Source organism: Anomaloglossus baeobatrachus, chromosome 6, assembly GCF_048569485.1.
Source record: "Anomaloglossus baeobatrachus isolate aAnoBae1 chromosome 6, aAnoBae1.hap1, whole genome shotgun sequence".
NCBI classification, from domain to species: domain Eukaryota; kingdom Metazoa; phylum Chordata; class Amphibia; order Anura; family Aromobatidae; genus Anomaloglossus; species Anomaloglossus baeobatrachus.
This window is the reverse complement of record NC_134358.1, coordinates 380,730,248-380,869,616: the sequence shown is the minus strand read 5'-3', so window position 1 is coordinate 380,869,616 and position 139,369 is coordinate 380,730,248. Positions and strand designations below refer to the sequence as shown.

Here is a 139,369-nt window from a genome sequence, read left to right as displayed (position 1 = left end):
AAAGCCGACTTGGTCTGAATTAATAATTTCAGGGAGAAGGGGAGCCAATCTGTTAGCCAATGTTTTGGAGAACAACTTCACGTCCACGTTTAATAAAGAAATCGACCTATAATTTGATACCATAGATGGATCCTTCCCCGGTTTTGGTAGTACTGTAATATACGCCTCCAGGGACTGCGCTGCAAATGGGGATGTGTCAGAAACTGCACTTAAGACCTTTGTAAGAAATGGCGTTATTAAGTCTCTAAATGTCTTATAAAATGCTGGGGAAAACCCATCTGGGCCAGAGCTCTTACCTACTGGAGTATTCTTAATCACCACACCAATCTCCTCTTCTGTAAATTGCTCTTCCAATTGAGAGACCTCCTCATTCCCCAGCGGCGTGGAAGCAGTTTCTGTAACATACTCATCAATTCGCTCTTACAAATTACTCTGCCCCATGTCTGCCAAGCGGCCCCTAATGTTATAGAGGTCTGAATAAAATGTCCGCATTTCCTCCAGAATCTCCTCCGGGTTACTCGTGTCCGAACCACCCCGCCGCTGTAAGCTGTGAGATAAACAACGTATTATTACGGGGATGAAGCAGGCGCGATAGGGGCCTGCCGCATTTGTCTGAGTGTTGGTATAGGAAGCGTTTGTAGTGATTTCGGTATCTGAGTTATTTCTCGTTAAGAAGTGACCTAACATCTTCTCTACATTTAGTGAGGTCCGCCAGGACCCCTGCCGTCTTTTATGTGTAAATTCCAGCCTATGTATCATGTCGAGTAATTCCTTGACTTGCGAAATCTTCATTCTCTTAATGCGTTCCCCATGTTTTATCAGAACCCCCCTAATCACGCACTTAAATGCTTCCCACTGAAGGGGCAGGGAAGTAGGGTCCGCCACATGTGCCTCCATAAAAACCCCAATTGATTCCTTGATGTCATTCACGCACACCGTATCTTTCAAGAGGTTATCATTAAGTTTCCACGTCCACTCGCGCGTCTGGCCGTTAGGAGGAGAGATAGAAAAATGGACGCGTGATCCGACCAAACAACACTACCGATCTCTGCAACTGGGCTCCAAGCGAGAGCATGCTGACTTGTCAAAAAGAAATCAATACGAGTATATGAGTCGTGTAGGTTTGAGTAGAAGGTATAATCCCTTCCAGATGGGTTCCGCCACACGTCTACCAGTTGTGACTGGTGCATCTCCTGCTTAAATGACCTTAAGTGAGACAGGGGGATCGCGCTTCTGTCAGACGAGGTATCCTCTGATGGGTTCAAAGGAAGGTTAAAATCCCCTCCCAAGATTACCACCCCTTCCGAGAATTCTGCTAACACCCGAAGGAAACTTCGCCCTGCCCTTGACTGTCCCATGTTGGGCGCGTACCATCCTGCCACTGTAAACACTGTATTCGCAATACGCAACTTAATTATGACAAATCTGCCTTCCGGATCTAACTTTATGTCTATCATGGAATGTGCTAATGATTTGTGCAGGGCCAATGACACCCCCCCTGGACCTGGACTCTGTGTTAGCGCTGTGATACCAGGTCGAGTAGTAACGGTTTATCATGTTGGGGATACAGCCGACTTTAAAATGAGTTTTTTGGAGAAGAAGAATGTGTACCCTCTGCTTATGCATGTCGTATAGGATTTGTGCCCGTTTTTGGGGGGTGTTGAACCCTTTAACATTCAGAGAGCCGAATTTTAGTTCCGCCATGATTCCACACCCGGGTCCCAGACCACAAACTGTAGGAGGGAGGGAAGTAGGATGAGTGGCTAAAAGGAATGGGAAGGAGAGTGGGAAGAGAAAAAGCCAAGGAAGTGCGAAGAAGAATGAGAAATGAAAAAGAACAGGAAGGGAAGAGAGTAGAATCAACTGCAAATCAAAAGGGGAAAAAAAAAGGGGGATTAGGAAAAGATTATAAATGAAAGTACTTCAGCACCACAGAAGGGCTAAAGTTGACGTCTAACCAGACGAGTGATTGGGGTAGATCTTTTATATAGCTGCGCCTTGGCCTGCCAAGTGCAACAACCCCAGAAAAGAAACGGACTGAACACGGAGGGGAACTCCCCCCGACCCAGTATACACCACCTGAGCAACTTATGTCATCCATCACAGCTTTATAATTTTATATTCTGCCCACACATTCAGTTAACCCTGCGGCTACAAGTGTAGACCCCACAGGGACGAACCAGCCCCTCAAACGGAGCTAGACGTCCCCGAAGGGGCCACGACCCAGGCCATTGCCTCCAAAGAGGGAACCGCCCCCAACATATTTCAACTATGCAACTCAAAAACAACTGTTAATACTTTTCTTTTTTTTTTTTTTTTTTTTCCTTTTTCCCCTATTATGCATCTCAAACCACTGCAGGAGAAATTAAACCATAGCTCTCAAGCAAAATTGAGTATCAAATTTTTCCCTTTCATCTCAATTACCACATCTCAGCCACGATCTTCAGGGGCGTCTTTCAGATTTCCCCTCCTCGCCTGGGCCGCCACAGGATGCACATCTCCAGGCCCCCCCGGAGGCAAGCACGGCCATCCCGTGATAGTCACCTCTGGGATATGTAGGGCCGCTGCAAATGCCAGGATACCCCCAGGGTGACTCAAGACATGCATCCTTCCCGCCCGCCGGACCCTAAGGCGGAAAGGGAACCCCCATGTGTAGGGGATGTTTCGTTGACGTAGAGAGTCCAGGAGCGGCCTCAATGCCCTCCTTTTCTGTAAAGTCCACCTGGATAAGTCCGGCAGGAGTTGGATCCTCTGTCCCTGGTGGCGTAAGTTCTCTGCCGAGCGGGCCCGCATCATGATGGCGTCCTTCAGCTGGTATCTGTGGACCTTGCAAATAACATCCCTGGGTCGGTCCGGGTCCAAGGACCGAGGGCCCAGAGCTCTGTGTGATCTATCTAGTTCCAAAGGTGAGTCCAAGGGAACTTGCAGCAAAGCATTAAAGATATGGCGAAGGGATTTATCAAGGTCGACAGATTCAATCGATTCCGGCAGGCCGCGGACCCTTATATTGTTGCGCCTGTTACGATTTTCAATATCATCAATATGATCGGCTAAATATTGGAAGTGTGCCGTGTGAGAGGCCAGGGTAGAGTCCTGCTCGGTTATTTTAATTGATAGAGATTGTGTTGCAGATTCAATAGACCCCACTCTCTCCCCATCTGCTGGACTTCGTCTCTCAGGCCTGAGAGCTCTGATCTGTATGAGCTTTCCAGTCTGTCTATATATGACTCCATGTCAGCTTTCGTTGGGATATTTCTAATATGGGAGCTAAGGCCCTCTAGCACCCTCCACATCTGGAGCATGGACTGGTGTGCAGGGTGACCTCCTCCTTCACTGATGTTAATAAGCTCAGCAGCTTGTGCAGCAATTTCTGATCTTGCAGCTGTGGCATGCAATCCTGCAGGGGTGCTCCACCGATAAGACACAGTCCCAGCAGCTCCAAGGGGCACAGGGGGAGCACACAGCTCCAAGCCTGCAGCAGCTCCATGGCTGGGCAACACCACCTCCCCCTCCTCAATTAGCCGAACCTCCAAGCCTGATGTAGTGAGCAGACTCCTGCTGGATGGGAGGTAGTGATGGGCAGTCCAGCTTTTTTTGGTGATCCGGTTCCTATGGCTCCGTTCACCAAAAAGAGCCAACTCTTTCAGCTCGTTCTCGGCTCCTTCTTAAATATGTGTTCACCCCAGGTGAACACATATTTAAGATTATAGAAACGCCGCCAAAGCCCCGCCCACCCGCGGCTAAGCCCCACCCACTTGCAAGTGCCCAATTAAATTGCTGAGTAGGCGGAGTTTAGCCGTGGGCGGGCGGGGTTTTGATGGCGAAAAGAGCCGTTTAGATATTTCAGCGGCTCACACAGATGATCCGGCTCCTGTCGTTCACAGCAGGGAGCCGGATCTTTGTGTCAGATCGTTCGCGACCGACACATCACTAATGGGAGGTAAAAGGGATTCCTCACAGCCGAGGGCCTCCTGCTTTCACTGTCCTTTCCCTCCTGGTCCTGCATAAGGGGATGCCACATAGGTATAATCTGTGGTCGCTCCTGCTGCACCACCAGCGCACGTGGGTGCAGCGCCATCTTGTCCTCCCACCGTGGGAGCCGCGCTGGCCTGTTCCCCACTAACCTGCTTCTGTTCCCCGTTGCCGCCGGACTCTGCCGCCTGCCTCTCCACGCTGCTTGCAGCCTGTAAATCTTCAGCAGCCGCTACCACCGCACTCAGCGAGCGGCCGCTTCTTGTGTGCATTGCTGTGTCAGCCATCTTGCGCCCAGTAGCTTCCTGAGCCGGGTCCAGCATGTAGCTCCGTATATCGTGAGTAGGGGTCCCCGATGGATTAAATGTGGTCTGGGGGCTTCCCTCCCCTTCTTCTTGCCCATTCACTGCCTGAAGCCAGATAAAAGAGACGCTGTTGCAGTGTATCCCTAGGTCAGGGCAGGAGCAGATTCCCCAGGCTTCTTTATCCCTCCATGTCCAGGCCACGCCCCCCCAATAATAAAGTTTTTTAACGTCATTTTACTTCGGTCTTCGCATACAGTAACATCCGGTTTTAATGATCTTTGATTGATATTGTACATATTTTCTTCTGATTTTTAACATCTGATTTTTACATTTTATACATTTTTTACATATAACAAATGAGATTCTTTTAATAATCATGTTTTTTTACACAATTACCCACTAATCATAACTCATTTTTCTACCAAACACTCATATCTAATAATTAAAAAACTCACATTTAATGGAACACGATTTATTATCATTATTATTATTTATGCACACATGTAACACACGTAATTTCATCACCACATATAGGAATTCTATATGTGGTACCCACCATTAAGACGGTAGAACTCTACCAGATATTCTGTACACTTTAGGTGTTCTAGCCACGTTCTGGGAACTAGATAAATATCTTGACATATGTTCCACAATTGTCACATTTTTCTTTCTTTTTTCTTTCTCTTTTTTTCTTTTCTTACTTTTGTCTTGTACACCACCACAATATCAGTGATAGCGCTTACCGCTAAATGAAGGTCAAACTTGAAATGGGTGTTACCGTCCGTTCCTAGGTTCCAGTCACTTTAAAAACACTCACAATTTTATATTTTTTATTTTTTCTACACACACTAATATATATATATATATATATTTATATATATATATATATATATTTATATATATATATATATATATATATATATATATATATATATATATTATACCAATTTTTTGTTTTCAACCACATATGAGCTTACATGTATGTTTGATTATATGTAAATGTCATTCTTTTGTAACTTTGATGTAGTAATGAGATCTGCTATGTCATACAGACAGAGGGATTGCCCGCTGATTTTTTTTCTTTCAGTAGGCGGTCCTCCTGTTATACCACTGTCAGCAAACCTCAAACAGAGGGAGGCCACTTATCAATTAATAGTGAATGTAGCAATAAGAGGCTAAAATTTAACTTTTAATTCTAAAATATTAAAAGCCCAAGAGGGATACATGTAACCATGAAACTCCAGTGCTCTAGAATATGAGATAATAACTTGTCATAGCACAAGGAGTCAATGATGTATAACAAACCAAACAAAAAAACACAAAATACATAAATCATGAATTGAGTAGAGTATATCCACCCGTAGGACAGTGGTCCACTTACTAGGGAAGAAAAAATAATCAAAAAAACTCAATATACCTAAATCAAGAGCTAAATATTGGTCGTCAATGGAAAGACCAGTACAATTACTATTGCTCAATATACAAATAAATGAGAACAATCTCACCCATGTTCAGTGGTCTAGGGCAAAACAGGATCTCCTCCGTGTAGGTCCTCTTTGTGTCGTCAGGTTGTCACTGACCCTACATAAGCCTAGGAGATAGATTAAACCTGTTGCCCAAACTTCTGTCCTGACAAGGACAGACCACAGCTGGCCCTCTCTATATACCCCTACACCGATCCTATCCACGTCCCGACGCGTTTCGTCATATAAGACTCATCAGGGGACTACGGTGTTTAGATAGAGGCCAGAGGTCCTATGCCCTCGCTCCCAGAATAACATGAAGTCCCCTGAAGTCCCCTGATGAGTCTTATATGACGAAACGCGTCGGGACGTGGATAGGATCGGTGTAGGGGTATATAGAGAGGGCCAGCTGTGGTCTGTCCTTGTCAGGACAGAAGTTTGGGCAACAGGTTTAATCTATCTCCTAGGCTTATGTAGGGTCAGTGACAACCTGACGACACAAAGAGGACCTACACGGAGGAGATCCTGTTTTGCCCTAGACCACTGAACATGGGTGAGATTGTTCTCATTTATTTGTATATTGAGCAATAGTAATTGTACTGGTCTTTCCATTGAGGACCAATATTTAGCTCTTGATTTAGGTATATTGAGTTTTTTTGATTATTTTTTCTTCCCTAGTAAGTGGACCACTGTCCTACGGGTGGATATAATCTACTCAATTCATGATTTATGTATTTTGTGTTTTTTTGTTTTGTTTGTTATACATCATTGACTCCTTGTGCTATGACAAGTTATTATCTCATATTCTAGAGCACTGGAGTTTCATGGTTACATGTATCCCTCTTGGGCTTTTAATATTTTAGAATTAAAAGTTAAATTTTAGCCTCTTATTGCTACATTCTCCTGTTATACCAGTTGTATATAGATCTGTCATCTGGATCTGTGATATGCTTTTGTTGATGTACTGGTCCTGAGGAAGAGGCTTTGACCTTGAAACGCGTAGACCGATGAAATAAAAGAAAGATATTATTCATCAACATCTCTACAGTTTCATTTGGCTGATGCGCGGCATTAACCCCTTCTCTACTCTATTAGGAATGATCAGGTGGGAGTCCAATGTGTCCTCTAGCCCTGTGTTATCCTAACTACGAACGCAAGCTACAGTGACTGGGGAGAACAAGTAAGAGATCGATACTCCCAAGGAAGATGGGCATCAGTCATGAAGGGCAGATCTTCAAATTTCAGGGAACTATGGGCGATATGGAAAGCCATCCAGGCCAATCAGACCTTTCTCAGAAATTAACAAGTTCAAAAGTTGTCACACAACAGCACGGCAGTTTCCTTCATTCAACATCAGAGTGGACCAAAATATCCCGTTCTCCATTGCCTGGTGGAACAGATCTGCTGGGCAGTGAAGACTGTGATGTCTATATCAGCGGTCCACCTGAAGGGTTCAGAGAACCAAATTGCGGACTACCTCAGCCATCAGGATGTAAGTCCCTCAGAGTGGGAACTGGATCAATAGGTGTTCCACCAGCAAGTAGACAGATGGGGCCTACCCCAAAAAGATCTCTTCACCTCCAGGAACAACACAAAAGTGAAATGATTCTTCTCCCTGGATCCCAACGACAACCCGGTGGCTCTAGATGCTCTCTCTGAAGCCTGGGACACGGACCTGGCCTATGCTTTTCCGCCTCTCCCATTAATTCCAAGGGTGCTAAGGAAAATGCAAGAAGATCGGGCAACTGTAATTCTATTAGGCTCCTTTTGGCCAAGAAGGAGTTGGTTTTCTCTTCTAGAACGACTGGCCATAGAAGAACCAATGACACTTCCATGTCGAAAAGATCTGCTGAGACAGGGTCCCCTTGTTCACCCCGATACACAGTATCTGCATCTGACAGCTTGGATCCTGAAAGGCGAATCTTAGAAGCACAGGGCATGTCGAGTGAAGTCATTACACCCTTACAAAAAAGAGGATATGGAGGAAATTCAGCACATCCATGAGTGACACCGCACATCCAGAAATTGCAAGGATCCTAGATTTTCTCCAGGGAGGGTTCGATAAAGGCCTCAGCCGAACTAAAGGGCACTTTACACGCTGCAATATCGATATCGCTAGCGAGCGTACCCGCCCCCATCGGTTGTGCGAATTGCTGCCCGTGGCGCACAACATCGCTTACACCCGTCACACTGACTTACCTTCCCTGCGACGTCGCTGTGGCCGGCGAACCGCCTCCTTTCTAAGGGGGCGGTTCATGCGGCGTCACAGCGACGTCACACTGCAGCCGTCCATTAGAAGGGGGGGTGGAGATGAGCGGGCCGAATATCCCGCCCACCTCCTTCCTTCCTCATTGCCGGTGGACGCAGGTAAGGAGATGTTCGTCGTTCCTGCGGTGTCACACAGCGATGTGTGATACCACAGGAACAACGAACAACCAGTGGCATGCACCACCAACGATATTGTGAAAAGGAGCAACGTGTCAACGATCAACGATTTTCGACGTTTTTGCGATCATTAATCATCGCTCCTAGCTGTCACACGCTGCGATGTTGCTAACGACCCCGGATGTGCGTCACAAACACAGTGACCCCGACGATATATCGTTAGCGATGTCGCAGCGTGTAAAGCACCCTTAGGCCCTGTGCCCACGGGAGCTTGCTTCTGCGGATTTTACCGCGGAAAACCTGCAGATTTATCTGGATTTTCCAGATAAATCCACAGGTTTCAGCATGTACAGACACTCCCTATGTTATCCTATGGGACATGGGGAGTGCTGTGTCCACGTTGCGGAATGTGCGGTTGCGGAATATACTGCGGATATCCTGCAGCCGCACATAACTGCATGTCAATTATTCCTGCGGCATTACCTACGGAAATCCCCTGCTTTGGCCCATACTTACCTGCCTTAATAGCAGACACCCGGTCATTTTCCCTCGGTGCACAGGAGCAGGAAGGAGGAAGTGGGCAGGGCCTGCACGAGCTCCGGTCATGTGACAGCTGGAGCTAGTTCAGGCCCGCCCACCTTCTCCTTCACAGTGTAAACACGGCCGGAGACGGGAGAGAAGTGCTGCGTGATGGAGGTATGAACGCCTTGATCACTCAGCACTTGTTCTGCATTGAGGATGCAGTGCCAAAGCTATGGTACTGTATCCTCAATGCAGAATGACCGCAGCATATCTGCAGGACATTCCACAAATAAACCGTAGCATGGAAACAGACAAAGTTGTGCTGCGGTTTTCTGGGAGCTCCTGCGGATATAACCGCAGGACACTTTCCCCGTTGGCACATAGCATTAAGGGTCTGGGAAAATGTGTTTCGTAAGTAAAATATGCACCCTCTGGCAGAATTCCACACCTGCGGCAAAAAACGCACCAAAATTCGCATGCGGGTTTACCACGGTTTGTTACGGTTTTGGTGCGGTTTTTCTGCGGGTTGGTCCCTGCAGTTTTTTAACCATTATTTAATGGCAAAACCGCAGGTACTTGTAGAAAAGAAGTGACATGCTACTTCTTTTTGTTGCAGAAATTCTGCAGCAAAACCTGTAGGGGAAAAAAAAATGCAGCTTGCGTACAGCATTTTGAATTTCTCATAGATTTTGCTGGGGATGGACTGCAGGAAGGTTATGAACAAAAACTGCACCTTTTCTGCAGCAAAAACCCCGGCAAATATGTGGCAAAAAAAACGAGGGGGCACACGGGGCCTAAAAGTACAAGTCTCGGCTCTAAGTGTCTTATTTGACACACCATTAGCCACTCATCCCTGGATCATTAGATACATCAGAGCAATACAAAGGCCAAGACCTGTTGTGCACAACAGAATCCCTCCCACAACAGTTAAAAGGATAGGAAAGATTCAGGCACTTTCTATCGAAGATCCTTACATGAGAGTCCTGGAGGACCACTTAGTGCTGAGACTGGATCTGACATTTTTATCCAAGGTCGTGTCTGCAACAAACCTGAATCAAGAGGTCATCTTGCCAGCCTTTTGCGATAATCCAATGAACCAGAAGGAGGCCTGTCTGAACTCCTTGGATGTGAGATGGTCAGTCCTGGCTTACCTGGAGGCTACACAGAACTGGAGAATAGATTCAAACCTCTTTGTACAGTTTAGTGGGAAGAATAGAGGATGGAAAGCTTCAAAATGAACCTTAGCTTGATGGGTTAGGTCCGCTACCACCTTAGCCAATTCCTTGAGTGGTAGGTCCTCTCCAGCCCTGATTAGGGCGTATTCTACAAGAGCAATGTCTGTCGCGGGCGGAAAGGGCAGGAGTGTCATTACAGCAGATCTGTAGAGCAGCTACTTGGTCGGCTCCCCATACCTTTTGCAAACCCTATAAGCTACATGTCCTTGCAGGTCAGCAGATGGCCCTTGGTAGGAAGGTCTTGCGGGCAGTTATCCCACCCTAATATAGTTGATTGGGTATTCGCCGGTGGTGCTGTCATGAGAGTACGACCTGAAAAACGGGAATTACACGTACCGGTAATGATATTTCCATGAGTCTATCATGATAGCACCCTTGTTTCCCTCCCATGGTTCTTATGCTTCTGTGTCTGTAACATTGGTGTAAGAAAAATTAATTAAAATTGAGTTGCATCCATCCTAGTGTTGTACTTGAAAAATCACTGAGGCGGTGGAGGAGGGAGGGGCTTTTAACCTCTTGTGTTTCCTGTCCTTATAGACGATGAGGAGGAGCAACCTCCGCAGTGGTGCTCTCATGACGGGCTCTTGGAAATATCTTTACCAGTGGGTGTAATTTTTTTTCAAGCATGTTAGAAAAACTTATTTTTTTAGAGTCCTATTCCGTTTTGAAGTGAATATTTTGGGGACTTATATATTGGGGGAAAAAAACAATCTGATACCATTTTAAAAACCGCCCCCCTCAACATATTGAAAACTGCAGGTCGATAATTTGTGAACCCGTCAGGTGCTTTTCAGGAATTACCACAAAATACAATTTAAACATATATTTTTATCACTGAAATGTTGCTATCTAAACAGGCTACTATTGCTGGCAAGACTATAAGGCCATTTCTCCTTGCAGTATCATACAAAACATCAGGACCATACAGTAACTATCTTAGCGTGCCAATGGGGTTGGAGAGGGAGCCCTCATGACCTGTTAACCATTTATATGCCGTTGTCGGTAATCACAGCAGCATGTAAGGGGTTAAACGGCCATCGGTAACGGCCTGATCATGGGTAAAGCAGGAAGGTGTCAGCTATAGTGCTCAGCTTACAGCTCCTTCATTTTCACCTTTCGAGGGATATTCTTTTATATCTTAGGTTAGTAAACACAAAGTGGTGGTCAATAAGGGGTTAAAAATGACCAATTGTTTTTGTTGTTTTGGGTTTCTCTACATTTTGTGCTTCTGGTAGCCAGGATAGTTTTTGCATTTTTGAGGTGTACAAACAAAACCCAGATTACTGAGTGTATTTTCTGAAAGTCTCACTTGGCAGTTTATACATGCAGGCACCTTCATACAATTTTGCATCAAAGTGATTTTTTTTGTAGATAAAATTGATATTGGCTAAAAGTGGGATCCAAACAGAAAATTAAATACATAACGCCTTAAAATAAAAGTTGAACATGTGCAGAATAAATCCACCTAGGCCTTCATCTAAGTTGTATAATCAGAACTGGAGCAACCAACAATTAGTGTTTTTCCTGTGGAAAATTCAAATCTGGCATGTCACTTTATGCAGTAGTAACTTTGGAATGACTTTACATATCCTCTTGATTCTGAGAATGATTTCTCATGACACATTGCACTTTACGTTAATAACAACAAATCCACAAAATAGAACCAAAAACAATAATAATATTCTTTATTATGAAATAAATAAAAATGGGGTGTTATAACAGAAGAGTGCACAAGATGGCGTACCAGAGCAGCAGAAAGAGGAGTGCTGGTTAAAGTAAAACAAGTACACTGCCAATGATAAAAGGAACCAAGTACAAATCACAGTGTGTAAGTTCAACTTGGTAGCAAGTGCATAAGAAATGCTCTGCTATACAAGGATAAATACAATGGCATAAGGTAAAAGGTGTCAGACTAACCAAAAGCACGAACTCCCCGCTTGACTGGCGCCGGGTCCCAACTAACACATGTTTCGTCAATAGCCTTCAGCGGGGCGGCATGGCGTCATTCCGGTAGGGAGTATCTTTAAATACAGAGCACTGGCCAATAGAAGATCATACTGACGGCACTTGCGCTGTACAACACAGCACAGAGCGTGGACAAGGAAGCACGTCATCGCTCCAGGAAGATCAGAATCCACTCCCCCACGAGCTACAACCTTACGTGACAGAAGGTCATGTGACGCCGCAACGCAGGAGGGGAAGACTCCGAGAGTCCCAGATACGCCCCCTGACAGCACACTGCCTAGAGACAGTGTGTGGGCACTCATCTAAGGGTACTTTCACACTTGCGTTAGTCACAATCTGCTGCATTGGAAAAAAGCGCAATCCGTTAACAGCTTGCGCTGTTTCCCATAGACTTGTATAGACGATGGATTGCGACTAATGTGTTTGCATTGCATCCGCCGCGTGACGGATCAGTCGTGGAACGACTGACCGGGTGGCAGGAACGCAGCATGTAGCGTTTTTTGAGTGGCGGAATCCCTTTTTTTTCACTGCGCATGCTCAGCTCTTATGTTTAATAATTGAAATCAATGTTTCTCTCTCGGCGGCCGAACGATCAGCTGATTGCCCGGCGACCGGCTTTTGAGAGCAATCAGCTGATCAGCCGACTTTTGAGTGCGATCAGCTGATCGGCCGGCTTTTGAGAGCGATCAGCTGATCGTTCACAATAGCTTGCCGCCGGTAAAACGGTAAAAAACCCAACAAACAACGGATCGTTGTTTTGCAGCATCAGTCACATCAGTTGTGCCACTATCTGCAACACATCCGTTGCATCAGTCACACCAGTGGCGTAACTAGAGTTTGATGGGCTCTGGTGCAAAATTTGGACCGGGGCCCCCCTCCACGTACACCGACACTTAGGGAATGGGATAATGACACTGACACAGGATAATGATGCTGACACTTGGCACTTACCTACAGCACCCAGGTTTTCCATGATCTGTAATCCCTCTACCAGAACACAGCTTTCCTATGTTCTGATATCCATCTTGTCCTCGGCACCCAGCTTTCCCATGCTCTGCTATACATCATTCCCTCAGCACCCAGCTTTCCCATATCAGAGCATGGGAAAGCTGGTTGCTGAGAGAAGATGTATAGCAGAGCATGGGAAAGCTGGGTGCTGAGGGAAACCGCCTTTTTCCCTAAGCACAAAACATTCCCATCGCATGCTTGTATCTTTGTCACCCCTTGTATATAGTTCTCCAAATACTATAATGGCCCCCACATAGCCTTCCATATAGTATAAAGGGTCCACATAACCCTTCATACAGTTAGGTCCAGAAATATTTGGACAGTGACACAAGTTTTGTTATTTTAGCTGTTTACAAAAACATGTTCAGAAATACAATTATATATATAATATGGGCTGAAAGTGCACACTCCCAGCTGCAATATGAGAGTTTTCACATCCAAATCGGAGAAAGGGTTTAGGAATCATAGCTCTGTAATGCATAGCCTCCTCTTTTTCAAGGGACCAAAAGTAATTGGACAAGGGACTCTAAGGGCTGCAATTAACTCTGAAGGCGTCTCCCTCGTTAACCTGTAATCAATGAAGTAGTTAAAAGGTCTGGGGTTGATTACAGGTGTGTGGTTTTGCATTTGGAAGCTGTTGCTGTGACCAGACAACATGCGGTCTAAGGAACTCTCAATTGAGGTGAAGCAGAACATCCTGAGGCTGAAAAAAAAGAAAAAATCCATCAGAGAGATAGCAGACATGCTTGGAGTAGCAAAATCAACAGTCGGGTACATTCTGAGAAAAAAGGAATTGAGTGGTGAGCTTGGGAACTCAAAAAGGCATGGGCGTCCACGGATGACAACAGTGGTGGATGATCGCCGGATACTTTCTTTGGTGAAGAAGAACCCGTTCACAACATCAACTGAAGTCCAGAACACTCTCAGTGAAGTAGGTGTATCTGTCTCTAAGTCAACAGTAAGGAGAAGACTCCATGAAAGTAAATACAAAGGGTTCACATCTAGATGCAAACCATTCATCAATTCCAAAAATAGACAGGCCAGAGTTAAATTTGCTGAAAAACACCTCATGAAGCCAGCTCAGTTCTGGAAAAGTATTCTATGGACAGATGAGACCAAGATCAACCTGTACCAGAATGATGGGAAGAAAAAAGTTTGGAGAAGAAAGGGAACGGCACATGATCCAAGGCACACCACATCCTCTGTAAAACATGGTGGAGGCAACGTGATGGCATGGGCATGCATGGCTTTCAATGGCACTGGGTCACTTGTGTTTATTGAGAACATAACAGCAGACAAGAGTAGCCGTATGAATTCTGAAGTGTACCGGGATATACTTTCAGCCCAGATTCAGCCAAATGCAAAGTTGATCGGACGGCGCTTCATAGTACAGATGGACAATGACCCCAAGCATACAGCCAAAGCTACCCAGGAGTTCATGAGTGCAAAAAAGTGGAACATTCTGCAATGGCCAAGTCAATCACCAGATCTTAACCCAATTGAGCATGCATTTCACTTGCTCAAATCCAGACTTAAGACGGAAAGACCCACAAACAAGCAAGACCTGAAGGCTGCGGCTGTAAAGGCCTGGCAAAGCATTAAGAAGGAGGAAACCCAGCGTTTGGTGATGTCCATGGGTTCCAGACTTAAGGCAGTGATTGCCTCCAAAGGATTCGCAACAAAATTTTGAAAATAAAAATATTTTGTTTGGGTTTGGTTTATTTGTCCAATTACTTTTGACCTCCTAAAATGTGGAGTGTTTGTAAAGAAATGTGTACAATTCCTACAATTTCTATCAGATATTTTTGTTCAAACCTTCAAATTAAACGTTACAATCTGCACTTGAATTCTGTTGTAGAGGTTTCATTTCAAATCCAATGTGGTGGCATGCAGAGCCCAACTCGCGAAAATTGTGTCACTGTCCAAATATTTCTGGACCTAACTGTATATTAAAATGCAGCTACATTGTCCTCCATGCATTATAATGCATTTCCCATAGTCCTCCATGTATTATAATTCACTCCATAGTCATCCATATATTATACTGCACCACAGTCCTCCATGTATTATAACTCACCCCCATAGTCCTCCATGTATAAAGTAGCTTCCATAGTCATCCATATATTATAATATAGCCCCCATAGTCCTATATGTATTACAATGCAGCCCCATAAATCTTCATATTGTATTATGCAGACCCATACTCCTCCATGTGTAATGCACCCATATAGTCCATATATAAGGTGTCCTTCATGTTTATTATGCTGCAACATAGACCTCCATGTATAATGCATCCCCATAGACCTCCCCCAAGGACTCCATGTGTCCTGCAGCCAGCCCCCCCAGGGCCTCCATGTGTCCTGCAGCCAGCCCCCCCAGGACCTCCATGTGTCCTGCAGCCAGGCCCCCCCAAGGACTCCATGTGTCCTGCAGCCAGGCCCCCCATCCCCCCAGGGCCTCCATGTGTCCTGCAGCCAGCCCCCCCATGGCCTCCATGTGTCCTGCAGCCAGCCCCCCCCCCCCAGGGCCTCCATGTGTCCTGCAGCCAGCCTTCCCATGTATTCACTGATTTATTAAAAAAAAAAACAAGTACTCACCTCCCTTCTCCTTCCATCGCAGTTCTGTACTCCCCTCCTCTACTTGTTTCACCGCTGCCTGTCCTCACTTCTGTCCTCGTTCCCCCGTGGCTCCGGTCGGCGTCCTCCTGCGCTCTGTGCTCTCACCACACACAGCAGTCGTACAGGAGTGACGTCACCACAGGCACGGGGGAAGACTGATGATGCAAAGAGCGGCGCCGGCCACTCTATGCAATATCAAAGCACTGCAGCCAGTGTGCGCGGTGACGGAAGCGCGGTGACGGAAGCGCGGTGACGGGAGCGCGGTGCGGTGAGTGACGGGAGCGCGGTGCGGTGAGTGACGGGAGCGCGGTGCGGTGAGTGACGGGAGCGCGGTGCAGTGAGTGACGGGAGCGCGGTGACGGGAGCGCGGTGCGGTGAGTGACAGGAGCGCGGTGCGGTGAGTGACGGAAGCGCAGTGACGCCACCGCTGACACCAGGCAGGGGGGCCCAGTGTCCGCGGCGGCGACCGGGTCATATAGTGGCCGCCGTGCCGCGTGGTCTGCTGCAGAACAGCGCAGCACCTCTCTCACAGAGAGGAGATGGCTGCTGATCTGCCTGGCGGCCGCGGGCCCCTAACCTCCCGGGCCCGGTCGCCATCGCGACCGCTGCGACCGCGGTAGTTACGCCCCTGAGTCACACAACGGATTGTGACGGATGCCGCACAACGCAAGTGTGAAAGTACCCTAAGGCACAGAGATGTAAAAAAAACAAGGGGATCGAGGTATGTGATAAGAATGCAATGAGGCTTCCAGTAAAGGTGGTAGAAATCTCAAACAAAAACACACAGGATATATTAAAACAGTGAATACTTTCTGTAAGTATATGGATAAGTATAAAGATAGAAAAACTTCTCCAACAGTCCATTAAAAGACATAGAATCATGACATTCAGAACAATCATCAAAAAACTTTATAAAAGGGGACAAACATACAGGTATACACATACAGTATATGCAGAAAAACATAAATATATACATCTCAACCTATGTCGAACTATATGTCAACCCATAGATACATGATGTTCAATTTAAAACTGCCATGATAAGATATAAAACTAATTAAATGCATACATGCATCTATAAAGCTCTTACATATATATATATATATACATATATATATATATATGTATATGTACATATATATGTGTATATATATATATATATATATATATATATATATATATGTGTATATATATATATATGTGTGTGTGCAGCCAAACAAATATATACAAAGAATACTAAATATATCCAAATTAAAAATGTATACATGAGACCATACATTTAAAAGTGTTAGGTTACATATAGTTAACCGTATAAGAATAAATATTTATTAAAAAATATTGAATGTGAAAAAATGCAATTATGAATATATCAAAGTGTAAAGTGTGCTTTACACGCTGCGACATCGCTGACGATATATTGTCGGGGTCACGTCATTAGTGACGCACATCCGGCGCCGTTAGCGACATCGCAGCGTGTGACACCAAGGAGCGACGATCAATGATCGCAAAAATGTCAAAAATCGTTGATCGTTGACACATCGCTGCTTTCCTTAATATCGTTGCTGCTGCAGGTACGATGTTGTTCGTCGTTCCTGCAGCCGCACACATCGCTACGTGTGACACCGCAGGAACGAGGAACATCTTCTACCTGCGACCGGAAAAGAAGGAAGGAAGGAGGTGGGCGGAATCTTCCACCCGCTCATCTCCGCCCCTCCGCTTCTATTGGACTGCTGCCGTGTGACGTCGCTGTGACGCCGCACGAACCGCCACTTAGAAAGGAGGCAGTTCGCCGGCCAGAGCGACGTCGCAGGGAAGGTAAGTTCGTGTGACGGGTGTAAGCGATGTTGTGCACCACGGGCAGCGATTTGCCCATGTCGCACAACCGACGAGGGCGGGTACACTCGCTAGCAATATCAATACCGATATCGCAGCGTGTAAAGTACCCTTAAGTTTAAAAATGTGCTTGTAATTATATGTGAGCATGAAAGACCAAACAATATACAAAGAGAAGGCATAAATACCTGATGATGTTTAAAAAATACCTAAAAAGTGAAAAAGGTGAAAAAAAGTCATATTTTATAAAATATTGAATTAATAATGTACATATAAAATTGAAACAATAGAGAAAAAATGTAAAATGTTAGTGAAAGAATGCGTATAATAGTGGATAGAATCGTATATACATGCATACGTACATACATACTCATATATATATATACAGTGTATATATATATTATATATACAGTGTGTGTGTATATATATATATAGATATAGTGTGTGTGTGTTTATGTATATATATATATATATATATATACACAGTGTGTATATATATAGCGTATATAAATACTATATATATATATATATATATATATATATATATATATACACAAAAGTGTTTGTACTCCCATACGATTAGAAATGACTGGCAGCAACAGAAAATACTTAAAAAACATAATATCAAGAGGATGTGATATATGAGTGTAACATACTTGTAGGTATAGGGGAACTCGTGAGAAATCCATTAAATAATTTAACTAAGTAGGGAGTAAGTCGGCCCACGTATGTCTTATAGTATAAATACGTCAGACCGTCTGGACCTGGCGATTTCCCATTGGGAAGTAATTTAAGCACCTCTCCAATCTCCTCGCATGTGATTTCTTTATTCAGTGTATTTGCAGCATTTTTAGTAAGGGTAGGCATCGAGAAATAATGAATTAGTTCCTTCTGCCTCTCTGGATCTGTGGGAAGAGTGTTAAGCCTGCTTTACACCTTTCAGTTAAGCATATGATATCGTATGCGATGTGACACGCCCCCATCGTATGTGTGGCACGTTCAATTTGTTGACCGTGTCGCACAATCGATTAAAAGCTGTCACACGTACTTACCCCTCCATACGACTTCGATGTGGACGGCAAACATCCACTTCCTGGAGTGGGAAGGGCGTTCGGCGTCACACTGACATCACACGGCAGCCGGCCAATAGAAGCGAAGGGGCGGAGATGAGCGGGACGTAAACATCCCGCCCACCTCTTTCCTTCCTCATAGCCGGCGGGACACAGGTAAGATCTGTTCATCGTTCCTGGGGATCATATAAAACAGTCCCCCCTGCATCTCTCAAGGCATAGACAGATGAATTCCACCTATCTTCTCTAAGCTGGCGTGCTAGAAGGGAGTGGGACTTATTCCCTTTATCATAGTATTTATGTTTGCTATAGAGTAGTAATTTTTCTGTTGTGGTGACAGCTAAGTCTTTCAGTTGGGCACGGGTTTTAACTATATTCCTCAGAATACGTACTGATGGGCTGAGAGCCATCTTGCTCTCCAAGCCTTTAAGGTTCAGGAGGAGCTGTTCCGTCTGGTGTAGTCTATCCTTTTTAATACAGGAGCTTAAAGCTATACATTGTCCTCTAAAGACTGCCTTATGGGCTTCTCATACAGTGGAAATATTAGATACTGACCCCTCATTATTCTCAAAATATTCTATCAACTGAATATCTTTCCTATTTAACTGATTTACAATTCCCTAATTTAAGTGAAATTTTTTAGATGTTGATATTACTTTGAATGAAAGAAATATAGCCATGAGTGACATGGCCTCAGGAAAATGCCTTATCCGGATGGGCTCTACCTGGCATTATACCTCAAATATCAGAATTTTTATCTCCCCACCTCTTAGAGGCTTAGTCACACACTTTGCGTGGCGATTCTCTGCCCACTTCCTTCTACGAAGCTAATAATATTGTATTGTTAAAAGAGGGGATACATTTCTTGGATTGTGGCTCTTATCATCTCATCTCATCTCGTTAGTAAATGTTGATTACAAAATTTTTACTAGAATACTAGCTCTGAAACTAATAAGGTGATTCTCTATTTAATACACCCAGACCAAACTATTTGGGAGGTAAAAGCAAATCCATCAATATCAGAAGAATCCAATCTCCAGTTCAATATAGCTCAATACAGTCTAGCAATAACTGCGCATTAGCTTCACTAGATGCAATGAAAGTATTTTTGCCAGCATGTCTGCAAAAATTTGCATTTGGTCCAAAACTTCTTAAAGGGAACCTGTCACCAGATTTTTCACTATTAAACTAAAAGTGTCACCTTCTGCAGCTCCTGGGCTGCATTCTATGAAGGTGCACCTTGTGCCCTGACTCCCCTTCCAGACCCCAAAAATAACTTTAAAACATGACCGTTACGTATGCTAATTACCTGTGGGGCTCAGATGGGCATGCTCTTTTTCGGCTCCTGTCCCCCCTGCTGCCACTGTTCGCTGTCATCCTTTATTGATTGACGTGATGACGCCTTCGTCATCACCCTCGTATTTTCAAATCTCGCGCCTGTGCAGTTATGTCGGCTCGCTCAGGCGCAGTTCGCTCTGCCATATCATGGGCAGAGCAGAAAACATAGCCGCCCTCGCGCACGCCAGTGAGCTAAATGCGCAGGCAAGGTCACACAGGGAGCTTCAACTCCCTCAGTTCCTCACTCTCTGAGGGCTACTACTCGACTGACTTCCTCCCACCAGTCTGCCTGACCCCTAGGCGGGTGGCCCATTTCCAGCTAGACCACCCACTGGTGGGCCTGACAGGGTGAGGTGTGGTTAAGATTTGAGTACTGATAGAAGGGACCATGGGAGATGGGTGCAGTTCTCTGTGACACCTGATAGTCAGGAGCGTCACATTCCCCCTTGGTTAAACGTAGCTCGTCCCCGAGCTACAGGACACCCAGAGGATTTATTTTTCTTTTAAACTGAAAAAAGGAATAACAAGATTATTGCAGAAATATTCATCCCACATAGGGGAGGCAATACACTTGAATATTTCAAACTCTAGAAATTCTTAGCTAGAACAACGGGGAATGCTACCTGTTGTAGCGGTAGTTGGTGGCTCAGCCTGCTCTGCTGCAGCCCCTTCCTGTGACAGTCCATTCCCATTGTCCCTCTCCCTTCAACCCGCCACCCAAACAACCTGGATCCCTGATGCCACCCCTGATCTTGGTGGGCACCCCTTTTCCAGGTACCTTAGTAGTCCCTGGTGACAGTATTGAAGTCCTGGAGGTATAAAAGATGACTGTCCTGAGTAACCTGGTAGCTGTTACCCTTTGCGCCACCCTCCATCAAGGGCCTCTGGTGCAGTCTACCAGTAACGCACCGTCCAGGACCCTGATGGCCTTTTTACCTTCAACAGAGCATCTGCAAAAGGTTCAACAAGGATGACACAATCTATACTGCATGCATTAACTCTCCTGTCACCCTCCACCAAGGATCCTGTGACCAGTCCCCAACGGCCTTCGCCAATGAAACATAACACTTGAGACTGTTCAACACAGGTGACAAGTCCAAACAGCCATTTTTCAAACTTTTGAACAAACGTGCGGGTAGCTAGCCAGGTTCAGCTACCACTGCTGCTCCTGAGAACCGGTTCCGGCTCCTTGGTGTCGGGCATTCCAAGAACACACCTGGGCAAAATGTCCTGGCAGGCCACAGCGGCGACAGATTGGCACCAGAACATCAAGGGTGTCAGCCGGAGACTCATCATCTGAGGTGAATTCTTCTTCACACTCCATCATCAGTATCTCCGCCACTGACCGTGCTGACAGGGAGACTCGGTAGCTGTTTCCTCCAAAGCGCGGAACCCAGGCTGCTTCCGGTGTACTGGAGCCCGAATAGATCTCTTCCTCCATCTCCTCCGGGTCTGAGGCAATGAGGACCGGAACAACTTGGTCGGCGTTCGCGGCCTGGTCATCCTCTGCGGGGGTCGGGAATTCCACTGCCGCTGCTGCGGGCAGTGTCTCAGCGGCAGCTTTAGTCGAGGGCAGAGGAGGTGGCATGACTGTGGCGGTGTCGGGTCAGACCGGGCTCCGCGACCGGGTAGGCTGGATCAACCGGAACTGGGATTCTGCTTACTCGCTCCATATGCAGGACTTCCACCTCGCGGGCCCACACACCGCTGCGGCCACGCTCCTCATCTCAATCCAGGCAGCCATCCTGGGAGTAGCACCTTCAGGGGTGGGATTCAGCCGGTTCTGGAGAACTGGTTGTTAAAATAGCAGCCGGTTCACCGAACCAGCGAGAAACAGCTCTGGCGATCCGGTTCCCTGTATTCATTTGTGTTAGTGTCTTTAAGACACTAGCACAAATGAATCCCCGTACCTCCGTGCCGCGCGTCCGGGTTCAGTGGAGCCTGTCTGCTCCCTGACCCGGAGTGCAGCGACGTGCTGACGCTGCAGAGAGGTCACGGCAGTGTGAGGGAGGTAGCTCCTCCTCCTGCCGTCTGTCAGCGTCAGTGTGCAGAGTGTCGCAGAGGAGGACGGAAGACAGAGGAGAGGCCGCCGGTGCTTGGAGCAGGTAAGCGCTCAGTGAGCCGAAGATGCAGGGAGAGGAGCCGCATAATATTGCAGCTATATGGGGAAAGGAGACCACATAAGATGGGAGCTATATGGGGAAAGGAGACCACATAAGTTGGCAGCTATATGGGGAAAGGAGACGACATAAGATGGCAACTATATGGAGAGAGGTACCACATAAGATTGGAGATATATGGAGAGAGGGGCCACATAAGATGGGAGCTATATGGGGAAAAGAGACCACATAAGATGGGAGCTATATGGGGAAAAGAGACCACATAAGATGGGAGCTATATAGAGAGAGGGGCCACATAAGATGGGAGCTATATGGGGAAAGGAGGCCACATTAAGATGGCAGCTATATAGGGAAAGGAGACCACATAAGATGGGAGCTATATGTGGAGATGAGCCACATAAGATGGGAGCTATATGGGAAAAGGAATCATATGGGACAGGATCTGCAGTGGAAAAGGAGCACATGGGATGAGATCTGCTGGGGAAAGAGGCCATGATGGGATGGGATCTGCAGGGCGAAAGAGGCCATAATGAGATGGGATCTGCAGGGGGAAATAGGCCATGATGGGATGGGATCTGCAGGGGGAAAGAGGCCATAATGGGATGGGATCTGCGGGGGGAAAGAGGCCATGATGGGATGGGATCTGCAGGGGAAAGAGGCCAGAATGGGATGGGATCTGCAGGGGGAAAGAGGCCATAATGAGATGGGATCTGCAGGGGAAAGAGGCCATAATGGGATGGAATCTTCAGGGGAAAGAGGCCATAATTTGATGGAATCTGCAGGGGAAAGAGGGCATAATGAGATGGGATCTGCAGGGGAAAGAGGCCATGATGGGATCTGCAGTGGAAAGAGACCACATGGGATGGGACCTGTAGAAGAAAGCAGCCACATAGGATGAGATCTGTATGGGGAAGAAAGACCACATGGGATGGGATCTGTAGGGGAAAGCAGCCACATGGGATGAGATCTGTATGGGGAAGGTCGTCCGTTCCAATTTTAGAAGGGCATCTTTAGTAATAATTTTTAAAAATTGTAGAAAAACCGTTTAATACAATATGACTGACAGTGACTGGAACAACTGGTGCTGGACAGGAGAGTTACGGTAGAGGAAAGGAAGAAGGGAAAAGAGATTATACTTTAAATTACTTGGATTTTGTAGTGTTGAGGAAAGTGCGTGAAAATGGGTGTGGCTAACAAAATGTGTGTGGTTACAGAATGGGTGTGCCGAAGTTTGAGGTGTGCCGTCCCCTGGAGCAAGTGAACTGCTCGGATCCGGGTTTTTGCTTTGGCTCGAGGGTCCCGGACCCGGGGCTGAGCAGCCACTCAATTAAAAGGGGAGATATTTACAAGGGAGAGTTCATGACGCCACCTGTGGTTCGCGGTAAGGGGAGTACTGCAGCTGCCGATGGGAGTACCCGGGGGAGATGGAGTGGGGCAGCCAGATGGTGATCCCTCCACGGGTAGTGGGAAACAACGGAACTCTGGAGAACAGTGGCGAATAGCGTTGTGCAGGCTATGCGGGCAGGCAGGACGCAGGGAGAGCAGTGTACTCACTCAGGCTGTGCGGATGTTGGTGCAATCATTAAGCAGACTCTGACACAGAAGTAAACCAAGTCTCTGGGTGCCGCTGCCACTCTGGGGAGCTCCTCCGGATATCCGTCCCCACGGGTATTGCTTAGTGGTCAGGAGCCTGTCTCCATGCACAATTGTGTAGATGTTCCTGAGGGACCCTTCGGCCCGAAGCTGTCAGAGTCCCGCTCTCTATGTTGAAATAGTGGAGCTGTGCTCTCGATGGCTGACACTTGGGATTTCAGTGGGCCGCATAATCTGGAAAGCCTCATCCCCCTCGTTGTGTTGGTGCCTTCAAGCTTTGAGCTCTTGGGGAAAGTTCATAAAAAGACTATGCTCCACAGGTGAATTATCAGGTTGAATGAAGTTACTCCCTGATCTAGGGTCCTGTACCCCACTGTGCTCGGTACCGGTCTGGTTACTGCACTTTCCGGTGCTGACCATTCTCCAAAACTAAGTCAATACACCCTTTTACAATACCCTGCGACCGGGTCTCCGACTCCTCCGGCCCCAGACCACTGTCTGCAACCCAACCATGGTCACACAGGGAGCTACAACTGCCTCAGATCCTCACTCTCTGAGGGCTACTACTCGACTGACTTCCTCTCTCCCACCAGTCTGCCTGACCCCTAGGCAGGTGGCCCTTTTCCATCGAGACCACCCACTGGTGTGCCTGACGGTGTGAGGTGTAGTTAAGATTTGAGTGCTGATGGAAGCAATACCAGTGTGTAGGAACCCAGAACCATGGAGGGTGAGTTCTGCACCATGAGAGACAGGGGTGCAGTTCCCTGTGACACCCTGATAGAGTCAGGGGCATCACATGAGCGATGAGGAATGGGAGGAGATTCTGGCATCTCTCCAAATAACATAATATTTCGATTTTAAATCATCATTCATCAAATCTATTGATGGGCAGACTATCCTCTTCTGAGTGCTTGCGATGCCGTACTCCGAATGCAGACTTCTGGCACATGGTTTGGACTTGTCCAGTCATCCTTTACTTTTGTCAAACTACGGTTACCTTTTTATCCTCTCTGATATCCATCCATGTCCCTTTGGATCCTAAACTTTGTTTATTTGGGATTCTTGAGGAGGAAACATCGAGTCACCACACTACAATCTTCTCAGAGAAATGCAATGCTGTTTGACTCCTTTTTCAAATTATTTTTCTACAAGGAGATGCAGATTTCATGCCGAAATGTCTGCAACAAATTTCTGCAACAAATCTGCATCTCCTAACAGAAAACCGCGTCAAAACCGCATTACGTTTTCAGTGCATTTTTCTGCCAGGAGATGAAGAAATATCATCGTCTAATCCAGTAATCACTGCTCACAGTTGCAGCTTAATTAGTGTGTCCCTGACACCGCAGTGATCGGTTATGTTTTCTAATGTGACCACGCACTGCGACCTCAGATGTAGCAGAGCTGGGATAGTCATAGTACCTCGTGGATTACGTCCAACCTTCAGAGGTGTTTTGAGGGTTAATAAATTGGAGAAAGAGGGTGTTTTTTTTTTTTTTTAGTAGGGTACTTTTTCTGTGTTTTGTGTTTATTTCTTTTGACCTTCAGGGTTAGTAATAGGGGGGACCTCACAAGGTTTGTTTTTTTTTAATTATTTAAGTAATTAAAAAAGAAACTTATAGGGTCCCTCGTATTTTGATGCACAGTCATGACAACGTACACGACTGGGGACTGTAGCCTGTAGCTGTCTGTATTTTGATATCCAGCGCAGATAAAGCAAAGAACACTACACCATTTTTTTAAATTATTTATTTTTACACTCCACTTCAGGAACCCAGACCGCTGTGAGGGCAACCAATCACAGACACTGTTACTGAGGGTGGGCATGGGAAGCAGTGCATATTCATGAACTTTAATAATCGGACCAGGAAGCAGTGTGACAGCCACGGGAAACTCAGCAAGTATATTTCTCCTGCTTTAATCCCTGCAATTCTCTGAAAAAATGAATCCCAGAAACCAACTGTGAGTCAGAAATGCATCCAATCATTTTCCCCATGCTGGTCCCATTTAGTGTCAGCACTTTTCCATCCACTGCAGCATTTTTACAGACCTCCCACACCTACTTCCAAGGTCCTCCAGAAAATTATTCGAGTTTCCCATTGACTTGGATTAGGTTTCTTATTTGGTACTAATACACGAATAGTAAAAATTATTTAGCACAAAGAATCCGAAACCGAATGTTTGTGTCATGTCCCCACAGGAGTCCACTCCTGCGACTTCTGCTCCGATCGCCAGGCTACACCATGTTCCCGCCATGGATAGTGCTGGTGATGGGAGAGGAGTCGGTGCCCGTGGCTCTTCTAAGCACAGGCTCCGCTCATCCACTAGGCTGGGTTTCCCTGGAACTTGCAGTACCACTGGCTGACTGTAGGTGGGGTGTGTCTTCCAGCTGAAGTTGCCATCATTCATCTGCAGCCAATGGGAAGACACCACACCCTTCTTATTCCTCCTCCTGTAATGTGACCACTGCCAGAGATAGTTTGTATTCCTGGTTCATGTGCTGTTTGTATTTTGATTCCTTTGCGCTGACCTTGCTTGTGTTCTGACTAACCTTCTCCTGTCGTTTATGTACCTCGCTGCCCGATCCGGATTTGACCTCTGCTTCGTTTGCTGATTACGTCCTTGTCTGACGATTCTGTCCCTGTTCTGCAATTCCTGTTTTGACCCTGCCTGTCTACTACTCTCTCGGACTTCTGCCTTCCACAGGTAGTGATCTCCAGGGCCCTGTGTAATTCCAAATCCCTGTATAGGGGTTAAAGGGTTTCAGGGTTCTAGGGGTCCTGCTGAGTGAGTGGCTTCCCTCTAGCCTGTCCATTACAGCCCGTCTGAGTCTGTGGATCCAGGCAGGCGTTAAGGGGGCTTTACATGCTACGATGTCGTTAATGTTTTATCGTCAGGGTCACGTTGTTAGTAACGCACATCCGGCGTCATTAACGATATTCACGCAGCGTGAGACACTTATGTGCAACCTAAAACGATTGCAAAAGCGGCCAAAATCGTTTGCCGCGGAGAGGTCGTCCTAAAACAAAAAATCGTTTACCTCTCATTAGCGATATTGTTCCTCGTTCCTGCGGCAGCACACATCGCTGTGTGTGACACCGCAGGAGCCAGGAACATCTCCTTACCTGACTCCAACAGCTATGCGGAAGGAGGAGGTGGGCGGGATGTTTACGTCCCGCTCATCTCCGTCCCTCCGCTTCTATTGGCCGCCTGCCATGTGAAGTCGCAGGGCAGGTAAGCCGTGTGACGGGGAGCGCGATTTTGTGCGCGACGGGCAGCAATATGCCCGTGTTGCACAAACGATGGGGGCGGGTACGCACGCTAGCGATATCAGTACCGATATCACTGCTGTGTAAAGCCCTTTTACAGTTTGACTATTTGCCCATCTCTATTTGTAAACCTTCTACCATCATGGTTGCTCTTCTCTGGCCTTGCTCCAGAATATTGATGTCTTTTTTTGAATTAGGAAGCCCAGAACTGTACACAGTATTCCATGTGTGGTCTGACCATGGCAGATTATAGTGGAATAATGACCTCTCATGATCTAGACTCAATGCTTGTCTTGATACATCACAAAATATTGTTGGCTTTTTTAGCTGCAGCACCACACTGTTGGCTCATGTTGAATCTGTCATCCATTATTATGCCCAAGTTTTTCCTTTCCCCTTTTACCGTATGCTATCACCTAGTTCTATTCCTCCCATACTATATATGCTTTTTACATTTCTTTTACCCAGATGTAGGACTTTGCATTTGGCCTTGTTAAACACCATTCTGTTCTCATCTGCCATTTATTTGAGTGTGTCTACATCCTTTTGAATACACTCTCTTTCCTCTCTAGTGTTGGCTACTCCTCCTATCTTAGTATCATCTGCGAATTTTATGAGTTCCCCAATATTTTCGTTGTCCAGATCATTTTCTAAAGATATTAAACAGCACTGGCCCCAGGACAGAGCCTTGCGGCACCCCGCTTTTGACTTTCCTCCAGTTTGATGTGTAGCTATATAGTATTACTCGCTGTGCATGATCATTAAGCTAGTTGTGAATCCATCTGTTTTTTTTTTATCAATTACATACTTGATCATTCTTTCAATGAGGATATTATGTAATACTTTATAGAATGCCTTACTGAAGTCAAGGTATCCACAACATTCCCCTGGTCAAACCATTCAGTGACTTTGTTGTAGAAGGAAATCAGGTTGGTCTGACAAGTTTTATTGGTCATAAAGCCGTGCTGACTTTGCTTAATTAATGCCTTTACATCCATGGACCTAAGTAAACGTCCCTTGATAATTTGCTCCAAAATTTACTAGCCTGTAATTTCCTGCATCCTCCTTTTTCCCCTTTTTGTTGAAAGGGACCACATTTGCCCTTTTCCAATCTAGAGGGACCACTCTTTTTCCCATGACTTATTGAAGATTATGGCAAGTGGTACTATTGTTCCTCTTCTATCTCTTTCAGGACTTGGTTTCCTTTAACTTGGCTAAGTGTTCTCCTATCTATCCTTTGCTTATTGTCAACTTGAATTTCTCCTGACAGTCAATTTTATCATAACTAATGTTGATGCTTGCATTGGTTTTTTAAGAGAAGACAGATATCAAATACGAATTAAGTAGCTCCACCTGCTGTTCCCCCTTGTTGACGATTTCACCTTTTTCATTCCGCAGGGCTCCCATGGTCTCCTTCACTTTTCTTTTACTCTAACATATCCCCCAAATCCTTTTACCTTACTCTTGGCCTCTTTTGCAAGCCTCAATTCATATTCAGTCTTAGCTCCTTTAACGCTTGTCTTGCAGAGTCTGCAAACTGCCATGTATTCTTCCCTAGGTATAATCCCGATCTTCCACTTATACGTTTCCTTTTAGTTTTTTTAGTAGGTGGCGTTATTTTTGGTCTCCTATCCTGGTTTCTTTAGGTCTTTCCCATGTTTATTCTTTTAGGTATTGATAGTCCTTTCGGAAGATTTTTCACCACTCATGTGCCGTTTTGTGCTTAAGAATTATGCTCCATGGAATTCTACCCTTGCCTTTAGGCCCTTGAAGTCTGTTCTGCTAAAGTCAAGCCTTGAAGTTTGTGTCTTCTCAGGTCTTCCTCCTATTGCAACCCCAGTATTGGCAAATATGTTTTTTTTAACCTAGTACCTCTTTGAAATTAGTATATGTAAATAATTAATTTAGTGAATGGGATTATAGGCTGTTTTCATGTCCTGCTAGTAAGTGGTGTATATGTAGTAGGGCACAGCCCTTTTAGAGTTATTTTTGTGTAATAATATTGATCAGCTTTGATTTTTAATATGTAAATGTTATTTCAAATGAAAAGGAAAAAACAATACATGCAACAAAAGGAATAAATTTCAAGTACAAAGTATGTAGTCTGATGGAAAATTGTGGGAACAATTTTCTGTGTTTATTAAGAAGTGAGTTGATAACAATATCCAGCTTTAAAGAAGTTGTCTCATAATGTAGCTTCACGAGCACACAGCTCCCGGTCCCTGGCTCACTGCTTTGCCGGGGGTTGTCTGCTCCTGAAGTTTGACAGTTCCGACCAGCAATATGATTGTCCAAACTGAGCTCTCTGCTCGGCTGCTATTACAGATATCTTGGTCTCTGCATCATCGGTGAAAGACAGGGCCATTGAGGCTAGTTGGATTCAGCAATTCGGCCAGCTTCAATTTACCGCAAGCAGGCTGTAAAGCATGGAGCCTGAGCATGCCATTTTTTTTTAGCTTTTTATCTAGGTAACCAGCCAGCTACCTAACCGGCAGCCTAGGTATCAAGCTCTACACTAGTAATGAATGAAAAAAACAACCCTCTTTTCTTAAGAACACAGATAAGGGGTAAAATGTAAAGTTTCTTGTTTTTACATGTGCTTCTTTTACATTTATAAATGTGTTGAAGATCTGTCTACAGTAGGTTTTTGCTGAGGAAGAAGGTTGTATTGGGATGCGTGTAAGGACTTGTCACACTCTTCTTCTTCTCTAGTCTCTTTTGTAAGTAACTGTTTTTAATTTCCAACTCTTCCATTTTGTTCATTGTCATTCTGAGCTGTGGAGAAAATGAATTGTAACTATTACAACATGGAATGATTAAAAAATATCACCATGTGTAGCTTTCTAAGGGCATTTTAAGGCTAATGGACTGTTAATGCTGGCTTCATTTAACTTTTGTAATCAGGACTGATTTTGGAATTGACACACAGTAAAAACATTTAATGTGCACTTTATAAAGGCAAAAAATGGACAGAAACAGGAAAAAATATTTGTTTGTTTTTTATTATTTTCATATTCCGTTCTTAAAGTAGCTAGTGCCAATAAATAATCTACACCCTAAAATGAATCCTCTAGTTTTCCTCTACATAGCAATGTCATAATTTTCTTCATATGTCCCTACCTTATATTTTTGCATGGCCTAGGTTGCAATGTTTTTTGAGGGGTCAACAGTAGTTTCTACGAAATTTTCCACATGCCATTAACATGTACTGTTGGAGTACAGTTCAGCAAGGTGAACTGTCCCTTGCTCCACCACAGTACTGTGCGTGAACCTTAACAGAGAAGAGAAGCCTACAGAAAAATTATACACCATGAACCAAAATGAAAAAAAGTAAAGTTTTATTGAAAATAGAGGAAAAACTCATAGAGATTAACAAGTAGGAAACTAAAGCGGGCTTTACACGCTACGATATATCTAACGAGATGTCGGCGAGGTCACGTCGTAAGTGACGCACATCCGGCATCGTTAGTGATATCATAGCGTGTGACAGCTATGAATGAGCAGAAATATTCACCTTCTCGTTCATCGTTGACACGTCGCTCATTTTCTAAAAATCGAACCTCCGCTTGTTCATTGTTCCCGAGGCAGCACACATCGCTCTGTGTGACACCCCGGGAACGATGAACTGCATCTTACCTGCGCCCGCCACCAATGCGGAAGGAGGTGGGCGGGATGTTTACGTCCTGCTCATCTTCGCCCCTCCGCTTCAATTGGCCGGCCGCTGTGTGACGTCGATGTGACGCCGAACGTCCCTCCCCCTTCAGGAAGTGGATGTTCGCCGCCCACAGCGATGTCGTTTGGAAGGTAAGTACGTGTGACTGAGGGTTACAGCATTGTGCGACACGGGCAAGAAATTGCCCATGCCGCACAAATGATGGGGGCGGGTGCGATCGCACGATAAATTGTACCGTGTAAAGCAGCCTTAACAGATTACCACAACACAAAAACTTGCAGGCGGCAAATGCAAGTAATCACAAAATTATGAATGACAAAGTGTAATATAAGCTAGACAAGGTTTATGGGCTATTAGATAAATAATATATAAGATTGAGATGGTGAACATGATATATTAGTATGAGCCAATGCCAAGTATAAGTTAGAACAGACCAGATATATGTACAGTCATATGAAAAAGTTTGGGCACCCCTATTAATGTTAACCTTTTTTCTTTATAACAATTTGGGTTTTTGCAACAGCTATTTCAGTTTCATATATCTAATAACTGATGGACTGAGTAATATTTCTGGATTGAAATGAGGTTTATTGTACTAACAGAAAATGTGCAATCCGCATTTAAACAAAATGTGACCAGTGCAAAAGTATGGGCATCCTTATCAATTTCTTGATTTGAACACTCCTAACTACTTTTTACTGACTTACTAAAGCACTAAATTGGTTTTGTAACCTCATTGAGCTTTGAACTTCATAGGCAGGTGTATCCAATCATGAGAAAAGGTATTTAAGATGTCCACTTGCAAGTTGATCTCCTATTTGAATCTCCTATGAAGAGTGGCATCATGGGCTTCTCACAACGACTCTCAAATGATCTGAAAACAAAGATTATTCAACATAGTTGTTCAGGGGAAGGATACAAAAAGTTGTCTCAGAGATTTAAACTGTCAGTTTCCACTGTGAGGAACATAGTAAGGAAATGGAAGAACACAGGTACAGTTCTTGTTAAGCCCAGAAGTGGCAGGCCAAGAAAAGTATCAGAAAGGCAGAGAAGAAGAATGGTGAGAACAGTCAAGGACAATCCACAGACCACCTCCAAAGACCTGCAGCATCATCTTGCTGCAGATGGTGTCAATGTGCATCGTCAAAAATACAGTGTACGTTGCACAAGGAGAAGCTGTATGGGAGAGTGATGCGAAAGAAGCCGCTTCTGCAAGCACGCCACAAACAGAGTTGCCTGAGGTATGCAAAAGCACTTGGACAAGCCAGTTACATTTTGGAAGAAGGTCCTGTGGACTGATGAAACAAAGTTTGAGTTGTTTGGTCATACAAAAAGGTGTTATGCATGGAGGCAAAAAAACACGACATTCCAAGAAAATCACTTGCTACCCCCAGTAAAATTTGGTGGAGGTTCCATCATGCTTTGGGGCTGTGTGGCCAATGCCGGCACCGGAAATCTTGTTAAAGTTGAGGGTCGCATGGATTCAACTCAGTATCAGCAGATTCTTGACAATAATGTGCAAGAATCAGTGACGAAGTTGAAGTTACACAGGGGATGGATATTTCAGCAAGACAATGATCCAAAACACCGCTCCAAATCTACTCAGGCATTCATGCAGAGGAACAATTACAATGTTCTAGAATGGCCATCCCAGTCCCCAGACCTGAATATCATTGAACATCTGTGGGATGATTTGAAGCATGCTGTCCATGCTCGGCGACCATCAAACTTAACTGAACTGGAATTGTTTTGTAAACAGGAAAGGTGAAATATACCTTCATCCAGGATCCAGGAACTCATTAAAAGCTACAGGAAGCGACTAGAGGCTGTTATTTTTGCAAAAGGAGGATCTACAAAATATTAATGTCACTTTTATGTTGAGGTGTCCATACTTTTGCACCGGTCAAATTTTGTTTAAATGCGGATTGCACATTTTCTGTTAGTACAATAAACCTCATTTCAATCCAGAAATATTACTCAGTCCATCAGTTATTAGATATATGAAACTGAAATAGCTGTTGCAAAAACCCAAATTGTTATAAAGAAAAAAGGTTAACATTAATAGGGGTGCCCAAACTTTTTCATATGACTGTATCTGTATCTAATATAAGCCAGTGCAATGAATAAAGTCAGATTAACTATATCCAGTTATTCCAACAGTTTAATGTTGTGCTGATCCATTGTAACCCTCCATCAAACATGGCAGTGGCAGCATCAAGATGTTTAGATACTTTTCTTTAGCAGGGACAGGGAAGCTGGTCAGAGTGTTGAGAAGATGGATGGGGGCTATGGTCATCGCCGAAAGTGAAGTAATTCTCCAAGAAATTTATTGCCATTACACGTTTTGTTAAAGACATGTTTATTTCCTTTGTGTATATTGGAACAACACAAAAAAATGGGGGAAAAAAGCAAATTGGACATCATTTCACACAAAACCTCAAAAATGGGCTGGACAAATTCTTGACACCTTTCCAAAATTATTGGTAAACAACTTTGTTTCAAGTATGTAATGCTTGTTTAAACTCATCTGTGGCAACTAACAGGTGTGGGCAATATGAAAATCACACCTAAAGTTAAAAAAGGGTGAAGGTGACTTAATCTGTGCATTGTATGTCTGTGTGTGCCACATCATGAAGAAGAAAGAGGAGAAGAGAATTGTCTAAGGACATGAGAACTAAAAGTGTTGACGAATTTGTATATATCAAACATGTAAAGGTTTACTTTTATCTAAGGGATGAACAAAAATTCAGACGTTTGTCCAAAAAAAGTGGCCCTCTTTTTGCGCCATTTTCAGTGACCTGTAGCTTTCTCATTTTTCAGCATATTGGGCTCAATAATGGCTTAGTTTTTGTGGCTCGAGCTGACAATTTTAGGGGACCATTTTTGCGCAGATGCGCTGTTTTGATTGTCTGGATGTGATTTGAACTTTTTTTTGTTTTTTTTTTGTTTGTTTTTTTTGTTTTACTAGTCTCCCGAGGGGACTATAAAGATCAGCAGTCTGATTGCTTGTTCATTTCTGTTGATCAGAGCTCAACAGCTCTGATCAGGAGAAATGCAGCATTCCTGTCAGCTTTGACAGGAGTCCTCACATGACCCATCGCTACAATGGCAACCATCGGCTCCCATGATTGCGTCATGGGGTATCTGATGGCAGCGGGGAACGGCGTGTTCCCTGCTGCAGCCATTTAAATCGCGCTGTCCCAATTTGATAGCATGATCAATGGGGTTAACAGATGCAGGTGGATCAAGGATCCACCCGCACCTGTTAGCCGCACATGTCGGCTGTTTAAATCAGCAGACATGTTGAGGGATCACTGCCGGGTCACCGCCGCAGCCAGCGGTGATTACACCGACATGATTTTGGACATACCAGTATATCTTTGGTCGCAAAGGGGTTAAGAAGCACGCAGAAATGGATGGAAATAAAGCATTTGAGAGTTCTGAAGTGGGCTGTAGAGATGGGTGAAGCCCGGTCTTGAACTCGAACATCTGCCCGAACGCCAAACCCCATATAAGTCTATGGGGGCCCAAACGTTGTGCTGTAAAATGGTGGTAGAAAGAGGTAGGAGAACTAGAGCAGGACAGTTATACTTACCAAGTATGCCGCATGGCTGTAACACTACTTCTGGGTCCAGTCATTAACCCTCATACATATTCACTGCTTCCACCATCCACCATCAGTCCCGGCGACTGTGGTTGCAGTCAGACTGTGCCCCCTCCCTGTGTGACAACGTCTGTGATTGGTTGGAATCACACACACTGTCTGAATTCCTGTACTGGTGTAGATTGGCATAGGGTATCCCGATATTGTGATACCCAGTGCAGATAATGCAGATGGCTACAGGCTGCAGCCCCCAGCCGTGTGCTTATCTTGGCTGTATCAAACTAAGAGGGACCCTATGCGCCATTCTTTATTTAAAAAATAAATAAATAAATCATTTGAAAAAATTACGTTCAGTTCCCCACAATATTGATACCCAGCTATGATAAACCCGACAACTGGGGGCTGGTATTTTCAGGCTGGGGAGGTCCTTGGTTATTGGGTCCCCCCAACCTAAAAATAGCAGCCTGCAGCCGCCAAGACTTGTCGCATCCATTCGATGTGACTATTACGGCACTTTACCCAGCTCATCCTTGGAGTGGTGGCAATCGTGGTAATATAAGGGGTTAATGACAGCTAAGATTTGTCAAAGATCACAGATGCTACTAAGCCCTAGATTAGTAATGGAAGGCGTCTGTGAGACCCCGACCCCATTACTAATACTGTAAGGGAAAAGAAATTAAGACAAACACTGAAACAATCCATTATTTTAAATAGAATACAAAAATAACCACCGTCTTTCCCAAATGTATTAACCCCCAAATACCAAGTTCCAATGTAAGCTACACGAGGTCCCATAACAATTCCGACTCTGCTACATACTGAAGTCACAGCGCGCGGGCATATTAGAAAACATAACTGCCCACTGTGGTTTCAGGCACAGACTGACTGAGACACAGCTGTGAGTGGTGACATCACTCAGTTTATCTGCGGTCACAGCTGGAGGTTCCCATGATACCCCACCTGTGATTGCAGGTAATCTGACCTCATTGAACTCAGTGACCTCACCTCAGGTGAATTTATTCCGTTCAGTGAGGCCTGCATACCCTTTCAGGAAACCGCATTTTTTTTTACAACAGATGCAGATATGGTGCTGAAATTTGTACACCAAATTATTGCACCGATACGATATGATACGATACACTTTATTGATCCCGTGGGAAATTATGGTATCACAGCAGCACAACTTAAATAATAACATGAATTACTTAATTGACAAGACAGTAGGGTTGACAGAAGAACATGCTAAATTCAGTAGCTCACACATAAAAGAAAACAAAACCACCACTCACTCACCTCACTCCTGCTCCCTCAACACTCTGTTCCAGGCCTCGGTGCACTGACGTCACACAGTAGATGCGATGAAGTGACATCATCATGTCTGCTGTCTCTGTCACACACGGTGATTGGTTGAAGAGGGGGTTGCCGGCTTCGTCCTCCACCAATTCGTCACTACTGCATTCCAAGGATGCAAATAAGGGTGACAGCATATGGCAGCATGCAGCGGAGGGCATGGTGCGGTCCATGGGCCACTGTTTTCAGCCCTTTGGCTGTTTCGGTCTGAGGTTTTTTCTGCACAAATTTGGTGCGGAAAATGCTGAGCATTTTACTGTCCCAGCAAAGTTAATACATACATTGCTTTTTTTTTTCTTGCAGACTTGCAGCAGATTTAAATCTGCAGCATGTCAATACTTGCAGTGTTTTTGCAATGTTTTTCATCCATGAAAAATGTGTATGGAAACTTATGCAACAAACATTTATGGCTAAAAAAAAGCAAAAATGTGTATTTTACTCTGTTTTTTTTTCTCCCAACACATCAGGACTTGCAGCAAATGATTCTGCTGCAAATCTTGAATATGTGCTTATAATCTTTGGGTATATGCACTCGTTAAGTATTTCCTGCAGACATTTCTGCACCAAAAATGTGTCCATTGGCATGAAAAATGCGGCAAAAACTATACATATTTTTTAGTATGTTTTTGATGCTTCTTTTTCCTACACTTTGGCATGGGTGGAAAACGCTGAACTCGATGATACTTTCAATCTTAAAAAAGTATGAAACTATAAGACATTCTGCAGACATAAATCAGTTCAAATCAGCAATTAAAAAATAAGCACCGTGTGCCTGAGATTCCAGATATCGCTTTCACTTTGCTGTTATTGTAAAACACTGTGCTTTTAGCAACAAAAAAGTGGGGAAAACACAGCAAAAACTCAAAGTGTGCACATACTTTAAAGGGAACCTGTCACCGTTTTTTCGGCATATAAGCTGCCACCAGTGGCTCTAATTTACAGTATTCTAACATGCAGAATATAAGAGCCCAGGCCGCTGTGTTGAACATAAAAAACACTTTATAATACTCACCTAATGGTCGCGCTGCAGTGGAGTTGGGCAACATGGACGTCTCCGTTGTCCGGTGCCTGTGCCTCCTGTTTAGGCCATCTTCATCCTCCTTCTGAAGCCTGTGTGTATGACGCATGCTACGTCATACACACTCGCCGGTCCCGCGCAGGCTCTCAATGCCGGCGAGTGTGGATAAAGTAGACGCGTCATGCACCCCGGCTACAGAAGAAGGAGGACGAAGATGGCCTAAAGAGGCGGCGCCAGTGTTAATGTTGGTCATAAATTTACTTTGATGCAATCTAGTCATGCATCCCTCTTAAACTGTCTGCAGTCCAAATTATGAGTCACTCATGGTAGCATGCATACCACTCTCTTTCACTCACACTAGTGACGTACTCAGATATGAATAGAAAGTAACACTGATTTATTCCGGAAGTTGTACAAATATTTAAACGGACTTATTGGCTAGGTGCCAAGAATACGTAACACGTCTCCTATTGGATAAAGTAGAACAGCTTATTCTGTGATATACAATTTACTGTAATGTGCTTGGTTCCTCATTTATATTAAGCAATGTCAGCATGATTCACTTGTCACAAGAATAGCCCAGACTGTCTGAGTCTTATGTCCAAATGCAGAACTAGGTACGGTAGACAGTCTGAAACAGCATCTTAAATCTTGGTTTTTGGATATCTTCATATATACTCCTATATACTCATAATAGTTCATAATCTTCTCCATAACAGTCCCTCCTTTGGAGACAGCCAAAAGTTTTTCCTTACTTTCCCAGGTCTATTGATCTGTCCTAATGCCGATGGTTACCTCACTCACATACGAGATAACTCATCCCTTGTGGATGAATCTCCCCACCCAACAGACTATGCATAAGAAGCCAGACCCTGACCGTATTCTCTAGACTGTCCTCATGGCTATGTTCCACTGGCACACGTTATTCAGGAAGGGGGAACATGGCAGTAGTCCTCTAATTGGCTAATATTTATCAGGGTTGGTTTCACTCAGAGTCTCATGCTCCTCAGTCCTCAGGCGGTAATGGTGGGACACCATCAAAGGTGGGATGCACAGTCATCTTCTGGTCCACATGCTTAGATATCATCATCCTGGCACAAAGTATCGGGTAGAAGAGGGAAGACAGCCATCTCCTGGTCTCAGGTCCAACATCTCTTTGTTGTGGAATGCATGGATCTTCGTCCGAAAGAAAAAAGTGAGAGAAGAGAGAGGAAGAGAGAGAGAGAAAGATTGAGGAGAGAGGAAGAGAGAGAAAGAGAGGAAAAGAGGAGAGAGAAAAAAAGAAGAGAGAAAAATCTAGATCTGGATGGATCTGGAGGAGAAAACTCAAAAACGTATATTAGGCAAATGTTTAGTTAAACAAACAACAAGCTTAGTTGAAGTATCTGGGGTACTTCTAAACAGGATTTCATAGGGTCTCAACCTAGTGGTCCCTGCTGGGTTGTGTCTGACACTGAACAATTCAAGGGGAAGACTCTCATGCCCTTGCTTTCTACACTGCCCCATCCTCCCAACCTTCCCTCTGTTCTGTGGCTGGTATGGGGTGTGTAGAGTCAGTTCTGTGTCTAAGGCCTGCCATATTTCTTTGGCTGGCAGTGAAAGCAGGTCACTAGCCACTTTCTATGGTCTCCGGGAGCCCACAGCTGCACCCTATCTCAGTCCTCTTCTTCTTCTGAGACTTGCTCTTGTAGGGTCAGGACAATGTTTTCTCAAGACTTTCCATCTTTACTTTCTTCTTCACATCGGGGTTATTCAAAAAGCACAGATTGACTGACTGTTTCTTTGGTAAGTGGTCTTGGGGCTTTTTTGGATGTTCTGTCAGTGAGGGCACTTCTCACTGCTTCCCTTGACTCCTCCAATGTAGGCCTCAACCCTGCTCACCGCGACTCTGTCTGGCAATAGCAAAGCTTCCATCCATTCTTCTATGGCCTCATGGCGGCGTACAGTTCCATTGGCAGTGATCACATCTCTTGTCTTCCATACAGAGTAGATGCTGGCTGCCATCTTGCAGGCTTCAGCGAGAGCACATACATCTGCTTCTTCACAGACAGGCATGCGGGTAGCGACTGCTTTATCAGCACAGCGTCTTCTGCTACCAGCACCATACCCATGTGGAGCCGTCTTCTTGATGCACATCTTGATCCATCCACAAAGGGGTTAAGTCAGGGTCCAAAGGTGTATCCATCACTGTATTGAATCCAGAGTTCCCTCAGCTATGCCAGAGTCGACTACCTCTTCCACCAAGGTGTCAGAGGTGGGACACTCCCCCCTTGGAAGAGGGAGAAGTTTAGCAGGATTAAGGACCGCACACCGGGAGATGGTGACTTTGTCAGGGAGCAGTGATGTCATACGGGTACTGATCTTCAACTGGTGCTTTAGGTAGGTGTTCAATCTGGCTGAGTAGTATTCAAAGGGCTGCTGTCTTCCTCCATGGCAAACAGGTAGAATGACTTCTGGGCTGGAGATGACGTGACGATACTCTTCAGGTGACTGTGACTGTAACTCAGGTGACTGTGACTGTAGTACATCTGTATGTGGGGTGATCTTGTAAGCTGTTAGATTCATCTCCAGACATCTTGCCACTTGTAGGAGGATGTCTTGGTCCTTACCAGCTGCAGTTTGCATGTGGGCTCTCGGAGACCTGATACAAAGGACTATACCCAGGTTTGTAAGAAAGGGCAATGGATGTAACTTTGGGCCAGCAGAACACTGAAATTCTAAAAACTAAGATCCCCTAAAACCCCGGGGAAAGAGAAAAGAGCACAAGAGGGTTTGGAAACTACCAAGCAGCACCCCCTGACTACATATACACAACTAGGAAAAAGCAGTGGAGCGTATCTACTCTACCTCTCCTGTGCTGACCCTGTAACTGGGGGCCCTGCACTCTCCCTCATCCCGATGGTAGACCTGGTGGTGGTCAGGGTCAGGCCTCCAGTGTATCCCTCTCTCCTGTCAGACCCTGCAAACTAAGACACAAAGGATTACTGGGTGCTGCCAACGAAAACCCTAATATATGCCAACTCCTGATGATCAATGTCCCCTTGGGACCACGTGATCCTCCACCCTCTCTATCAGGGAACTCTTGTGCAAGATACCAGGCAGGATAACATACAAGTGAAAATATCTCAAACTAGGCTAAGCAGCAACTGCCATAGGCAGAAAAATATTCACTGTCCACCAGGACTAATAGTGAGCAGTCTATATGGTCTACTAAATTGTATACTAGATACAGCAAAAACAAACATGCAAAAGTGAAGGGAAAAGGTTTCCACAGGACTATCAGCAATAACCTCTGCTAAGGTTCATTAGTGGGAACACAATGGGGCACAACTGCATATATGACCAAAAACGGAGTGTGTGTTTCAGGTCCCTATGTCCCCCCCCTGCAGCCTCTGCTGCATCAGCAATAAACAGAGCAGTGGCTTTGGCTGCTGAAACAAAAATGGGGAACTGGGTGTCGGCTGGACTAAAATGGCGTCAAAAGATGAACTATGTAGTGTATGAGTTAAAAGGTCCGCTAAAGATAATTACCGATAAGAAACAGCCGCTAAAAGAGGAAGTAGGTGTTGGCCAAAAATGGCGTCTGAAGAGGCCTGGGTTGTGCCATCTACATTCAGGAGGTATTCAATCTGTCACTGGGAATATGGATTATATAGGGACCCCTGGGCTGACCCTGTAACTAGGGACCCTGTACTCGCCCTCATCTCCTGTCAGCCCCTGCAATCATATCCCCATACCATACCCCACCCAAGGCTGGGCAAAACACAGAGTGACAGAAAGAAATCTACATTCAGGACAGGAAATAATGGGGTGGGCTTACGTGGACACAGTGCTCCACAGACAGCACACAAGTCCACCCTATATATCAGCTTATAGCATCTTATTTTCACAGACAGGTAAAATACACATAGTGTAGTTACTAGATTCAGAATTACATCTCTTCTAATCATCTCAACACTTTCACTATATTGACATTCAATGATTCAATATAACATCCTGTACCTTCAATCAATTCTCATCTAACCTCCCCCCTTGGGAGAATTCTCCTTTTCAACATACAGTTAGGTCCAGAAATATTTGGACAGTGACACAATTTTCGCGAGTTGGGCTCTGCATGCCACCACATTGGATTTGAAATGAAACCTCTACAACAGAATTCAAGTGCAGATTGTAACGTTTAATTTGAAGGTTTGAACAAAAATATCTGATAGAAATTGTAGGAATTGTACACATTTCTTTACAAACACTCCACATTTTAGGAGGTCAAAAGTAATTGGACAAATAAACCGAACCCAAACAAAATATTTGTATTTTCAATATTTTGTTGCGAATCCTTTGGAGGCAATCACTGCCTTAAGTCTGGAACCCATGGACATCACCAAATGCTGGGTTTCCTCCTTCTTAATGCTTTGCCAGGCCTTTACAGCCGCAGCCTTCAGGTCTTGCTTGTTTGAGGGTCTTTCCGTCTTAAGTCTGGATTTGAGCAATTGAAATGCATGCTCAATTGGGTTAAGATCTGGTGATTGACTTGGCCATTGCAGAATGTTCCACTTTTTTGCACTCATGAACTCCTGGGTAGCTTTGGCTGTAGGCTTGGGGTCATTGTCCATCTGTACTATGAAGCACCGTCCGATCAACTTTGCGGCATTTGGCTGAATCTGGGCTGAAAGTATATCCCGGTATACTTCAGAATTCATCCGGCTACTCTTGTCTGCTGTTATGTCATCAATAAACACAAGTGACCCAGTGCCATTGAAAGCCATGCATGCCCATGCCATCACGTTGCCTCCACCATGTTTTACAGAGGATGTGGTGTGCCTTGGATCATGTGCCGTTCCCTTTCTTCTCCAAACTTTTTTCTTCCCATCATTCTGGTACAGGTTGATCTTTGTCTCATCTGTCCATAGAATACTTTTCCAGAACTGAGCTGGCTTTATGAAGTGTTTTTCAGCAAATTTAACTCTGGCCTGTCTATTTTTGGAATTGATGAATGGTTTGCATCTAGATGTGAACCCTTTGTATTTACTTTCATGGAGTCTTCTCTTTACTGTTGACTTAGAGACAGATACACCTACTTCACTGAGAGTGTTCTGGACTTCAGTTGATGTTGTGAACGGGTTCTTCTTCACCAAAGAAAGTATGCAGCGATCATCCACCACTGTTGTCATCCGTGGACGCCCAGGCCTTTTTGAGTTCCCAAGCTCACCAGTCAATTCCTTTTTTCTCAGAATGTACCCGACTGTTGATTTTGCTACTCCAAGCATGTCTGCTATCTCTCTGATGGATTTTTTCTTTTTTTTCAGCCTCAGGATGTTCTGCTTCACCTCAATTGAGAGTTCCTTAGACCGCATGTTGTCTGGTCACAGCAACAGCTTCCAAATGCAAAACCACACACCTGTAATCAACCCCAGACCTTTTAACTACTTCATTGATTACAGGTTAACGAGGGAGACGCCTTCAGAGTTAATTGCAGCCCTTAGAGTCCCTTGTCCAATTACTTTTGGTCCCTTGAAAAAGAGGAGGCTATGCATTACAGAGCTATGATTCCTAAACCCTTTCTCCGATTTGGATGTGAAAACTCTCATATTGCAGTTGGGAGTGTGCACTTTCAGCCCATATTATATATATAATTGTATTTCTGAACATGTTTTTTTTAACAGCTAAAATAACAAAACTTGTGTCACTGTCCAAATATTTCTGGCCCTGACTGTACGTGTGTCACTTACAAGTACACTTCACAGAACTTCATTCACAGGACTGAAATAGAAACTAACACTTTTTTTTTTTCTTTCAATTTCAACCCTACGGTGTTCCACACCAAAAACTGCGTACATTATACATACAAACATCTTCCAGGAAAACTATATATGAGATATTATGTCAGGGAGAGAATTCACGATATACATACACCTCCAATACTCAATAATTCTGATTAAGGCCAAAGTTTAGGGGTCTTCCCCAATGTATTCAATTCTAGGTAAGAATACATTGACATCCACTAAAACAGGGCCAGTGAGTACGCATACAACGTTCAACTCACTGCTCTGCACCAGTACCTTTAAAATCCCCCTCTCAAATCCTATTTCCGTTGAGCACCAGGCTCTCGGGCCTTATCAAACATCAATTATTGATGACATGTCACTCATAGGTGTATATATCTCAGTGTTCCTTCACAAGGACCGCAGCCTCCTGAGGCTTCCATGTCGCATATTTAGGGCGTTCTTGTCCGGGACTATCGTGATCATGGTGTGATGCCGTGTGTGGGCTGTCGTCCTCAAATAAGGGCAGCACCTGTGGTTTATCTCTACTAGGGACAGTTTTGGTGGTGAGGTGGATCATTGTTAAATCATTGTCATCCTCCTGCCCCCCCTCGGTGGCTTCTGTTGCTCCAGCAACAAATAGGCCAGTGGCCTTGGGACTTGTTAAGATGTCTGGAAAAGGGAACTAGGTGTGGCCCGACCTGAAATGATGTCTGGAGAGGCTAAGGAGGGCGTTTGGTGGGCAGGGGGACAAACTACACAAGTCCAACCCTCTGGGGACGACTTATAAGGAGGGGGCGTTACTTCCTAATGGGCTTGGCCACTTCCTAAGGTGCCATTTTCCATGCCAATTTTCTAACATCTTTTGACGTTATATACCATGCCTCAGCATCCATAAGGAGATCTTTATCTTTCAAAATCCCTCGCTTATTTAACAAGACATCTTTCCATTCTTGCTCCTCTAATCTTCCTCTTGGCAGTGATCCCTGAAGGAGCGACTTCATATTTTTAACATACTTTTTACCTTTTTGCTCGCTTACTAATTCATCTGCCGTTAACTTGACAGGTGTGGACTGATTAGACCCCATATTCAAAAGGGTAAACAACCTAAAACTAACACGTCAACCTGGATGTCTGGTCTGTGCCGTAATGCACTTCCTCTCCTGGACCAGCGACTATACACATCCACAGAATACACAGATTTTCTACCTCAGTCCACAAAAACACAACACAAACGGGTTGTCCTACCAGGAAGAAGTGTCAAGTGGGTGATAGAAACTAAATTCACCCTCACTATATCTTACTTCAAGTACTAGTAACCTCTGTTCACACTATATACACCTTATTTGAACAGTCCGTCCAGAATATCAATACTCAATGATTAAGCCCAAAATCAAGGGTTTTCCCCAATGTATTCAATGCTAGGTAAGAATACACTGACATCCACTAAAACAAGACCAATGAGTACGCATACAACGTTCAACTCACTGCTTAGCAGGAAAACCGTACCAGGTAACACTCAGGGCTCTTTCCCCCACTTTATACAACACTGCACCTGTACATAGAAAACCCTTCCAAATCTTCTATTCCCGAAGATCAGGTCCAAGGCCTTATCAAACATCAACTATCGACCGGACTTGTCACACACCAGTGTATCTCACAGTATACACAGCAGTATACATAAACAGTTAACTTTTCCAAAGTAAGGCTGCAGTTTTGTTTTTTTTTCTCAAAAGACAGCTCTCACTACATTATCGTGACACTTCTTCTTTTTCCGCCGTAACTGAACAAAACAGAACTTCCTGTTTCAGGCAGCCAGCAAGTACTCCACCTGCTGCAAATAAACAGACATTTCAACAGGTAGACACAGGTAAACACAATGACATAACAATAAGGACACTATATATACCATCCAGGTGGCTGATCTCACCTGCAGATATAACCATATATATATATCCATATATATATATATATATAACCAGCGTATATAACAACTTCCTCATTTTCCAAAAATGAAACTTAGAACTTCTGCTTTCTCCCAGAGCAGAAAAAAACCTCAAACCACATTACATTTCATGTGATTTAGAATTACATTTATACAGACAGCTTAAGGTGAACCTGACCACCTTGGTGTGGGATCTCTTAGGACGGCTTATCTCATGCGAGATGGCGGTCATTAGGTGTCTAGACTGGGACAGCCCAACCCCCCCTTCGAAATGCAAGTACACGCATGAGGTTGCAAGGTGAGATTATACAAATGTTCTCACCTGCATATGGAGTGCGCATCTCCATTCCTCGTCGCGAAGTTGCCTTTCGACTGAAGGTGTCAGCACGGCTGTCCGCCATCCAGAGCTCCGTCCTAAGGTTCGGTGGGCACCACTGTTAATGTTGGCCATAAATTTACTTTGATGCAATCTAGTCATGCATCCCTCTTAAACTGTCTGCTGTCCAAATTATGAGTCACTCGTGGTAGCATGCATACCACTCTCTTTCACTCACACTAGAGACGTACTCAGATATGAATAGAAAGTAAGACTGATTTATTCTGGAAGTTGTACAAATATTTAAACGGATTATTGGCTAGGTGCCAAGAATACGTAACACATCTCCTATTGGATAAAGTAGAACAGCTTATTCTGTGATATACAATTTACTGTAATGTGCTTGGTTCCTCATTTATATTAAGCAATGTCAGCATCATTCACTTGTCACAAGAATAGCCCAGACTGTCTGAGTCTTATGTCCAAATGCAGAACTAGGTACGGTAGACAGTCTGAAACAGCATCTTAAATCTTGGTTTTTGGATATCTTCATATATACTTCTATATACTCATAATAGTTCATAATCTTGTCCATAACACCAGCACCGGACAACGGAGATGCCCATCCGACTCAAATCCACCGCAGTACGACCGTTAGATGAGTATTATAAAGTGTGTTTTTTTATGTTCTACACAGCGGCCTGGGCTCTTATATACAGCATATTAGAATGCTGTATATAAGAGCCCAGTGGTGGTGTCCGCAGCTTTTATGCTGAAAAACCGGTGACAGGTTCCCTTTAAATCTTAGCATCAGCCAAATGAATACATGTTAAAAAGAAAAAAACTCACAAAAAAGGAATTGAAAGAACCTTAAATTGTAGTAGGCATAGTATGTGTAGCACCCAGGGGGTAGGGGGAATTTAGGCACGGGGTCTCGTACCTGAGTTACTCGTCACCAGGATGGTGTGATGATCCAAGATGTCGTGGTGGCCTGCCCGGCTTCCTGCCCCGAGGTGTACATCAATAAGTAGGAAAGATGATGGGGGTAGTAGTAGTAGAAATGTCGTGATGCCACCTGGTACGCGGCAAAGAATTAGCAGCCGCTGCTGTTGCTGTCCTTTGGGGTGGATGGTAATAGCAGCAGAGATGGTGTCGCTCCCCACAGGTGGAGCGGGTCCTGGGGAGGATGATGAGGGGAGTAGTGATGGTGATAGCCCTTGGCGCCGAGGCACGAGGGCAGCAGTGCCGGTAATAAGAGTCTGAGTCAGATGCTGCAGTTCCAGGTGTCTTTACTCACTCTTTATGCGCTCGCCCGGGTAGTACTGGTCACTCACTCTGATGGGCTCCGTCGAACCTGAATCCCTTTGGAGGTCAGTCCGTTGTGATGCTCGGTGGGTCCTTCCTCCTAGCGCCTTGTATGTCAGATCCCCGTGGCTTAAAGCTACTTGGGGACCCCGGTCGTCTCGAGTAGTACTCTTGTCCTTAATTGCAGATACTGCGGCTCCGCAATGGGGTCTGGTGCTGTCCAAGGCCCCGGATCCTCTCTGGCATTGTGCTTTTGGGCTCTTTGTGGCCAGAGAAGCTTGAAACCTCCCCGTCCAGACAGATTCTGGAAAACCAAGTTGAAGTGTGATCTTCCATAGTGTCCTGCACCCTGCGTGGCGCTGTTTCCAAGGGAGCGTTTAAGCTCACGCTTTGGCAACCGCAGAACAACCCCTGTGTCCCACCGGAGCACCGGTAAGACACGTCTGCTCCTTTCCTCTCCACCTGGAGAACTTCCTAACTGTCGTGTTGGCCCCTTCCCCAGGTCCCTGTCGCTAGTGGGTGGTGCCCCCATGTTTGGAGGCTGCCTTAAGACCCTACCCTAGCCAGGTCCCCATTGGGGATTGCAACCTGGTTGTGTATTTGAGTGTGTAAGTGGTGAAAATGGTACCGACCTCCTCCTTGTCCGCTAAAATTTCCTGGTAGACGGCTGCGCTGATTTTGGTTTTGATAAAACACAGTGGACCTACACCAGCAGATGACATAGCTCCCCAAACCATCACTGATTGTGGAAACTTCACACTAAACCTCAAGCAGCTTGGATTGTGGCCTTTCCACTCTTCCTCCAGACTTTGGGACTGTGATTTCCAAATTTACTTTCATCTGAAAACAACACCTTGGACCACTGAGTAACAGTCCAGTTCTTTTTGCCCCTAGCCAGATAAGACGCTTCTGGCATTGTCTATTGGTCATGAGTTGCTTGGCACAAGGAATGCGACAGTTTTAGCCCATGTTTTGGATACGTCTATGTGTGGAGGCTCTTGAAGCACTGACTCAAGCAGCAGTCCACTACTTGTGAATCTCCCCCAAATTTATGAATGGCCTTTTCTTAACAATCCTATGAAGGCTGCGTTTATCCTGGTTGCTTGTGCACCTTTTTCTACCACACTTTTTCCTTCCACTCAACTTTCCATTAATATACTTGGATACAGCACTCTGTGAACAGCCAGCTTCTTTAGCAATGACCTTTTGTGGCTTACCCTCCTTGAAGAGTGTGTTAATGACTGTCTTGTGGATATCTGTCAAGTCAGCAGTCTTCCCCATGATTATGTAGCTACTGAACAAGACTAAGGGACCCTTTTAAATGCTTAGGAAGCATTTGCAGGTGTTTTGTGGTAATTATTCTAATTTCCTTAAGCGGGCTTTACACGAGACGATAGATTGTGCGATATGTTGTTGGGGTCACGGTTTTCGTGACGCTCATCCGGCATACTGCACGACGTGGTTTCGTGTGACATCTCCTAGCGACGCAGTATCGCCCGCAAATCATGAGTCGTGTATTCGTCGCTAGGTTTTATAAAATTGTTTAATTAAAATGGCGGCGGTTGTTCATCGTTTCCGTGGCATCACACATTGCTCCGTGTGACACCCCGGGAACGATGAACAGCAGCTTTACCTGCCTCCCGCGGCACCCGCCGGCTTAATGGAAGGAAGGAGGTGGGCGGGATGTTTACATCCCGCTCATCTCCGCCCCTCCGCTTCTATTTGCCGCCTGCCGTGTGACGTCGCTGTGACGCTGAACGTCCCGCCAACTCCAGGAAGTGGACGTTCGTCGCCCACAGCGAGGTTGTCTGGAAGGTAAGTATGTGTGACGGGGGTTAAACGAGTTTGTGCGCCATGAGCAACTAATTGCCCGTGACGCAAAAACGACGGGGGCGGGTACGATCGATTGTGCTATTGCACAATCTATCGTCTCGTGTAAAGCAGGCTTTAGATAATGACTTTTGGGTTTCATTGGCTGTAAGCCATAATCATCAACATTAACAGAAATAAACACCTGAAATAGATCACTTTGTGTGTAATGACTCTATATAATATATTTGTTTCCTTTTTGTATTGAATTACTGAAATAAATTAACTTTTTGATATTCTAATTCATTGAGATGCACCTGTACTTGCTACTTAGTGTTGGTATATGACATAAAATCCTAATAAACAACATTTAAGTTTGTGGGTGTAAGGTGAAAATGTGGACAAGTTCACAGGGTATGGATACCCTGTTAACTTATAGACTGGGAAACACTTGAAACTTTATTCTGACAGAGGGAAGATACTGTAAATAAAGACGAAGGGGTTACTGTAAGTCATGTACTTGTCTGCGGAAGTGCAGATAAAAATCTAGACGTATTACAAACATATTACATTTTTTATGTATTTTTATGTATTAAAGTACTTTCCCACTACACTGATATTGATGACCTATCCTCAGTTAAGATCATTAATAGATCATTGTAATTATCATATTTTCTTTAATTTTACTTATGAATGTTTGTTTGTATATGAACCTCAGAATTGTAAAACGCTGTGGAATATGATGGCGCTATAGAGATAAAGATTATTATTATTAGTGTTGGGTGCACCTCTGCCAATCAGCTATTACTAGCTTTGGCAGGGATCGGATGTAAACGGTGTATGGCGTAGAACATCACCGCTCCGTCACATTGATTGGTGGCCGCTATCGGGCACTACTGGCCAGCTCCATTCAATAGAATAGGAGCTGATCTGCAGTACTTGAGCATCTACTAAACAGTGTGACGAAGCATTGGTTTTCTGCTCTATACCCAGCTTACATACAAAGTTTTTAACAGCTACATTGGTGGATTGGTGCCAGATATAAGCTCTCCACCACTCCGATATTGATGACTCATCCTAAGACTTTTGTAATGAAAACCTCTAATTATTAAATTAGATGGCATAGTGGTTAAATGTATTAACATTAACAAGTTATTCAAATTATTAACATGCATCCCTGTTCCAGTGAATAGGTAATCATTTTCAGATCAGTGAGGTTCTGACTGCAAGGAGCCCTAGTGATTGTCATGTACATGACTTGTAGGGTTTACCTAGTAGCTGGTAAACCCCCAGAAGATGTTACAACACACAGGGTCACGATACAACAGAGGTCCATGCCGCTGGGAGAGGGGGTACCTCCTGAACTCACCTCAAGCTAACTCTTGAATGCCCTAATGTCCCTATGCAGGTTCTTTCAACCTGTCGTGAGCAGGATACCTTATTCCCTTAGCTGCCCCTCTACTCACCCTGCCTAATGAGCAGGCCGACAAGTTCACTAGACTCACCACTAACAATACAGAAACACAAAGGAAGGAATACAAACAGGGGAAATAAACATGCAAGGACAAGACACTCCAAGTGGCTTCAGTGCAGCAAACACCACTGCTGCACACAACATGACAGACTTCTTCCAGAGCAGGCTCCTTCCAAAGTGGCCACATAGAAATGAGGATTCAGTTTCTATAACAGGCATCATGTGATCAGATCACGTGACTTAAATAGAGAAGGGGAGTGATATCAAAGAGCCACACCTGAGATTGACAGCTAAAGCCTGCAGCCAGGCAGGAAAAGGTGATTAACCCCTACAATATCACCAGGAAGCAGATGTTATTAAATAACAACAGTGAACCTGAAAGCAGTGATGCGCTGTGACCTTCAGACATCAGATTCACCCGGGGTCTCCCCCTAACTAGATACATTCATGGCAGCGATTCTTAGAATGGAACAGAGTGGCCATGCATGTGTGTTACTGCTCCATACATTCTCTATGGCACTGCCTTGGACAGCTGAATACAGTGTTTGGTTATATTCCGCAGTCCAGACCGTCTACCACCCACTAATAAGAAAATTATCACCTATTGTTTGGATGGGTGATAACTTTTACTGAGAGGAATAACCCTTTAAAATTATTGTATGAAGACAGCCAAAAGAATTGCATTTATAAAAACATAGTTATGCAATTGTGTACGAGGGGGTTTCCTCATTTAACCCCAGATATTGGAAGGGACAACAATCTGAATGTAAATGTTAAAAATTAGAGGATATTTTACGGGGGCGTGTCCTGGCTATGGAGGAGTGAGGACGTGTTTGTCTCAGCTCCTGCCACCGGACTACATTACTGACAATTAAACCAGCCCAAGAGCCTGGAAGAAAAGGATATGCAGCGGAGGAGAAGGGAGAGCACCCAGGGGCCCAGCAGAGGAGCGTCACGGACAGAGGAGAAGGGAATTAGAGGCTTCCTTACCGGGCCGAAGCAGAGGACAGCACTGCAGACTTCTCCCAAGATGGAGAGGCAGGGGAAGCCCCAGCAGCAGCAGAGACAGAGGGAGGAAAGCACCCGGGCAGCGGAGGAGAGGCAGCTGATAACCCCAGACAGCCAGTATACAAGGTCTCAGGTACAGGGGATCCCTGGAGCAGGGAGCATGGGTACAACCCCCACCATTGCTGATTGCAGACCTGCAGTGGGGAGGCCTCAGGAGGGGGGAGAGGTGCCCTTACCCCTGTCACAGAAGGAGGACAATAAGAAATCTCAAGCAGAGGCTGTTAATGCTGCAAATGGGGAACAGGGCCCTGCTAGTGGAAATCTCCTATCTTCAGTGAGACACAGCCTGAGTCAAAGTGTGTATGATATGGAAATGCAAGCAGAGTTAGAGCCTGCCACAAGTACAATAAGATCACATGAACCAGGAGTGCTGACAGAACTTAATGAAATCCGGGCACACATCTCTTCTATGCCCACCAGAGAAGATATGGAGACATATATAGCAAGGTTGGAACAGGCATACCGCACAGAGATGTCGGCCCTGAGGGGGGAGGTGGAAAGAGTGGACACTCAGAACCAAATACAGGCAGCTAAAATACAGAATATAGAAGACACCACTCAGGCACAAGGGGCCATTTTGGATCAACACTCCCGCCAAATACAATATATGGTGGAAGCAATGGACGATGCTGAAAACAGGGGCCGGAGAAACAATTTAAGGGTCCGGGGATTACCAGAGTCTGTTGAACCTAAGGATCTCCAGAGAGCCCTCCAAGTGATGTTTAATGAGATCCTGGGTGAACCATCAAGCCAACCCCTGGAGCTAGACAGAGTGCATAGAGCGCTTGGCCCTAGACCTACACAGAATGACAGACCTCGAGATGTGATTTGTAGGGTCCACCGTTATGTCCTTAAAGAGGCCATCCTGTTTAAGCTGCGCAGTGGAGTTTCACCAGCATACGAGGGGAGCCAAGTCCAGATTCTGCAGGACTTATCCCGTTTCACTTTACAAAGAAGGAGAGCACTGAAACCTCTCCTGGACATGCTCCGTTCGTATGAGTATAAATACAGCTGGGGATTTCCCTTCCGCCTGCAGGTCCGACACGCGGGAAGAATGCATGTTCTTAGGAACCCGACTGATATGCCATCGTTTGCTGCAGCCCTGGACATTCCGTTGGTGCCTATAGAGGAATGGCCGGTGTTTCCAATGGGGGTATGGGGTGCTGCCCCAGATGGTGATCGGATGCGTGGCCCTCGAAGAGGAAGACCAGTCTGATGTTTAAGGAGTTATTGGTTTATAAACAAAAATTCATTGGGTTGTTTCTCAATAGAATGTACCTCCCAGTTTTGCTATAATTTTTTTGCCAGGGGGATTAAGTCTTTCTGATTATGAGGGGGGGGGGTTTCCCTCCCGCCTTCCTGGAAGAGGGGGCGGGGGGCACCGCCGTACTGTGTATAGCACATTATTCTCTCTAGACCTTGTGTCCTCACATTATATAGGGCTCTGGCTGACAAACTAAGTTGAATAATTGCTTATTGTTAGTCCGGGGCAGGGGGCTCCTTTGTAGAAAGTTCCCTCCCTGATTGGGATAACACGCCATAAAGGAGTGGCGTAGTCTCACCATCCCTAGGTTAGACAGTTTGGTATTCTCTTATACCTATACAGTTACTTTTAGTCTTTTTAGACCCGACGTTAGGGTCTTGTTGTGACCTTGCAGGCGGGAGGCACTCTGCCCTCCTTGCCTTTGGTTTCTACTGCTTTGTTGGTAGTTTCTTTTGTATTCTCGACCTTCTTACCTCTTCTCTTTTATTTCCTCTTCTCTTTCCCTGCTCTTCCTATCCTACTTGCCTGCACATCTCTCTCTCCCTAATCCCCGAACCTATCCCTAGAGTCCCCACCGTTCCTCCGCATTGGAATGACGCAGATTAATTGGGGTTCACTAAATGTGAGGGGACTTAATGTCCCGCAAAAACGCTCCCAGATATTTTTTGACATGCACAAAAAAAGAGTCCATATACTATTGATCCAAGAAACACATTTTAAAACGGGCCACCTCCCCATCTTTAGAGACAGATATTACACTAACTGGGTCCACAGTTCCAACCCAGAGTCAAAATCCAAGGGAGTGTCCATAGGCATCCATAAGTCCCTAGTGCACACAGTTCTAGATACACGGGTGGACACGGAGGGAAGATTTATATTCCTGAAAATTAATGTTAACTCATCCATCTTTACCATTGTCAATTGGTATCTACCGAATAGAGATCCGGCGACGACCTGCTCCTCTCTCCTGTCATCACTGGATGAATTCGCAGAAGGGACCGTGATCGTGGGCGGTGATTTAAACTTCACTTTGGACCCTAAGGTAGACACAACGTCGGGACATAACTTTCTCTCAATAAGGAAACTAACGAAGGTTAAACGTTGTATACAGGAACTCAGATTAGTGGATGCATGGAGAACACTACACCCAGTAGACCGTGACTACACATATTTTTCCCCGGCTCACTCTTCGTACAGCCGCATAGACCTATTCCTTGTAAGTCAGAAGGCCCTGACATGGCAGATACAGGCCTCTATAGGCAGTATCTCTTGGTCAGATCATGCCCCCATATTTTTGAGCCTCACTATGCCGGATGGGCCTGGGAGGCCGTGGTCTTGGCGGTTGAATGATAGTCTGCTGAGGGACCAGGGATGCTTGAAAGACCTGCAGAACACAATAGATGAATTCTTGGAGATACACTCAGGAGACACTACTACCCTACCTGTTCAATGGGAGACACTAAAGTGTGTGTTGAGAGGGATTCTGATCAAACATGGGGCTAGGATTAAGAGGGAGAGAGCCCAAACTATTCTGTCTCTACTTCAGAATATTTCAGACCTAGAGAAGATCCATAAGCAGACATTATCCCCGGTGACACTGACAGAGCTAGTTAAAAACAGAGAGGAACTTAAATCCATTCTGGACCGACAATACGAGTGCCACAGGAATAGACTAAAAAGATTTATGTATGAATATGCGGACAAATGTGGCAGACCACTAGCTAGGTTATTACATCCGAGGGGGGACCCCAGTCACATCCCTACGATCAAAAAATCGGACGGCCTTTTGACTCAGAACCCAATCCACATAGCGGACCAGTTTCAAAAATATTATAGTGACCTTTACAACATAAGGGGCAAATTTGGGGATATGCCACAAGAAGCTTTGGAGACTAAAATAAATGATTACATACTTAAAACAGCCCTGCCGACTATACCCAATACTGAGGTTGAAAACCTAGAAGCAGACTTTACAGAGACAGAAGTGGCATCTATTATCAGGGATTCTCCCTCAGGCAAAAGCCCAGGTCCGGACGGGTTTACCCCCAAGTTCTATAAAATTTTTCAGACTCAGTTATCCCCGTTCATGACCAAAGTATTTAACTCCATATCTGAAAACTCCCAGTGGGTAGCGCAGTCTCTTGAAGCACACATATGTGTTATCCCCAAACCGGGAAAGGACCACTTGCTGGTTACAAATTACAGACCCATCTCACTGATTAATTTAGATTTGAAATTTTTCTCTAAAGCACTTGCCAACAGACTTGCCCTGTCCCTGCCTGGGATAATACATACGGACCAGGTGGGATTTGTAAAAGGCCGGGAGGCACGGGACAACACCAACAAATTGTTCCTCCTGATGGCTCGGTCGAGGGCTCAGTCTCTCCCCATGTGTTTACTTTCAGTGGACGCGGAGAAGGCCTTCGACCGGGTCAGTTGGAGCTTTATGATGGCAGCCTTGAGACAGGTGGGTTTGGGTCAGAAATTTTTGGGCAGAATTGCGTCCCTGTATACGAGACCCTCAGCAAAAGTGAGGACAAATGGGTTTCTATCATCATCCTTTCTGGTCCACAATGGAACGAGACAGGGATGTCCACTGTCGCCCCTCTTATACGTCATAGTCATGGAGCACCTTGCGGTCGCCCTGAGAAACAACACAAGCATCCACGGGATAGAGGCGGGTGGGGAGAACCGTAAGCTGGCTCTATTCGCGGATGACCTTCTCATGTTCATTTCCCAACCACACATATCCTTCCCGTCCTTGCTCAAGGAGTTCGAAGAGTTTGGCAACTTAAGCAACTTCAAAGTAAATTTTTCCAAATCAGAGGCCATGAACGTGACTTTATCGGCAGAAGACCTTGCGAGAGTATCACAAAACTTCCCTTTTAAGTGGCAACTGTCAGTTTTAAAATATCTGGGAGTTATGGTACCTAGGGATCCAGCAAAAATCGTACATCACAATTTTTTCCCCTTATTAGAAAGGACAATCAGGGACTTAAAGAAATATGACAAAAAGAGATTGACGTGGTTTGGGCGTATAAACGCGATAAAAATGGATGTGTTACCGAGGTTCCTGTTCCTGTTTCAGACAATACCCATACAGCTACCGCTAAGTTACTTCTCCAAGATCCAGACAGCCTTGTCTGGGTTTGTCTGGGGGAACAGGAGACCCCGAACAGGAATTAAAACTCTGACCAGACACAAAAGTGACGGGGGGGCGGGGCTCCCAAATTTTCAATTATATTACAAGGCAGCTATCCTAACGAGATTACTGGACTGGCATTTTCATGGTAATTCGAAACAATGGGTGGTGATTGAACAGGATGTGCTGGGAACTCCCTTACATTTACTTCCATGGTTAGAGAAAGAAAGTAGGATCCAGATAGCGAAAGGAATGGAGTTCACGCGGACAGCGATGGGGATGTGGGATGGAGAGATAAAAAAGGGATCTCTCTCTCAGGAGCAGGGCCCACTTACCCCCGTATACGGTAATAAGAAGTTCCCCCCAGGACTCCACTCCCATAGATTCGGGGGATTTACTCGGGCGGATGATACTCGTTTTTGTCACGTGCTCCAGGGACACACCCTACCAACTTATACTTCCATGCAGGCCACAGGGAGAAAGATTTCCTGGATGGAATATATGCAGTTGAAATCTTTCCTCTCGTACCAGGACAGGGAGAGAAGGATGAGGACACCCCCTACTCCTTTTGAGAAAATATTTTTACAGGGCTCATCACCTGGACATGGCATCTCACTCATTTATAAAATGCTGAACCAGAGAAATAGGGTGGATAAACCTCACTTTGTCTATAGGTGGGGAGAGGAACTGGGAGAGGATATTCCAGAGGACGATTGGAGCAGAGCGTACCTGTGGACCCACAAGCTTTCCTTGGCGTGCGCCGCTCAAGAGAAAAGTTATAAAATTCTCACAAGGTGGTACCATTACCCGACTAAATTACATGCTATATTTCCCTCTGTGTCTGATGTGTGCTGGAGGTGTGGCACAGATACAGGTACAATGCTACACATATGGTGGAGCTGTACTAAGCTGCAACCCTTTTGGGACTCAGTGTTCTACCTGTACAAAAAGATGAGCGGAGGTGAAGTAGAAAAATCCCCCCAGGTTGCTCTTCTTTCTATGCTCCCAGGAGCTATTAAAACACAAAAAAGGGACATGTTGCGATTTTGCCTGGCGGCTGCCCGTATGATTATCCCACGATTTTGGAAACAGACTAGATGCCCTACGGTGCTGGATTGGTTGGAGGAGATGACAAACCTCCAGAGAATGGAGGAGCTGACAGCAGAACTAAATGGGAACACAGAAAAATTTACTACAGTTTGGAGACCATGGATTATGTTCATGGAGTCCCCAGAGTTTGTGGAGAGTTTGGCGAGCTTTTTGAACTGAGAAACGGTGGGGAGTCTCATTCCTTCCCCCCCCCTTTTTTCTTTTCTTTTCTTGCTTTCCCCCCTCTCCCCCCTTCTCTCTAATTTCCTCTTCTTTATGCTTGTATCTTTCCTCTTCTTTCTTTCTTTTCTGAACATTAATCTGCATTTTTCTAGTTTCATTTTTTATATGAAAAGATTTATCAATAATTCATAAGACAATAGACACACAAGGAGAATGAGTATATTAGGATACGGGAAGTCAAGAGAAGTGGGAATTCTGACCTATAATTTATAAGTGGTTGTATGGTAATAGCACAAAGATAATTTGAAGAATTCCAAGAAATTTAGTAATGTAACAATTTCTGGATGTTCTCCCGGCATTGAGAAAATGATGTTTATGTATTGTAATTGCACAAATGATATGTTTGTATGTTGACAACAGTTTCATCAATAAAACAGATTTGAAATAAAAATTAGAGGATATTTTACGCCTTTATATATGAATTACTGGGAACTGTAGCTTACCTTTTGTCAGTGACTAAAGGTGGCCAAACACATCAGCTGTCAGCCAACAGCTAGCTTTCCCAACTCCCCATAAGCATGTATGCGCGGTTTATCCATGCATCCATGTGTTCTGGATGGCAGGAGGAAAGTAAAGGAGAACAAAAGGATCAGATATTAAAAGATCCTTTTCCCCCTCAACATCCTACGTTGTTCAAAGTTGGAAGGCCTCTATACACATTACGTGACCAGCTGGTCCTTCCAAGCCAATGGGTTTGGTCATCTTTAATCTGTATGAGGGGCCTTAATTTTTCACTTTGGACCTTCTTCTCCATACATTGAGCAGCAGCATATAGAAATAATATGGAAAAACCTCTCTTTGAAGTCTTCTCTTTTCAACTGTCACTTGTTCTTCAGCTTTTCTTGCATTATCTGCTGCAGTTTTATATCTGGTCACTCGTTGTTGAAGCCAAAGAACCTAAGAGAAAGAAAACTCTGCAGTGATTGATGAAGAGGAGTCAGGTAAAATTCTGACATCAAGGATTCATGGTAATGCAAATTGAATGGGAGCAAACAATTGTTAATATGATTGTTCATCGCCCATGCGGCCACCAGCAAATCCCGATTTACATGGGATTATCCCTTTCCAATACGCAATGATATATTTATTTTTTCCAAATAAAAGATGCGATTAGCTCACCAACAAGTGTTTGCCCATTTGTCGGTGAACAGCCCCAGAGACTGTAATAGGTACGTGTTATAGTTATGATAAATACAAATAAACAATAAGCCGGCATAAGTTTTTGCTATTCCTGTCCTGTGACATTGTGTGTTTTTTCTGTGCTATAGTGCCATGTACTGTATAGGGATATAACTATTTCCCGTACTGTGACATCACTGGACACAATATATGCTGTAACGTCGCTGTGCTGAATATTCATTTATAGTGACATTACTGTTATCTCCATGCTGCACCATCACTATGGTCATTGTCTTTTTAAATCATTTTGTCTATTGTTTCTGTACATCAGGGAAGACACAATGTAAAACACAGGGAACCAAATAATCCAGCATTTCATTTTTTGTACTGACTACTGAATGCAGACAGAGCAGTGGGATTTTTCCCCGTCCCCCGGATGGGTCTGCAACAGTTTATTGATAGAATGATTAAGTGAAAACGACACATTTTCAATAATACAATAATAAGATTCTCCAATATGTATGTTAATCAACTTACAATTCCAAGTTTCTGTATTGGCGTTATCAGTGGTCTGCTGTGGTACTTACATTTTGCTCTCGTGTACTTCTATCCTATGTTTTAATTTATAGTTGGGATTTGTATCATTTCCTGTTTAAAAAATAAAGCGAATATAAAAATAATATATCTAAACCGATATTACAGTATATGCACCAAAGCCGTGAGTCTCACAATGGCTCATTCTCAAATGGAATTTAAAAATGTCTAACGTCCTTCTTCTGTGTTCCATGTTCTGTTGTGAATAAAAATATGGCTATAACAGATCACCAAATTGTATTCTTGTTTTCTTTACATCTTACACAGTATCTCAACTTATTTAAAGTGGATTTGCACCAGATTTCACAATGCAAACTGTATAGGTGTCAGGTTTCCAGGTTTTCCAGTTCTCTTTTGAATGAGCTTGCCCTCAGTTAACATGGAGTTTAAGGTTCTGTTGCCCTACTTCCTGTCCAGCTGCTTAAAAGGGCGCCGCCTCTCAGCCCAGTCCAGTGCCTGAGTATACTGCTTGCAGTGTGCTCCTGCTTTGCTGTTTCTACTTCCTGATTGCCTGGATTCTCCTGAAACTCTACCGACCGACTCTGGACCATACCCGGTTTTCTTCAAGCTGTGCCCGGACTCCGTCTGCCGTCTTTGATCAGCACTCTGCCCGGTTCGTAACCACTCTGGACAATCATCCCGTACGGACACTCCTGGACTATACCACCTTGCCCCTTGTGTACCGGCTGCCGCACATTTAGGCCTTCCGGGGTTGATTGCCGGACAGTCCCCTGTACAGGGGTTCGCTCTGGTGGTCTCCCTGGGGGAGTCCCGGTGCGTGGCCCCGGGAATCCCCTTCGCTCCGTTTTGTGTGTTGTTTTTACTGTGTTTATTCCCGTTGTGTATCTACCGTGGTGACATATTATATAACATCTTGTACCAAGAACTCGTCTCTGTTGTCATTGCCCTAACGCAATCGAATCCTCAGAACATACAGTAGTATTACATTAGGTTATTGAATAGATCTTAGACCTGGTGAGGCTGCTGCATTTGCTTTGGCTCCATCATGTTGATATTTATATAAGAATTGTATTAGTCAAGCCTATAAAATTAAATATCTCATGAGGCCTTTTATGAGGACCATGATTCAATAAAGTGATTACAGCAGGATTCTGATGAAAAAATGATTTGAAAACATTGCAACATTTTTCAACACAGAGTTATGCAAAAATGTTTCAACTTCAGGTGTTTTCTACATCAGTTATACATAGCTCCGCCCCAAGTAGGGTGGAGCGGGGGGGGTGACGGGTAACAGACAAAACTGTAGTGTTTGGCAATAGAAAGGTCATAGCATTTGGGTTTGCAGAATGCTCCCTGACTTTGTAATTCTTGCTGCCAGTATACAGTGTACTGGTATCTCCTCTGCAGGGTTTTCATCCTTTCCCTTTAAGACCCAAAGCAGCTCCTCTTCCCTTCAGATTCTAATCATCTGTATTTCCTTTTGGGTTTAAATACTCTCATTTTCCTAGACTTGTGCTGGTGATATTCAGTTCATTCAAACTCTGGATGCAAGCAGGTGGCTTGCACTCATCTATGGTATTGTTGCTGAAACTTTGCTGAACTTCTACCTGAGTGATCTTTAGATAAGTAGTTCATGCACTATTTCCCTTGTGTGTCCTCCTTGTGCCTTCTTAGTGTTTAGTGGGGTTGATGGAAAGCTCATCCCATCTGTTCCCTATTTAGGACCCAGCACTAGGGATACCTAGGGTCAGGTATCCGGCTGGGAACATAGGTGTGGAACCTATCTAGGGTGGTGAGGGGACCCCAGGGACCAGCAGTAGGTTTGGTCAGGGGTCATCCTCTTCCCTAGACACAGAATTTTACTTCCCTTTCGCCATTTGCTTGATACTTCCCCGTACCTAGAGTGACAGGATGACACGGGAGCATGACACGTACACTTAGTCTTATTCATGACAAACTGTGGTAAGTCTAAGGCTGCTTTCACATTACGTTTTTTTAACATGCGTCATGAACGTTTTTTAACGCAAAAACGGATCCAGTGCAAATGCGTTTTCATTTCAATGGATTTGCAATGGACTCGCGTTAACATGCGTTTGCGTGCGTTATAGTGAGGATCCAGCGAGTTGCAGTTTTTTAACATTTTCCAAAAACGCTACTTGTAGCGTTTTTGAGCTGCGTCCAAATACTGCAAAATGCTGGATCCTGACTAAACAGCACGCAAACGCATGTGAACGCTGGCATGCTGATAGGCAGGATCCTGCTTGCTCTACTGAGCATGCCCAGAAACCAGCCTCCCGTGATCAGTGTCTCTCTCCCCCCTCCCTCTCTCTCTCTCTGTCTCTCCCCCACCTGAGAGCTGTGGGACACTCGTAACCAAGGTACAATATCGGGTAACCACTTCTCTAGTTACCCGATGTTTACGTTGGTTACGTGTGCAGACGCTCGTAACCAAGATAAATATCGGGGCATCCAAAGCAAGTTACCCGATGTTTACCTTGGTTATGATCCTCTGCAGCTGTGAGATGCCGGCTCCCAGTCTGTCCCATTCAGTTCCCCTCACTCCCCGATCACATGACTCCAATGCCCGCCCCGAAACATCCAGTGACAGGATCCTGCAAAATAACATGCGTTTGCATGCATTTTTTTGCTGTAAAAGCAGGATCCGCTTTTACAGCAAAAAAACGTTCATGACGCATGTTAAAAAAAACGTAGTGTGAAAGCAGCCTTAGCTGAATGGAGTCAGATTTGTGCAATGCACATGGAAGCGAACTCCATTTTTCTTATGCGCCAGATTCATTTAGAGGTGGTGCACCTCTTAATGAATCTAGAGCATCTGACTCCACCACAGTCTCTCATCTGCCATTTTTACAAGGGTCATTGTAAATCAAGGCCGAAGTATATTCAATATTATGGCCCACAGCCTGTACACCAACTGCAGCTTATAGTGAGCCAGATGAGATTTCAGCAGCGGGAGGGACACTCTGGAGCTGTCAATCAGGATAAGTGAGTGGAGATTGAGTTTTTTTTAACAAAGGGATTATGCAGCCATTCTGATGTGGATTTTTCAAAGTGAATACGGGCATCCTTATCAGGTCTAAGAGATCTATTTAGGGTGTATGCAGTTTATATTGTGAAATCAAATAACTGTTCTACTTGAAATTGAAAACTTTTGAATTGTTTGGTTATTCACAGAAAAGTCAGAAAAAAAACAAAATTAGTGTTATTCCAAAAAAATCAAGTTATCTCCTATCCACTAAATAGTAAATAACTTGCTGATAGGTTCGATCACTGGACCCCCCAGAGATCCAAGAACAGGACTCTGCAGTGTTGTCCCAAATGGAGCAGAAGTGCACATGCACAGCCTCTGCTCCACTGTCCGTGGGGGAGCCGAACATTGCAACTCGCCTATTGTTTATCAGCCCTATAGACAAAGAAGTGGAGCTGAGCCATATGTGTGCTCCTCTGCTCCATTCAGGAAGGCCAAGCAGAGCTCTGTTCTTGGGGTTCCAGAGCTAGTTTTGGGCATTGCTGATGGTACCAGCAATCAGACCCCCAACAAAAAGCAATTTATCTTCTATATCATGTGTAGAGGATAACTTACTTTTTGGAAGTAACCCTTTAAGAAAAACTGAATAATATATTATCTGGATTTGACCCACTTTCAAATACATTGGTAGTAAATTATGAGATAAAAGACAAGAGAAATCCAGGATGGTCTCTATTGAATGGATGAGTTCTCACTAGACAGGTCTCTGTTTTTTATATGTGCACCATCAAACAGACATGTAAATGCCCCATAAAATATAGTGTGTGTGTCTGTGCGCTGTACAAGGGAAAAGCTACCATGGTGGAATAAAGCCTTAGAAAATTATTGGCTTTTTTTGAGGTTTTTTTTTTTTAGAGAAAGCACAGAGAATCTTACATTGAGCAATGTTTACAGCTGCTAATACATTATCACAAAGTGTCTGCCTAATATTTTCTTATGGACCACGTATACAGAATATTCCAGATAAATAAGCCATAAGCCATTCCTTTGGCCTTATACTAGTTTCTAACGCAATGTGTTTCCCAAAGTGCTTCTGTAATTTTAAAGGGAACCTGTCAGCTGATACGTGTGGCTCAAACAGTGAGCGGTATATACCAGCCGCTGGGGTGTATTACCCCAGCCAGGAATGTTTCACAATGCAGTGCTTCAACATTTCAGAAAAAACTCACTTTAATAGCTGCCGGGCCCGAGCCGCACCGCAAAGACCTGTCAGTGACTGTCAGCAGGCAGAGAGAAACCACCGTGGACCCGCCTATGCAATCAGTCTGCCGTTCATCTCGGTTCCCAGCCGGCTATTAACCCCTTCACCCCAGCCCAGTTAACACTTCTCATTTCATTTTTTCAACCCTTTTTCCAACAGCAATATTATTATTTTTTTTTCTGTCAATATTTCCATATGAGTGCTTTCTTTTGCGGGATGGAGTTGTACTTTTGAACGACACTATTCATTCTGCACATAATATACTGGAAAAATGGGCAAAAAAAATTACAAATGTGGTTAAAAAATTACACAGTGTGTTTTGCTTTTTTATTTATGATGTTCAATACATGGAAAAATGACCTGCCAATATGATTCCCCCGGTCAGTTCAAGAACACAGATACTAAATGTATAGTTTCTTTTTTCATTATTAATATTATCTATTAGCTGCAAAAAAAAAAATAATTTTCCAAGACTTGTAACATTCTCATTTTTTCAGGATCTGGGGCTATGGGAGGGTTTATTTTTGCTCCCTGGGCTGTCATAATTACTGATAGCATTTAGGGGTAGATATGATGTTTTGATTGCCTATTATTGCAATTGATTGTAATGTTGCGGCTTCCCAAAAAACGTAAGTCTGGGGTTTTGATATTTTTTCTTGTTACGCCATTTACTGATGAGATAAATTTATTTTTTATTTGATAGATCAAAGATTTCTGAATGCGGCAATATCAAATATGCTTGTTTGGGTTTTTTTAAATTCTTTAATTTTATTGGGACAAAGGGGTTAATTTTAACTTTTATGGGGTTTTTTTTATTACTTTAATATTTTTTTAAACAATTTTTTTTTACTTTTTATCATATTTAAAAGTCCATAAGGGGACTTGAAGCTGTGATCAGCCGATCGATCTGTGCTATACACAGCACTGGATCAGCACTGCTCGGTATAGCAAAAATCATGATCGCCTATGAATGCCGGCCCATGTGTTAGTGATAAATACAGCCAGTTTGGGCAGCATGTATCAGCTATCAGGTTCCCTTTAAGGTTTTGTCACCATTTAAAACATATTAAGATAGAGTATGGTCACAAGATCTGATCCAGATTTGGAAACATGAATATAGCACAGAATATAAGATGTCCAGTCTTCTTATTCTGAGACTGTTGTGGTCAGATAGCAGGTATAAATACACAACAAATTATATATAATTTGCATTCTTTGCAATGGATGTAAAACCTGAATTACACATTGGGAAAATATATAACAGTTAGCAGACGTTCTTGTGGCACATGCACAGTAACCAGAAGCAGATGCTGAAATATATTCAGCCTGGAACTGTCTTTGTATAAATCCACTTGAGCCCTCAGATACCGTAAATCTATCATAGCAGCTGTCAGGTTCTCTGAAGCATAATGGCTTATATCATTGTAGCAATGGCACAAACTAGTGGAGGTAACAATGTGAAGATATAATATACATACCCTTTCCTCTGTCACCAGGAAGTTGTATTGCAGATGCTGGGGTTATCACACCAGTCGTTATCCTTTGTTTAATGTCAGAGCAGAAAACATCTTCTGGGAAAATCCCATGTTTCTGGATGAAAGCAACACAACTGATATACAGTGCTAGAATGTCATTTATTATACAGACTCTAAAAGATCAATTCTACATGAAACCCCTGTAGAAGTGATATGGATTTTATATGGAAATTATCAGGCTAAAAGGGAATCTGTCACCAGATTTTCGCTACCCCATTTGAGAGCAGCCCAATGTAGAGACAGAGACCCTGATTCCAGCGATATGTCACTTACTGAGCTGCTTGCTGCAAGTTTGATATAATCACGGTGATATATTACATACCTCCCAACTGTCCCGGATTCTACAGGACTGTCCCGATTTGAGGGCTTTTTCCTGAAGTCCCGCGGCTCACAGCTGTTGTCCCGCCTCCTCCCCTCAGTGAAGTAAATAAATTATATTCTCCTCTGCTCTGGTTTACCAGGACGGCCCTCAAACTTGTAAACTTATTGTCCAAAGACAGCATCTCTACCATTGAGCTACCGCCTATATAGAGAGGCCATACTGGGTCCTGCCTTAAAAGGGTGGTCGACATGACTGGGTTAGGATGGGAATTAAATTGGGAACAAGTGATTGGTGTTAGGCAGGGGTTCAAGATATTTAGAGGGTGTGGAAAAAGAGGATTTGAAATAGCATTGTGGGCGTAGTCAAGAGGAGGTGGGAACATTAAGGGATTTGTAAGGGTTGATCAGTTAGTAGGGTCATCCATTTTAGGCACGGAAAGGGAGCAATCTCCCACCCACCCTCCCAATTTTTAAAATTTCCTCCCGTTTAAGTTAATTTATAAAATTAAATTAAAAAAATAAATTACATTAGATCGGTAATGGCTTATTGGTTAATTTACAAGTATTGGCCATTCAATAACCCTGTACTTTGTCATAGCACCATAAGAAAGGGGAGGAAGGTCCTAGAAATTAGAATTTGGGGTTTGTGGTGGAATGGTGGGGGAGGAACCTGCAAGGTTCTGGACCCCTCAAGTGGACTCTTTATATACTGGCGGGTAGAGGATGGGCCGTGGGTTGGGGCTTGTTTTCATATGAGGCCAGGTTGTTTTTTAACTGGTGCCTCCGAGCCAGTGCTTGCACGGCTGGAGGTAAAGGATCAGCCTTGCTACTGTTTGGGTAGAATACCAGTCAGCAGGATTGGGGCTTCGAGAACCAACCACCCTCCATTTTTTTGTTGAGTATATTTCTGGTGTTTATGTTGTTTTCTTACAATAAAAGGCCGCTGTGGCCAATTAAATCCATATTGATGTGCAGTCTGTTTATTTCAGAGAGAGGTAAGGGAGGGGTTTATTTGAAGTATTCCTTAATAACTCGACTATACCTGTGGTCATGAAAGACATTGGAAGATTTGGTAATAGTGATGAGCGAGTACGCTTGTCACTACTCGGTACTCGCACGAGTATCACTGTACTCGGGCTACTCGGCGGGTACCGAGTAATTTCGCGATACTCATGCTATACTCGTGGTCTTCATCCCTGCATGTTGGCGCTCTTTTGAGAGCCAGCTCTCATGCAGGGATTGGCTGGCAGACCACTGCAATGCCACAGCCCTGTTAGTTGTGGAATTGCAGTGATTGGCCGGCCCGCACAGCGTGACCGAGCCTTTATACCGGCGGGCGCGCTGTGCTCTGCACACAGCCATCTCGTATTCCCTGCTTTCCTCGCCCACAGGCGCCTATGATTGGTTGCAGTGAGACACGCCCCCACGCTGAGTGACAGGTGTCCCACTGCACCCAATCATAGCAGCCGGTGGGTGTATACTGTGCAGTGAAATAATTAAATAATTAAAGAAACCGGCATGCGGTCCCCAGAATTTTAATACCAGCCAGATAAAGCCATACGGCTGAAGGCTGGTATTCTCAGCATGGGGAGCCCCAAGTTATGGGGAGCCCCCCAGCCTAACAATATCAGTCAGCAGCCGCCCAGAATTGCCGCATACATTAGATGCGACAGTTCTGGGACTGTACCCGGCTCTTCCCGATTTGCCCTGATGCGTTGGCAAATCGGGGTAATAAGGAGTTAATGGCAGCCCATAGCTGCCAATAAATCCTAGATTAATCATGTCAGGCGTCTCCCCGAGATACCTTCCATGATTAATCTGTAAATTACAGTAAATAAACACACACACACCTGAAAAAATCATTTATTAGAAATAAAAAACACAAACCAATTCCCTCGTAACCAATTGAATAAGCCCCAAAAAGCCCTCCATGTCCGGCGTAATCCACGGACCTCCAGCGTCGCTTCCAGCTCTGCTGCATGCAGGTGACAGGAGCTGCAAAATACACAGCCGCTCCTGTCAGCTTCACACAGCAACTGAGGTGAGTAGCGCGATCAGCTGCTGTCAGTCAGGTAACTCACGGCCACCGCTGGATCCAGCGGTGGCCGCGGATAAGCTTAGTGACAGCTCAGCTGATCGCGCTACTCACCTCATTTGCTGCGTGGAGCTTACAGGAGCGGCGGTGTCTGCTGCAGCTCCTGTCACCTCCATGCAGCAGAGCTGGAAGCGACGCTGGAGGTCCGTGGATTACACCGGACATGGAGGGCTTTTTGGGGCTTATTAAATTGGTTACGAGGGAATTGGTTTGTGTTTTTTATTTCTAATAAATGATTTTTTCAGGTGTGTGTGTGTGTGTGTTTATTTACTGTAATTTACAGATTAATCATGGAAGGTATCTCGGGGAGACGCCTGACATGATTAATCTAGGATTTAGTGGCAGCTATGGGCTGCCAATAACTCCTTATTACCCCGATTTGCCAACGCACCAGGGCAAATCGGGAAGAGCCGGGTACAGTCCCAGAACTGTCGCATCTAATGTATGCGGCAATTCTGGGCGGCTGCTGACTGATATTGTTAGACTGGGGGGCTCCCCATAACGTGGAGCTCCCCATCCTGAGAATACCAGCCTTCAGCCGTATGGCTTTATCTGGCTGGTATTAAAATTGGGGGGACCGCACGCCATTTTTTTTAATTATTTAATTATTTATTTCACTGCACAGTATACACACGCCCACCGGCTGCTGTGATTGGGTGCAGTGAGACACCTGTCACTCAGCGTGGGTGTGTGTCACACTGCAACCAATCATAGGCGCCGAAAAGCAGGAAAGCAGGGCCGGCTTTTTCAAAAGAGGAAAAGCCGCCGGAGTTTAGTGAACAGCTGTGCAGCGCCGCGGCAGTGATCGGGGAACGGTAAGTATGAGAGAGGGGGGAGACTGACCGACAGACTGTGAGATGGGGACAGACAAGACAGAGAGAGACTGACAGACAGACAGAGAGACCGACTGACGGACTGAGGGAGATAGAATGAAAAAAAAAATGACCAACATCACTAGTAAAATGCACAAAACGTGCGTTTTGGACATCGGAGTGCCACACAATGTTTTCACGTAAAATCTTTCATGTAATCTCAAAAAGTAACATACACTAGCTCTATCTCACTATTGGGTATGTGCCCTTAACATTTCCGCCATGAAAATTCATTTTGGTGTCATTTTGGAAGGTTTTCTGGTGAGTCCGTAAAAATGGCGTAAAACTCGGACAAAATTGTTCACAGGTGAGACTTTTGAGTGATAAATGCTTCAAGGGGTCTTTCCCATGCTGTTGCCATGTCATTTGAGCACTCTTCTAAGACTTTTGTGACATTTTTAGGGTTTCTACATGCTGCCGGGGGGTCATTTCATAAAAATACTCGGGTCTAACATAGGATAACATTGGGCTCGGTGCTCGGGCCGAGTACACGAGTATCTTGGTATGCTCGGCCCGAGCCTCGAGCACCCGAGCTTTTTGGTACTCGCTCATCACTATTTGGTAATCATGACCTGTGTATTGCAGTAGAGCAACCAGAAGCAGATTATTCAGACAGATAGATAAATAGATAGATAGATAGATAGATAGATAGATGAATGCATACATGATAGATAGAGGGATAGATAAATAGATAAATAGATAGATAGATACATGATAGATAGATAGATAGATACATGAGAGATAGATACATGATAGATAATATATAAATAGATAGATAGATAGACACATGATAAATAGATACATGATAGATAGATAGATAGACACATGATAAATAGATACATGATAGTTAGATAGATAGATACATGATAGATTGATAGATGATAGATAGACACATGATAGATAGATAGATACATGAGAGATATATACATGATAGATAATATATAGATAGATAGACACATGATAAATAGATACATGACAGATAGATAGATAGATAGATAGACACATGATAAATAGATACATGATAGATAGATAGATAGATACATGATAGATTGATAGAAGATAGATAGACACATGATAGATAGATAGCTACATGATAGATTGATAGATGATAAATAGATAGATGCATGATAGATAGATAGATACATGAAAGATAGATACATGATAGATAATATATAGATAGATAAATACATGAGAGATAGAGACATGATAGATAATATATAGATAGATAGATAAATACATGAGAGATATATACATGATAGATAATATATAGCTAGATAGATACATGATAGATGATAGATAGATAGAAATGTACATGATAGATAGATACAGTGGAACCTCAGTTTACGAGTAACCCGGTTAGCGAGCATTTCGCTATACGAGCAAAGCTTGCTGTAAATTTGTAACTCAGTTTATGAGCAAGCTTTGCTGTACGAGCAAATACTCACCGCACACACTTCCGGTTCCGTACTTTAACCGCGCTCTGACCCGCTCTTGCAGTCAGCACAAACACACACAAACATGCATGCACATACATTACGCTCACCTTACCTTCCGTTCCATCGCCGGTCTTACGGTTCTTGTAGTTCGCCGGTACAGGATGTGTATCGGGTAACCATAGCGACGATGGAGGAACTTGCGCTGTCAGCCGCTACTCAAAGGCAGTGCACTGGCCAATCAGGAGGCATGCGGCTCCTGCCTTTGACGTCAGAATTCTGGCAGCGGAAGTTCCAGCATCAGTCGCAATGGTTACCCAATATACATCCTGTACCGGCGAACTACAAGAACCGGGAGGCCAGCGATGTAACGGAAGGTAAGGTGAGCATAATATGTGTGTGCGTGGATGTTTGTGCGTGTTTGGAATGGCACAATAGGGGACCAGGATGGGACATTGAACAATTTGTGGAACTAATTGTTTGAGCTTGATTTATTTCCTATGGGAAATTTTGCATTGCAAGACGAATAACTTGGTTTACAAGCACACTCCCAGAACGGATTGTTCTCGTAAACCAGGAGTGGGGAACCTTTTTACTGTCGGGGGCCATTTGAAAATGTATGCCTACCTTCGGGGACCACACTAAATTATCAATGTGAAAATGAACCAGTTTATATTTGGTCAAACAGTTAATTAACTCCCCCCTACTGTGATGACCCGAGCTGCTTCTCTTTTGTGGGGCTGTGATGTTTCATGATACTAATCATGTTGCTTCTCACAGCTCAGCTGCTCTTACAGGTTTGTCACGGTCTGGAGCGCAGGCAACTCTTTGTGATAATAAGATTGGTAGACTATATACGTCACACAACAGACACAGGGACTGATCTATAAATCATGGGAGACACATACATGACTGATGGCATATATATATCAGATAGGAGACACTGGTACTGCTGTATATACATCACATAGGAGATACTGGGATTGTTGTTTATACATCACATAGGAGATGCTGGGACTGCTGTATATACTGTACATCACAGGAGACACCTACATCACAGGAAACACTGGGGGCACATTCATCACACGAGGGGCTGGGGACATGTATATGCCCCCACCCACCTCCTGTGATGTATATGCTTTCAGCCTCTCCTTTGATGTATATGTTCCCAGCCCCTCCTGTGAGATATGTCCCAAGCCCCTCATGTGAGATATATGCTCCCAGCCCCTCCTGTGAGATATATGCTCCCAGCCCCTCCTGTGAGATATATGCTCCCAGCCCCTCCTGTGAGATATATGCTCCCAGCCCCTCCTGTGAGATATATTCCTCCAGCCACTCCTGTGATGTATATTCCCCAGCCCTTCCTGTGATGTATATGCCCCCAGCCGCTCCTGTGATGTACATACCGAGGCCTCTCCTGTGATATGTATGGCCCCATCATCTCCAATGTGATGTATATTCCCCAGCGTGTGATGTATATGCCCCCAGCATCTACACTGTGATGTATATGCTCCATCCCCTCTTGTGATGTATATGTCCTTAGCATCTCCAACGTGATGTATATATCACAGGAGGGGTTGGGGCATACACATCACAGGAGACACTAGGGGCATACACATAATAGGAGACGCTAGGGCATATCCATGACAGGAGGGTCTGGGAGCATATACATGACAGGAGATGCTGGGGGCATATACATGACAAGAAGGGCTGGGGAACAGACATTACTAGGTCACTGAGAGGCATAAGCATTGCTGTGAGGTACAGACGGCACTGGGGGGCACAGACATCACTAATGCGGCACAGAGAGTACTAGGGGGGCATGGACATCACAAGGAGGGCACAGGCATTACTAGGGGGCACAGGCATCACTAGAGGGGCACAGGCATCACTAGAGGGGCACAGGCATCACTAGGGGGGGCAGACAGACATCAGTAAGGGGGGCAGACAGACATCAGTAAGGGGGGTCAGACAGACATCCCTAAGGGAGGGTCTACAGACATCACTAAGGGGGGGCACAGACATCACTAGGAGGAGACTGGGGGGCATGGACAGCACTTGCAGAGCACAGACATGTGGGGAGGCTGCACACAGCACTGGGAGCTGCACACAGCACTGGAGGGAGCACGCTGCACCGGAGAAGGGGCGGGGAGTAGGCGGCACACAAGCGCCGGAGAGCGGGCGGCACACAAGCGCCGGGGAGCGGGCAGCACACAAGCGCCGGGGAGCAGGCAGCACACAAGCGCCAGGGAGCGGGCGGCACATAAGCACCGGGGAGCGGGTGGCACACAAGCGCCAGAGAGCGGGCGGCACACAAGCGCCAGAGAGCGGGCGGCACACAAGCGCCAGAGAGCGGGCGGCACACAAGCGCTGGAGAGCGGGCTTCACAATGCTGGAAGCAGTGAAGCTGCTGTAGAATGGAAGCGCAGAGCACTAAACCCACCCACAAAGTAAGTCCTGAGCACGCTGGCACCTGCCAGCGAAAAAGCTCATTGGTGCGCACAAGCAGCACATGTGGAGATTTAAAAGGCCGGAGACCGGTAAGACTGCGGTGGTGGCTGTAGCACTGCCGCCCCCGAGAATCTGCCTGGGGAGTGCAGAAAAGGTCATGGCGGGCCGCATGCGGCCCATGGGCCGGAGGTTCCCCACCCCTGTCGTAAACCAAGGTTCCACTGTAGATGGATACATGATAGATACATGAGAGATAGATAGGTACATGAGAGATAGATACATGAGAGATAGATAGATAGATACATGATAGATAGATAGATACTAGATAAATAGATACATGATAGATAATAGATACATGATAGATACATGATAGATAAATGATAGATAAATACATGATTGATACATAATACATGATAGATAATAGAGAGATATAGATACAGTTAGGTCCAGAAATATTTGGACAGTGACACAAGTTTTGTTATTTTAGCTGTTTACAAAAACATGTTCAGAAATACAATTATATATATAATATGGGCTGAAAGTGCACACTCCCAGCTGCAATATGAGAGTTTTCACATCCAAATCGGAGAAAGGGTTTAGGAATCATAGCTCTGTAATGCATAGCCTCCTCTTTTTCAAGGGACCAAAAGTAATTGGACAAGGGACTCTAAGGGCTGCAATTAACTCTGAAGGCGTCTCCCTCGTTAACCTGTAATTAATGAAGTAGTTAAAAGGTCTGGGGTTAATTACAGGTGTGTGGTTTTGCATTTGGAAGCTGTTGCTGTGACCAGACAACATGCGGTCTAAGGAACTCTCAATTGAGGTGAAGCAGAACATCCTGAGGCTGAAAAAAAAGAAAAAATCCATCAGAGAGATAGCAGACATGCTTGGAGTAGCAAAATCAACAGTCGGGTACATTCTGAGAAAAAAGGAATTTACTGGAGAGCTTGGGAACTCAAAAAGGCCTGGTCGTCCACGGATGACAACAGTGGTGGATGATTGCTGCATACTTTCTTTGGTGAAGAAGAACCCGTTCACAACATCAACTGAAGTCCAGAACACTCTCAGTGAAGTAGGTGTATCTGTCTCTAAGTCAACAGTAAAGAGAAGACTCCATGAAAGTAAATACAAAGGGTTCACATCTAGATGCAAACCATTCATCAATTCCAAAAATAGACAGGCCAGAGTTAAATTTGCTGAAAAACACCTCATGAAGCCAGCTCAGTTCTGGAAAAGTATTCTATGGACAGATGAGACAAAGATCAACCTGTACCAGAATGATGGGAAGAAAAAAGTTTGGAGAAGAAAGGGAACGGCACATGATCCAAGGCACACCACATCCTCTGTAAAACATGGTGGAGGCAACGTGATGGCATGGGCATGCATGGCTTTCAATGGCACTGGGTCATTTGTGTTTATTGATGACATAACAGCAGACAAGAGTAGCCGGATGAATTCTGAAGTGTACCGGGATATACTTTCAGCCCAGATTCAGCCAAATGCCGCAAAGTTGATCGGACGGCGCTTCATAGTACAGATGGACAATGACCCCAAGCATACAGCCAAAGCTACCCAGGAGTTCATAAGTGCAAAAAAGTGGAACATTCTGCAATGGCCAAGTCAATCACGAGATCTTAACCCAATTGAGCATGCATTTCACTTGCTCAAATCCAGACTTAAGACGGAAAGACCCACAAACAAGCAAGACCTGAAGGCTGCGGCTGTAAAGGTCTGGCAAAGCATTAAGAAGGCGGAAACCCAGCGTTTGGTGATGTCCATGGGTTCCAGACTTAAGGCAGTGATTGCCTCCAAAGGATTCGCAACAAAATATAGAAAATAAAAATATTTTGTTTGGGTTTGGTTTATTTGTCCAATTACTTTTGACCTCCTAAAATGTGGAGTGTTTGTAAAGAAATGTGTACAATTCCTACAATTTCTATCAGATATTTTTGTTCAAACCTTCAAATTAAACGTTACAATCTGCACTTGAATTCTGTTGTAGAGGTTTCATTTCAAATCCAATGTGGTGGCATGCAGAGCCCAACTCGCGAAAATGTGTCACTGTCCAAATATTTCTGGACCTAACTGTACATGATAGATACTAGATAGATAGATACATGATAGATAAATAATAGATAGATAGATAGATACTGCATCTTTTTGTAGGTGAAGGAAAGAGATTCATTTGTTCCCATAAAACTACTATACTGTAAAGAAATGAGGGAAAAAAATACAAATATATAAAAAAATATTATTTATTTTCCCCTAATTGGATTCAAATCAGCAACTTTCAAACATGTGTCCAGCAGCCCTCCTAGCTGTTCTAGCTATTGAGCCACAAGGAATTCTGTCAGAGGGAAGATTAGATGAACCTACAATACAGCCTACGATTACACAGCAGATTACACAGGACACAGAACTCCATTGTACAGAGCAGCGTCTCTGTGTCAAGTGTTCTAGAGGGAGAGGAAATTGGATTTTTCTTCTTCTAATAAAATTAATAAAAATAATAATAAAAAAATTAGAATAATATCATTTTGATTGCACTTTTTATAAAATAATAAACATCACAAATCCGCAAATAACATGGACATATTTGGTGTCCCTGTAATCGGAACAACCCAAACAACACAGCAATCAGATTATTTATGGGGATCAGCAAATGGCGTAAAAAAAATGGCGCAATTTATTATTTTTCTTTACTAAAACCCATAATAAATGTAATAAAAATATATCCCGTGTTCACACGTAGTGTAAATGCTGCGTTTTTTCTGCAGGTGTCCGCACCACGAGCGCAATGACAATCTTCTCTGATTATTGCGTGTTTGCGGTATTTTTTATGCATTGTCCCCCATATTTGATACACGTTTGTTGCACATGTGAATCCTGAAGCTTATAAAGGAAAAAACACCAAAACCGCACAGTTTAGCAGTGTCTCTAGATGCACCAAGGGTGGAGCTTTCATGACATCTTATCCACTTTGCTTGGACTTTTAGTCTGTGTTCACATGTAGTGTAAATGCTGCATTTTTTTCTGCACAATAACAATCTTCTCTGATTATTGCGTATATGCGGTATTTTTTATGCATTGTCCTCCTAAGGGCACTTTCACACATCCGGCTTTCCGCCGCACACCAGTACAGTGTATACAGTACAGTGGCAGCGCGACATGCTCAGGTCACATGCTGTCATGTGACCGGAGCATGTGACCCGGAAGATACAGCGCTGCCACTGTACTGTATACATTGTACTGGCATGCGCCGGAACTGGCAAACCGGCGGAAAGCCGGATGTGTGAAAGCGCCCTTATTGGATACATGTTTGGTGCAGATGTAAGTCCTGAATCTTTTACAGAAAAAAACACTAAAACTGCACTGTTCAACTATGTATTTAGACCCAAAAGGGGCGGAGCTTTTGTGCTGCCCTCGTGCCAGCAGCTGGTGCTGCTCGGATCCGGATCTACGGTATGGCTCGAGGGGTTCTCCGGACCCAGGGGTCGCGCAGACACTTCGAATAAAAAGGGGACGTAATTGTACGGGATTTGTTGTAAACTGTCTGTGACGCCACCCACGGTGTGTGGTGAGATGTAGCACCACTGCTGCGGTTATGGGATACCCGGGGGAGATGTGTTGGAAGCTGGATGTTAACCCCTCCGTGGGTAGGGATGGATGCCCCGGGGCCCAGTGTTGTGCAGGGATGCAGGGATCAGCACACTGACAGTTCGGTTGTCCTGGTGCTGGACGAAGCTGTGCTGATGTGTGGAGTCAGTAAACACACAGTTCTTTTGGTAAACCAAGGTGATGGTGGCCGGCCTCCGCAGACAGGTGTATCAGGTCCCACACTCGGGCTAGTAGTTAATGCCTTTCTCCTCTGCACTTCGTGTTGCTCTAAGATAGACTTCCCGGTGTGTAACATGGGGAGTCCGCTCCCGGTCCTTTGGTTGGAAGCCGTGCCCGTCAGACGCTGACCCGTGGGATCTACCGGGCCCTTGCGGATGTGCTATCCCTCTCTGTGGGTGGTTGTATACTTTTCGGGACTTAGGTTGGGACAGGACCTAAAATCCTGCCCTCAATTGGTTAATTAGCTAGGCTGTTGGTGACGGTCCTGGCTTCAGGGTCCAAGTACCCCCTCTGTGCATGGTTTACGGGTCGGTTCTCCGGTGTCGGCACCGGCAGGCTACAACCCTGTCCCGGTCCACCTCGGATCTCCGGCAGCCGTCTTCCCGTCTCCTGCTGGCACTGGTTACAGTCTGCCACCTAGCCACTGCACCAGGGCTCCAACCCCGGCGCAGCTGTCAACTTCAGACTTCACACTACAACCTCTCAACTCCACTCTCTAACTTCAACTGAGTGTTTTCCCACCCCGGGCTCTCCAGACCCCTAGGTGGGCGTTCTCCATCCGCCTGGTCTCGCCCACTGGTGTATCTGTCCTTCCCTGGGGGGGTGACTAGGATTTCAGGTTGGCTGGTTTAACCCTGTGTGGAAAGGTATTGTGCGGGGGCCTATCTGTGTGACTACCTGTTTTTTGCCAGGGCGTCACACTTTCATGGCATCTCATCCACTTTGCGTGGACAATTAGGCTATGTGCGCACGTTGCGTATTTGCATGCAGTTACGCTGCGATCTGCACCGCAGCGTAACTGCATGCGTCCTGCATCCCCAGCATAATCTATGAAGATTATGCAGGAGACGTGCGCACGTGGCGTATTAGAGCGCAGGGCTTCAGCTGCTGCCCGAAGCGTGCGTTCTAAGAAGTGACATGTCACTTACTCCGTGCGTTCTGCATGCATCCCCCGCTCTGTCTATGGGAGGGGCTGCACTCAGAGCGCATTAAAATCGTCTTTTTTTTTTCCATTACGGACTCTTTCTGCAGTGATTTGAAGCGCACGTTTGCTGTTCAAATCGCTGCAGAAATTTCTGCAGGGACAGAACACTACGTGCGCAAATAGCCTTTGTCCGTGTTCACATGTAGTGTAAATGCTGCATAATTTTCTGCTGCTTTTTTTGCACATATATTCTGCTGTGTTTAATTGTACAAGCAAAGTGGATGAGATTCCATGAAAAGATGCTGATGAACTCTGCGGTTTTGGTGCTGTTTTTTCTCTAGAGGTTTCTATGTGGATTGTGGAGCTTAAAAAAATGCATGGAAAAAAACTTTTCTGTATTATAAAACCACTTAAAAACGCAGATTCACCTCTGAACCAAAAACGCATTAAATAATGGAGAAAAGCATAAAAAATGCAGCAACAATGGAAAGATTGTTATTGTGTAGTTTGGTGCAGACAGCGGCAGAAACAAAAAACAAGGAATTATGCAACGTGTGAACACGGCACAAATAAACAACATGTCATATAGTGACACTTATATAAATATAAGAAAATTCTGGCTGCTATGACTATAAATGAACAGTCCAGGGCATCTGCTGAATGACCCTTACTGCCAAATGGGTGCGGCTAGGGGCGTGGTCAAAATTTGCCGCGGTGCGCAGACTTTGTCCCTCTTTCCTGTCTTCAAAAGTTTGGAGGTATGATATTCTACAGATCTAGCAATTCTCTGAATGCTGAGCTCTGTATAACCCTCCACCATGTATTGGCATCCTTCTGTGTACACTATGTGTAGGCAGAAAGCTGCCAATCAGTAGTAGGGCGCGGGCTTTGACAAAGTTCATGAATGTAGGGAACAACATGGCAGAAGATTTTCTAGTCCACTAGCTGATAAACAGTGAGTTTCTAAAAAAAACAAAACAGAAAACAGCCCAATAAGTGATACAGTTCATTGAAAAAGTATAAATAGCCTGTTAACTTTCCCCCATTTTTTCACAATACAACCACAAACTTTAATATAATTTATTGGGATTTTATGTGATACTGTACCAACGCAAAGTAGCAAGTGTTTGTGAAGTTTAAAGGAAATAATACATGGTTTTCAAAATATTTGCAAAATATTAATCTGAAAATTGTGAAATAAATTAGTATTCAGCACCCTCTAGCTGAATAAAATTAAAAACTTGTATTTTTTAAAAATATCTGCAGCCACTGGCCACTGACACTGTATGGAATGACCCTGAGCTTAGGAGTAATTTCTATCAGGGTTTGTCAGGTAGGCTTAAGGACTCTCTGGTGCAATATGCCACCCTGGAGTCTCTGGAGGCCACCATGGCCCTCGCTATCAGAGTGGATAGATGCCTCAGTCCTATCTGCGCATGTGACCCCTCCATGGCCATTTTCTTGAAGTAGATCTCGTCAACTGCAGAAGCCTGCAAAGCAGCCTGCAGTGCGTCATGACACCCCATGAGCCCACAGTATCACTGACCTCGCACCACCACTGCCGCTCCGGTAAACCATATGTGGTTTGTAAGTTGCATCCCCATTTTTCCCGCAGTTTTGGGGGAAAAAAAGTGCGTCTTACAAACGAGAAAGTACGGTATTATTTTTAATTAAAGATTTGTCTGTGAGCCAGATACAGCCATCAAACGAGCCACATCTTGCTCGCAAGCCATAGGTTCCTGACCCCCTGGTTTAGTTTAGATCAAAGCATATTCTTTGTTTGAATGGCCCAGTCAAAGTCTAGATCTAAATCCCATTGAGCATCTATGGCAAGACATGAAGACCTGTTCACAGACGTTCTCCATGCAATATTATTGAGCTAGATCTATTTTCAAAGAACATTCACCAAAAAAAGATGTGAAAAGTTTGTAGACACATACCCCAAAATACTTACAGCAGTAATTGCAGAAAAAGGTGGTCCTATAAAGTATTGACTCAGTGAGGTTGTATAAAAATGTACATCCCAATTTTCAGATTTATATTTTTAAAATATTTCGAAAACCATCTATCATTTCCTTTACACTTTACAAACACTTGCTACTTAGTATTGGCATATAATAATAATATATATATAGCGCCAACATATTCCGCATCACTTTACAATTCCAGTGGGACACATGCAGACGCTATAAGACATTACAGGATTATGTATATATATGTGTATATATGTAATATATATATATATATATATATATATATATAAAAAAATCCTGTAATGTATATATATATATATATATATATATAGGTGACTTGCCCACCTCAGGGCCTTAGGTGACTCGGTGTAGTCAGCGGTGGCGGGGCCCGACTCCATGACCCTGGTGGAGTCAGTTAATGTGGCGATATTGGGGAGGTGATGATAATGTTTATTTAAGATTCGTGACGCCACCTGTGGTATTTTGCAGCTATGGAGCCGCAGCTGCTGGAAGGGACCTCCGGGGCTGATGTTATGGCAGCTGAGGTGTTTCCTGCTCCCACAGGTAGAGCGGGTACCCCAAGGCAACCTTTGGTGCTTGGTAAAGTCTATGGTGTTTGGGGACGAGGTGCAGGGCCGACAGGGCAGTAGAAAGGAATAGACACAGACAGTAATTTCTTTTACCTTCTCCTTTACTTGTCCTTAACAACCAGTAAAGTCCTGGGAGCCTGTTACAGGCGGTAATGGCGGTCCGGTAGCCTGGAAGTAGTCAGGGAACTCACACTGACCAGGTGAGTAATGAGGTCTACTCCCTATGCTTTGCCTGGGTAAATGGGGTCCCACTCTTTCAGTAATGCTGAGACCCGTTCTGTTGTTCTTTGAGGTAATTTATTACCTCCTCTGTATGGTGGGCTGCGTGGACTGTCAAAGGTGCCATTCTTTCTATCTGGGCTCCTAGTCCTGGCTTTACAGCTGCACCTCCGGGTGTGGGGTGGACAGAGACTTGCAGTCCTCTCGTCCTCCAGATGCTACCACCATTACTCGAGTACTCGAGTGGCCCTGAACTCCGGTATTCAGTTTTACAGCGATGACGTCGGGGCGAGCTGGCTGCACTCCCCTCCCCAAGGTCCTTCTCATCTTTTGCCTCTCTGTTGATTGTGTTTTCCTGGGCCGAGCGATCTCGCTCAGCTCCCAGCTCACACACCACACTACTCGAGTTGCTTTCTCTCTGAACTCCCCTCACAGACTAACTCCTCCCCCAGGTCAGAGCTGAAGGAATCTCCCTGCAATTCCAGGTTTAGAGCTCCCTCTGCTGGCTCGGGGGAGAAACTGTGTTGAATGATGGTACTTACTGGCAAATGGATTTCCCCAACTACCTCCAGGCTCAGCATTAACCCTTTTGAGGAGGGCAACACTGCTGTGGCAACCAGACCGCTGGGGCGCCACACTCCCCCTTAGTAAAAATCAGTACTCCTGGACTGAGGAAACATAAACAAAACATATTATAACTTTTCATCCCTTTTAGCAGGCAACATCACTTGAACGTTACAGACTTAAATGACAATAATACAATACTGTTTACAATTATTATGAGTCCAATGTGGCCCCCTGCCGGGTGTCCATTACACTGCTCTAGATGTAAGTAACAGTCCATGGGGGACCCGCCTCAAGAAAAAGCGGAGAATGCACAAATTAGATGACCAGTGGGAAACTGAACCCTACACAATTATTGTCTTGCTGAAGTGATAATTTTGTTGCAGCAGGTGGCTGAAACTGCCAGCTCCGGGCAGCAGCGTGCCCTAAAGAGGGAGATCAGAGCCCTGATGAGGAGGCAGCAGGTAGAGCTGGCCGGAGGTGAAGTTGGCAGTGTGAGGGTAAGTGACCACTTCCCCATCGTAATACCCCCGAGAAGTGAGATGTTGATATGGTGTCGGGCAGCAATAGGCCTGGAGTCCTGATAGCCAAGGGGGAAGTGTGGCATTGTGAGCGGCATAACGGACGCTACAGCGGGAGCTGGGGCGACGGCAACTGGGATCACATTGGCCGGTGCCGCAGCGTCCTGGGCTACAGCAGCCACCTGTTCCTCCCCTGCGACAGACATTCTTCTTCCCCCTTAGTGAACCTTACCAGGCTCCGCTTCTTGTTACACCCCTCTTCCGGGTAGCGCAGGGTTAACAAACCTTTGCTCTGATGGCGGGCTTTCCTCGCGCTCTTTTTCTGGCACGCCCCCTTTCTTCTTGCGCCCGGCAGTTTTAATGGCGGCGGCAGTCTTTCCACACAAGTCAAACACAGTCTATTAAACACAGTTCTTTAAGGCACACGTCACCTGTGTTAACGGGTCTTGTTCATATCCTGTTCGTGACGCCAAAAGGTGACTTGACCACCCCAGGGCCTTAGGTGACTCGGTGTCTGGCCGGACTAGTCCAGGGTAGTCAGCGGTGGCGGGGCCCGACTCCGTGACCCTGGTGGAGTCAGTTAATGTGGCGATATTGGGGAGGTGATGATAATGTTTATTTAAGATTCGTGACGCCACCTGTGGTATTTTGCAGCTATGGAGCCGCAGCTGCTGGAAGGGACCTCCGGGTCTGATGTTATGGCAGCTGACGTGTTTCTTGCTCTCCACAGGTAGAGCGGGTACCCCAAGGCAACCTTTGGTGCTTGGTAAAGTCTATGGTGTTTGGGGACGAGGTGCAGGGCCGACAGGGCAGTAGAAAGGAATAGACACAGACAGTAATTTCTTTTACCTTCTCCTTTACTTGTCCTTAACAACCAGTGAAGTCCTGGGAGCCTGTTACAGGTGGTAATGGCGGTCCGGTAGCCTGGAAGCAGTCAGGGAACTCACACTGATCAGGTGAGTAATGAGGTCTACTCCCTACGCTTTGCTTGGGTAAATGGGGTCCCACTGTTTCAGTAATGCTGAGACCCATTCTGTTGTTCTCTGAGGTAATTTATTACCTCCTCCGTATGGCGGGCGGCATGGACTGTTAAAGGTGCCGTTCTTGCTATCTGGGCTCCTAGTCCTGGCTCTACAGCTGCACCTCCGGGTGCGGGGTGGACAGAGACCTGCAGTCCTCTCGTCCTCCGGATGTGACTACCGGTACTCGAGTACTCGACTGACCCTGAACTCCGGTATTTAGTTTTTCAGTGATGACGTCGGGCCGAGCTGGCTGCGCTCCCCTCCCCAAGGTCCTTCTCCTCTTTTGCCTCTCTGTGGATTGTGTTTTCCTGGGCCGAGCAATCTCGCTCAGCTCCCAGCTCACTCACCACACTACTCGAGTTCCTTTCTCTCTGAACTCCCCTCACAGACTAACTAACTCCTCCCCCAGGTCAGATCTGAAGAAATCTCCCTGCAATTCCAGGTTTAGAGCTCCCTCTGCTGGCCCAGGGGAGAAACTGTGTTGAATGATGGTACTTACTGGCCAATGGATTTCCCCAACTACCTACAGGCTCAGCATTAACCCTTTTGAGGAGGGCAACACTGCTGTGGGAACCAGACCGCTGGGGCGCCACATATATATATATATATATATATATATATATATATATATATATATATATATATATATATATTACAGGGAAGTAAATTAGATCAAACAAACACAAAGAAATCCCCCTGAAACTTAGTGAAGCGTAGTGTGATAAACATTAAAAGTAACAATCCCCATAGTCAAATATATATTAACGGGTGATAAACTCATAAATAGAGAGATCGGGCAATTAGCCTTAGCGACTCCCTAGCTAGATGTGGAGGTCGGCACCCTATATATAGTGTGACGCCCTGGCAAAACCAGGTTGTCACAGAGACTGCACAAATCTTCCAGGTGCAGGACTCCATCCTCCTTGGCATACCAACACAACCCCACACACAGGTACAAACACCAGCCACAAAGCCTAGTCACCCCCCCAGTACAATAGGGACACACCAGTGGACGGGGCCAGGCAGATGGTGACGCCCACCTAGGGGTCCTAAGGTGTCAGGGGAGGGAACACAACAGAATAGTCTGGAGAGTGGAAGTGAGAGGAGTGAACTGGTAGTCGGGGGTTGTAGCTCTCGGACTACCGGACTACCTGAGCTGACTAGGTGGCAGACAGCAGAACAGGGCCACAGGCGATGGAGATCCGGTTGCGGGAAATCTTAAGTGGACCGGGGCAGGGTTGTAGCCCACAGGTGCCGACAGCGGGAATCCGGTGCAAAGGCCGTGCACAGTTGGGGTGCCTGGACCCTAGGGCGAGGACAGCTTCAAGCCCCTTGTCAATTAGCTAGCAGGGGACAAGATTCCACGTCTTGTCCCACCAGAGAGCCTAGATAGAGCGAGACGGAAGCCCAACGCGGGTGATAGGGCGTTTGCAAGTGCCTACAAAAATCCCAAGGGTCAGTTCTCGCAGGCAACAGCTCCCACAGCAAAGACACCGGGAGCGGACTTTTCCTGTTTTATGTGGACTAGTCAACACACAAGATAAAAACACTGAAGTGCAGGAGGAAGGGCCCCTGTCCTGTCAACTGGTGTGTGGGACCTGAGCACACCCCTCCGGAGGCTACTGGTATCCGGCACTTGGTTTACTACTTGGACTCTGAGTGACTTATTTCTACACAGTGAGTACACCGGTGTCACCCGGTCCAGCCTGCAGACGGCGCACCAGCACTGCACTCCACCTACACCTGGGCCCCGGGACAACACCTCCCCTACCCATGGAGGGGATACCATCTTGCTGCCCCTCTCCATCAGCCCCGGGCGTCCCATACAAAGGCAGCGACGGTGTCACCAACAAATCACCGCAACCCACGGGTGGCATCACTGACAAACTCTTCCCCTGTAAATACCCCCTTTATATTGTTGTGGGCGACGGGCTGCTGCACGAGCCCCGGATCCGACTGCCACTCGAGCCACAGCCACGATCCCGGATCCAAGAGCCTCGAGTAGCTCCCCACTGGCCGTGGCCCGCGCCCCCGTCCCCGACACGTCACGGCGCCCCCACTCCTCGATGACTCTCCCTAGAGATTCCCTATACTAAACTCATCAATGCCAGTCTGCTATGCAGTGTCAAATGTAATCAGAGGATAATGGTAAATCCCCCACTTTTAGTAGAGAGCAAACTAGGGAGACTTAATAAACAATCCAATACACAGATAATGATAAATTTACCAGCAGCCTATAATCATGTAAATTAGACAGTGGTACGTAGAGGTCATACTCATGCATGTCAGGGAGCCTGTGCCACAAAAAAAGTATGGCCTCTTGTCAAAAGAACATAATACTTAGCTCACTTCTCCCCAGCTTAGTAGCCGCTAACTGACACGTTTTCCCCTTCTTGATGATGTAGGGGTTCATCAGGGGCATCCCAACAATGGGGTCCATAGAGCCTGTAGCAGTACAGATATTTATTTCCACATGGGCACAAATATATTCGAATTTAGTGTTCAAAAGAAGCAGCAAAGGAAACCAGTGATCCAGCTGGCATATGTAAGTACACGCTATATGCGAAAAGAACGTCACCGTCCATGTGGGCAGAGACTATTAAGCTGGGCAGAGCCTTCAGGTATTGTGTAATGATATGCATTATCTCCAGGGTCTGAATGATAAATTCCATCTATAAGAGTAGCCTCACTATTGGTGCAATGTGCTGCACGCTTATCTCAGTGCTCCAGTTCTTCGTGAATTAGTGCTCTGCAAATGTGCAATAATTTCTGTTGCGATTTGGGCTTTTTCTACAATTACCTAGTAGTACTTGAAGTGATTGTGGAGCCATATAGACCACATTCTGAACCGGAGGGATAAAATGTTCTAATCATGTGCAAAGAATACATTGTTGCACCTGAATGTTATTGTAGTACCTCTATATATGGTGCCTTCAAATATCATCTAATACTGTAAATACACTAATCATCTTAAATAACCTAGTTTTGCCCAAACGGGAGATAGTTCTACACTGGTGGTATAAATGTGGTTATATTTAATAGGAATTGCTCAGATAACCTCCATGAGAGATCGGTCTTTTCCCTAAGATCTGAGATAAATTTTTGTAAACCCTTCATTATCCAAAGACAAGATAGGTCAATTAACTCTACTGGTTGGGATGCCACATGCTGCCTAACATCCATTTCTTAACAGTCTCATACTTATCTTTTTTTTGTTTGCTTTTTTTGTGATGCTTGGATTTTAGAATTACTAAAAAACGTTATATTGGAACAGACCCATAATCATAGATCAGTAAAATGACTATGAAGGGTGAATTATTCTATATGGAGGACTATAGGGTGTGCTGTATGCTATATGGAGGACTATGGGGTGCATTATACTATATGGAGCACTATGGGGTACATTAAACTATATGGAAACTAGGGGATACATTATACTATATGGAGGAATAGGGGGGCGCTGTATGCTATATTGAGAACTATGGACTGCATTATACAATATGGAGGACTATGGAGGTGCATTATACTAAGTGGAGGGTAATGTATTGTGCATTATACTACCGTATATGGAAGAATATGAGGGATGCATGATACTATGTGGAAGAATGTGGGAACTGTTTGGAAGGCTATTGGTGGCCATGATACAGTGTGGAGAGGTGTGGGGGCCATTATACTGTATGTAGGCCAATAATACTGCATAGAGGGCTGTCTGGGGTCACAGATGGGAGATCATACTGTAATGGGGTCAGCATACTTTACCGGGGAAATTGAGGTGCAGTACAATAGGGTCATCATACTGTGTGTGTGTGTGTGTGTGTAAGGTCCTGTGGAGAAATTTCACTGTGGTTGTATCATGTAGTGTTTGCGGGCACTTTCTTGGCACATACTATATGGGTGCAGTGAAAGGAGAATCTAGGGGCTTTAATAGGAGAAAATTATCGTACTTTGCAAGAGCTGCAAAGTTGTGAGATATTCTATACTGTGATGCCTCCGAATATTATTATTTTATATTTTTGGAGAGGTAGGCCCAATTAGAAGTTCTATTATGGGGCCCCATGATATGTATGTATGCTCTTCATTCCTTCCCCATAATTATTTCTCAGCTTACGTCTTAAATATAGTTGAACAGCACTGATTCAATCTCTAAATTAACTGAATATAGTGGGCCATGTACATTCACCTTAAGGCTGCCGCCACACAGTCATTAATACAATTGAATCGCATGACACTTGGCTCCCGCTCTGCTGGAGTGTAAGCCGAGTGTCATGCGATTGTCATGCCACTGTGCTGCGATCCTGCGATCACAGGATAGCCATGGAGGAGGGGGCAGGCGCTGCGGAGGAGAGGGAAGGAGTAATCCCCCCCTTTCCTCCATTGTCAGCTGATGCGTATATCGCACTGCAGTGCGATGTTTCTCTCGCACCCATAGACTTGTATGGGTGCAAGTGAAAACCAATCGGATTCCACCTGCAGCATGCTGCTATTGTTTTCTCAGTCCAATTAGGGCTGAGAAAAAAAATCGCTCATGGAAAATAGAGTAACATGGGTGTGGGTGGAATGCGATTTTTTTTCGCATTCCACTCGCTTCGTTTTTCACGCAGTGTGTGCTTACTACTCAATGTTTCTATGTGATGGTGCAATACGTTAGCATTTGGGGACCCACTTTTAATCTTTATCTAAAACCAACTCTTGGCCCTCGATGCAAGTTAGAAACAACACACATATGAATGACCACATTGGTGGGGGTGTATGTGAGATTAAGGGCTGGAGAATCTATATAACAAGGCATAGCATGTAATCAAAGTTAAATAAGTAACTTTTTACGTGTGTAGCAGAATTGGAATTTACGTATTCATTCATTGCGGAGGGCTGTTGTATACTGTTTGTTTACAGACTTTAAAAATACATTTGTTCCCCTCTACTGACCTTCACATAGAGTTCAGTCCTTGAAGTAATTACATAATAAATATACTTTTTTTCCCAGAACACTGAAATTTGTATATTCGGTGTTTATTGATATTTTTAACTGTTTCTATTTTAACTTACCTGCAAAAGCTCATCCCTGTAGTTAATTCTTTTACTACACTGTTCAAGTTTTGTTTGGTAGACTTTCAGTTTCTAGTCAGGAAAAATAAAAAAATATACATATTATAGTTAATTAAAAAAATCTACTTATAACCATAAATACCATATTTGCGGATCAGTGCCAGAATATGGTCACTCTACCGCATACACAAACTCAATAGAGTATACAAACAGGACAAAAGGAGTTTATATGTGTTTTAATATTTCTTTATTTTCAATGAAAAAAGTGGTAGGACATGCATAGAAACAGCAATAAAACATAGATAGGGACATGGCTGTCTGAAAAAGCTAATGGTGTATGATAATATAGCACAAAAACATTCAATTGGCAGAGATGGTAAAAATAACAGTATATCACTCAGGCTTTAAATATAATATGTAAAATGAGCACATTTGGGGAATATGTCTCTGCATAGCTTCTCATACATACCAATTAGAAAGTGCCTAGTGCATATCAGGAATAGCAGGCATCAGTGTCCCAGAGGAGGAAAGTTCCACCAAGTCCTCCTCATTTCATCTTCATCATCATAGTAGGTGGCAGCAGATTTTTAAAACTAATGTTTAGATACATTTGTCCATTCATCCTTCCTTCAATATTATGAAGTTTGCCAGTGCAGTATGCTGAAAAATAGCCCCACACCATGATGTTCCCACCTCCAAACCTCACCGTTGGTAATGATATTTTGGGGGTGATTATACAAAGAGTTCATAATTGGTCTCATTTGACCAGACTATACTCTTCCAGTATTTCACAGGCTTCTCTAAATGTTCTTGAGTAAACTTTAAACCTACTTGAACATGCTCATTGTTCACCAATGAAGTGTCATGTGGCGTACGGGCATACAGGCCATGGATGTTGAGTGCATTACTTATTGTTTTCTTTTAAACAATTGTATTTGCTGACTCCAGGTCTTTCTGTAGCTTTCCACAGGTGATCCTCGGCTCTTGGATAACTCTTCTGATAATTCTTTTCAATCCGCTGTCTGAAATATTGCAGGGAGCACCTGGATGTGGCTGGCTCATGGTGAAATAATGTTCTTTCCACTTTCGGATTATGTCCACAACAGTGTTCACTGGAATCTTCAGTAGTTTAGATATTCTTTTGTAATCAATTCCAACAGTACATTTTGCAACAATAAGGTCGTGAAGGTCTTAAGACAGCTCACTGGTTTTACCTATTATGACATGTTTCATGTGTGGCATCTTGGTAATAAGGCACACATAAATATACACATACTTACATGCATACATACATACACAGAATTAAAATTAAAGATTTAGAAATATAAAACTGCTCAAATACCCCAATAAAAATACAGACAAAAAAACATTTTTTTGTTCAATGCAATTGCTTGGCAATGCCGTGGTTGTGATACATGGCTGAGACTGTGTTATGAATCCAGCATGTTAATAATGTAAAAGCATTAGATCATTTTTGTGGGGCAGAAGTCCTTTTATGTGCTGTGTTGGATACAAACATTTAACTTCCTAATATATAGTCGTTTAACGATTCAGGAAAGAATTGTGAGTGTTGAGGGGGTAAGTGGAAGACAATATTACATAGAGAATCTGTGTAACACCTTAAAGTGGTTGTTCTGTGAGAATAAAGCGGGCTTTACACGCTACGATATATCTAACGAGATGTCGGCGGGGTCACGTCGTAAGTGACGCACATCCAGCATCGTTAGTGATATCGTAGCGTGTGACAGCTATGCACGAGCAGAAATACTCACCTTCTCATTCATTGCTAACACGGCGCTCATTTTCTAAAAATCTCATGTCCTGTTGTTTATCGTACCCGGGGCAGCACACATCGCTCCATGTGACACCCCGGGAACGATGAACACAGCTTACCTGCGGCCTCCGGCAATGCTGAAGTAAGGAGGTGGGCGGGATGTTTACATCCCGCTCATCTCCGCCCCTCCGCTTCTATTAGCTGGCCGCTGTGTGACGTCGCTGTGACGCCAAACGTCCCTCCCCCTTCAGGAAGTGGATGTTCGCCGTCCACAGTGTGGTCGTTTGGAAGGTAAGTACGTGTGACAGGGGGGTTACAACATTGTGCGACACGGGCAACAAACTGCACGTGCCGCACAAACGATGGGGTGGGTGCGATTGCAAATGCGATCGCACAAAAAATTGTAACGTGTAAAGCAGGCTTTAGTTATCACTTATCCATGTTGATTGGTGGAAGTGCAACCACTGGGAACGGTAGAATTTGGCAGAATGGGGAACTTTTATAATTTGTATATGTAGAAGCATTGCACACGCATGACCGCAGCTCCATTTCCTATTCAGTAAGTTATTACTTATCTTATTGGTAGGTGATAATTTATTTTCAATGGACAACCCCTTTAATATTCATTACAAGGCATTGAATTGCACTGTAAGATTGTGGTTAGTACTTTCATGGTGGTATTATTATTATTATTATTATTATTTATTTATAGAGCACCATTAGTTCCATGGTGCTGTACATGAGAAGGGGGTTACATACAAAATACATATACAAGTTACAGTAGACAGACTAGTACTGAGGGAAGAGGGCCCTGCCCTTGCGGGCTTACATTCTATAGGATTATGGGGAGGAGACAGTAGGTGGGGTGTAGATGGGGTGGCAGCTCCGCACGGTGGTGGGGCGGCAGCTCCGCACGGTGGTGGGGCGGCAGCTCCGCACGGTGGTGGGGCGGCAGCTCCGCACGGTGGTGGGTTGGCAGCTCCGCACGGTGGTGAAGCAGTGAGGTCATTGAAGGTTATAGGCATTTCTGAACAGATGCATCTTTAGGTTCCATTTGAAGTTTGCAAGTGTAGTAGATAGTCTGACGTGTTGAGGCAGTGAGTTCCAGAAGACTGGGGATGTTCGGGAGAAGTCTTGGAGGTGATTGCATGAGGAGTGAATGAGAGAGGAGGAGAGAAGGAGATCTTGGGAGGACCGGAGATTACGTTTTGGAGTGTAGCGAGATATTAGTTCAGAGATATATGGAGGAGACAATTTGTGGATGGCTTTGTAAGTCAGTATTAGTAGTTTGAATTGGATACGATGGAAGATTGGGAGCCAGTGGAGGGACATGCAGAGAGGAGAAGCGGGGTGGTAGTGAGGCGAGAGGTGGATCAGTCGGGCAGCAGCATTAAGGATGGACTGAAGAGGGGCGAGCGTGTTAGCAGGGAGACCACATAGGAGGATGTTGCAGTAGTCGAGGCGGGAGATTATGAGAGCATGCACTAGCATTTTTGTAGATTGAGAATTGATGAAGGGGCGGATTCTGGAAATATTTTTGAGTTGAAGACGACAGGAGGTGGTGAGGGATTGAATGTGTGGTATGAAGGACAAGGCAGAGTCAAAGGTCACTCCGAGGCACCGAACTTTGGGTGCTGGGGAGAGCGTGATGTTATTTATTGTAATAGATAGATCAGGTAGAGAGTGTAGGTGAGATGGAGGAAAGATGATCAGCTCAGTTTTGGCCACATTGAGCTTTAGGAAGCGAGAGGAGAAGAAGGAAGATATAGCAGATAGGCACTCTGGGATTCTGGACAGCAGAGATATGACATCTGGACCAGAGAGGTAGATCTGAGTGTCATCGGCATATAAATGGTACTGGAAGCCATGGGACTTTATGAGTTGTCCCAGGCCAAATGTATAGATAGAAAAAAGTAATGGTCCCAGGACAGAGCCTTGAGGGACACCAACAGAGAGAGGACAGGATGAAGAGGTTGTGTGGGAGTGGGAGACACTAAAAGTGCAGTTGGAGAGGTATGAAGAGATCCAAGAGAGGGCGAGGTCTCTGACACCAAGGGAAGAGAGGATCTGTAGTAGGAGGGAGTGGTCAACAGTGTCAAAAGCTGAGGATAGGTCTAGAAGTAGGAGTATAGAGAAGTGGTTGTTAGCTTTGGCAGTAAGTAAGTCATTTGTGATTTTTGTCAGGGCAGTTTCAGTGGAATGATGTGGACGGAAGCCGGACTGTAGGTTGTCAAAGTGAGAGTTAGAGGAGAGGTGGGAGGAGAGTTCAGCATGGACGTGCTGTTCCAGGAGTTTTGAGGCGAATGGGAGTAGCGATATGGGGCGATAGCTGGCAGCAGAGGTTGGGTCGAGGGAAGGTTTCTTTAGGATGGGTGTGACTGTTGCATGTTTAAAGGCAGAACGGAAGGTACCAGTTGTTAAAGATAGGTTGAAGAGATGGGTTAAGGCTGGAATTAGGATAGTGGTGAGGTTGGGGAGGAGGTGGGTTGGGATGGGATCACGTGCACAGGTGGTGAGGTGCGCTTTTGAGAGAAGATGTGCAAGCTCTTCTTCGGTGATAGTAGAGAGGACGTTTATGGGGGAGGAGCAGTGGTCTGTTATATGAAGGGGTTGTGGTGGTTGAGCAGAAAAGACTTGTCTGGTTTGGTCGATCTTTTCTTTGAAATATGTGGCAAATTCTTCTGCGGAAATGAGGGAGGTTGGAGGGGGCAGTGGTGGGCAAAGGAGGGAGTTGAAGGTATTGAATAACTGTTTGGGGTTGTGTGTTAAAGAGGATATGAGGTTTCTGAAGTATTCCTGTTTAGCCGAGGTAAGGGCCAAGCAAAATGTGTGAATTGCATTTTTGCATGTGGTGAAGTGTTCCTGGGAGTGCGTTTTCTTCCAGCGCCGCTCTGCGGCCCTAGACACTTGCCGAAGCTTTTTAGTGAGGCTGTTGTGCCAGGGTTGTCTATTGATTTGTCTCACTCTTCCATGCACAAGAGGAGCAACTGAATCAATAGCTGATGTGAGAGTGGCGTTGTAGAAAGTGGTGGCACTGTTCGTGTCGTGCACTGAAGATATGGAGGACAGTGGTTGGATAGAGTCAGAAAGGGTGTGTATGTTGACGTGTGCGAGGTTTCTGCGAGGGTGTGATACGTGCTGGGCAGGAGGGGCAGGTCAGGAGGACAGAGCAGAGAAGGTCAATAGATGGTGGTCAGATAAAGGGAGAGGGGAGGTAGTGAGGTTAGATAGAGAGCAGAGACGGGTGAAGATAAGGTCTAATGTGTGTCCATCTTTATGGGTGGCAGAGGTGGACCACTGAGGTAGACCAAAAGATGAAGCAAGGGAGAGGAGTTTGGAGGCTGCTGACTGGCGGGTGTCAGTGGGGATGTTGAAGTCACCCATGATGATAGTGGGAATGTCAGCAGAGAGAAAGTGTAGAAGCCAGGCAGAGAACTGGTCGATAAAGGAAGTGGTAGGGCCTGGGGGTCTGTATATGATGGCCACTTGGAGGTTGGAAGGAGAATAGATGCGGACAGAGTGCACTTCAAAGGAAGGCAGGACAAGGGAGGGTAGAGGTGGGATTGGATTAAAGCTGCAGTTGTTAGAAAGAAGGAGGCCCACTCCTCCACCTTGTCTATTGCCAGGGCGAGGATTGTGGGTGAAGTGAAGGCCACCGTAGCATAGCGCAGCAGGGGAGGCAGTGTTGGATGGTAATGGACTGTGGCTGGCTTAAGATAAAATCCTTCATACGTCTGTTATGTTATTCTGTTTTGAGAAATGGTACAATAATAACCTATGTAAAAATAATGATACAGCGTTATCGTGAAAATATCTTTGTTTGTCAATACCTTTAAGTTGATTTTATTTTCTGCTTGATTCTGTATTAACTTTTCTTCCATTTCTTCAATGACATCTTTTAAATTATTGACTTGATATTCAAGGTTCCTTTTCTCATTATTGAGCTGTGTGAGAGATGAAAGGGAATTTCTATATTTGTCCTCTACTTCATCCAAGGATTCCTAAAAAGAAACTATTAAACATTAGTCACTTGAAGCTAGTACTAAAACTACACCAGTTTTGGGTTTATTTGAAGTCAGTGATTTGCAATTTCATAGCCTTACTAGTCCTGCTTAACTTAAAAGGAATGTAAAACCCACAAAAACCATATCTTACCCTTAGTTTGTTCAGCGGTGCATCCGGATATAATATCTGTCTTCTGGCATCTCTCATTCCTCTCCAACTCCATGGAGAATGGAAATTTTTCTTCATATCTGAGCACTGCATTACAAAGGAAGAAGGATTCAGATAAACACAGAATGTGACTAACATCTCATATCTACCAAGACATAATAAATCATTATGTGCAGAATGCGTTCCTTCAGTGTTTATTTCCATGTTACATTCAGTTACATTGTCCTCAGCATTGTATCACTTGAGAACAATATCACTTTCAGTGCTCAGCCACTCCGCACCCTTGAAAAAAAGAATTCAACCTTGGCTGCATTATTTCAGTGCATTTTATTAGTTTGCCATATTAACAAGTCAATGAACCATATTTACCTGTTAATCGGGAAAACAGCAAGGTAAAGAAAAGTAAAATGTAACAACTAATGGACAGAGAGTTGTCTGAAAGATGGGATTAAAGAAATGATATAATACAATACTTTTTGGTTGTCTTTCGGTATCATTGCGGGTCCAACATGTTGTGAATTCGAAACCATTAACATACCGTATTTTTCGGTTTATAATACGCACCCCAAATTTAGAGGTAGAAAAAAGGAAAAAATAATTTTTAATGTCAATATGAAGGTTTGTTTTATAATCCTAGTGCATCTTAATCCTAATGCTTACCAGGGGGAGCAGCAGTGGTGGAGTGGCTCAGGAAGGTCACAGGAGTCAGAGCGATGCTGCGGACTCAGAGGAGGGGGTGTTGCGGCTCAGGAGGGTCGTTGATACTGCAGGCTCAGTGGTGTCGCGGTGGCGGACACCATTGATCTGCCTGCGGCCTGTGGGGGTGTTGCGGCGGCGGTGGGCGCCATTGATCTGAGTGCAGACTCCATTGAATCCCTCGCAGTTGACGAGATGGACTTTAAGAAAATGGCTACAAAGGTGACCATAGGACTACGTGGCCATTTTCTTGAAGTCCATCTCATCAATCTGTGCATGTGCCGCCTCCACACCCATTTTTTTGAAGTCCATCGTGTTAACCGCAAGTGATTCAATGGAGCCCGCAGTCAGCTCAATGCACCTGCTGCCGAGATAACCCATCCTGACCCTCCTGAGTCGCTCCACTGCGGTGACACTCCCGCAGCCTGTTGACAGATCAATGACTTCCACTGCCGCAACACTACTGAGCCTGTTCTGTGACCCTTCTGAGCCGCTCCACTGCTCCTCATATGTCCCCACTCCACCACCGCCGCCCTGGTAAGCCATATCCATTTTGTAAGATGCACTCCCATTTTCCCCAAAAGGTTTGGGGAAAAAAGTGCATCTTACAATTTGAAAAATATGGTATGTCTCAGTCAAATTAGACTGTTCTACAAATTTTCAAAGATTGTCAGGTTCAGTTATGAAATGAGCCATTTCTTAATGATTTTCATCTCCTGAATTTAAATCTGACAATGAAAATTTTAGCTGTCTCTTGTTTCTATGATATCAGTTTTCCTTTTACTGCTACATACTGTATATGGCCTCTTTCACACGTCCGTTAAAAACACGCACGTTTTGCACGGACGTGCAATAATACACGAAGAGCAGGAACATTCTGCTCACCTGTTTCGGTCGCTGCTGTCCATGGTGCTGATGTCTTCCACTCTGCGGTCTCCGGCCCCGCTAACTCCCTGCTGCTGCTGCTTCTGGCCCGAAGTACAGTGAATATGCGATGAGTATAATGAACGGGGGTCGGATGCAAGTGACAGCAGCGGCAGAGACAGTAGAGCTGGAGAAGGTAAGTATAGAAATTCATTTTATTATTTCACAGAAACGTGGTTTTCTCCGGTACGTGTCACACTGATGTCACACAGAGCACATCCGTGCGGTCCGTGTAACACTCGTGCTGCCGGAGAAAAATGAACATGTCTATGTGTGGAGCACACGGACATGTAGCGCCCCCACGGGGCAGGCGCGTTTAACCTACTCGTCGCCAGGCCGTCGATTGCCGTCGTCACGGGCGGCCTAACCCGGCTCCGTTGCCCCGAGGCATACAGAAGATGGCTGGGGAGATATGTTGGGGATAATTGTGAGGTGTTTGTCGTGATGCCACCTGTGGTATGTGGCCAGGGAGTGGGCCGCCGCTGCTGTCGCCGTCCTCCGGGGCAGATGGTGGTAGCAGCTGGAGATGTTATCGCTCTTCACAGGTAGAGTGGGTCCCGGGAAGGATGATGAGGAGAGTAGTAATGGCGGCGGGGAGCGGCAGTGCGGGTAATAAAGAGTCAGAGTCTATAGCTGTGGTTCCAGTTTGTTTACTCATTTTTGTACGATGCCGCTCACCCAGATAATACCGGTCACTTGCTATAATGGGCTCCGTCGAACCCAAATCCCTTTTTAAGTCAGCCCGGTTTGGTGTTCGGTGGGTTTCTCCTTGTAACGCCTGTCTGTGGATCCCCTGGCTTGAAGCTATGAGAGGACCCGGGGTTTCAAGATATGTACTCTTGTCCCTATCTGCAGGTGCTGCGGTTCCGATGTGGGGTCTGGCTTGAAGCAAGGCCCTGGATCCTATATGGCACTGTGCTGTCGGGCGCTGTGTGGTCAGTGAAGCTTGAAACTTTCCCTGTCCAGGCAGATTCTGGAAAACCAACGTGAAGCATGATCTTCCCTAGGGTCCTGCCGCCCTCTGTGGCGTCAGTTCCGTGGGGAGCAGAGATCCCTCTCCCACGGCGACTGTTGTGAACTTCAAAGCCTTCCCACCGGAGCACCTGTAGATGCGACTGCTCCGCTGCTCTACTGCTGTTAAAGTCTTTCACTGTTGTGTTGGCTCCTGACTACCACTGCTGACTCTACCTCCCCCCTCCCAGTTTCTAGGCTAGTGGGACTGGGGCCCCTGTTGAGGGCATCCTGTAAATGCCTCTCTCTTGGCGACCCCATTATCACCCTACCCTAGCCCAGTCCCCAGTAGAAACAGGGCAACCTGGTGTGTATTTGACTGACCTCCTCAGGAACTGGGTTTAGCATTACACCCAATGTTGGGTGCAATACTCTGGCGACTGAAGCCTCAGGGGCGCCACAGACACAAGTATGCTCCACATGGACAAACGGTTCATGTGATAGCACGCACGTGTGCACAGACCCATTGATTTTCATGGGTCTATGTGTGCCCGTGTCTCCGGTACATGTGAAAATGGACGTCACACGTACTGGAGACATGGATGTGTGAAGGGGGCCTACATAAAAGCTTCAGTACTTACAAATATTAATATTTTTGCAAATAAAAAGTGAATATTTTATGCCATTTTTCTAATATTTATTTAGAGGAAACTTGGCAACAATTCAAATAACTAAAGACCATCTAAACACTAATGTGAATTATAAGCAGTTACAGAAATTGCACTACAAAATTTAGTTCTCATTCAGTGACAGCTCTTTTGCTTATCTCTTGTTCTTCTGCATCCGATCATCTCTTACAATTGTCTAACAGTAATCTGCAAATATTGATGGATTCCATTTTTGTTGATATCTTTTCTCCATAGCTGCCATATTTTGTTGAAATCTATTACCACGGTCATCACTTACTGGTCCACAGTTTGGTGGAAATAAGCTTAGAAGCGAACGTAAGAAATGAATGTTTAGGGACATGTTACTGCTAAGATCCTTATATAATTTTCCACCAACTCTTCAAAATTATCTGCTCGTCAGTTTCCCAAAAAATTAGTCACCACTAATGTGAATGCTCCCCATGCAGCCTTTTACTTGCCCTGCAACAAATGGAGAAACTCCTCCTCTTGAAGAAATGTACGAATCTGAGGTCCAATAAAGACTTCTTCCTTTATCTTTGCTTGTATCAATGAGATACTTGAATGCTTTTGCATTTTTATCCATTGTCTTTACAAAGTTCTTCATTAGGCCCAACATGATATACAATATTGATAACAAAATCTTTTGAGGGTTAGCAAGTGCTGGATGCAGGACATTTATTCCCTGACTGAAGTGAATGTCGAAGAGGCTAGTCTCTTATAGTGGTTATATTCTCTTGCACGACTATCCCACTCACATAGAATGCAGCAATACTTTGTGTATCCAGTTAAAGGGGAATTATCACACTCACCCCCCCCCCCGCGACACCCACGCTACAGCAGGTGTCACCAAGGTGACTTCAGGGGTTCATTAGCATTCATTGGGAACTCTGATGAGTCCCCAATGCTGTCCCCACAGTGCTCCAGCTTCTAGGTCCTCACTGCACACACACATACATAGCACACACATGTATAAACTGAGCACATATACACACATATGTATACACACTTAGAAGACACACATGGATACACTGAGCACATACACACATATTGCGCACATGCATGTATACACTGAACATGCGCACGCGCGCGCACACACACACACACAGACACACGCGCGCACACACACACACACACACACACAAACCCTGGTGGATACTCAACGGTCCCCAGCGATGTGGTCCCCAGCACTGAAGTCCCCAGCGCTGCTCTGACTTCCAGCTCTTCAGTGGAGTGAATATTCAATGACTATAATGAGTGGGGGTCAGAAGCGGGAGGCAGCAGAGCCGGAGACAGCATCGCTGGATACAGGTAAATCTAGAAAATCTTTTTATTTAAAAGACTCGTATTTTCTCCGGTACGTGTCACACTGATATCACACGGATCACCTCAGTGTGCGAGCCATGTGAGACCCATGCTACCGGAGAAAAAACGGAAATGTCTCTGTGTGTGCGTGCAAGGCCACAAGGGGTCACACAGTCCATGTGAAAACACTGCCATGTGAGTACCAGTATAGAATAACATGGGTACGTGTGGCATCCGTGTTAAAAACGGATGTCACACGTACCTGAAACACGGACATCTGAAACCAGCTTTTTGTGGAGTTTTGTGACAAGTTTTTGGTCAGAGTCTCCCTTTACCTTGTGAAACTCTGCTGATTAAATGGATTTACTTTCCTTTGGGGAAGAGAGGGTTAATGTCAGTTTTACCTTCCTGCAGCTCCTGACTCCTGGTCAGGTGTTTCCTGTTGGGACCACGCTCAGGTCCTATATACCTTCTACTTCCACCAGAGGGTGCCGATAATCTTCATTCACTGGAAGCTTGGCCAGGAGGAGATAGGAGCTGGAGAAACCTGTGACTTTCTGTTATGCTCACCGTGCGAGCCGTGGTGTAAGGGTGGAAACACATCTATGTGAGTAAAATCGGTCCGACTGGGCTGAAAAAAACTCGGCTGATTTTAGTTCACGTTAGGTGCGAGTGCAACGCAAGTGCGATGCTATTTCTGAATAAATTAATGATTTTACTAGCGTGTGTAATGCGTGTGTAATGCGTGTGTAATGCGTATTTTTTACTATGTCATCTGCCATTCAGCGCTGCTACATGGCCGCTGACAGCAGACACAGACAGCCATGTAGCAGAGCTGAATGGCAGATGACAGCAGACACAGACAGAGCCGCACAATCAGAATGAACTCAGGTGAACTTAACCCGACTTCATTGTCATGCTGCGGCTCTGTCTGTGCCGCGTCCTTATTAGCGGTCACCAGTGAAGGGCTCACCGGTGACCACTAATCCCCCGAGTGACTGAAGTTAGCTGCCCTCTCTCATACTCACCGATCCCCGGCGCGGCGCTGCACGGCATTCACACTGCTCCGGCGGCTTTTACTATTTTGAAAAAGCCGGCCGATCATTAAACAATCTCGTATTCCCTGCTTTCCCCTCCCACAGGCGCCTATGATTGGTTGCAGTGAGACACGCCCCCACGCTGAGTGACAGGTGTCACACTGCACCCAATCACAGCAGCCGGTGGGCGGGTCTATACTGTGCAGTGAAATAAATAATTAAATAATTAAAAAAAATGTCGTGCGGTCCCCCCCAATTTTAATACCAGCCAGATAAAGCCATACGGCTGAAGGCTGGTATTCTCAGGATGGGGAGCTCCACGTTATGGGGAGCCCCCCAGCCTAACAATATCAGCCAGCAGCCGCCCAGAACTGCCGCATACATTATATGTTATGATATTGTTAGGCTGGGGGGCTCCCCATAACGTGGAGCTCCCCATCCTGAGAATACCAGCCTTCAGCCGTATGGCTTTATCTGGCTGGTATTAAAATTGGGGGGGGACCGCACGCCATTTTTTAAAATTATTTATTTATTTCACTGCACAGTATAGACCCGCCCACCGGCTGCTGTGATTGGGTGCAGTGAGACACCTGTCACTCAGCGTGGGGGCGTGTCTCACTGCAACCAATCATAGGCGTCTGTGGGCGGGGAAAGCAGGGAATACGAGATTGTTTAATGAGCGGCCGGCTTTTTCAAAATAGTAAAAGCCGCCACAGCAGTGAGAAAGCCGTGCAGCGCCGCGCCGGAGATTGGGGAACAGTGAGTATGAGAGAGGAGGGGAAAATGACCGACAGACTGTGAGAGAGGGACAGAGATAGTGACGGACCGACAGAGAGAGAATAGAGACCGAGAGGGAGAGACCGACTGACAGAGAATAGTGATTGACAGACATTGGGAGACATCGCTCGTTTCCAGTGTTTTAGGAAACATGCGAGAAATGTATTTAGAAAATCGGATGTCACTAGGATGGTGTGAGTGCCGTCCCGTGACATCCGATTTTTTACACGCTCCCATAGACTTGCATTGGAGAAACTCGCAGTAGAAACTCGCAAAAAAGCAGCATGCTGCGATTTTTTTCTCAGTCCGACTTAGACTGAGAAAAAAATCGCAGATGAGAGCTGAATCATTCACTAACATGTGTCCGATTCCAATGCGAGATTTTCTCGCATTGCTCTACTGCGAGAAACTCGCAAGTGAGAAGCAGCCCTTAGTAAATGCACTGGGCCACAGTACACAGAAAACCCAGAGGGGCTTGACTACGAACCTTCCATAGATTTGGATTCTTATACATTGAGCTTGCTTGCCTTCTATGAGTGACATACAGGAGGTTCACCCTTGTTTTCTCTTGTTGGACGATTTTGTTCTGTAAGTCCGTGTCTTATGTTCATTAATTAGTCCATAATATAGGAGTAGGTCTGTAACACAATTGCCTTTTATATCCTCAACCGCTGATCTCAGTTGCGTCATCTGTTCCGGCCTAGCACTTACATTCTTTTTGCATAAACTTTTGTTTGCAAAATGTAATTTTATACTTATTTCTTAATACAAATCACATTCTTAATACAAATCACATTGCGAGTTTTGGCAGTGTGTCCGTATTTAACATGTCTTATTTTGATCAGTTAGTCATTGTCACGAAACGGGAGGTAGGAAGTGGAAGTTACAGCCCCCTTTCCACCACTCGACAGACCGAGCACGTGACGCGATCTCTAGCGCCCCTCTTATAGTCAGGCCAATTATGGAATTGCCCGACAATAAGCAAGGAGGCCGCTATTCTACTATGCCGATGATTGAAGGGCTCCCGGTGAGAGTAAGGTATATATTCCCCCGACCTCTGTGGACGGAATATATCTAAACCTCCCCCAGATCTCACTGGTTGCCCCACAATGATCCTTGGCATAAACTCGCTGCCACCAATCGATTACTAGAACTATTACACCGAGCACACAGACGTGGAATTTAGGATCGAGATAACAGAACAGCCCAAGATTAAATTATATATTTTAATCGGCCTAAGGCACACTAGAAACTACAATATCTACAATATGGAATTTACAGAATATATATATATATAGGTCAGAGTACATTTACAGGTAAGTTATGGATCACAAGCAGACATAGAGATCAAGCAGTTACCTTGTGCGTCTGGCTACAGGGGGGGCACCGTCGACCAGGGATTCATGGACTTTCTCACATGTGTATAGTACGCATGGCCCCCAAGCAAAGACAAGCCAAAACATGGCCACATTGCCTTTATCAAACTGGCTACAAACCATGTCCCCTCCTACCTAGTGACCTCACAGGGCAAGACTGCCCCACCCCTGGCTTGAGTCTAAAATAATATCCCAAAGTGATTATTGGCCATAACTTTGCCTGGGAACGTCGTAGGCGGATGCCAGTGCTTTCATTTTTGCAGTTATGATTTTACCTTCACAATGATAGGACACATGGTTAGTCTGCTGGTGCCCCACTGGCCAATATCAAGTTTGGGATACCTACAGAGGTCCCACACCTATATAAAATATGTGCTAGAATCGTCAGCATGCCGGGATGCGATATTTCTGCTTGACATGTTTATAGGAAGCACGGCTCATGAGATATTAAACATTTATTCCTGGTGCCTGTCTGTCTCAGGTGTTCAGGATGCCTGTAATTAGTCTGTGACTTCTTCTACAGCATCACAGAGGGGGGTCTTCCTTCCCCTTTGTGTTCTCAAGGCCTAAACAGCTCACCTAATTTCCATATCATAGGAGATTGCCTTTTGGTCACGCCACTGCTAACAGACAATTTCCTCAAGTTAATTAGCATACTGATTGAGGCCTCCTTAGGCCTTAAGGCCCAGTCACACACAAGAGATATGGTCGTACCATGACAAGATGGCGGCTATAGGAATATGGCTTAATAGATCGGAATATATCCCTATGTCCTCACACCTCCCTCCTTTAGAGGGCACTAGGGGGCAGCACATTCCTGTGTTCCCCTGTGCGCCCGTCCGCAACCTCTCCTTGTCAAGACAGCCCGTCTGCATTACCATGGTCACGGACCTTCTTGTGGCGAATGGTGAAGTTGTACTGCTGGAGTGCAAGGCTCCATCGCAACAACCTCCCATTCGTCCCGGAGACTGTGTGTAACCAGCTGAGGGGATTGTGGATTGTCTCCACGATGAAGCGGCACCTGTATAGGTAGGGTTTCAGACTCTGCAGAGCCCACACTATGGCTAGGCATTCCTTCTCCATCGTGGAGTAAGCCACCTCCCTCGGCAACAGCTTCCTGCTCAGGTACAAGACTGGGTGCTATTGGCTCGCTGAGTCCACCTGGCTGAGCACCGCACCGAGGCCGAAGTCACTGGCGTCTGTTTATACTACAAACAGCCGCGTGAAGTCGGCTGCCTGTAGTACTGGTGAGCTGGACAGGGCAATCTTGAGGACCCGGAAGGCTGTTTCGCAGTCCACTGTCCAATTGACTGCAGAGGGCAGCTTCTTCTTGGTGAGGTCCATCAGGGGCTTCGCCAGGCGACTATAGTGTGGAACAAACCTCCTATAGTACCCGGCGGTCCCCAAGAAGGACATAACCTGCTTCTTGGTCCTGGGGGTGGGCCAGGATGTGATGGCTTCCACTTTCCCAGGCTCTGGCTTCAGAGCTCCCCTGCCTACCTGGTGACCCAGGTAGAGGACCTCACTCATGCCCAGCTGACACTTCCTCGACTTGATGGTCAAACCTGCCTGGTGGATCCGCCTGAGCACCTGTGCTAGATGCTTTAGGTGATCCTCCCAGGTGGGACTGAAGATGGCGATGTCATCCAGGTACGCAGCCGCGTACCCGTCAAGTCCCTTGAGCAGGGTGTTGACCATGCGCTGGAAAGTGGCAGGGGCATTCTTCATTCCGAATGGCATCACCGTGGACTCGTACAATCCAAATGGGGTAATAAAGGCAGAGCGTTCCCTGGCCTCGCGAGTCAGGGGGAGCTGCCAATATCCCCTCAGATCCATGATGGTCAGGTACTGAGCCCCGGCCAACTGATCGAGCAGGTCATCGATGCGTGGCATTGGGTATGCATCGGCGACCGTGACAGCATTGAGCCCCCTGTAGTCCACGCAGAACCAAGTGGTTCGGTCCTTCTTTGGGACGAGGTCTACAGGCGAGGCCCAAGCACTGTTGGATGCCTTGATCACCCCCAGCTTCAGCATCTCGTCAATCTCCTGGCGTATGTGTTGCTGCACCTCCAGGTAGACCCGGATATGCTGAGCTCCAGATTGGGGGGTGACCCCCAGTGTCCACGTGATGGACGCCCAACTCAGTCCTTCCGGGCTGCTGGGGAAACAACTCCCGGAAGGGGTGTAGGGTGGCCCACAGCTGGGACCGTTGGTCCTCCAAAAGCTGGTGGCCAACCTCCACATCCTTGAGGGATCCACCCGCCCTGACCTGGGCAAGCATATCCAAGAGGGTTTCCGCCTCTCCCTCTTCGGGCAGGTTGCACAAGGGGAGTGCACATGCCTCCCGCTCATGATGTGCCTTCATCATGTTCACATGGAAGGCCTTCCGCCTTCCACGGGCAGGGTCCAGGGTGACCAGGTACGTTACAGGGTTGAGCTGCTGGTACACGAGGTATGGGCCTTCCCAGGCTGCCTGAAGCTTATCCTGTGGTACGGGGACCAGTACCCACACCTATTGACCCACTTGGTAGGTCCTCTCACAAGCATTCTGGTCGTCCCAACGCTTCTGATCGGCCTGGGCTTGAGCCATATTGTCGTGCACCAGCTGCGTCAAAGCCTGCATTTTGTCCGGAAGCGCACGACATACTCAATGACAGACGCTCCAGGGATAGCCAAATCCCCTTCCCAAACCTCTTTCACCAGAGCCAGGGGGCCCCGCACATGTCGCCCGTACAGGAGCTCAAAAGGTGAGAATCCTGTTGAGGCCTGTGGAACCTCCCGAAAAGCAAATAACAGGTGTGGGAGATACCGCTCCCAGTCACGCCCATGAGATATGGTCGTACCCTGACAAGATGGCGGCTATAGGAATATGGCTTATTAGATCGGAATATATCCCTATGTCCTCACAGTCATCATACACAAATTTATAATACAGTACAAGTAGCTCTTATGTGTTTTGATTGTCCCATTCCTGATTATTATGCTAAGGTTTCTTTGTAGGGATAATCTCGCACAAGTCAGATGTAGACATACGAATGTCCTAATAAAGGTCCATTGCTTTTAATTGTCATTATTCAGTTTGGCCATTACAATTTAACTCTACTACATTTACTGGCCATTTGCTTCCCTTTTGTTTGTATGTATTGAGTTTCTTACTTGTATATAGAAAGTAGGTACAGACACAGGCAGAAGAGGGCTGCTATGGAAGAACTTCATAGTCCAATAATGCACCATTATGCATGTGTAACAGAAGCTGCTTTAGAGGTGGAGGTGTCCCCCCTACCTAGTGGGTGCACAGGTTGCACTAATGTTAAGTCCCCCCTGTAGAGGAGATGTGAACCTCTGAATTATTCCTTCTATATTCTGTTTACCAAGCTGTGTTGGACCCATGACATGTTGGAGATTTCAATTTTCAGCACTATAATTCAGACATTGTGGGAGAAAGGACTGTTTTACTTAAGACATACAGCAAATCATTGGCGGACACAGACAGAAGGGAGCCCCTGTGCAAGAACAGTGCATGGGGTCTTTGTTGTTCAATATTTCGTCTGCTTTGGAGGTAGAAATAGGCCACCGTACCTCTTGTGCAGCTGCAAAGATTGCACCAAATATATCTGCATCACCACAAAAAGAGGATTACAAGAAAAACGGACTCAAATACAAACCAATTACCATAGGACACTAAGTGAAGGAATGGACACGAATGCCACAGACACACTTTATAATCTTGTGGAAAACTATCCCAGTAGACAAGAAGATGTTACAGCTGCAAATGGGAGCTGACTTCAAATTAACATCTATTTGTGTGATAGTCAGGTATCCACACACTTTTGCCAATTAACTGATTTCTCCACACTGTTGTATTCCACATTGTTGCACGTTAGGGTACGCTCACAATGACGTATGACTCGCACGAGTGCAATACAAGAAAATCTCACATTGCACTCGGCCCCATTTAAGATAATGCTGCAGCTGAGATCTGCAAGTTTTTCCCCAGCCCTAATTGGACTGAAGAAATTATCGCAGCAAGCTGCAATTGTCTGCGAGTCTCCTATCACTCGCACCCATACAAGTCTATGGGTGCGAGTGAAATATCGGACTGCACAGGGATGTCATCTAAGTGCAGTGTAATAATCGCATCAGCTGATAATGGAGGAGATGGGGGGAATTAATCCCTCCCTTACCTCTGCAGCTGTGATCCGATCGCAGGATAGGGTCACAGTTGCATGACATTCGGATCACGCTCACAGCAGAACAGGAGCCGAGGGTCATTAGCATATTGCATCCAATGTTCTTGCAGCACATGCCATACTCTAATGTGACTTTGCCTTTAGATTGTAATAACATTGGAAAGGTTTATTAACCCCTTAATGACCAACGGTGGACATAGCACGTCATAAGGGGGTGTCAGTTCCCGCATCATGACATGCTATGTCTGTCATGTATTAAAAATGTCCCTGTGTGAAAACACACAGTTACAGCTCAGTGCCGATAGCAGTCACTGACAGCTGACCAGCATGGCCAGAGATGCAGGGACCCATTTCAGCAGTCTCCATGTCTTGATCGTTGTTATCGGATAGTCAGTCTGACTGATTGATCACAGCATGATTGTGCGGGGTGTGCTGAGATATCAGCAGTAAGATTTGGCTCACATTTATCCTGCGCTCTACGCTGAGAACTTACATGGGGATTTCCATATAAATATATGATTCAAACACAACCCCCAACGGAACATTTTCTATAATGAGGCAGATGGAGTCCCCTTAGACACTCTCTGGCCTAAGATCCGGCCATGCTTGTAGACGTGCACCTCTTTTATGCACATCCTAAAAGCTGGGACCCACCAAACAGAAGCCACACAGAGTCCACAGTATCTTTGTTGCCTCGCTAATGAATGGATTAATCCAGAGTTTTATCTGAATCACGGATTTTGTAGATTTAGCTGGAAACCTCGATGTAAGGGCTCAGTGTAGAGCACAGAATAAATGTAAACTGATCCAAATTGTTCTGTACCTCAAATCGTCATCAATAAAAGCTTCTATTCAACTCACAAGAAACCAGTCCCCACTAAGGTTTGTTATCTGTTATTTGAAATATAGGGGGTTTTCACATTACTAATAGATACACATGGAATATTTGCGTACTCAGGAGAAATTGCACAACAAATTGTACAGTCCATTTTCTTTTGTTACCCTTGTAAAAATGGAGAATTTGGGGCTAAAGCAACATTTTTTCCTTCCACATTGGTTTAATTCCTGTAAAGCACCTGAGAGGTTAATAAAGTTCTTAAATACGGTTTTGAGCTCTTTGAGGGGTGCAATTTTTAAAATATCACTTTTGGATATTTTCTCTCACATATTCCTTTTAAAGTTGCTTTAAATGTGATGTGGTCCCTAAAAAATGGTTTTGTAAATTGTGTAGGGGAAATGAGAACTTGCTGATAAACTTGTAACCCTTCTAACTTCTTAACAAAAAAACCCTTATCTTTCAAAAATGGTGCTGATTGCTGATGTGAAGTAGACATGTGGGAAATGTTATTTAGTAACTATTTTGTGTGGTATAACTATCTGGTTTAAGGGAATAAAAATTAAATGTTTGAAAATTTTGAAATTTTCAAATTTTATCCCCCAATTTCGGTATTTTCATAAATAATTGCAAATGATACTGACCAAAATTTACCACTGACATGAAGTACAATATGTCACGAAAGAACAATATCAGAATCACTGGGATCTGTTGAAGCGTTCCAGAGTTGTTACCATATAAAGTGACACCGGTCAGAATTGGATATTGAGGCTCAGTCACTAACTTGCAAAGTGGCTCGGTACTTAACCCCTCCAGAATCTTGGACGTACTGGTACGTCGAAGGTCGTGTCCCTGTCTTTCTTGCGGGCTCGTATGTTGAGCCCACATCTTTCCCTACACATGTCGACTAATCTGAGTAACCAACATGTGCATCTAACAGGCGCGGGTGAATCAGAGATCCGCCTGTAGATGTTAACCAGTTAAATGCTGCTGTCAATCTCTACAGCAGGATTTAACATATACCTAGTGGGGAGCACATCATTGCCCGCCCCCATCGGCAACCCTGTGACGTGAACGTGCGGCGCTGATGAATTGTCATGACAGTTAGGGATCATCTGACAAGAAATTACAAGATAAAATACAATAAGAGGCAATCAAAACATTGCATCTTTCCAAAAATGGTATCAGTAAAAATGTCAGCTCAGGGCACAAAAAATAAGCCTTCATGCAGCCCCAGAAAAATAAAAAACTAAGAACTAAGGGTCTCGGAAAATAGCACCAAAAGCTTCTTCTTCCTTTTTTTTTTTAAACAAACTTCTGAAATTTTTTTCATGAATTAAATGAAAGAAAATGAAATCTTCATACTCGTACTGACCTGGGGAATCATACTGCCAGGTCAGTTTTACCATATAATGAGTGTGGTAAACAAAAAAATAATTGTGGAATTGCACTTTTTTTTGTAATTTTACCACATGTGGATTTTTTCCCCCCGTTTTCTATTACACTGTATGGTAATATTGATGGTTTCATTCAAAAGTACAAGTCGTCTTGCAAAAAGTAAGCCCTCATATGGCTGTTGATGGAAAAATGAAAAAGTTTAGGCTCTTTGACGAAGGGGAGGAAAAATTGAAAACGAAAAATGAAAAATAGCCGAGTGGTGAAGGGGTTGAGTGATTCTGTTATTTTCGTGACACATTGAACTTTCAAACAACATATCAGAAAAAAGGCCATATTCAGTATACCAACATAGATCACAAAACGAATGCACTACAATATGCAGCAGCCCCTAGGAGCAATATACTGAAGAAACAACCACTGACACACCTATAGAAATTCATGAGGGGACTTGTTGTTTTGTATTCAAATTGCACACAGGTAAGGCTTGTATAGGGCGCCAGTCACACAGATATGTATTGCGCAGTGTCTGGCTTACAGCATAATAATGACATACTATTAGATCTGCACTATTTAAGTGCACTCTACGTGGACAGACGCCCGAGTTTACAAGGCCAACATTGATGGCCTTCCCTGCATCCTGCATAAAAATGTGTAAAAATATTTATGATATATTAAGTACTGGTCAATATTGTGCCCTAAATATGATCATTTGCAGTCCACTTCCATGGTCCTCATTGTTTTGCGAGTTCCAACACTAAGCTCAAAAGCTGATATCACGTGTAATATATGGAATATATGGGCCAACTCTGCTACTTCAGTGAACACAGTAGTAGGGAATGAAGGAATAACTAGTGAATGTTGGGGCCACCTTTTCATTTTTTTTTTTAAATCAGATACTTTTTTATTAAAACAGAATACATACAACAGAATAACAAATCGGCATCCAAATTAAGTTTATCACATCTTTTACCCCTTTAACTCCCCCTCCCGCCACCTCCCCCACCCCGACAGCAACACTTCTCCCCGATACTACATCCCATTTAGTACACACTTAGAATACCCTCCAACTGCAATATAGCAACCATCCCGTTCATCCCGACGTGCAGGAGGAACTACTAGTAACACAAATAAAACAAAACACACACATCAGAGGTCTCCGACGGCTATCCCGGTCCCAGACCAGTTTACTGGTCCATCACTCGTCCTATTTACATTGCAGCCAAGGAGACCATAGCTTCTCAAACATTTTAACATTCCCCCTTCTTTCATACACTCCCTGTTCCAGCTGAAGAATACATTCACTCTTTTAATGTACTCTCCCCTGGTCGGGGGGTCTTTTTTAATCCAGGACCTGGCGATCAGCTTTCTTGCCGCATACAGCCGCCTAGCAATGGCAATTTTCATAGTATTTTCCACCCCAAGCTCCTCAACATATCCCAATATGCACAGCAATGGTTCCCTGGGAAGGACACACCCATATGTTCTTCCTATCTTGTGGATAACCTTAGTCCAAAAGGAGACCAGTCTCGGACAAGACCACATCATATGAAAAATACCTGCGTCAGATCCCTGACACCTTGGACACTCCGAATTCCTTTTCAACATTCCATTTTAAACATCAGTAAGGGAGACCTATATACCCGGTGAATCACGTATAGGTGAGATAGTCTGGCCGGTTCGCTCATAGAGAGTTTAGGTACATACTCCAGGATACTCTTCCACACCTCCTCCGTTATCGGCCCAACTTCCTCCTCCCATTTAGATTTAGTTTTAATTGGGTAGTCTAAAAGAAAAGTATGTAATATATCTTTATACGTGTCAGAAATGATCCCTTTAGTGCTTCCTCCCCCCTTACACACATACTCCAGTACCAGGTCAGTCTGTATGGCCACACTTTGTTTAGCCGCTTGGGCTGCAATCGAATGTTTTAATTGACAGTAGTGGAGCCAGCCAGACGCTGGCAACTGAAACTCACTCTGTAACTGCGGGAACGATTTCAAAATTCCTCCGTCCAATATCTGATGCATGTATATTACACCCTTGCGTCTCCATTCCTCAATATTCCCCATTTTCTGAATCTCTGGGAGATTACTGTTATCCCAGATAGGTGTAAACTTAGTTAACCGGGTCACCCCTAAAACCCTTTTCAGCCTATCCCAGGTCTTGTTTATAAGTGCCATTGTAGGAGACATTCCACTCAGGAGCCCCACCGCACCATCCTCTAGTCCCATTACCAATGGACTTCTACCCACTATGTATTCCAGCACTTCTTTAATGCCCCCATCTTTCTCTCGATCAGATCAGCGCCTGAGGTGTTGACATTGCGCCGCCATATAATATAATTCCGGATTTGGGATTGCTAGACCCCCCTCATCTTTCGGCCTTTGTAAAGTCTCTAATCGCACCCTAGGCTGCTTTTTACCCCACACCAGGTCCCTAAACAGCGAGTTTATCCCTTTAAATCTTTTCTTTGAAACACAAACAGGGGCATTGTGCAGTATGTATAGGAGTTTAGGCATTACTACCATCTTTAGTAAATTAACCCTTCCAACAACTGACAAATGTAGCTTGTTCCAGGCATCCACTTTGGCTCTCAATTTTTTAAGAAGCGGCCATAAGTTCACCTGTATGTATTTTTCTACTGGCAGAGATATCTGGATACCTAGATATTTAAATTCGTCCACACTCTTGAATTTGTTAGCCCCAGTATCATCATTTGTCCAGGTTTCTTCCCCATCCACTTTAAAGAGGCTCGATTTAGACCAATTAATGGTCAGTCCCGAAACTTCTCCAAATTTCTCTATTATCTGCATGGCATGATCCAATGAGGCTGACGGATCCCCCAAGAAAAGTAATAAGTCGTCAACATAAAGAGCTATTTTCTCCTCTAAATGCCCATACCTAAATACCTAAAGCAAACAGGAGCGGCGATAGTGGGCATCCCTGTCTCGTTCCCCGGTGCAACTCAAACGCTGAGGAGGGCATACCATTAACTCTAACTTTAGCAGTAGGCCTATTATACAACAGCTGCACCCACTTTACAAACCGTGGGCCAAAACCCATATGTTGCAACATTTTCCACAGATACCCCCACTCAACACTATCGAACGCTTTCTGGGCATCTAGCGAAGCGATCACCCTTCGGCCAGGGTTGTCAGGCGGCAACTGTAGATTAAGATATAATCTCCTGATATTAGCAGCTGTCGGCCTATTGGCCATGAACCCTGATTGGTTCATATGTATTAGGTTAGATATAACTCCAGTCAGCCGGTTTGACAACACCTTAGCCAGAAGCTTCACGTCCGCTGTTAATAACGAGATTGGTCTATACGAGTCTGGAAGCCTCGGATTTTTATCCTCCTTAGGAATTACTACTATTATTGCTTCTCTCATAGATTCAGGCAATACACCTTCCCCCTCCGCCACCTCAAAGACTTTCAATAGTTTGGGTAATAGGATTTCTTCTAACTGTTTATAAATTTCAACCGGTAGCCCGTCTGCTCCCGGTGCCTTGTCATTGCTCATGCCATGCAGAGCGCCCTCCAGTTCATCAATAGTAATAGGTGACTCCAGTTTATCTCAATCCGCCACAGACAACACCGGAAGCTCACCTCGCTCAAGAAATGAGTCCACCTCTTCCACCCTCATCTCTCCGCTAGAAGTATATAGCGTGTGATAGAAATCTTGAAAGACCCCAAGGATCTCCTCAACCTCAGTGAGCTGTGTTCCCTCCACCGTGTCCATACCATGCACAAATTAACTGTTCCTTTGAGCTGCAGCTATGACCGATAATTAGATGACCAACTTTTTCTCCCTCCTCATAAAAATGCAATTTTTGGAATGCCTGCTTCCTTACCGCCTTCTCCAAAAGCATCTTATTAACCTGTTCATGCGCCTGCCTAAGATTTTGCTTCGCGTCCGTAGTATTACTCCGAATTGCTTCCAGCTCTGCCTTATCTAAGGCCTCCAGGCTATTTTTCTCATCCTGCCTCGTCTGTGTTTTACGTTTACAGATATCCCTGAACAGGAGTCCCCTGAGGTATGCCTTCATCGCATCCCATACCACCAGGGGACCAGTGCTACCCTCGTTGTGGATAAAGAATTCCCCAAGATCCCGTTCTATATTCCCCATATTAATATGACGGATCCATGCTGGATGAAGCTTCCACTCTCCCCTCCTTCCCCCTGTCAGGGTCCCCCGTCGTATGGACACTAGAATCGGGCTATGATCTGAAATCACTCTTGTCAGATATTGCACTTCGCCTATCATTGCATCCATCAGATCACTAGCTAGAGCCATGTCAATGCGGGACAAAGTGTTACGTGAAGCCGAATAACAAGAGAAGCAGGATACCCTCCCATTCCTCACTCGCCAGGCATCCACCATTCCAAGTTCCCCAATAAGAGTGCCAAACGAAGTCATACAACTATCCTGGATACCTGGAGGTCTACTACTCCTATCCCAGTACAGATCTATCACATTATTGAAGTCCCCCACCAGTAAAAAAGGGATTACTCCCCCCTTCTCAGAGAACTCCCTTATCTCCCTTAGTTTGGTGCACATATATGGAGGTAGCATATATACTGCAGCTATACACATGAGTCTGCCAAATATTTTACACTTGACGGCCACACACTGTCCCTCTTTATCCACATACACTTCTATCTCTTCATATTGCACAGAGTTATGAATCAGCAGTGATACACCCCTTGCATAGTTGGAAAAGGTGGAATGATAGGCCTTCTGCACCCATCTCCTATTTAAAACATGTGTTGTCTCGTTTGTTAGATGCGTTTCTAGTAGACGTATTGCTGACGGGTTCTGGTCTTGAACATATTTAATTTTTGCCGCTCTCCTAGACCTATCTGATAACCCTTCAATATTCCAACTCAACACCTTAATTCTATCCCCCATTATCCCACCCAGTAAAACCATCAAACCTTGTAGTATCTTCCCCATGCTGCCTCTACCCTACCCCTTTCCCCCCCTCCCCCCTGCTCCCCTCCCCTCCTGCTCCCCACCACCTCCTGTTTTTGAGTACTCCCGTGAAGCATCGGGTTTTCCAAACCTGGTCCATAACCCCTACTAAATTCCCCCCCACCTCCCTCGCCTTCCCCTCTTAGACACATTTTGAAACTCGTCCCTTTCCCAACAATTCTCCACTCCCACCCTTTCTATGTATAATCCTATTCCACTCAACCAATATAACAGTAAAATGGCGAACAGTAATTAAACTGGAATCTCAAATTGTAAACACCACCACCGCGCCTAATTAGGTGGCAGTCCCCATGTCTTGCGAAGCTCACATCAAACCCTTCGCATTCCCCCTGCATACTACCTCAATCCCAAAGGGAAGGAGGAAAAAAAAAAAAAAGGGGGGAGAAAAGAAAGAAAAACAAGAAGGGTCCCCTATAAGCTCCTAAGGATGTCGTAGAGCCTCAGCCGGCCTTCTCCAACACACTGCAGATTCAGACAGTCAGCTCATTCCTTCAAACGGATCCGCTTTTCGTTTGCGTCCAACCACTGCATGGCTTCCTCCTGAGCTGTAAAAAAGTGCACCCGCTCCAACGCCGTCACTCTTAGCTTTGCCGGGAACATCATTGAGTATTTCACCCCAATCTCTCGCAGGCGCCTCTTTACTCCAGTAAAAGTCATATGTAGCTTTTGGACAGAAATGGAGTAGTCCGGGTATATGGAAATCCTCTGGCCGTCAATCATAAGATCCTCCATGTCTCTTGCCTTTCGCAGTATAGTGTCCCTGTCCCTGTAGTTGAGGAGCTTGGCTAGCATAGTACGAGGGCCCCTGCCTGCTGGTTGTGCCTGCATCCGGACTCTGTGTGCACGTTCCACAGCATAGAGCTTGGATAAGACATTAGCACCAATTTTTTCCCTAAGCCAGTCTTCTACATATTCAGTGGGGTTTCTTCCTTCCGCTTTCTCAGGGATGCCGACAATCCTGATGTTATTCCTTCTAGAGCGATTCTCTAAATCATCATTTTTTGCCATGATTTCAGCTATCTGCTGTGCAAATGTTTTTTCAGACTTTTGTAGTTTTGTAATATGATCCTCCACAGCTCCTGTTCTCAGGTCTGCTTTTTTGAGGTCTTTCTTAATGCCAGCCACCTCTGCCTGTAATCCCTTAACTTGCTTTGTCAGGGTAGTCAGAGCCTCTTTACAAAAAGACACCACTGCAAAAACGTCCTTTAAAGTGGGGTTTTCTGTAGCCTCCTCTGCACTATGTGCTTTCTCCACCTCTCCTGTATTATCTTGCTGCTCTTCACCATCCCCCATCTCATCAGAGCTGGCATTGTCTTCCCCCTCCTCTCCTTTCTCACCTCTGTTATCTATATGCTGAAGTGATTTCTCTGGAGTCCAGGCAAACTTTTCCAGCCTTGCAGCGATCGGCATTCTCTGCTGACAGGCTGCATTAACTTTCTCAGCTTCCTGCCTTATCATGGCACCATCTTGAGAGCTGGGGACTTTCCCGCCTCCAGTATCTTTTTGCCTGCGACGGACCATGGCACCACTCTCCATCCACTAGACTCACCCCAGACAAGTCCTCACCACCTTATCTTACAAACAGCCGGCTGAGGCAGTGATAACAGCGGTGTTCAGGTATTTATCATGGTTGTTTGCAGGAGAGCTCCACAGACACGTCTCCTCACATTGCCGTCCAGGGCACGCCCCCCCACCTTTTCATTATGACTTTCATTTTACAGAGGTCTTGAGGTACCAAAAAAAAGAAACTCATACAAAATTTCCATTTTGGAAAACTGAATCCCCGCTAAGAATATTTTTGGGGGTATAGTGAACATTTTGACTCCACAGGTGTTTAATTTTTATAGCATTGAGTTGTTAAAGTTAGAAAAAATATTCTTTAACACCCCTCCCCCCTTCCGACATGACCAATTTCTGTGTTTCATTTTTCCCTCACAAGAGACATTATTTTTTTTGTCCACATAGACATATCAGGGCTGGATTTTGGCAGGACAAGTTCCCCTTTTGAATGACACCATTGATTTTATCACAAAGTGCACTGTTTTTTTAGGAACGGTTTTTATTGTAAAAATTGTATGATAAAAACCCAACATGTGAAGACTTGTTTTTTTGTGGGACAAGCGAATATTTTTATTGCTACCATTTTGGGATAGATGACATTTTGATCATTTTGATTTTTTTACTGCATTTTTATGCAGTATTGCAGCAACCAGAACCCCCCAATTTTAGCGTTTTAATTTTTTTTGCTTATCTTTTTTATGGATATAGTAACATCATAAATCTGTGTTTTTTATTTATATATATATATATATATATATATATATATATATATATACGGTATATATGTATATACTTTTTAGTGGAGGACAAAAGGGGGTAATTCATATGTTCCTATTTTTTTTATAACTGTATCTATTACTGCATTTGTTAGGAGACTTGAACCTCCAATAGTCTGATCGCTTGTACTATATACAGCAAAATCATTGTGCTTGGTTGAATGGAACGCTGTGATGGCCGGCATGGCGTTCATCACCAGACTCCCGCCTGTCACAGCAAACCCATTGGCATCTTGCAACATGATAACATAACGGAGCAGCCAATGGGCACATAAAATGACACACCCCATAGTGGCATGCTGTTAGGGCTCATTGTTACTACCGTTTTTTGTTCCATATGCTGTTTGTAAAAACACGGACCTTACTCAGACCAATGTTATTCAGTGGGGTAGTGCAGATGCGTGACCTTTTTCAGTGACTGAATCTGAGTGTGAAAAAAAATCACAGCATGCCATACATAAAGCATCCATTTTTTATGAATACATACACTCTTTTAAATGAATGGCATTTAACAGGTTATCAGTCTCGAGTAAAGCTCCCCTATACACGTGGCTGTTAGAGGCAAATCCTGGCTGTGACACGGCCTTTATCAGCTGGTTATGGGTCCGACTCAGGCACGTGTGAGGAGGGCACTGCCTGTGAGCACGCTCCATAAACCTGATTCCGACTTGTGTCGTAAAAAAACAAAACAAAAAGAAAAATAGTGCTTTGCAATTTGTTACATCTTTTGAGGATGTACATTTCTAACTGACAACATTGAGGGGTTCAGAAGAGAAGGACCACCATTTTCCTGTAATGGCTTTCATAGTATAGTATGGCAGTTCTGTTCAGTTCCACTCTCCCTGGATGTAATACACCCATTATGGTATCTAGCTGTGGGGGGTTGAAGTGGAAGACACCCCAGCTCCACTCACATGGTGGGGATCAATCAGAGTGACCTCCACTCATAACTGCATTGATGTGCATAGCATGCTGTTGCAATTAAATCCTGCACTACAGCAGTTAGCCATGGTCTCCTTACTGACCCGGTCTTCATTCTGTGTTGCTCAGGTCGCTTATGCATACAGAACAGCAGTTGCATACACAGGATTTAAGAGTGTGGAATGTGGAGTGTGGAGGAGTACATCACCACATCACTTCATTCACGCTATGATGCTGACAGTACAGGTGGACTTGCCAGAATTCAGAGTCAGGTAAATAACATATTGTACAAAAGTTTTAGGCAGGTGTGTGAAAAAATGCTGCAAAGCTAGACTGATTTCAAAAGATACATATATTTTTTTAAATTAATAAAATGCAAATGAAATGAACAAAAAGAAATCTAAATAAAATTAATATTTGGTGTGACCACCCTTTGCTTTCAAAAAAGCAACAATCCTTCTAGGTACACTTGAAACAGTTTTCAAGGAACTTGAAAGGGAGGTTGTTCCAAACATCCTGGAGAACTAACCACAGGTCTTCTGTAGATGTAGGATTGTGCACCTCCTTCTGTGTCTTCAGTTAATCCAGGAAAGACTTTATGATGTTTAAATCAGGGCTTTGTAAGGGCCACATTATTACTTCCAGGACTCCTTGTTCTGAATATAGTTCTTAGCGATAATATCTGCATGTTTGGAGTTGTTGTCCTGAAGAATACATTTTTAGCCAATCACATGCCTGCCTGATGGTATTGCATGCTGGTAAGCATCTGCCTGTATTTCACACCATTGATGACACAACAAAATGAGAAATTTTGAGGAGTGTAAATGCAATGGTTGGAAAAGGAAGGTTAGTGTAACAGATGAAAGATGCATCACGCATACTTCCCTTTGAAATAAGGAAATATCCAGCAGTACCACCAGCGCAGAACTGGCACCAACCAGTAGGATCCAGATACACCCATCTACTGTTCTGAGACGTCTGGCCAGAACAAGTCTTCATGGAAGAATTGAGGCCAAAAACCATGTCTTGGAAACAAGGTTAAGTGACAACTATGAATGAAGAAATAGTAACTGGGGTGCAGAAAAATGACAGCAGATTCTATAGACTGATGATTCAGTATTTGACATGGTTGGCAATACTGAAGCATGTGGGAGGTTCCTTCGAAGTTTGGGGCTGGAGTTCAGCAAATGGAGTTGGGGATTTGATCATGATTAATGGTGTCCACAATGTTGAGAAATAAAACAAGATACTTACTCATTCATCATGCAATGCCATCAGAGAGATTTCTGTTTGGCTCAAAATTTCTTCTGCAGCAGGACAATAACCCTAAACATATAGCCAATGTCATTAAAGAAACCTTCCCATCAAGGTTTTATCCTCTTAATATATTGCAATTATCATAGTATATGTTACGGTATACTTACAATTGCTCATTGTGCCATTCCTCCCAGTAAATTCTTCTCTTTTTTTTCTGTTCTATGGCGAAACAGGAAATCTCTTGTCCCTGCATGAACCCTTCCCTTTTCAACTCCTAACCCAACTGCTCCCTCCTCTCCCCTGCCGGGATTTTTGCAGTAACTCATGACATATGCAGGGAAAATTGACTTTCTGTTTCTACATAGAGCTGAGGATTCAGCTAGTCAAATTTTTAAGCACATGATGTCATAGAGCACAGTCTTATATAATATGATGATTACAATATATTGAGAGGATAAAAACTTTGATAGGAGTGCTTTTTTAAGACCTATTGTCAGTGTAAAGACGAACAAGAAGACGTAGAAGTGATGATATAGCTCCCACAGATCCCTGATCTCAAAATCATTGAGTCTGTCTGAGAGTACAAGAAGAGACACAAGGATTTGAGTAAGCATGCATCTATGTATCTGTGATTACTTCTCCAAGATGTTTGGAACATCCTCACACCAAGATATTTCAAAAACATTGTGCAATTGGGTGGGTTCGATTGCAAATGCGATCGCACAAAAAATTGTAACGTGTAAAGCAGGCTTTAGTTATCACTTATCCATGTTGATTGGTGGAAGTGCAACCACTGGGAACGGTAGAATTTGGCAGAATGGGGAACTTTTATAATTTGTATATGTAGAAGCATTGCACACGCATGACCGCAGCTCCATTTCCTATTCAGTAAGTTATTACATAAAATATTGTTTTGCTCATTCATTTTGCATTTTGATAATTGATAAAAATAAAATATTAACACTTCTATATTTTTTAAAGCATTTTTACTTTGCAGCATTTTTTCCATACCAGCCTAAAGGTTTTGCTTGGTTCTTTAATATGTTTTCAATTTGTCCTGCTGCAATATTAAACTTTTGGTGTGGAAAATACAATTTGAGTCAAATGAAGAATAGCTGTGTAAAATGTTAAGAAAACAAGACTGCTCTGGTTTGGAAATCTCTTATAGACTTATTATTATTTTTTTTTCACAACAGAACATAGTGTGAGAATGTGAAAGATAGACATTTTTTTTAACTTTATTTGAAAAATTAACGTATCTAGAAATTGATAGCATGGGACTCCGTGTTTTCTCTGTATAAAAAGATGAGTGGGGGTGAGGTGGAGAGATCTCCCCAGGTGGCCCTCCTCTCTATCCTCCCAGGTTCATTCAAGTCACAAAAGAGGGACCTGCTGCGATTTTGTTTAGCGGCAGCCCGTATAATTATTCCCAGATACTGGAAACAGACTAGATGCCCCACGTTAGCTGACTGGGTAAAGGAGATGGCAAACCTCCAGAGAATGGAGGAACTCACAGCTGAACTTAATGGGCTCACGGAAAAATTTATCACAGTGTGGGGACCGTGGATTACGTTCATGGAGTCTCCTGAGTTCACGGTGAGTCTGGCAGGTTATTTGGGATGAGAAATGGTGACATACCTTGTCTTCCCCTCTCTCCACACACTTTTTTTCCCCCACCCCCTCTTTACCCTACTTTCTTCACTCTATTTGATTCCTTCTTTTCTAAGCTTATATCTGTTCTTTTTTTTTTTTTTTTCTAGTTTTCTACTTTTTCTTAAATTTTTATTCAATAACTTAAAAGGGGATTGTTTTATGCTGAGAGTGGTCTTGTCAATTATCAGGAAGACATGTTTCGCTGGAACTCTGATTTCTAGTGTATGGTTTGCCATGGAGTGTTAGCATAAGGATAGCTTATAGAGTTCCAATGAAATCTACAATGTGATGTTATTTTTGTCATTCCGAAACTGAGAGATCACTGTATGTATTATAATCTTTATAAATGTTCAAGATGTATGCTTGATTTATAAACTTAATAATAAAACAGATTTGAAATAGAAATTGATAGCAGCAACACATCTCAAAAAAGTAAGGACAGTGTTAACAAAAGGCTGGAAAAGTAAGTGGTACTAATGAAAAACAGCTGGAGAGTGAATTTTCTAAGTGTATAAAAAGAGCATGTTAGAAAGGCAAAGTCTCCGAAAATCAATGATGATCAGAGGATTACTGATTTGTGAATAACTGTGTCTTAAACATATGGAATAATTTCAGAAAAATGTTCTTCAATGCAATATTGCAAAGACTTTGAGTATCCCACCATCAGAACATATCCAAAGATTCCAAGATGCTGGAGAAATCCATGTACACAAGGGACAAAGCCAACGGTCAATATTGGATGCTCGGGAGCTAGAAGCCCTCAGGGGGCACTGCATTAAAAACAGGCATGATTCAGTTGTTCAAATCATTGGATGGTTTAGCAATATTTCCAGAAATCATTATCTGAGTACAAAGTTTCCCATGCGATTCCCATATGCAAGTTAAAGCTCTATCATGCAAAGAAGAAGCCGTAAATTAGCACAATCCAGAAACACTGCCGTGTTTTCAGGGACAAATTTTTTGAGATGTATTGCGGATTCAATTTTTAAATGAATTAATTTTCTCAAACGAAATGGAAAATGTCTAACTTTCAAATTATGATCTGGGATTTAAGCCCTGTTGTGAATAAAAAAAAATGTATATAAAAGATTGCCAAATCATTGCCTTCTTGTTTTCATTTTATTTTACACAACGTCATAAGTTTTTTTGGAATTAGATCGTAAATCAATATTTGATTTGACCACTAGTGATGGGCAGACTCGCAGAGAACTGGGATCGACGGGTGCAACCGGGTTTATAAAAGCAAACTTGGTTCCAGCCCGGAATTGATCCTGGATATCTGACCAGACGCCGGTCCACATGTAAGTCTTTAGGGACCAGAATATGGCGCTTAAAAATGGCGGTAGAAGGGATAGGGGGATTGGAGCTGGTGCGTTATACTTACCAGTCTCCAGCGCAGCTATAACACTACTTTCGGGTCTGCTGATTATCACTCATACATATACACTGCTTCCCCCGCACACCAAAAAAGGTCCGTGGAGCCTCTGTTAGGAGTCTCGACATAGAAAATAGCCAGATATCCCTCCGGGAAGGACCTAGTCAAGGAGTGGCTCTTTTTAGTAGACCACCATAACCCCCCGCACACCGGCAGTCCCCGTATCTCTGATTGATTGCAGTCAGATGCACCCCCACCCTGTATTACAGCATGTCTGACAGCTTGCAATTATAGATGCGGTCTATGGTTCTATCATGGTGTAAAAATAAACAATTTAGCATAGGGTCCCCCTATATCAGGGGTCTCAAACACGCAGCCCCTCAGGGTAGTTCGTGCGGCCCCCAGGCCCGTGCCCCTGTTCACTATCGCGGCCGGTGCAGGGGCCGCAGCCACTGTCTGCACTTTATCTCAGATGAATGTGTTGCCGGCGCTGCACTCTCGCGCCAGCAATACAATCATCTCACATAAATCACTGACAGTGGCTGCGGCCCCTGCACCGGCCGCGATAGTGAACAGGGGCCTGGGGGCCGTATGAAGCAGAGGTGAGGCAGCGGGAGCGCGGGACAGGGGAGAAGAATGGTGTGTGTGTGTGTGTGTTGGACGTTAACCCCATAGCGACCTATGACGTACTGGGTACGTTATGACTCCCTGGTACTTAAGGACCCATGACGTACCCAGTACGTCATGGCGAAATCTCAGCCCCGGTGGCTGCGATCGCTGCAAATACCTTAGACTCGGGGAGGAGGGGACCTCAGGAGGGGTGGTGTCTCCTCCTCGGACCTATGGAGGCTGTGATTGGCTGACAAACACCGATGCCTATTGTTGTGGTATCTCACAGATGTTCACCTTATACATATAAATAGATTTTTACTGACATACATTTATATGACAGAATTAAATAAAAAAAGAGTCCTCACACGCACATTGCTTTTTTCATATTTTTAATAAATTTTTATTTATGATTCGGCCACCGTTGTTCCTAAAAAGGGAAGAAATGGTTTTAAGTGTTTTATTCATGAAATTGTATAAATTTAATCTACTACGTCATTGTATTTTTTAAATGTATTGATTCCCGCCGATTTTTTCTAAAAAGGGGGTGGATCATGACGTCATCAGTGGGGTATATAGTGCTGTAAGGATTTTCTATACAGCAGATTTGATGTTTTCTTGCCATCTGGTCCTGAAGAAGGAAGGGGTGCCTTCCGAAACGCGTAGACCTGTAATTGGAATAAAAAGCAACATTAATCTAGCAGTTTAATGTGATCGTCATTGGCGCGGCCTGGAAACCCTCATCCTATTACTCTCTGTTATCTGCCAAAACCGAGGGACCGCTGCTGTGACTCTGGACCTTCTACATACATGCTGTTATAGGAGTTGTGACTTTCACAACCCCTATAGGTGAGTAGTATCTCCCTCCATTTTCTCCCATTGTTACTTGGGTAAGACCCTATTGCGCCTCTTTCCTCCACAGTTTATTATCGAGACAGAGTGAAGAAAGCATCCAGAACGCACAAAAGAAGGGACATGTTGCTATTTAGAACGCAGCATTCTAAAACGCAACGTGCGGATGAAATTTGTACAATCTTCATAGATTGTGCTACTGACGCAGGACGCATGCTTTTACACTGTGGTGCAGAACGCAGCGTAAAAGCATGATAACACGCAACATGCACACATACCCTATCAGTTTAATTTTTAAAGCATATTTACTTTGCACCATTTTTAACACCTCTTTATAACGTTTGTATAGTACCATTTATAGCGCCATACATAAATGTGTATACTCTTAGCCTAAAGGTTAGCTGTAAGGCTGATTTCACACTTGCGTTGTTTTGCATCAGTCACAATCCGTCGCCTTGAGGAATATCGGTATCCTGCAAAATATTTTGCAGGAATCCGTTTTTTCCCCATAGACTTCCATTAGCGACGGATTGTGACTGATGGCCCTGCGTTGCATCCGCCACGTGACGGATCAGTCTTTCACTGATTGATTGTCAGGCGGTAGGAACGCACACTAACGTTTTTTTTGTGCGGCGGATCGTTTTTTTACTGTGAGCATTCGCACAGTAAAAACCCACGATGGACTGTAAATTCAATTCCAGCAGCGGGAACAATCAGCTGATTGCCCGGCGGCCGTCTTTTGTGAGCGATCAGCTGATCGGCCGTCTTTTGTGAGCGATCAGCTGATCGGCCATCTTTTCTGAACAATCAGCTGATCGGCCATCTTTTCTGAACAATCAGCTGATCGGCCGTCTTTTGTGAGCGATCAGCTGATCGGCCGTCTTTTGTGAGCGATCAGCTGATCGGCCGGCTTTTGTGAGCGATCAGCTGATCGTTCAATCGTTCACAAAAGGCAGTTGCCGGGTGATCAGCTGATCGTTCAGAAAAGCCGGCCTCCAGTAAAACAGTAAAAAAAAAAAAAAAAAACAACGGATTTTTTCTACATCAGTCACATCAGTTGTGCCACTAAATGCAACGCAACCGTTGCATCAGTCACACAACTGATTGTGACGGATGCCAAACGACGCAAGTGTGAAAGCAGCTTAACACTTTGAAAAGACTGCACACACTTAGCTATCAGACACTGGAAACACAATTTCTTCAGACTGAATGTGAAACAAAACATCAGATTACTGTGAACTGGACAGTTGGAAGTGAACATTTTTAATTGGGTACATTTTTGTGATAGTCTTTCTTTGAAAATAAAATTGCAGGTATAAATTAGCCCTTTTCTCATGCTTTAACATTATTTATCATCTGCAATGAAATTGTTGGTATTATTAAGCTAAATAAATATGAATTTAGAAACTTTAACAATAACATGACCATTAAGTCTCTATTTAATAGGTCCCCGGCAATCTGTTTAGTCTATTAACTTCAGTTACACTCGAGCAACAGATTATGAATTTTTCAATGTACAACAAAATACATCTGACATATTGTATGGATCTGATTCTTAGGTAAGCCAATTAATCGCATTAAAATACTATTACCAGTTATGCCATCACCCATGCAATAAAAGAATATACAGTCCCTGTCTGGTGTTATACAATTTGTATACAAATTAAAATATTTTTACAAAAAGTATTTTTGTTCAAAATGTATAAAGTTTAATGAATGCACAATCCCCCCAAAACTGTAAGGTTCCTAAGAATGAATGTTAGCATAATTCCACTGGATAGCTTTTATCAGCAATTAACTGAAACTACAGTGAGGAAGGCACTTGGCGTTTTAACCCCTTCCCGCTTCTGTCAAGTTCTGTAAGTGACATCTTAGGACACTTCAAAATCGCTCAGGGCACTTCCTCAGCAGAAGGAGCTCCTTGTGAGATTTCCTCTTTCATATACATGTTTGGCAAGTATAGTACATCTTCATGGATCCATAAGTACTTTATGCGCAGAAGGGGTCTGGTGGAATTGGTTCAGCATCAGTATTGGATAGGCATTATTCATAGCAGAAATTCCTCTTCATGCAGTAGTTTCAGTTCACCAGTATAGGTAAGCAGCAAACCACAAAAAGTAATGAGTGTGAGTAAAGTTGATTATAACAATGTGAGGGAAAATAATATCCTATGTAAAACCAGGAATCCAGCGTATTGCGCCTCAGCACAGAGATCTCCCCCAAATCAGCGAACTGAAAAGGAGAAATCATCAAGGCGTATTAATGTATTAATACTAGTTCTTCACTCCTCTCATAAATTAAAGATTGACGAGTCACTTTGCTGTCAAGATACCGGCAGGCACAGCCAGAATATGCACCAAGAGTGCTAGGAAGAATGTCCACAGAAGGACCAAGTGAAGGCGCATTGTTTTGTGGAGCAGTGCATTACGTTGTGTAGTAAACTCTTTACTGTTGAGACAGAAGTGCATTCCGGTTAGCCTTCATCTTCTCTAACCTTTTTACTAAATGGCTATTTGTCATCTCCATCTCTTCCATTTTGTCCAGAGTAGTTCGAAGCTGTTGAATAAATGAAATGCATATTACTAGAAAGTTTTATCTTATTAAGCAAACAAATTATTAAGGCCTCTTTCACACATCAGTTTTTTGCCATCAGTCGCACAGGCTCACCTATGTTTTTGTCTCTGAACGCAATAGAGCAGAGTAAAGTGCGCTTACGCAAGCCGGGAATATGTCTGCTCAGACGCGAGATTTTGCATGGCTACGTGGATGGCACCTGAGGCATCATCCATGTCAATCAGCACAAGAGAATGGCGAAAGAACAGACAGGAGGCGCAGATTAGTACGCCTATTGGACTGGACCGCACAATTTAAATACATAGCGGGAGATTTTATAAAGGTATTTGTGGGGTCCACATAGGGAGTCCGAGGGAGTCATGCACATTTATAGAATGCAGCACAGATGCTGCTTAAGGTGCTAAATTTAATTTAGAAGGCCAAAATCTGGTGACAGGTTACCTTTAATAATCTGGGGCTGCCCTTTTTATTTAATAAAACAGTAGGCAGTACAATATTGTTGATTTGTCTATATACACACACTAACAAAACACTGAGAAGTTCTTCTAATTCTCACCAAAAGGGCCCAACTTTAAGGATGGGCCTGAATCTCAGGTTTGGGGGATCCTGCCATGCAAAGCTCTCACTATTTCAACTAATCTGTTGTGTACTTTATTAAGCTGCTACCGAACAGTAGCATCAGTAGAAAGTTGGACTCTTTTGGGGGCATTAAAAACACTTCTTACTAATTTTCCCATATAAAAATCAGAGGGAAGACACATAAAGCCAGATTTCTTATTTATTTATACCTCTCTCTGAAGTCTTCTTTTTTCTGCTTTAAGTTCATCTTCTACTTTTTCAGCATTTTCTGCTGCTGATTTATATCTTACCACTTGCCCTTCAAGCCTAAGAACCTAGAAAATATGGATCAGAAAATAAAAAAACTATCGAAAACATAAAAAGCATTAGTTTACTAGTTTAAGTAGAGATGTTACTGGTTTATATATATTATATATACGCACACACATACATATGGCCTCCAACTGCAAGCAAAGCTTTTCAGAATTTTTCACGTTTATATGAAATCATTGAACACTTGTGCCTTAAAGGTATATTCTGCAGCCTCGTCTTGTATGGAGTTGGCGGAAATAGACTACAGCACTCGCCATTCTCAGTATTTCTGGCATTACCAGAATTTGGACCCCCAGCAAGCAGACAGTTATTCCCCATCAATCAGACAGGGAATATTTATTTGTACATGGAAAAAAAAAATCATTTAAAATTGGTCAAACAACTGGTCTTCTTTTTGCATACACCATCTTTCAACAAGGTCCAAAATTTGTAGCAATGTCTCCCTACAGACCTTACTCTGGTGATTTACACCAAACTGTGTCGGTGCTCAGCTTAAGCTTGTTGACGGCTTCCAATAGCAACCACAATATTTGTTTAATCACTGGAATATAACATGTTGTAATTTATGATTAATGAATTGAAAAATAGGTAACATTATGTAGAGTGTATGTGTGTGTATAGGAAACGTCATGTCAGTCTACCTGATTGGGTTTGGTGAAGGCTATGTGGACATATCGCTAGGACTAGTCATCTTGTTCCCACCTTGCTTTCAACAATATTTGTTCGTCTGAAACACTGCGGCATTTCAGAGTACAATATATGATTTTGTAAAGCAGGAGCAGGTCTCTGATTTATGCTGCCTGTGATTTGGACAGCATGAATCATAAGACATGTTTCCCCTTAAAGGCAACATGCAATGGAAAAATCGCTATTAACTTGCAGATATGGGGTTAATCTGCAGGATAACAGCCTGAACCTGCCTGAAGACCAAACTTAAGACTCCCGCTACTGGGAGGAAACTAACTTCATTCCTCCCAGCTGCGTTCGGCTTTCAGTGATCAGGGTGGAACTGTCACGGATTCAGGCATCAGTAAGTGTATAGTGTGAGTGTCAGCTGGAATTGTGCCCCTGCACTGATTGACAGATGGCTTTAATGATGAGCGAACTGTTAGTGCCGGGGTGTAGTTACTGCCATCCCTCACTATACACTTAGCAGTGCCTGAACCTGCGACAGTTCCACCATGATGACTGAAAGCTGAACGCTGCCGGGAGGAATAAAGTTAATTTAATTCTGGCAGCAGGGCTGTTAAGTGCGGGTGCCAGGCAGGTTCAGAATACTGTTAACCTGCAGATTAACCCCTTATCTGCAGGTTAAGAATGTTTTTTTCACATGACAGGTTCCCTTTAATAAGATTATCATTTTGGAAAATTACAAATTTCTACAGTTTTTTTGTGTTACTATTTTTTATAAATAAAAAAGTAAATGGGTTTGCACCACCATAACTACAGAAATTCTAGAGGATTTATTGATTCACTTTCTTATGGCGTTCACCAAGCAGGAAAAATTAAGTGATATTTTAGTGCTTCAGACAATAATGGATATGGCTATACCAAATAAGTTTTTTTTGTAAATGTGATTTGAAATTTGGTGATTTTCGATAAAGCCCTGACACAGGCAGGCCTGCTAACATGGCAGACAGGAGTAGGAGGGGGCTTTATTAGGCCTCAGGCTGGTATGCAAACCATCATCACACTTTGCCTAAAGGCCGCTTTACACGCTGCAACATCGCTAGCACCTGCCCCCGTCGGTGGCACGATATGTGGTGATCGCTGCCGTAGCGAGCATTATCGCTACGGCAGCGTCACGCGCACATACCTATGCAGCGACGTCGCTGTGACCGGCGAACCGACTCCTTTCTGAAGGGGGTGGTTCGTTCAGCGTCACAGCGACGTCACAGCAGCGTCACTGAACCGCCACCCAATAGAAAAGGAGGGTAGGAGATGAGCGGCCGGAACATGCCGCCCACCTCCTTCCTTCCTCCTTTTCTGGTGGATGCAGGTAAGGAGATGTTTGTCGTTCCAGCGGCGTCACACATAGCGATGTGTGCTGCTGCCGGAACGACAAACAACATCGTTACTGCAGCAGCAACGATAATTGGGAATAGGGGGTTATGTCACCGATGAGCGATTTTGAACGTTTTTGCGACGATTCAAAATCGCTCATAAGTGTCTCACACAATGACATCGCTAAAGCGGCTGGATGTGCGTCACAAATTCCGTGACCCAAATGAGATCGCTTTCGTAGTGTGTAAAGCCACCTTAAGGCCCAAGACATACAGCGAGAAAAACTGGGTGCGAGTGGAGTGCGATAAAACATTGCATTCCACTCGGACCAATATTAGTCTGTGTGTCAGCGCACATGAGCGATTATTTTCTCAGCCCTAATTGGACCGAGAAAACAATCGCAGAATGCTGCGATTGTAATGCGAGACTCTTTCTCTTGCACCCATTCAAGTGTATGGGGCGAGAAAAAAATTGCACTGCACTCGAGGTACACCGGTGTTCTGCAAGTGCAGGGCGAGAATGGCAATAGCCGGCTATGGAGGAGAGAGGTAGATAAATCTCTCCCTCCCCACCACAGCGCCGGGCCGCGCCTCCTCAGAGCCGGCCAGCCCCCCGCAGCTGAGGTCCGCTCACACGGTCGGACCTCAGTTGCAGGGACACTCGCATGACACTCGGCTCTGCTGTGCTGCCAGCGTGAGACGAGTGTCATGTGAGGGGATCGCAGAAATCCCTGTGTGGCCCCGGCCTAATTGCTTAAATGCTGTGGTTACTATTGACCAAAGCAACTAAAAGAAAAAAACCGTATGATTAGAGCTCCTATGATAATCAGCTATAAAACACAGCTGGCTCCCACTGTGTACACCCACTCATAAAGGATACTTGGAAAGTACATTTGTCTATAGTAGCTAGATACACGGTACTTATATGGAGTTGTTTGACCTTATTATTTACACACAGTCTGAATTCTGCCAAACTGTATTTTCTATAAACAGCATCTGAATAACAGCACTAGATGCATCCAGGAAACATTAGGAAGCAGGAATAGTATATGACAGATTAATGTTACCATTGATTGCAAAACGTAGAATGCTGGATGAGTGTAAGCAAAAAGAAAAAGGCAAGAAACAGTACTTACATTCTGCTCTAGTGTGGTTATATCTTGCTCTGCTTTTGAGAGTTTGAACTTGTATTCACTCATTTGTCTATTGGCATCCCCTATACACAAAACAAGGTGATTAGCAGAAGTGTGGACAGAACATGTGCATCTCCCACAAGCTTCAACACGTCTTCAATTAAAAAAAGAAAAATCTTAACATTACAAAGGTATTAACATTAACCTGACATTGTGTAGTATTAGTTACTATAGTACTCCAATACTTGGTCAGACCACCTGTGTAATACGAAAACAAATCCTGAAAACGATCTGTTGGGGGTGGGCTTGAGGATTTAACTCGGAGATGCTGCCTTAAAAGTGTTGTTTGATAAACAAAAGTGCAGTGTAATTGATAGATGACTGTTAAGAAGGGAATTTTGTTTACTTACCGTAAATTCCTTTTCTTCTAGCTCCAATTGGGAGACCCAGACAATTGGGTGTATAGCTTCTGCCTCCGGAGGCCACACAAAGTATTACACTTAAAAGTGTAAAGCCCCTCCCCTTCTGCCTATACACCCCCCGTGCCTCACGGGCTCCTCAGTTTTGGTGCAAAAGCAAGAAGGAGGAAAAGTTATAAATTGGTTTAAAGTAAATTCAATCCGAAGAAATTTCGGAGAACTGAAACCATTCAACATGAACAACATGTGTACACAAAGAACAACAGCCCGAAGGGAACAGGGGCGGGTGCTGGGTCTCCCAATTGGAGCTAGAAGAAAAGGAATTTACGGTAAGTAAACAAAATTCCCTTCTTCTTTGTCGCTCCATTGGGAGACCCAGACAATTGGGACGTCCAAAAGCAGTCCCTGGGTGGGTAAAGTAAAACCTCGTAATAGAGCCGTAAAACGGCCCCTTCCTACAGGTGGGCAACCGCCGCCTGAAGGACTCGCCTACCTAGGCTGGCATCTGCCGAAGCATAGGTATGCACCTGATAGTGTTTCGTGAAAGTGTGCAGGCTCGACCAGGTAGCCGCCTGACACCTGCTGAGCCGTAGCCTGGTGCCGCAAAGCCCAGGACGCACCCACGGCTCTGGTAGAATGGGCCCTCAGCCCTGAGGGAACCGGAAGCCCAGAAGATCGGTAAGCTTCGAGAATTGGTTCCTTGATCCACCGAGCCAGGGTTGATTTGGAAGCCTGTGACCCTTTACGCTGGCCAGCGACAAGGACAAAGAGTGCATCCGAGCGGCGCAGGGGCGCCGTACGAGAAATGTAGAGTCTGAGTGCTCTCACCAGATCTAACAAGTGCAAATCCCTTTCACATTGGTGAACTGGATGAGGACAAAAAGAGGGTAAGGAGATATCCTGATTGAGATGAAAGGGGGATACCACCTTAGGGAGAAATTCCGGAACCGGACGCAGAACCACCTTGTCCTGGTGAAACACCAGGAAAGGGGCTTTGCATGACAGCGCTGCTAGCTCAGACACTCTCCGAAGTGATGTGACTGCTACTAGGAAGGCCACTTTCTGCGAAAGGCGTGAGAGAGAAATATCCCTCATTGGCTCGAAAGGTGGTTTCTGAAGAGCCATCAGCACCCTGTTCAGATCCCAGGGTTCTAACGGCCGCTTGTAAGGAGGGACTATGTGACAAACCCCCTGCAGGAACGTGCGTACCTGTGGAAGTCTGGCTAGGCGCTTCTGAAAAAACACAGAGAGCGCTGAGACTTGTCCCTTAAGGGAGCCGAGCGACAAACCTTTTTCCAATCCGGATTGAAGGAAGGAAAGAAAAGTGGGCAAGGCAAATGGCCAGGGAGAAAAACCCTGATCAGAGCACCAAGATAAGAATATCCTCCACGTCCTGTGGTAGATCTTGGCGGACGTTGGTTTCCTAGCCTGTCTCATAGTGGCAATGACCTCTTGAGATAACCCTGAAGACGCTAGGATCCAGGACTCAATGGCCACACAGTCAGGTTGAGGGCCGCAGAATTCAGATGGAAAAACGGCCCTTGAGACAGCAAGTCTGGTCGGTCTGGTAGTGCCCACGGTTGGCCCACCGTGAGATGCCACAGATCCGGGTACCACGACCTCCTCGGCCAGTCTGGAGCGACGAGGATGGCGCGGCGGCAGTCGGACCTGATCTTGCGTAACACTATGGGCAACAGTGCCAGAGGAGGAAACACATAAGGGAGTTGAAACTGCGACCAATCCTGAACTAAGGCGTCTGCCGCCAGAGCTCTGTGATCTTGAGACTGTGCCATGAATGTCGGGACCTTGTTGTTGTGCCGGGACGCCCTTAGGTCGACGTCCGGCATCCCCCAGCGGCAACAGATCTCCTGAAACACGTCCGGGTGAAGGGACCATTCCCCTGCGTCCATGCCCTGGCGACTGAGAAAGTCTGCTTCCCAGTTTTCTACGCCCGGGATGTGAACTGCGGATATGGTGGAGGCTGTGGCTTCCACCCATAGCAGAATCCGCCGGACTTCCTGGAAGGCTTGCCGAATGCGTGTTCCGCCTTGGTGGTTGATGTATGCCACCGCTGTGGAGTTGTCCGACTGAATTCGGATCTGCTTGCCTTCCAGCCACGGCTGGAACGCCTTTAGGGCAAGATACACTGCCCTTATCTCCAGAACATTGATCTGAAGGGAGGACTCTGGCTGAGTCCAAGTACCCTGAGCCCTGTGGTGGAGAAAGACCGCTCCCCACCCTGACAGGCTCGCGTCCGTCGTGACCACAGCCCAGGATGGGGGCAGGAAGGATTTCCCCTTCGACAGAGAAGTGGGAAGAAGCCACCACTGAAGGGAAGCCTTGGCTGCCCGAGAAAGGGAGACGTTCCTGTCGAGGGACGTCGACTTCCTGTCCCATTTGCGGAGAATGTCCCATTGAAGTGGACGCAGATGAAACTGCGCAAAAGGAACTGCCTCCATTGCTGCTACCATCTTCCCTAGGAAGTGCATGAGGCGCCTCAAGGGGTGTGACTGACCTTGAAGGAGAGATTGCACCCCTGTCTGTAGTGAACGCTGTTTGTCCAGCGGAAGCTTCACTATCGCTGAGAGAGTATGAAACTCCATGCCAAGATATGTCAGTGATTGGGCCGGTGTCAGATTTGACTTTGGAAAATTGATGATCCACCCGAAACTCTGGAGAGTCTCCAGAGCAATGTTCAGGCTGTGTTGGCATGCCACTTGAGAGGGTGCCTTGACAAGCAGATCGTCTAAGTAAGGGATCACCGAGTGTCCCTGAGAGTGCAGAACTGCTACTACTGTTGCCATGACCTTGGTGAAGACCCGTGGGGCTGTCGCCAGGCCGAAAGGCAGTGCCACGAACTGAAGGTGTTCGTCCCCTATGGCGAAACGCAGGAAGCGCTGATGCTCTGGAGCAATCGGTACGTGGAGATAAGCATCTTTGATGTCGATTGATGCTAGGAAATCTCCTTGGGACATTGAGGCGATGACGGAGCGGAGCGATTCCATCCGGAACCGCCTGGTTTTTACGTGTTTGTTGAGCAGTTTTAGGTCCAGAACAGGACGGAAGGATCCGTCCTTTTTCGGCACCACGAACAAGTTGGAGTAAAAACCGTGACCCTGTTGCTGAAAAGGAACAGGGATCACCACTCCTTCTGCCTTCAGAGTGCACACCGCCTGAAGAAGAGCATCGGCTCGCTCGGGGGGCGGAGATGTTCTGAAGAATCGAGTCGGAGGACGAGAGCTGAACTCTATCCTGTAACCGTGAAACAGAATGTCTCTCACCCAACGGTCTTTTACCTGTGGCAGCCAGGCGTCGCAAAAGCGGGAAAGCCTGCCACCGACCGAGGATGCGGTGTGAGGAGGCCGAAAGTCATGAGGAGGCCGCTTTGGGAGCGGTTCCTCCGGCGGTCTTTTTAGGACGTGACTTAGACCGCCATGAATCGGAGTTCCTCTGATCCTTCTGAGGTCTTTTGGACGAGGAGAATTGAGACCTGTCCGCGGACCGAAAGGACCGAAACCTCGATTGTACCTTCCGTGGTTGAGGTCTGTTTGGTTTGGACTGGGGTAAGGATGAGTCCTTTCCCTTGGATTGTTTAATGATTTCATCCAATCGCTCACCAAACAGGCCGTCGCCAGAAAATGGCAAACCGGTTAAGAACTTTTTGGAAGCAGAGTCTGCCTTCCATTCACGTAGCCACATGGCCCTGCGGACTGCCACCGAATTGGCGGATGCTACCGCCGTACGGCTCGCAGAGTCCAGGACAGCATTAATGGCGTAGGATGCAAACGCCGACGCCTGAGAGGTTAAGGACACCACTTGCGGAGCAGACGTACGTGTGACTGCATTAATCTGCGCATGACAAGCTGAGATAGCTTGGAGTGCCCATACGGCTGCGAATGCTGGAGCAAAAGACGCGCCGATAGCTTCATAGATGGATTTCAACCAGAGCTCCATCTGTCTGTCAGTGGCATCTTTAAGTGAAGCCCCATCTTCCACTGCAACTATGGATCTAGCCGCCAGTCTGGAGACTGGAGGATCCACCTTGGGACACTGAGCCCAGCCCTTGACAACGTCAGGGGGGAAGGGATAACGTGTATCCTTAAGGCGCTTGGAAAAACGCTTATCTGGACAAGCTCGGTGTTTCTGGACTGCCTCTCTGAAGTCAGAGTGATCCAGAAACGTACTCATTGTACGCTTGGGAAATCTGAAACGGAATTTCTCCTGCTGAGAAGCTGACTCCTCAATTGGAGGAGCTGGGGGAGAAATATCCAACACCTAATTGATGGTCGCTATAAGGTCATTCACTATGGCGTCACCTTCAGGTGTATCTAGGTTGAGAGCGGCCTCAGGATCAGAATCCTGATCTGCTACCTCCGCTTCATCATCCAGAGAGTCCTCCTGCTGAGACCCTGAACAGTGTGATGAAGTCGAGGGAATTTCCCAGCGAGCCCGCTTAGGCGGCCTGGGACTGCGGTCCGTGTCAGAGACCTCACCCTGGGACCTATGGGTCACCCCAGGAGCACTTTGCTGCTCCAACTGAGGGGGGCCTGGGGTCAATGATTCAACAGTGCCCAGGGCCTGAGTCACCGGTCTGGACTGTAAGGCTTCTAGTATCTTAGCAGACCATTTATCCATACTCTCAGACAGTTTGTCAGCAAATACTGCAAACTCCGTCCCTGTCACCTGGACAGTGGTAGCAGGTGGTTCCACCTGGGCCACCAGTAGCAGAGGCTCCGGCTGAGTAAGTGCCAAAGGGACCGAGCATTGCACACAATGAGGGTCGGTGGAACCTGCCGGTAGTATAGCCGCACATGAGGTACAGGTTGCAAAGTAAGCCTGTGCTTTGGCACCCTTGCTTTTTGCGGACGACATGCTGTTGTCTCCTCAGAGTACAATCCAGGAGGGTATATAGCCAAAAATCAACAGTGCGACCGTACAGTGTAAATGTATAGCATATAAGCATATATATATATGTACACTTCGGCACTCAGTGGGGCCAGCACCACAGGTGCTGCTTACCGACCGCTCAAAGCGGTTGTGTGATCACCAGATTCCCTGCCTGGGCCTCCCAGAGCCGTGTTGTCTCTCCTCTCCAGCGTCAGAAGTGCTGACAGGAATGGCTGCCAGCGTTCTGTGGGGAGGAGGGGGCCGTGGGCGTGCCCTAGAAAGTGCGGGAATCTGATGCCCCACTGTGCTGAGTGAGGGGGGAGGAGGATACAAAGTATGCTCCAGCCCTCAGCGCTGACGTCCTGTGGGGACTAAAGTTATAAGCGCGGCCGGCAAATAAGCGCGGTCGTCGCGGTAGTCCCCGGCACACTAACACACCCAGCAGTGCTGCAGTGTGTATGGCACAAGCGCTCCATGCGCGGTCCCCCACGGGGACACAGAGTACCTCACAGTAGCAGGGCCTTGTCCCTGACGATACCCGGCTCCTGTCCAGCAGATTCCCCAGGGGCTGCGGAGGGAGCACGGTCCCAGTGTCTGGAGACCGATTAGGATCCCACTTCACCCAGAGCCCTTAAGGGATGGGGAAAAAAACAGCATGTGGCTCCTGCCTATGTACCCGCAATGGGTACCTCAACCTTAACAACACCGCCGACCAGAGTGGGGTGAGAAGGGAGCATGCCGGGGGCCCTGTTATGGGCCCTCTTTTCTTCCATCCGACATAGTCAGCAGCTGCTGCTGACTAAGATGTGGAGCTATGCGTGGATGTCAGCCTCCTTCGCACAAAGCATAAAAACTGAGGAGCCCGTGAGGCACGGGAGGTGTATAGGCAGAAGGGGAGGGGCTTTACACTTTTAAGTGTAATACTTTGTGTGGCCTCCGGAGCCAGAAGCTATACACCCAATTGTCTGGGTCTCCCAATGGAGCGACAAAGAAAGTAGGTATTTTTTAATTTGATGTGTTACAAAAAAACCCAAACCATTGCTGTGCAGAGAGATAAACCTATAATGGTGCCTCTGCTGTATGCTAGGTGACTGCCGGCTCCCAACCATAAGCTTTATCTTCTGGCCCAGGCAAGCTGTTTGTATTCATCACACAGGGGACAAGTGAATATTCTCTTCTGATGTCGCTGGCATGGGTTATTCCATGCTTATGACATTACTCCTCTCAGCCTGTTCCTTTCATCTTAGAGCCACTTACAGGACACAATTCCTAGTAACTATTGTGCTATCTAAACAAGTTGCCAACCACCTATTGAACAAGCAAAACACTCATTCTACAGGTGAAATCATCTTTTGGTTTGCATCGTTCTTGGCAGTTCAGAGCTCTGGACTTTTGCTGTTGAGAGCAATGGCAGTAAAAGTTCAGTGCACATATAAAGCACAGTCTCCCTGTGTAAACAGGATAATTACCAATCGTTAATGGTTAAATGTCGAAAAGTCGAGTACTGTAAGCCCACCTTAAGTAGCTATATGTCAATATGGCAGATGACATCTGAACTCACCTCAATAAATCACTCCATGTAGTACAACAAGCTCAGTAGTTGGAATAATAGAGTGAATACACAGAATATATGTCTGGCCATTGAGCTGCTTGGTGCTTTAGTACCAGGATAAGCCCACAAACATACACATTCACATGAATCTACAGCCACAAATGATAGTCATTCTGGCTGTAAAGGAAGCATGCATAGGTAATAACTTATCTTCTGCACTGAAATACTGTACAGGAAAGCACAACAGATTCTGTTTCCTTATACAGAGAGCCACTGGGGAAAAACAGTATACTGTGTCTCTGTCAATGTGCGATCCATTAGCTGAAATCTGTCATAGGAATGAGGTAAACCTTCGGCTGTGTGCACAGAGATATATATATATATATATATATATATATATATATATGTATATAGCAAACACATTGCACATGCATTTTCTATAGACAAACACTTACGCTGCATTTCTATTAGCTGTAGATCAGAACCATTTTCCAGTCCTGTGGAGTCCGTCATAGTGTCATTTCTAACACTCTTATGGCGCTCTTCATCCAACTGCAGCTTTAACTTCCTTATCTGTAAAGCACACAAATCAGTTCACCACCTATATTAGCTAATCAGAAATGACTCCAAAATAAAGGCTTACCTGTGATACAAGCTCGTCCTTCTCCTCTGCCAGTTTTCGTAGCCTTACATCTGAAATAAACCCATTTCCATTACCACTAAATAAAACAATGCAAAGCTCTAAGTGCATGAATTTATTCTTAGATATGTTTGAGGCAATTAACCCATTCCCGACCTACAGTAATGAGTCTACGTCATGGTTGTTATCTAGTTCCTGTATTGCATGCATTTGCACCATCCTCTTTATTGATAGTTATTTCTGTATAAGGGGTGGTTCACACACAGCGAGATCGCTGCTGAGTCACGTTTTTTGTGACGCAGCAGTGACCTCATTAGCGATCTCGCGGTGTGTGACACTGAGCAGCGACCTGGCCCCTGCTGTGAGATCGCTGCTCGTTACACACAGTGCTGGTTCAATTTTTTGACGTTGCTCTCCCGCTGTGAAGCACACATCGCTGTGTGTGACAGCGAGAGAGCAACAATCTCAACGTGCAGGGAGCAGGGAGCCGGCGTCTGGCAGCCTGCGGTAAGCTGTAACCAACGTAAACATCGGGTAACCAAGGGAAGCCCTTTCCTTGTTTAACCGATATTTACCTTCGTTACCAGCGTCCGCTGCTCTCACGCTGTCAGTGCTGGCTCCCTGCTCCCTGCACACGTAGCCGGATTTACATATCAGGCAAATAAGCAATGTTTGCTTATTAACCCAATGTGTACTGTGGCTAGGAGTGCAGGGAGCCAGCGCTAAGCGGTGTGCGCTGGTAACCAACGTAAATATCGGGTAACCAAGCCCTTGGTTACCCGATATTTACCTTAGTTACCAAGTGCAGGGTCACTTCCACGCGTCGCTGCTGGCTGGTCACTGGTCGCTGGTGAGATCTGCCTGATTGACAGCTCACCAGCGACCATGTAGCGACGCACCAGCGATCCTGACCAGGTCAGATCGCTGGTGGGATCGCTGGTGCGTCGCTAAAGTGTGACGGTACACTAAGAGCCAGAGAAGGTCAGGAATACAGCCAGAGCAAGCTTCTAAATCAAGAATATCCATGAGCTTCCATACACTGAAAAAGGTCAAAATTGTGACCATATGGCCTCCGTGGGGTTGCAGTAAGTCAGTATACAATGCTTAGCTATAGAGGCAACAAAAAAACAAAAACAACAAATGTGTATGTTTTTAACGTAGACTGAAAGCACCCTTAGGTCTAATGAGGTTTATACTTTCAATGCTTGTATGAACCCCTTCCCTCTCTATGATGTATAAATCTACCATGGAGAAGGTGCAGGTGTATGGGTGGGCTAAAGAGCTAAGCCCGCTCCACAGAGGGCAGGTGCCGACTGTGTTATACAGCTGCCATTTAACCACTTAAATGCCACTGTATCTTTGACAGCAGCAGTGTTTCAGTCCTGCTTGGGTGTTCATTCAGCAGCACACTGCCACTGGCCAGGCTTCATTAGAGAATGTTATTTTTTCTATATACTCTAATACCGTGGTATTGCAGTATTGAGTAGAAGGCATACAGAAGAGAGGGGCATTTTCTGGTGCAGAATGAATAGGCACATCTCTATGGTGAGCATGGGTGGGATATCAAACATCCCCAGCAGCTCTGGGCTGTCGCTTCATACGGCTGAAATCACTTGTCTCTGCCGACATCAGGTCAAGATATCAAGCAGGAACAATAACCTACAGATAATCAGTCTAATGTTGGCCACGTTTTCCTGACAGAAAACCATGGAGGTGGTTATAATAATTTAATAATAAAAAGGTTGTAAAACAATGCGTTTCGGTTCAGGATTTGCACCTCTCTCAGGGTTGATACAATATTCTTTATATTGATACAATATAGTTTATATTGTATAACGCATTGTTTTATAACCTTTTTATTATTACATTTCTATGTTTATACTCATCTATACCTTTTTGATCAGGAGCAACGCCCAACTTTACACTGTTTATCTCAAGCTTGTTCAAGTATAAGCATACCTTCCCCTAAAAAATAAGTTTTAAAAATATAAAACAACAAACTTGCGGATCTACCCCCCCCCACACAAAAAAGCATATTTAATACAAGTCCCAACCATAAACATATACAGTAAATTGCAGTTTTTCAGTCATTGCACCTTCCCCAAAAATTGAATGAATAGTTATCAAATCTGTGAAACTCCAAAATAGTAGCAATCAAAACTACAGCTCAGCATGCAAACCAAGTGTTCCCACAACTGATTTTCAGGAAAAAAAAATTTAAGTTATGTCTTGGAAAATGGAGACGTAAACAATTTTTTTTAAGCCACTGAAATAGTAAAAAATAACACAAAGTTTGGTATCACTGCACTCGCACTGATCTGAAACTCAAATTGCCAGGTCATTTCTAGCTAACGGAACACTATATAAAGGAAAAAAATAAATAAAAAAGCCACAACAGAGAATTTGCAGGGTGTTTTTTCCACCATTTCATCTCGCTTGGAATTTTCTTCAGTTTTTTTTTTTCTTCTTTCCAGTACATGTTAAGGTGGACTGTGTCATTCACAACTACAACTTGTCCTATAGTAAAAACAAGCCTTCATGCGGCTAAGTCGATCAAAAAATAAAGTTATGATACTTGGAAAAAGAGGAGAAAAAACAATACATAAAAACAAAAAATAGTCTGAGAAAAGTATAAAATACCAATGCTAGAACAGTTCTCCTGAACTCTGCTTTGGACTGTTAATCTGTTATTCCTATAACATTTCCAAAATGTATTTGCACATGGTATAGACGCATTAGGAAAACGCTGGGGGAGATTTTTTTTTTTCTGAATTGTCTCTTCTGATGTCTTTTGTTGTGGCTTAATCACCAAGGTTTTTGTGTTTGTTTGGTTTTTTTTTTAATTTCACATATGATAATATAGTAGCAGGAGAAGAATGAAGTCATTAACCCCTTCCCCCCGGCCACTAAAACACCCTAATGACCGGGCCATTTTTTGCAATTCTGACCAGTGTCACTTTGACAGGTTATAACTCTGGAACGCTTCAACGGATCCTGGCGATTCTGAGATTGTTTTTTCGTGACATATTGTACTTCATGTCAGTGGTAAATTTAAACTGATAATTTTTGCGTTTATTTGTTAAAATTTAGGAAATTTTGTGAAAATTTCGCAATTTTCAAACTTTGAAAATTTATGCCCATAAATCTGAGAGATATGTCACACATAATAGTTACTAAATAAACTTTCCCACTTGTCTACTTTACATCAGCGCATTTTTTAAAACAAAAGTTTTTTTCGTTAGGAAGTTAGAAGGGGTCAAAGGTCATCAGCAATTTCTCACATCTCCAACAAAATTTAGAAAATAATTTTTTTTAGGGACCACATCACATTTGAAGTGACTTTGAGAGACCGATGTGACAGAAAATACCCAAAAGTGACCCCATTCTAAAAACTGCACCCCTCACACTGCTCAAAACCACATCCACGAAGTTTATTAACCCTTTAGGTGCTTCACAGGAACCAAAGCAATGTGGAAGGAAAAAATGAAAATTTTACTTTTTAACACAAAAATGTTACTTTAGTCATAAAATTTTCATTTTCACAAGGGAGAAAAGAGAAAGTGCACCCTACAATTTATTGTGCATTTTCTCCTGAGTACGCTGATACCTCATATGTGGTAAAAATCAATTGTTTGGGCGCACAGCGGAGCTCGGAAGGGAAGGCGTGACATTTGAATTTTTGAACGCAAAATTAGCTGCACTCATTAGCGGACGCCATGTTGGGTTTGAAGACCCCCTGAGGTGCCTAAACAATGTAGCTCCCCCACAATTGACCCCATTTTGGAAACTAGAGCCCTCAAATAATTTTTCTAGATGTTTGGTGAGCACTTTGAACACCTGGGGGCTTGACAGAAGTTTATAATGTTGAGCCGTGAAAAGAAAACAATTTTTGTTTACCACAAAACGGTTGCTTCAACAAGGTAGCTTTTTTTTCCACAAGGGTATCAGGAAAAAATGCACCATAAAATGTTTTGTGCATTTTCTCCTGAGTACGCAGATACCTCATATGTGGTGGAAATCAAATGTTTGGACACACGGCAGTGCTCGGAAGGCAAGGAGCGCCATTTGAATTTTTGAGTGCAAAATTAGCTGCACTCATTAGCGGACGCCATGTCGGGTTTGAAGACCCCCTGAGGTGCCTAAACAATGGAGCTCCCCCACAAGTGACCCCATTTTGGAAACTAGAGCCCTCAAATATTTTTTCCAGATGTTTGGTGAGCACTTTGAACACCTGGGGGCTTCACAGAAGTTTATAACGTTGAGCTGTGAAAAGAATTTTTTTTTTTTTTACCACAAAACTGTTGCTTCAACTAGGTAGCTTTTTTTTCACAAGGGTATCAGCAAAAAATTCACCATAAAATTTATACTGCATTTTTTCCTGAGTATGACAATACCTCATATGTGGTGGAAAGTAATTGTTTGGGCGCATGGCGGGGCTCAGAAGAGAAGGAGCGCCATTTGACAGCAAAATTGGTTGGAATCATTAGCGGACGCCATGTCACGTTTGGAGACCCCCTATGGTGCCTAAACAGTGGAGCTCCCCCACAAGTGACCCCATTTTGGAAACTAGACCCCTCAAGGAGTTTATCTAGATGTTTAGCGAGCCCCAAGGGGCTCCACAGAAGTTGATAATGTTGAGCCATGAATACAATTTTTTTTTTCCACCACAAAACAGTCACTTGAATCAGGTAGCTTTTTTTTCCACAAGGGTATCAGGAAAAAATGCACCATAAAACGTATTGTGCAATTTCTCCTGAGTACGCAGATACCTCATATGTGGTGGAAAGTAATTGTTTGGGCGCATGGCGGGGCTCAGAAGAGAAGGAACGCCATTTGACAGCAAAATTGGTTGGAATCATTAGCGGACGCCATGTCACGTTTGGAGACCCCCTAAGGTGCCTAAACAGTGGAGCTCCCCCACAAATTACCCCATTTTGGAACTAGACCCCTCAAGGAATTTATCTAGATATTTGATGAGCCCCTTCTACCCCCAGGGGCTCCACAGAAGTTGATAACGTTGAACCGTGAAAATTATTATTTTTTTTTAACAACAAAATTTTTGTATCAACCAGGTAGCTTTTTTTTTTTTTACAACGGTATCAGGAAAAAATGCACCATAAAACGTATTGTGCAATTTTTGCATCGGACGGATGCGATACAAAAAGCATAGCGAATACGGAAGAAAGTCACGCCAAAAATTGAGCAGGGATGCCGATCCGTTATGTGCATCCCTGATCAGCGCTCGGCGGGACGCACGGACAAATGCGATACAAAAAGCATCGCGAATACGAAAAAAGTCACGCCAAAAATTGAGCAGGGATGCCGATCCGTTATGTGCATCCCTGATCAGCGCTCGGCGGGACGCACAGATGGCTGCGATACAAAAAGCGCCGCGGATACGGAAAAAAGTCACGCCAAAAATTGACCACGGATGCAGATACGTTATGTGCATCCCTGATCAGCGCTCGGCGGGACGCACAGATGGCTGCGATACAAAAAGCGCCGCGAATACGGAAAAAAGTCACGCCAAAAATTGACCACGGATGCAGATACGTTATGTGCATCCCTGATCAGCGCTCGGCGGGACGCATGGACAGATGAGATACAAGAAGCGTCGGGGATATGGGGAAAAAAAGTCCTGCTGAAAACTGACCACGGATGCAAATCCGTTATCTGCATCCCTGATCAGCGCTCGGCGGGACGCACGGACGGATGAGGTGTAAAAATGGACAGGATACAAGAAAAAAAAAAAAAGTTATACTCACAGTACCAAGAGGATCACTGACCAGAGGAACAAGAAGGCAGTGAAATGGACAGCTTTACACGAGCAGCAGGCAGGACGTTGGACAGATCAGCAGAAGGACCCAGCGATGGAGGCAGATGTGATCGGGCCAGTGAAGACCTCGGACGACCCGTGAAGGCAGGTAAGAGGACGTCGGGCACTGCTATATTTTTGTGAATGTGATGTAATCTTATGGATCTTCTTTAAATGTCAAGACACTTTAAATAATTAAGCAAGCTATAATACTGCTATGATAATTAAAACATTTCTATATGCTCTAACTAATG

General features: G+C 44.8%; 2 protein-coding genes across 15 annotated transcripts in view; both read right to left on the bottom strand.

Annotated features, from left to right (window-relative positions):
* Positions 1-28,807: 28,807 nt before the first annotated feature.
* LOC142243930 (leucine-rich repeat flightless-interacting protein 2-like) lies at positions 28,808-92,628 on the bottom strand. The gene is made up of 8 exons (XM_075316123.1): positions 92,606-92,628; positions 91,007-91,169; positions 90,682-90,852; positions 85,078-85,149; positions 63,152-63,263; positions 57,459-57,519; positions 56,545-56,649; positions 28,808-29,468 (listed from the first exon to the last, which is right to left on the bottom strand). Exons 1-7 carry the CDS (start codon positions 92,626-92,628, stop codon positions 56,625-56,627), a joined length of 627 nt encoding a protein of 208 aa, XP_075172238.1. The 3' UTR covers positions 28,808-29,468; positions 56,545-56,624.
* A 26,137-nt stretch (positions 92,629-118,765) lies between these two features.
* LRRFIP2 (LRR binding FLII interacting protein 2) overlaps positions 118,766-139,369 on the bottom strand; it is a 216,645-nt gene continuing 196,041 nt past the window's right edge. For all 14 annotated transcript variants that reach the window (XM_075315055.1, XM_075315058.1, XM_075315061.1 and 11 more), the window contains 5 exons: positions 133,304-133,353; positions 133,116-133,233; positions 125,806-125,885; positions 122,564-122,668; positions 118,766-121,757 (listed from right to left, as the gene is read on the bottom strand). In XM_075315055.1, coding sequence (XP_075171170.1) covers positions 121,647-121,757; positions 122,564-122,668; positions 125,806-125,885; positions 133,116-133,233; positions 133,304-133,353 — 464 coding nt within the window. In that variant the 3' untranslated portion in view covers positions 118,766-121,646. The remainder of the gene's footprint in view (positions 121,758-122,563; positions 122,669-125,805; positions 125,886-133,115; positions 133,234-133,303; positions 133,354-139,369) is intronic.

Excerpts from the sequence above, each read along its gene's own strand:
- LOC142243930 (XM_075316123.1), bottom strand. The coding sequence starts at position 92,628 with ATGGACAGCAGCGACCGAAACAG. Across the intron at positions 91,170-92,605 it reads GACAGCAGCGACCGAAACAG|ATATGAGATGTTAGTCACAT; the intron begins GTGAGCAGAATG and ends ATGTCTTGGTAG. Across the intron at positions 57,520-63,151 it reads TCCTGGTGACAGAGGAAAGG|GAAATGATACAAATCCCAAC; the intron begins GTATGTATATTA and ends TTTTTTAAACAG.